This window comes from Vulpes lagopus, chromosome 24 (genome assembly GCF_018345385.1).
Source record: "Vulpes lagopus strain Blue_001 chromosome 24, ASM1834538v1, whole genome shotgun sequence".
Taxonomy (NCBI): domain Eukaryota; kingdom Metazoa; phylum Chordata; class Mammalia; order Carnivora; family Canidae; genus Vulpes; species Vulpes lagopus.
In genome coordinates this window covers 47,910,601-48,054,779 of record NC_054847.1, presented here as the reverse complement: position 1 = coordinate 48,054,779, position 144,179 = coordinate 47,910,601, and the positions used below count along the sequence as shown (strand labels likewise).

At 33.2% G+C, this 144,179-nt stretch overlaps 1 protein-coding gene across 9 annotated transcripts; it reads left to right on the top strand.

Moving 5' to 3' along the window:
* Positions 1-27,252: 27,252 nt before the first annotated feature.
* Positions 27,253-122,251, top strand: CDH19 (cadherin 19). Of its 9 annotated transcripts, none has more exons than XM_041739792.1 (13): positions 27,253-27,403; positions 50,676-50,978; positions 54,252-54,546; positions 68,744-68,863; positions 70,258-70,422; positions 76,778-76,959; positions 77,492-77,745; positions 82,029-82,150; positions 91,412-91,533; positions 113,614-113,731; positions 115,635-115,886; positions 118,563-118,795; positions 121,628-122,251. In XM_041739792.1, exons 2-13 carry the CDS (start codon positions 50,784-50,786, stop codon positions 121,631-121,633), a joined length of 2,064 nt encoding a protein of 687 aa, XP_041595726.1. In that variant the 5' UTR covers positions 27,253-27,403; positions 50,676-50,783; the 3' UTR covers positions 121,634-122,251. The 9 variants fall into 9 exon arrangements, with proteins under 9 accessions (XP_041595726.1, XP_041595724.1, XP_041595721.1 ...); XM_041739788.1 differs by adding an exon at positions 46,054-46,126 and having other exon boundaries at positions 27,264-27,403; positions 118,563-122,251; XM_041739790.1 differs by having other exon boundaries at positions 68,753-68,863; positions 118,563-122,251.
* The last annotated feature ends 21,928 nt before the right edge of the window (positions 122,252-144,179 follow it).

Sequence of the window (144,179 nt, the reverse complement as noted above, 5' to 3'; positions counted from 1 at the left end):
TTTATATAGAACTTTTGGGATGTGCTATCATATTGTACCTTGCTTTTTCAAATTAATATTAAATATCTAAGATTCAGCAATATTATGCCAGTTTAGTTTTCACTAATACAAAAAGTTCAACATGTGGATCAGTGAATATGTTATGAAAAGTTAGTAAGACCGCTTTCATTAAGTTTTCTGGAACTTTTTGTCTGTTTTAGATGGTCCATAAATACCAAACACCTATCAATCAGAAAGCTCCTTTTCAATGCCTTACTAAAATGAAGGAAGCCAGATCTGCCTATGTGAGGGGGGCTGCAATTTTAACTTTCATTCAATGTCAACTTAATTTCAGATTCCTTCCCACACCCAGTTTATGGTTTGTACAAATTACAGCATTGATGTGTTTGCTAGGGTAATGGTGATGATATGTCATTAATTCCCCAGAGCGTATCATATTTTCTGAACACATGGTGTAGGGAAGGTCACATTGAATTCATCCATCTTGCACTACTAAAAATAAGCTATCGCCACTAAGCTGCTATAATAGAGAGAGGGTACAGAGCAAAGCTGTGAGCATACTATCATGAGGATTATATTTATGTCCTTCTATAACTTATCACAATTAGTTTGCACTTAGATGATAACTTCATAAAATAGGGTCGTATTCAATTTTGATAATTTAAAAAAAGTAGGATAAAGAACAAAGAGCATTGACTAATAAAGTTTTCTCACTATATTTTAATATTTCTCTACTTTGGTAGAAAAAGACAGAGTGACTATTTGTCACTTGGGCTTTCAATCCCAACAACAGCAGATCTCCAGCTATGTCCTCAGGACTGCTGAGTTTCTCTCCTGGTCAGAGTCTAAATTGCTTATGCATTTGGCATATATAATATATTGCAATTCAGGAATTTAGGATGTCCTGTTGGCTTGCACATAGATATGATCTAAGTTCAATGAAGAGTGTTTGTAAAAAAAAATAAAAATAAAAATAAAAAAAGAGTGTTTGTAATGTAATGGTGCCCCAAGAACATGAATTACTGCAATTCCCCCCAGGGGTCGTAAATGTGCCCCTGCTTCCCCTAGAGATTAAGTAGTAAAATTCTTGGTCAGATTTTCTTCTTAAGATTGAAGTGTATGACATTGGGATTACACTGTTTCTCACATCAGAAATTTCACCTCCAACTTACTCCTCCCTCACTCAACTTCAGACTTCAAGGATTTTGCAAAACTGACAATTCTATCCCCAGTTTTTTTTTTTTTTTTTTAAGATTTATTGATTTATTCATGAGAGACACAGACTGAGAGAGAGAGACAGAGATACAGGCAGAGGAAGAAGCAGGCTCCTCACAGGGAGCCCAATGCAAGACTCTATCCCGGATCCTGGAATCACAACCTGAGCCAAAGGCAGGCACCCAACCGCTGAGCCACCCAGGCATCCCTCTATCCCCAGTTTTTGAGAAAACTGGAGTTTATTGGATACGAGCAAATGAGGATATACTAGGAGGCTCGTTTTAGGTGTGAATGCTGTAGCTTCAAACTCTACTTGGTGATGACTATAGTGTGATACAGGCGGTGTCAGTGTGGTGGTAGTGGCTCCTAATACTTCTGTGGCCATTGTAGGTCTTTGCTTGTCATTGTTTGTGCTGGTCTTCCTTAATATGAGAAAGCAGATATTTAAACCAACTCCACACTATTCTGCTGTTATCCATGCAGTGTCACCATGGATAGCTATTCTGGGAGATGTAAGGCTTACACTTGTCATGGGTACTGTGAACATAAACAATCTTTGGGCTCCTTTTTTGTGAGTCAAGTTTAGCTTCCTATTTAGGTTGCCCTGTCTCAGCATCCCCATGTCTTATGGTGCTCAACCAGGGAAAGCCTACCATTTGCAGATATGCTTGTGTTGATGGTGTCTCTGTGAGTACCAAGGAGAGCTCAAGTGTGACTCAGAGGTAAGGAAAAGGATCAGTTGAACCACAAAGCCACAGAGAGCAGGTGGAGACAAAGAAATGATTGAAATGGAGCCTGGTGTTTGGAAAATAGAGTGATTCAGGTAGAAATACAGTTTATCTCAGCAGACCCTAGGTGGCAAGGGTATTTATCCTCTCTGGTTCTGCAATACCCTTTTGGGTACTCTACCCACATCCCATGAACTAAAAATTTTCCACCCTGACTGCTGGGGACACAATATCTTCCTGACCTTATGTGAGTCCTGTGCTCCTTGTGGGTTATTGTCTATCTGGCATTAGGACATTTCTGGTCACACATACTCTACAGGTCCTCAGCTAAAGATGCATGAGAACCTCCAGTAATAAAACTGGCACTGTTAGGGCTTACCTCAGTTTTTCCCTTCACTCAGATATCACTGTCCTGTGTTGCCTGATGTCTAACATCTGAAAAGCTTGTTTTATAGAGATTTGTCCTTTACTTTTAGTTGTTTCATGTGTTATAATCAACCCAGCTTCTATTACTTTACTTTGAAAAATGTCCTAGAATAGAGTTTAACATTGCTACTTTGGTTTTAAAACATTCAAACTTTGCATTTTTCCAAAGTTTAATAATCTATGTTATAAATATAAACAAGAACAAGACATATCATGCATGCCTTTGCAAAATAAATGGAACATGCTATCCAAAAAATAATTTATTGGTAAAACCTGCTTTTCAAAATATATTTCCAATTCCTTCATGTTCATTTTAGGTTAATTCATTATCATTTGCTTTCTGAAATATGTAAATACATACATTTAATTTTTGACTTATTTCCTTTTTAGTTTTGCATGCAACATATACATTTAAATTTTCAATATAAATAATTTATGTACCTAAATTAAATTGATCAATAAAGCAATAAGAGGTAGTCCAGAAATGTAATCCTCTCAACTATCTATAACATGGATTATCAATAAATGATTTCAAATATTTTATATGTTATTTTTATGAATCTTAATTCCAGATTAAATATATCTGTATCAATTTGCAAATGAATAAGACACATGTGGGAAACCTATGTCTGTTTCAGTTGCATAAATTTAGAGTTTATTTTTCCGTGTTATTTTTAGTATCCTGAATATTCTTCCTTGATTATATTCCTCTATAGTATTATATCTTTCATTAAACATCTATTGTATCCTTGAAAAAAGTCTATTAAAATATTACACATGCATTTATTTTCAAAGTTCAATCTAAGGACAAAAAAATAATGCTTTAATTGTTCAAATATTTAACCCCCTTAAATATAGAAATTTATATAGTGAAAGAGGAACACCTGGGTTGCACAGTGGTTGGGTGTCTACCTTGGCTCAGAGCATCATACCAGTGTCCTGGGATCGAGCCCCGCATCAGGCTCCCCACAGGGAGCCTGCTTATCTGTCTGCCTATGTCTCTCCCTCTCTCTCTCTCTGTCTCTCATTAATAAATAAATAAATATCATTTTTTAAAAAGGAGACAGAGAGAGAGAGAGAGAGAAAGAAATTTAAGAAATAATGCATAAGCTACACCATGAGGAAGGTATTACTCTAACCTAAGCAGTGGCTCTTACATAAGAGTGATTTTGCTCTGCAGATGACATATGCAACATTTAGGGAATATTTGGTTTTCAGAATTGAGGAAAAGAAAAAGGTGCTACTGGCATTTGGGATAGTGGCCAGTGGTACTTCTAAGCATTTAACAATGCCAGGATAACACCTACAATGGAAAATTATTTAACCCCAAATGCCAGTAATGCAAGGTTGAGAACTCTGGCTTAGAACAAATAAACAGTAGTTTACAATCAGTTATAAATATGATATCAAGTGATTAAGGTTAAGTACTGCTTGCATGGAATTTACAGTTTAAAAATGTATTTAATATCTGTCAATTTATGAATTTATCCTAGCCTTCTGAAGTGAATATTATTTTGGTCATTTACACTGAAGAAATATTATGAGGAACTGCAATCCAAACTTAGTTTGAAAAGGAGCAAATTTTTGATAATAAAACCCACAAAAATCAAGTGAAAGAAAAATGCATAAGTGGAATGGTTCTAGATCTATGAGAGAAATTTAACTTAGTTAAATCACTCCCCAAAATGAAAATTCTATTGACATATAATTTCACAGGCAAATTCTTATAATCACTTATTATAGAAATAAGTTAATCCTACACAATTTTTTTTTCTGAATTCTGACAAGGAGAGAACACTCCTCTGCATTCATTTTATTTGATTGTTATACCATTACTGTAATTCAGTAGCATTATTTTGGACATTTTCTTAACATTTTAAAAAATATCTCTGAGAACTTCTTTTGAAATAGAGAGCATTTGGGGCACCTGGGTGGTTCAGTTGGTTAAGCCTCCAACTCTTGATTTTGATCCTGTGATGGAGCCTTCATAGCGCTCGCTAGGTGCTAGGTGCAGAGTCTGCTTAAAATTCTCTCTCCCTCTCCCACTGCCTCTCACCTTGCTTGCATGCAATTGCACATTCTCTAACTAAATGCATGCATACATACATACATACATAAAATCTTTAAAAAGTAAATGAAGTAGGAGTCTTAAACTTTTAAATAAATTTGTGCTCCTATTTAATCACTGGAAAGCATCTATTTACAAGATTTCAGTGAGTCAAGAATATTAACTGCTGAACTTAAGCTCACGACCTGATTGTACTAACCAAGGAAATTAAACAAGTGATGGAATATAGTTAAGTTAATGTTTCATGTGATCCATATTTTCGCCATGTTTATTCTTAATATGTTTAAGTATATTTTGTCACAGCCCTCAGTATCTGGCTTAATTTACAATTATGTTACGGTTCTGGTGTGAAAACATGGTCAAAATTATCTACTTTTCCAATTTTATTATAATTGGCAGCAGTAATGTTAAAGATAAAATACAGAAACCCAAAACTCTATCCCTGGTTGAAGATCAAATATAAAACTAAATAAAACCTAGCAATGTATTTCCTTATACAAACTCACACAACAGTGATGCGAATATTAATAATAACGCAAGTAAGATCAGCAATTCATTCTTCTTGGTTTGTTAAAATTTACATTTTCTTCACTACATTTGGAAAAAAAAATCTGAGTAATCTTCTAACAATTGTATTGGTTTCTGGTAATAAACATTCAACTCTTTAATTGCCCATTTATATAAAATCATTTGCTACCACCCACTCCAACTGTTTTAATAGACATTCAGTTTTAATTATTCTCTGAAAAAAAATGTTTTCAGAATTCTGCCTACCACATGGACCTGTCATGGTTGGGGTGAGAAAGATAAAATAGAAATACACAGCAAATTTAGGAATTCTATTTAAGAAAGAACTGTGGGTGAACTTACTGGCTTGTGGATCTAAATAGAATCAAAGAGAGCACATGTCAACTTTGGTTTTGAGACAGTTGTAGTGTTATAACATCCACCAGCACCCCTCTCAAGCCAGCATAAACTGTGACTATTTAAGACTTAAAATGTCCCTTTGATCTCCAGGTGACTAGAGGCAACAAATGAGCCAAGAAAGCCGTTCTGTCCCATGCAGGTATATCTTCCAATCTAATTGAAACATGGTCCAGGAGAATGACGGATAAGAAGAGACTGCTAGGGTATGATGCCAACATCTACAGAAAAAAAAATCTGATTGGTGATCTCCTACCTAGGGGACAGAATTAAGATCTAACCCTGAAGCATCTTCCATCTCCAGGTTAGGGCTCTTGTCATGCCCACATGGGAGAGTTCAGCATATCAGTAACTGCTCTGTGCACCTATTATTCTTTCCAAAATCAAGAGTGTACTGCGGGCTCTGTGTCTATCCTATCATTAAATATTGTTTCTTTGAGTTTTGAGGAAACTTGTCTTTCTACTGTGTAGGTCTCTATGCTAAGAGGAGTCCCATTTGAATATGATTAAAAAATTAGATATCACTTAGAGTTCCTAGAATTTGAACTGAAAATACAGTAACTGGATAGAATTTTGCATTGTTTTTTAGACGAATGAGTGAGTGTGTCTGCATGTACTAGGGAGAGGAACCCAACTTTGGAAGCACAGGGAGACAGCCTGTGGTAGTCATTAGGGCTGTCCTTCTGATATTACTGACTCTTCTTCTAGGAATCTAATATGATTTCACTGCCCTCTTCATTGAAGGTCCATAAAGTGTAAGCAGAAGTGACATTTGTCAGGTCCAGGTGGAAATTTAAAGAACCAGTTGGACAACATATCAGTCTTTCTTTACTCAGCCCTGACAACGGTCATCAATTCAATATAGTGTCTTCCTTGATAACTTGAGTTCTGGAGTAAATATACACAAAGCAGAGTCCCAGCTACCCTTTAGAAAATGTGGGTTTCAGAGAAAGAATCATTTGTTTTTAAGCCACTGACATTATACAGGTTGTTTAAAACAAAAACAAAAACAAAAACAGCCTGATTTAATCTATTTCAATAGATACAACCATTTACTGAAAATTACTCACTAAGCCCAGGAAAAGAAAAGAAAAAAGTGGATATCTTTATTCAATGTGCTATTTTCCATGTTAATTAATTCAGGCATTAGTCATAGGCAGGATGACTTTTTTAATCCAGTATATATCTCTTTCATTATCATCACATGCAGAAGAAACTGTTAACATAGGACCCATTATTTTTTGTGGTTTATATTAAATGAAAATACAGTTTTAGTAAAGGGGAAATTTCCCTATGAGAAGAGGCTTAGCATAGTGCACTGTGGGCTCGAGTACAAACAAGTATCCCTGATCTTATGTATACCGGCGCAACTTCGCAAAAATATTGGAGTAATACATTTTGCATATATTTCTCCCAGTGACAATGTTGTTTTAGACACAAACTACATAGATAGCGCATTTCCCATTTAAGTGTGTTTCCCAGTGAGAAGCAATCAGTTGAAGCAATTGTTATCTTGTTGCAAAAATACCTACCAAGAGAGTTCAGAGCAAAAAAATATAGCTTGCATTGTAGCTATCAATTTCATTGGTGAAAAAAAACAACTACTATTCATTGGTTTAGGTTAGAAATGCTTTTGCTACAGATTTTCTTAACATGAAAATGTTCTTGGGATTTTCTAGAAGATGTATTGGAATGGAAAAAAGTAAGCGCTTGGACATAAATCAATCTCTACAAGTTAAGTTGCTTCCTAGGAACTGAATCTATTATTTATAGTATATAGTGGAAGCAAAAATTTAGTAGGACAGATCAAAACGGTTATAAGTAGTGAAGATAATTTACTTTATCAGGAGACTATCAGCTTTTTAATTAAAATAATATGTTTCTCCAATAAAAGCATATACCAAATAATATTTTAATTGACCAGATATATAACATTAAAAAGTCTTCAACTGCCCTTTGATTTAGTATATTACAGTTACATGTGCATGAGGTTACAATTCAGTAGCATTACATAAATTCACTGCCATGAATGTAATTATATCCCAGATTTCATTTTTTCATATGGACTAAACATCAATTTTATCTGAACATGAAAGAGCAATGTGCTAGAGAGTGTGTGTGTGTGTTTCCTCCACAACTTTGAAATAATTTTCTGGAGAATAAATTTTATTTTGATTTTGAGTATTGACATTAGATATAATGTTAATATATGATTACCTAAAAACAAACAGAATGTTAGGAAGCCTCAGAGTGCATTATGTTGGATTACCCTGTGATGTTTCCCTGTATAAATGCTCACATGGTCCACTGCCAATCTTATAAAAAGTAGTGTTATTGCTTGTTACAACAGAACTGCCTTTATCACATATTATAAGCTTTCATATTTTGGGTACTTTATTGAATATAAAATATTCAACTAAGTCAAGTGCCTCTTATTTAGTGTAAAGTTCAAGTAAACATCAACACTAATGAATTAAGACATTCATTCTCATATGCAGAAACTTTGCTTTGTGTATCTTTGTGAAGTGCACTGTAATCATTTTAATATGAAGTGCAAGTTGTTAAAAGTACCATTGACTTTAGAGTGAGTGCTTTTGACAATACTTGCTATCAAACAAAATTACAATAAATATACAATTGCAGTGCAGGCAAAAAGAACTTGAAGATAAAAGCTGGATCAGGGAAGCCCAGGTGGCTCAGTGGTTTAGCCCCACCTTCAGCCCAGGGACTGATCCTGGGGTCCCGGGATCGAGTCCTGTGTTGGGCTCCCTGCATGGAGCCTGCTCCTCCCTTTGCCTCTCTGTCTCTGTCTCTGTCTCTCATGCATGAATAAATAAAATCTTAAAAGAGCTGGATCAGAAGTGGAAGAAGCATAAGATGGCCTGTTTAGAAAAATCTATGTGCTTGTCTTCCTGAGATTCAAAGAAGATTTTTAGATTCGTTAAGTTTATTGTTCCAAAATTCTAATCCCATAGTAAAATTTCTCTTTAGGTAAAGACATTTTCATAGCTTATACATCTTTTATTTTAGTCTTAAAACAGGCTTAACAGGAAACAGCCTTTACTGCCTATCCACCTCATGCTTCAGCAGAAAAAGTGTGTCAACCCTGTTGATCCACTAGAGTTTTGAATTGAACGTGATGATCAGTAGTAGCAGAAAGTAGAGGCAATAAAGGTGGGAAGTCCCACTCTCCTGATGGAATTTTCAGGTGAAGATAATGTGTAAGATAGAGGACTGTGAGAATACATTCTGGTTTCCCTTTTTTAGGACATGTTACTCAAATCGTAAGTCAAATAGTGATCAAGTAAATGACTTGATTTTTTGGATATCTGCCATAAATAATATTTGATATTTAATACTGATATTTAATATTTAATTTGTGAGCTATACATTTTTGATAGGGGGAAATAAAGGGCTTCCTGCAAACTCTAACTGTATTGTGGTGGCTGTGAAAATCCCCCATATGATTTCCTGCTGTGCAGGAACACAGTTGACTGGCAGCCCCCACTAAAACCCTCTGGGCTCTGGATCCACCACCATATTGGTGTCAAGTTCATGATTGTGTGAGGCTGCTCCCAGCCAGTGACTGACCAAGACAAAGCTCCTAGTACAGACCCATTTTTGTAGGGCTCCATTTGCAGGCTGTTCTGAGTCAGAGACCTCTCAGGAGCTCAAGCAAAACTTTGCCAGAATGGTCCTGCAGTCTTCAATTTTTACTATGACAGTAGTTTGCTAAATATTTGTTAAGTGCATTAATAGAACAATTATGACTGTGGGCAGCTGAAAGTAATACAAAGACCCAAACAAAGGGGAAAGCTAAGGAACTTAAGGGCGTGTACTTAATAAAAGGTTGTAGAGGCATTAAAAAAAAATATCACTGAGAAATCTGTGTGGTAGTATGGGGAAATATTTAGGATATATTAGTAGGTTAAAAAATGCTGTGTAAACTTGGATTGCAACTAGGCAAAGATACAATTCATATAGCCAGAAATTAGAAGTAAACAAAGAAATTTAGAAACTTGCTAAGGTAGTAGGGACTGTGGGGATTTTGTTTTTTACTCTTTAGAAAAAAAAAAAAAAGGTAGTTCTCTTTAATTGAGTTTGGAGTGGTTTTTTATGCAGCAAAATAACCTGGAAGAAGACAAGGGAAATATTTCATTTTTCCTGCTGCCTATGTTCAGTGCACCAGAAGAGAAAGAATAGAAGTTAGTAGTTAAAAGAGTTATTTTCTCCTACTATCCCTGGTGGGTGTTGTTTGCAGTGGTAAATAGAAATGGAAAAACAAGACACTTTTGTACTTTGAGAAATTCACAAAACTCTATAAAGCACATTTTGGAAAAGGGAAGGCCCCATCTGGCCAGTGCATGTTATTCTCCATTGCTGCTATTTTGGGCACTGTTAATATAGTCAATGTAGTTAATTCATGCATTGAGTGACAAGACATCATGTCCTGGCTTATTTCATATAAAGTCTGACATTTGAGGCATGGCACACACCAGATACCTAGAAGAGTGTCAGGAATCAGGCAACTGCATGGAAGAATAATTTTTGCTCAAGAACATCATCTTATTCTTCACAGTCCTGAAAATACTGAAGATGAGTAAGATAACTTTCATGTTCATAATGACATAATGAACTTTCAAGAAAAGAAGAGGGTGGGCTTAAGCTGGACACAGGGGGACTGCACACATCATGGCCCTAGTAGGGATCCATTTCACTTTGGTAATGCACTGCATGTTGATAGGGAACTTCCAACCTATGGTTGTATGTGAGGATATAACATAGGAAGTTCATGATTGAGGGTGTGATCTTATTAGAAAGAAAGATCTCAGGGCACCTGGGTGGCTCAGTGGCTGAGTGTCTGCCTTTGGCTAAGGGTGTGATCCCGGGGTCTTGGGATCGAGTTGCGCATTGGTCTCCCTACAGAGAGCCTGCTTGACCCTCTGCTCATGTCTCTGCCTCTCTCTGTCTCTTATGAATAAATAAATAAAAATAAAATAAAAAAAGATCTCAAACTCCAAGGGGCTGGTATCTGCCTACCATTTAGTGATATAACTCAGATCCACTTACATAGTCAGAACTGTTCAATGACCATTGTGAAGAAGATACTGAGCCTTGGTATATGTTTCTCTTCAACTCAGAAGCCACTTTCCTGGATGTAGAGCTTATTTTTTTTAAAGAAGGCCCTGCAATATAGTGGATTCCTTCTTAATCTGTCAGTAAATGGCACTGAGTGATTTAACATATAGTGAATCTCACACATTTCAGTTTTAAGTATATAACTATAAGGAGCCTCACTGTCAGTCTAGTCCATTCTATTCTTTCACTCACATTGGTTGATTGTACCGTCCTTTTGCTTCCCATTTCCTTCAAGCTACCAACCCACTTCTTCACTTTGTAGGCAAAATTCCTCCAAAGATGCACTTGTAAAAAAATAATAATAATTAATTTAAAAAAAGATGCACTTGTATTTACTCTTCTCTTACTCAATTCAATTGGGCTGACAGGCCCACTATACCATGAAACTCTCTTGACACCATCAGGAATTCTTTTTTTTTAAGGTTTTGTTTATTTGAGAGAGAGACAGAGACAGAGCACAAGCAGGGGGAAGGGCAGAGGTAGAGGGAGAAGTAGGCTCTGCTGATCAAAGAGCCTGATGTGGGGCTCCATCCCAGGACCCTGGAATCAGGACCTGAACCAAAACCAAAACAACTGAGCCACCCAAGCACCCCAGGAATCCTTCTGATGTATGTAGTCTATTAATAGCATCTGACACTGTTTTGTAATTCATTTTACACTCAAGACCCTACTCTTTTTAACTTCTAAAAAACTCACTGGACACTTGCCCTCAGTATTCCTTTCTACATCTTCTAACCATCACATTCTATATTGTTGAGAAGCCCCAAATCCTGTGGATCTCTTTTCATCCTACATTAATTTAAAAATGTATTTAAAGCTACAGAAATAGGTCAAGTCAGAATAGGTTGCAAGTGGGGCAGAAGGATCATACCTTGAATCATGGTTTACATAATATTCATAAGTCATGTTCTTTTTCTCTCCCATGTCAGCTGTCTTCCTAGCAGTGTTGTTACGTGAATTGAATTTGAGGACTAAGCAAGGTGACTCAAATGATGGAAGTGCCTGGGACTAACATACACACTCTTTTTATCAGAGAGCTTCAGGAACTTGCAAACCTAGCCTTAATGGAAGGTGCCAATTAGCTTGTACTTTTGTGTGTCTTGAGTAGAAGACAATTCTAGAAAAAAAAAAGTAGATTCTCCTAAAAGATGGCAGATTTCAAACATCAAGCATTTGGAGAGTCTCATATACCTCATATATAATGAGTACATCATAAGTATTGAGGTCTCTGGTGTCTCAGGACACTTAGTATATTATCAATACTAGGTCCTTATTGGTCCTTACATTTCTTATATCTGGGGTCAGCACATATTCATATACTACTTTATCTCACCATCCAGGTCTCAAAAGTTACCATTTTATCATATCTTACATCCTCTTCAAATTATTCCAATAACTCATAAGCAACTTGCTGAATTTGTTTTCATGCCTGTCCTTATTTTCTTGTCTTCTAAAGAAATGAATATTTTCACATAAGGCAGTGATCACATATTAAATCTTTATTACATGGTTTTTCAGATACAAACAAAACATAGCTTCAAAATGATGTTCTCTCTCTCTTTTAAATGCTTTCTTCTATTTATTTTATAAATCTTTCTAAACTGGAAGCAATAAGAGTGAATGTTTCAGGCTATGAGTTTGACTAAGTGAACATAAATGATAAGATTTGCAGGACTCTTCAGGGAAGTTAGCCCTTCAGATTCATTGAATCATCCATTCAACAAATATTGGCTTAAGTCCTACATCCAAAGATGTGGCTGAGATAGTATAAAATGGAAGGAAAGTGAATTGGATATATTCTCTCCTTTGAAGTTTGGCAGAGGTTAATATGCTGTGAATCAACCACATTGTTTCCTTCTCTTAGGAATACGAGGAGGCTATGCTTCCCAACCTCTCCAATTATGCTGGGGCCAAGGGACCAAGTACTTAACAATGAATTGTGAGCGAAAGTGACATGAGCCATGCCAATTCCAGGCTTTGACCCTAAAAAATATTCTGCAAAACCATGTATTTTCTCTTACTCTTCTGCTATATATATATAACTTAAGTTATTTAAACGTTTCCAGAAAGCAGAGATGCAAGATGGAAGCAACTTGGAATCTTGAGTCAGTGTTTGGAGAGAAGCTGCTTAGGAGAGCTTTGTGAGAACACAAAATAAATCCTTCTACATTCAGAAGAGCCTCGTACTAAATACGATTACCAATAGATATGCTAATGCAGTAAGGAAATTGAAGTGCAACAATTCTGTGTAGAAACAATACTGGCGAATTGAGAGCAGGGAGATTGCTCTTCAAGATAGGACTCAGATAAGAATACATGGAGAAGATGTCATTCAGAAGTGTGTTTGACAGATTTGGACAATAGAAATGGGGTAAAAAAGCAATGCAGACAGTTAACAGTATGAAAAAAACCAGTATACTGGAAAACATTGAATGTGTATTGAAGCTTCTGGGAGTCAGGCAATTGCAAGGAGATACGTGTAGAAGTTGCCAGTGTAGTATTGAATCCCAGAGTATGCTTTTACTTTGGATTTTCTAAGCATGATTAGGGTGGTATTGAGAATGTTTGAGTAAGAGAGTGAAGATGTCAGAATTATAGTTGGCAGTAATAATCTCATACTCTTAGGATGAATTATCCTATTTGTGGGACCCAGTGAAAAATTAAAATGCAGATCTTCTGGTTCAAAGATTATTGATAATTTAAAGATGGCTACAGAAGGCCACTGCACTGAGTTTGAGATCTTTCTAAGAAAAGGCCCCATGGGACTGTACAGGTTACATGTGCATGAAACCATGTCTGCACACTTTAATTACTAGCTATGGTGGGAGGGGGAATATGATGTGTGTAGATGGAATTACGCCTAATGCCAATGCATATACGTAGAAACTTTTCACAAGTCTCAGAGAAAGAGCAGTATTTATTAGTAAAAATTATTTGATAAGCCACTGGACATGAAAGATGTGGCAAATAATACGAAAGCCAATGTCTCAATATGAATTTTTACTACCAGTGTAAAAAAAATGTTTCTAATCCATACATATATGTTCTCCCCACAGTGGAAATAAAATCCATGGCTTTAATATGGGGAGAATAAGAACTAACTGCATGCTACAGGTATAAAATAGAACCTCTAGTTTCAGTGTATTTAGATTTTTACTTTGAGTTACTTAGTTGATTAACTGACTACTGAAATCCATTTCATTTCTTTTTTTTTTATTTCATCCCTGTCTCCCATGTTTGTCTCAACTGTGTTCTAGTAAATAGGAAATTCTACAACATTTTTAAGATGGTCAGACTTGGTGAGAGTTGCTTTGATACTATGGGATGTCCTGAAGATAACCCTCCGATGTCTTAAAGGAAAGCTTCTATGATTATCTTTTCCATTATTATCATCCCAGATGAATCTGTGGGGCTAGTCATTCCAAAAGACAAAAATCTAGCTCCACTATGAAAATAAAGTATTGAAAGGAGAACATACATATCCATTAGAGTTTCTTTTGTGCTTTACAAGAGAATATTTAATTTAGGTTTTTGTTGTTATTGTTGATTCTTGATGTATCAGTCTTACAAAATTGTATTTTTGTTTTTTTTTTATTGTTGTTGTTTCTTTCTATATCAGTCTTGCAAAATTGTATTAGGTGTGAATAATGCAAGAACTTAAAAATATAACTTGAGGTAAAATAAACATAATTTCTCCATATGTCCTCAATCCATCATAAAAACAAATATAAGGTTGATCATATAAATTGTTAAATGAACAAATCAATTCAGAGGAAGCATGCTTTGGGCAGAGAAAAACATTATAAATATTAATATTTTCTACTGCCATATTGAAAAGTCTTACGTTAGCATAAGGCCCCTTATTTTTATATTTTAATTCAAAATATACTTAGAATTCTTTTGTTGTTGTTGTCATGACATCTTTCATTTCTGTCTCAATCACTAATACACTATCATTCTTTGATAGTATTATGGCACATAAAAAATACAGAAGCCAAAGGGCTTAATGATTTCCATTTTTTCCCAATGCAAAACTTCATGACATATAAAAATAAAAGTTCCAGAAGCCTTGCATTTCATTAGGATAGATCCAGTAGAGCAATAATAGTGACATTTTTCTTAACATCTAGCAACATTTCTGAATATGACTTGATAAAAATTGCCATAATAGGCAAAACGGTAGCCTTTTTACTCCTTTTATTCCAAAGTACAAGTCATCTTACCTACAAAATTACTTCTGGTGACACATGTTTGTCTACTCTCCAACAGACTCTGACACAGCACATTTATTTCATCAAGATTGGCAGCATAGTATTCTGGTTTGGTCGGTGATATTGAGTATTTGTTTGTTCTCTCTCTGTTTTTTTTTTTTTTTTTTGACACCTTTTTTAGAGAAGTTTTAGTTTCATAGCAAAATTGGGAGAAAGGTACAGAGATTTCCCATATGCCCTGTCATTTTACATGTACAGCATCCTGTGCCATCAGCATCCCCCACCACAGTGGTATGTTTGATACAACAGATGAACCTGCACTGATGCATCATGATTACCTAATAGCCACAGTTTATAGTAGAACTCACTTTTAGTGTTGTATATTCTCTGAGTTTAGACAAATGTGTGATAACATATATCTGTCATTAGAATATCATACAGAGTATTTTTACTGCCCTAAAATTTTGTGTGCTTTCTTAATGTGAACTTATGCTCGCTTCAGTGCACATACATTCTTAATGTGAACTAGAAGAAATTGTGAGGACTATTTCTTCCTTATTTAGGGTTTTACTTCTTTTGTATCTACAAAAATATTGTTTACTTTCAGTGTTAATTATGAAAGAACATTGTTTTCTCTCCCTCTTCCACTCAGTTTTATTTAGTTAAACTTTTAGGACAGTGTTTTTTCATTGTGTTTACCCAATACTTGGCAATTAATCATGGGAGTATGTTATCTTTTGTAATATTCAGAATAACTGAAAATACTTTCTTATGTCAGTGCATCATCTCTACTTCCAGAGCCCTACTTTTGTAGTGCAGTTTAAAAACACAAATGCTCCAACAAAGACTAATACAGAAGTGAATGGGCTTATCCAAAAAAATGTTTTTCAGATGGTGAAGATTATATTAAAATCTAAGGAGATCTCAAAAAGGAAAAAAAAAAAAAAAGAACCAGTGGTATCTGATAATTAGACAAGACCTGGGCCTTATGGCATGCTCATACTCTAATGTCAGGTAGGATAGAACTAGGATTTATATTGTCAAATTGAAAAATAAATCCAGACTTAGATTTAGAGAAGACTTTACTAAGGAGTAGGATTATAGTAGTAAAGAGCATGCTCTGATTTTAGAGATTTGCCAGTGTCTCAAAATCAAAAAGAAAAAGGCCTTTAAAAGAGAAAAAAAAAAAAAAAAGTAAAAAGAGATAAGGAAAGATTAACAGATATTTTTCTGGGAAAGTTTGCTAGCCAAGGGGTAGGACTCTTCATTGACAGCACAGTACCGTACAGAGTCCTCACAGTACACACCCCAAGAGGTATTCAGAGAAATGTTAGTATGAAAGCACCCCCGAAGTATCTATCATACAGTCTGAAAAACCGTATGCAGTAGCTTATCTCTAACCATAGATACATAAGAGAAAGTCTGTGTTTAAAGACACAAAACTAGTTTTAGATATATGTAAATGGTACTTAAAAGGTCTTTATTATCATTGTTAGGATTATTCCATAATTTACATATATTATTAATATCCAAATCCAGATTTGTCTTCTATCCAATAATTTAGTTAAGAGTCATTTGAAAGCAAACCACTTATGTCTGTCCTATTCACTCTTGCCTGCGCATGTGCGTTTTTAACTCCTTAATCACCCTCTACACAATCTCCAAACATTTTGATTACCAGTATCGTGCTTCCTAAGCTTGAATTCTGATTCTGTCATTTATACCCTCTGCAACTTTGAGGATGTGACTTGACCTGTATTCTACTCAACCCTAACATGGGAAAAATGTCTACCTAATAGGGATATTATGATGATTAATTAAAATAATTACATGTAAGGAACACATAAGAGCAATTGAGGTAAAATAAATATTAATTTATATCCTCCCTATCTGTAGGCTCATATCATTTAGCATATAAATGCAGGCAAATTTCAAGTGCCAGGATTCTAGTAATTTAATCCAACATTGAATAGTTGGACAAAGCCTGCAAATAATGACCGTTAACTCTAAAATTAGAATAAATACATAGAAAATCAGACAAGATATTTGAACCCCAAAATAAGTGACTATAGAATATAAAAGTACAATATGGTATTAAATGTTCATATAGAAAAAGAATGAAGGTCTAAAATTAATGGTGTAAGTAACCTATTTAAGAGATCCCTCTAGGGCTGCCTGGGTGGCCCATTTGGTTAAACGTCTGACTCTTAATTTTGGCGCAGCTCATGATCTTGGAGTTGTAGGACTAGGCTCTGCACTGGGCTCCCTGCTGGGCATGAAGGCTGCTTAAGATTCTATTGTCCCCTTGTTGCTTGTCCCCTGCTGCTCACATGCAGTCTCTCTCTCTCAAAATAAATAAATAAAAATTTGTCCCCTTGTCCCCTGCTGCTCACATGCAGTCTCTCTCTCTCAAAATAAATAAATAAAAAATTTAAAAGATAAGAATGATAATCAATAAAATAGAAACAATAAGGGAAATCAATAGAAACAAAAGCTTTTTTATAATATTGGTAATATTGATAAACTTCTATTTATAATGAGAGAAAGAGAGCATAATTTCTATAATTTATATTACATTGGAGAAGAAGAAGATTCATCCTTAGAGTTTCTTTAAATAGTAAATAGATCATGAGCATACCATGTAAAACCGAATGCCAAAAAACTTGGCAACTTAATGAAAAAAATTTGATTCATTCTTCTAAGTACACAGATTAAGATTATTCAACCTGGATTGAAAAGAAATAGAAAATGTTTATAGTCTTATATCTACGCTTAGAATAAAAATTTACCCACAAAAAACTTCACACTTATATAGGCATCAAATGATTGGTGATTTTTATCAAACAATTAGGAATAAAGTGTACCAATTATGGACAAGTTCTCTTTCCTAGAGAAGGAATGATCAATTAGCAGCTCCTTTTTGGAGATCAATTTTACTTTTGACAGGAAAACATGAAAAAAAAAAAAACCACACAAGAAAAAGACATGACATTATCATCGATAAAATCCTTAACAAAATGTTACCAAATCAAATCTCTCAGTATAAAAAAAAATCTTACTCCATAATTAACAAGTAAGATTCATCCTAGGTCTGCAAAGTTTGTTTTACATTGGAAAATCAATAAACGTAGCTCATGATGTTGAAAGAACTAAAGTAGGTTAAACATTTGATCATTTCAATGGGTGCAGAAAAAACATGTGGCAAATTACACCATCCTTTATGGTAAAAACTCTCAAAAAAAAAAAAAACTCTCAGCACATTAGGAATTAAAGGGTAAATCTACAACTTAATTATGAAAAACATAATATTTTCCCCTTAGACTGCAATATGACAAGAATGTCCACTCCCAGAATTTGTATTCTGCAGTATACTGGCTGTCTGACAAGTGCAATAATACATGAAAAGAAATAAAGTACTCAAAGATTTGAAACGAAAAAGTACAAATATATTCACAAATCAATCATTTATGTCGGAAATTCTAAGACATCTACAAAAAAAAAAGCTATGAGATACAATGTCAGAACTATAGAACTAGTATAGACAGATTTAACAAAATATACTCAAGATTGATTAACAAAAATCGCTGAGATAAGTTAAAGAAGTCCAAAGAAATGGGGACTTGTGCTATATGCTCAGGTTGGTAGATCCAGTGGTGTTATATTTTCAGTTATTACCATGTTGATTATAAATTCAGTGACATCCCTTCCCTAGCATGCCATTCCCTTCTCTTCCTGCCTCTTCTATTATATTTTCATCTCTCCCCATACTGAGAATGTAGTACTCCCAACTGCCCTACTTCATTTCAATTATTTTTGTCACTCTTCTCCCAATTGGCCAATCTAGGAACTTGTGGAAAGCCAGTCTACCTCTTCCTCTTACTTACCTACATCAGTAAATCTCCCATTTGTAACTATCTTCCCAAGTTCTTTTCATCTCTTTGACTACTGTCGTCACACAAGTCTTTATGTTTTACCCATTCTGTGTGGGAATTCCTCCATGTTCTTCCTCTGTTTATATTTTCATGCTTAACATTTCTCAACATCTTAATATCTGTGTGCTATTTTTTTAGACATTCTATTAAGATATTATTCTTTGTCATGGTTTTTCACATTAGATTACCTTTCTTGATGTGAGTATGCCTATTTGTTCATCAAGCTTAACAGAAGCACCATCTCTTTTGGAAAGCTTTTCAGACTGTCTCCATACTCCATCTGGAAAAAAAAAGTATTAGTAGATATCTTTATTGTTTTTGTAGTACTCTATGATAACCTATTATTAAATCTATCACAGCACTTAACAGAGCATAAGAAATGCAGGACCCTATAACTAATAGATGCCATGGTTCTTTGTTTTTATTTTCTTAACTTACAGTGCTTTATTAGTTTTAGGCAAGCAACATAGTTATTCAGCCATTCTATACGTCACCTAGTGCTCATCACAAGTGCGCTCCTTAATCCTCATCACCTACTTAATCCATCACCCTAGCCCCTTCCCCTCCAGTAACCATCAGTTTGTTCTCTATAATTTAGAGTGTGTTGTATGGAACTTTTGAATCACTGTATTGTACACCTGAAACTAAATAACACTGTATGTTAACTAATTGGAATTAGAATAAAAAAACTTAAATAAAAAGTGTCTGTTTCTTGATTTGTCATTCTGACTTTTTCCCCTTTTGCTCATCTGTTGGGTTTCTTAAAGTCTACATGTGAGTGAAATCATATGGTATGTGCCTTTCGCTGAATTATTTTGTTTAGCATTATACTTTTTAGTTCCATCCATGCCATTGCAAATAGCAAGATTTTATTCTTTTTATGGCTGAATAATATTCCATCTTTATCCATTCATCCATTGATGGATGTTTGGACTGTTTCCATAATTTGGCTATTATATGTAAAAGGTGCATGCATTCCTTTGAATTAGTGATTTTTGTGTTCTTTAGTTAAATACCCAGTGGTGCAATTGCTAGATCAAAGGACAGCTCTATTTTTAACTTTTTGAGGAACCTCCATACTGTTTACGAAAGTGACTGTACCAGTTTGCATTCCCATCAACAGTGCAAAGTGTTCCCTTTTCTCCACATTCTCACCAACACCTGTTGTTTCTTGTGTTGTTGATTTTAAGCATTCTGACAAGTGTTAGGTGATGTCTCATTTTAGTGTTGATTTATGTTTCCTTGATAATCAGTGATGGTGAGGCTCTTTTCATGTCTGTTGATGAAATGACTCTTGTAGGGAATTGGCCAACAAGAGGATTTTGGTTTGTTTTTATCTACTTACAGCACAGTGCAACATACATAGTAACACTCAATAAACACTCTTTCAATGAATGAATGTTGTCTATTCACTTTCACTCACAAATATGACAGTGTGATAGAGTGGAAACTGTATCATTTCTGGCATCAGACAGACAGAAGTTTGAAATTTGGCTGCAAATCATCTAACTGCATGACATTCTCTGAGTTTTAATTTCCTCATGCCTTTTAAGAGGATAAAGAGAATAGCAGCCAGCATATATCATGACGCCTGACAGTTCCATGTCACCTAAAAGTGTCATAGCATCCTTTAACCTGCTCCTGCTGGAAGGGGATGCTCTGAGAATTACTATTCATTGTGTACAGCACTATGTACTCATTTTACCACAGAAATTCAGACAAGAAGTGTGAGTCCAAAGATAAGTGACTACAGGATCTTTGATGATGTACATAGAATACATAGAAATTTTAGAATTCAAATATTTTTTAAAGATGTTATTTATTCATGAGAGACACACAGAGAGAGGCAGAGACACAAATATTTAAAGTTTTCTTTAGTAAAGGGGGATTATGTTACTGTAAGTACAACATAGACTTTGAGGAAGTCAAAAAATACTCCGACTTTTCAAGACCTGGCTCCGCTGTTTGTCTTGTGCTTTTCTCAAATGTAATGAGGGCCTACAACTACTTGGCCGAAATGTTTTAAGAATTAAGTAAGATTATATATGTATTTCTACCACAGTAAAACTATCGCATATGTACTATAAAATGGAATAACTGGAGCTTCCCATTTCTTTTGCAAAGTGGAACCCTCTGAACCTGATACAACACCCTCTAGTTCATGAGCACATTTTTGCTCTTAACCACACAAAGGGCCAGCCACATTTGTTTTCAAAAAAACTATTTGTGCTATGGTTTCTTATTATTGAAAATATAGATCAACAAAGTATTACAAATGACATATGTCTGAAAGGTACAAGCCATGTTTTTTCTACTAAATCTAAGATAAATTTTGCAGAAATATTTATTAAAATAAGGTGTTAAAATGCAATTAAGGGTATGAATGAACACACTTTAAAATAGATATTTAAAAAATCAATTAAAACCAAATAGGGAAAATTTATGTCCATACAAAAGCCTGTACATATATGTTTATAGCAGCTGTATTCACAATTGCTGAAACTTGGAAACAGCCCAGAGGTTCCTCAGTAGGTGAAAGGATAAATTAGGGTGCATCCAAGACAATAAAATGTTATTCAAGGACAAAACAAAATGAGCTATCAAACCATGAAAAGACATAGAAGAATCTTAAATCCATATTGGTAAGTAAAATAAGCCAATTGAAAAGGCTTCATACTGTATAATTCCGACTATATAACATTCTAGAAAAGGGAAAAATATGGAGACATAAAAAGATCAGTAGTTGCCAGGAGTTAAAAGGGAAGGAAGGATATAAAAGCAGAGCATAGAGGATTTTGGGGACAGTGAAACTACTCGATATGACGCTATAATGGTGGGTACATGTTATTGTATAGTTGTCCAAACTCACAGAATGTACAACTCCAAGGGTGAACCCTAATGTAAAGTATGGGCTTTGGGTAATTGTGATGTGTCCGTGTGGTTTCATTGATTATAACTCCTGTACCATTCTGGAGAGGGATGTTGATAATGGGAAAGACTGTGCATGTGTGGGGAACCAGAGAAATATGGGAACTCTCTGTATGTTCAATTTTGCTTTGAACAGAAAGCAACTCTAAAAAAACAGTCTATTATAAAAAGGATTTTGCACCTCTATGTCTCCACATTTTCTGTAAATTCTCTCTTTGTTCTTAAGATACAAACTGGAAAACAGACACTGATGAATATGCTTTATGGAAAAATATGCAGAGACTCATTCTGAGGGTATTAGTTCCAAGAAAATGCCTTGACATCCTACACTGCAATATTTATATATGTGTATATAATATACACATATATTTTAACTACATAGAATATATTTAAGATATTTTTAAAAACTGTTTTATTCCACCATATTAATTCATTAACTCAGTGACAAAATAAAATTATTGCTACTACATAGAATTTTATATATTTATGTGTATTTATAAATATATTTATTGATCAAGTATACATAATTTAATTTTAAAGTAAACACAGTGTAAACATTTGAAGTCACTGTATCACATGAATATAAAGCAAGAGTTGGTAAACTCTTCCTGTAAATGACTACATAGTAAATATTTTAGGTTTTGTAGGTCAAGAATCTCTGTTGCAAATACTCAACTCTGCTATTGTAGAATGAAAGCAGCCACAGACAATTTGAACAATTTGTAAACAAATGAGAATGGCTCTATTCCAATAAAACTTTTTTTTGTGTTTGTTTGTTTTTAATGAAACCAGAAGGCTGAGCAGATTTAGCACATGGCTCCTTAGTTTATAGATTGTGATGTGAAGAAAGTGTGTTGTTTAATATTAAAATAATATTAATTTCCAATGACTAGTTACATTAATTATTTAAGATTTATTTATTTACTTTATGGAGAGAGAAAGAGAGCACTTGCATTCATGCATGCATAAGCAGGGATAGGGGCAGGAGGGAGAAGGAGAGAGAATCCTCAAGTAGACTCCCCACTGAGTGGTGAGCCCAGTTTAGGCTCAATCCCAGGATCTTGAGGTCATGACCTGAGCCAAAATCAGAGTTGGCCACTTAATCCAACTGAGCCACCCATGTGTGCCTAATTTAAATATATATCATTTAAGCAGGATGTTTCTTTTCATAGATACATGCAAAACCTTTCATAAATTGCTGAAATATCTTAGAGATTCTATTATTTTTCAAGGAACTTTATAGCAATACAAGGATGTCTAGTTGTATAGTAAAACTTAGTCTGCAGGGATCCCTGGGTGGCGCAGCGGTTTAGCGCCTGCCTTTGGCCCAGGGCGCGATCCTGGAGACCTGGGATCGAATCCCACGTCGGGCTCCCGGTGCATGGAGCCTGCTTCTCCCTCTGCCTGTGTCTCTGCCTCTCTCTCTCTCTCTCTCTCTCTGTGTGTGTGTATGACTATCATAAATAAATAAAAATTAAAAAAAAAAACTTAGTCTGCAAACAGGCTGTTATTTTCTAAAATTCTCCATAATCAGCTCTTGACAAAATACCGCATATTTCACATTTCATCACGTTTTCAGTGAAGCTTGATATTCCCTGTTTTCCCATGTGCTTCTATCAGGTTTTCGTTTTGGTTTACTCCTGCCTGATGCGTTAAAAATTATTTGTGCTTTTTTTTTTCAAGAAATGATTTGGTCAGAGTCTTATTTGCCTTTGTGCAACTATAACCTTAACACAATATCTTGCAAAAGTAAAAATAATAGATGATTAACTAATAGAGAGACATAGAGCTAGGAATCAGAGGTGATGATTCTACATTTCTGGGATTATATGTCCATATTTTAGGTTGTTGATGTAGTCCCAACTAAGTATGTTTTTTTATAGAATGGGAACCTTTGTTATTTATGTATTTATTCATTTGCCAATTTTCTCTATGTTTCGATTTATGTTATAGTTTAATCAAACAAAATTACTCCTTGGATGCAGAACTCCAAAGCAATGTCTGCTCACAGAAGAAAACAGTAACAAAACAAAACAGAAAACAAAAGAAAAATAAGAAAATATGGATACATATGAACAGATAAATTTTAATTATATCAAAGTAAGGGCTGCTGCAACTATAATTTAAAGGATAAATCTTCTAAGGCACTACAACATGTTACCACATTAAAAAAAAAAATGTTTCTTTACCAGGAGCCAAGTTTTACTGAGTTTGACAAAAAAAAAAAAATTGTTATTGTTTGAAGTATATGGATTAGCTAGTGTCTTTATGTTGTTTTAATCATTATTTTAGTTTCTCCCATTTATCATTGTGATATATGCCCACTCTTCAAACGAGAAGGGAAGTATAGCAGATTAGACTATTAGTAAAGAATAACATCTATAAATCATACGTAGCAGAAGTTATTGTTTTTATTTTCAACTTTTTACACACAGGTCTATAGTGAATACCATTGGTTGCCAATTACCCCACCCTCATTGGGGGAAATTACCCTGTTTCTCATCCAAGTAGTTCTTACTACCAAGTGTGGGAGTGACTTAATGGTTCTCAGCATTTCTCTTTGGCATAATTTGTTCAGATATGAGGACAAATAATTATTTTAGTCAATAGGACAAAAGCTGAGTGTCTTAGGGACTCTTGGGAAAAGATTACTCTGAAGTGTAAGAAGAGAGCAAACAAACCTGGAAAACTAATAGTGTGAAGTCACCAAGTCAACTAACCCTTAGTCTACTTTATCTTTTCTATGTATGTGTCATATTTCTTTACTATTTAACCCCTTTTGGACATTTTCAAATTTTTTCTATCTTCACGTATCCTGAGTTTTTTTTTTTTTTTCCAAAACCATCATGAATAAAATTTAATTTGAGAAATGGTATGCCCCAAGATGGTGGTGATGGTGATGTAGACTTTAATTGCTACCATCTTGACCACAGCTGATTGGACTAAGCCTACCTATCTAATTGGAGGAACCTGAATAGAGTATGTTGTGAAGTAAATAGATCTGGTTCATCTTCTAGGGGCAGGTCAGAATTTGAATAACGTGATTTTCATCTTCTCTCTAACTGTTAGATCTCAGCTTCATTAGCTGATCTATTCTTTACTTAGTCAATAGATTTACATTACTTAATTATTTGGTTTAGAAAAAGAAATCAGAAAAAAAAAGAGAAAAGTAATCAATAAATCAATGAGTGGCTCTTTAGAACGTTGATGAGTTGAAACATTTTAATTCAGATTTTTATTTAGATTAACTCAATGCAGTCCTGGCTAACAGCATCTGGAACATCACGCGCTGTTTCTCAGCCTGCTGGCAGAAGGCATTTGTAGACTCTACTCAGATTACATGGGAAAGCTGTTAATTTTTTACCAGAAGGTTTCTATAAATTTCTCAGAATGTTTCTCTATATATGAAACAGGATCAATGTCTCAGGCATTATCCACCCCTTCCTCATGCTTATGCTGTGGTGTGGAGAGCTCCAGTAATCCAAGTGTAATGGCTTTGACTCTCATATGGGTAATGATGCACTTAATTCAGAGACTTTCCGTCCTTATACTGTCATGTTCCATTCAGTATTCACAATTTCTTACTCTTTCTACATGTGGGAAAGATTTCATGTACTTTTCTTCCTGATATAAGAAAAATGCACTTCTGGTAATCCCTGAGTTTTTATGGTGACTAGTCCCATCAGTCCAGGCGGTATACATTCTTGGTTGTGGCATAGATATAGAGACTACTCGATTCCAGCTAATCTGATGTTAATCCTTCCTACCCTCCAGGGAGGACAAACATTTCTTAAGTAATTTAAAGAACTTTGTGTCTAATTCTCTCTTTCCTTCTCTTGCTGCCCCTCCCTCCAGTTCCTGTTCTCTCCCTCCTCAAAAAATGAAAAAAACAAAACCAAAAAACTAAAATACTTTGTGTCTATATTAAAACCAAATCTAGTTGGTCACTTTGCGTAAGTGTTTTATGATATATCTTCCACTTAAGAAAATTGCAAATCTATGTCAATGGTATTCCATTTGAAAACATGTAGTTCCAAACCCTACATTCTTCAGAAAATTTAATCCTGTTTCAGTGTAACTTCTGCCATAGTGATTATCCATTTACCGATACAGCAATCAGCATAGCAAATGCTGACTTGCACTTGCACACTTACGCCATATCATAAGCCTTGGATTGTGATGAACATACTACTCTCAGGTTGAAAAAGTATAGTTGCAACCCAAAGCAGAACTTCAAGTGATATCAAGACAGGAAACAATATCCATAAAAGGTTAGATTTGTACATAAACACTAGAACATGGGTGAAACTAGAGGACATTATGCAAATGATAGAAGTCATTCACAGAAGGATAAAAACTGCATGATCCCACTTATATGAAGTTTCTAAAGTTGTCAGACTCATAGAAGCAGAGAGTAGAATAGTGGTTGACAGGGCGTGGGCAGGGAGATATGGGGAGTTGCTCAATGGGTATAAAGTCACTATGTAAAATAAATACATTCTAGAGATTGGCTGCACAACATCTTGTCTATAGTTTAGTATACTGTGTTATGTACTTTAAAATTTAAGAGGGTAGATCTCATGTTAAGTGTTCTTAACACAATTTTTAAAAAATGCTTGAGGTAAAAAGCTTATTTTTGGTTTTGACTCACATTACAGAGGCAGCTAACATTTATTTAACAAATGATAATTAATAAAATTTTATTTTTGTGAACTTAAATATGAGGTAAGCAAAGTAGACATCACATTATCAAATTAATTACCACTGGCATTAGTTATAAACTCTTTCCTCCTATCCTTCCCTTGTTATGATAAAAACAATGAATATGTATACGATCCCAATACTGTAGAATGCAAGTATCCTTCTGGAATCTGTGGTTGTCTCATCACAATAATTGCATATGTAAACCTTAAAAATATTGAGTTTTTGAGACATAATCATGGATGTAGCACTGTTTTATGTTAGGTACCGTTCATGTATCTGAACCTCTCTGATTTGATACAAAAATAATTTTAACTAAAAACAGCTTTGGTAATCAGCAGATAGCTTACTATTATGTATCATTACAAATAACAAAATTATAACATAATTTAATGACAAATTTGATTAAAATTTAATAAATTATATAGTTTAATTTTATAAAAATTTAATAAAATGTGTCTATTTAGATAATAAATAAGCCAAGGAAAAGAAAAGGATTTTCATCTAGACATTGCCCTCTCTTTCTGTATTTTCCTTGATTCCTGAGCAGAAAGACTGAATTAAACAGCAGCCAGAAGGCATAGATGCAGAGTGGAAAAGCTCTTCTCTTTTTAGTAACTTTTGTGTCTGTTTTAAATTGATCATTTGTTTCATCAGCTAATCCCCAAGTAGAGGGCATGTCCTTTTCACTTGTAGGATTCTCTTACAGAAGTTGAATTCCCTCCTTATCACCTCAAGCCAATAAGTACTTTATTTTCCTTTTGCTTGTTGTTAGGGAAAAGGAGAAAAAAAAAAAAAAAAAGCCACTCATCCCACTTGCTGGAGCTCTCTGCATTTTAATCCCAGCCTATGAACGGACATCAGAGTGCCCTTATGATATTTTACACAAAAGGCTCAGTGTTCATGGCTGTACTCAGAGGACCCAAAATAGCATTCTGTAAGCAGTGACATACTGGTGGTCTGGTACTAAAAGTACAAGCCTCTGTAACTCAGAGCAGTGTGACACATGTCAGCTTTGATGAGGAGTCTGTGAGGCAAAATAAGAACCCTCTCTACTACTCTTCCTCATGTGTTTATCATGAATTTTGAATTTCAATTTTTGCAGAACTCCTAGAACTTGAAGATACACAGGTAAGAATGGGATAATTAGGCCTATTTAAATATATAAATTACCTCAATGAATATAGGGCCAAAAAGTACTTGAGAAGCACACAGTTTGTGCGTATAAGGGAAAAAAATTCTAAAAAATTTAAACTCACAATGTGTATATTAAACTATCTCTAAAACAAATATTTGTGAGAAAAACTTGCCATATCTACGATTCAGATGGAAGAAAAGAAAAAGTTTCTCATATCCAGAATATTTAAACACTAAATTTCTTGAGAAGGCTGTATCACTACTGTTTCTTTTTCTTTCTCTAGGATTTTGATTTTTGACTTACTGTGTATTGATCTCTGTACTATCGGCTGCTCTGAACAATAAAGTCACCTTAAAATGTGTGAAAAACATAGAGTAAATATTTTTAATGCCATTAATTATTTACTTCTTGGGAAATAATATTCAATGTGGGGCTTTCTGCATATCTGAAGAAAGCTAAATGTTCTTTGAAGGACAATCGATTCTCAAAGTTGATATAATTATTTTATTTTCTTCCTCTTTGTCAGTTGTTTTGACTATCAAACATTTTATTGAATTTAGAAAAATAGTAAAGCAAAAGAGCTTAAGTAATTAAGAATATAATAATAACAATAATAATAGTAAACCTTTGAGCATTTTATCAATATAGACAAATACATATTAAAACATGTTCACATATTAATTTGCAATAAATTATATCCATCACATGTAATAAAAAAGCTAATTCATCAGACACACAAAATATGAAAGACACAAAAGTGTAAATTAAGGAAATGCAAATTGTGAAAGATATTTAATATTGTTTCAGTTTCAATTTATTACAAGTAAGTTTAATAGGATTACTAATTTTAATAAAATATTCCATGTAAATTTTCCAAAAAGATTTAGTAAATCTGTAACTAGCATATAAAAAAACACATGAAGTTAGCAACAAAAATTTCTAAGTAGAATGGCAAATGTTTTCTTTATATAAATTCATATTTTAGAACTAGGAATTCATTTTTGAACTAATATATCTATAGAGAAGACATTGTTTATGTAAAATATTTACAAATTTAGTAATATATTTATATTTTGGATAAATTTGCAATATCAAGTAATGTGGTAATATACATTCATATAATATCCTTTATTCCAAATTCTAAATACTCTAGATGTTTAAGTATCACACACTATAATTTTTAATTTGAAAGTATTTAAATTTTAATATAATGTGGACATTTCTGTTTACCAATTGTGTAACCAATAAGCATATTCCCAAAAAAGAATAAACATTACAAAATGAAAAATCTAAAATTATTCAATTTTTACAAAATAATCAGTTTATGAGATCTAGAAATCACCTCTAGATGACTTATTCTACTTAAATGTGTTTTCTGCTTTACCCAGGTTTTTTTTTTTTTAAGATTATATTTATTCACGAAAGATGCAAGAGAGAGGCAGAGACATAGGCAGAGGGAGAAGCAGGCTCCCTGTGGGGAGCCTGTGTGGGACTCGATCCCAGAACTCTGGGGTCACATCCTAAGCCGAAAGCAGACGCTCAACCACTGAGCTACCCAGGTACCCCTTTACTGAGGTTTTATAACAATGACTGAAATGTCTTATATTATTATGTAAATTATATCTGTATTTTCAGTTCTCAATTTTAGTAATTCTTTATTTGTGCCCCAATAAAATATTGAAATATTTATACTTATACTTTTATGCTTAAACCCACTTTCTCTCTACCTTTCTTTCTCTCTCTCTCTCTCTCTCTGTTTCTATTTCACACACAAACTGTAGAAGTGTTAAAGGATATGTTATCTATTTATATGTTTTGTTTTGGTTTGTTTTCCCCTTTGGAATCTTTATAATGTGCTTTTCCCTGGGAACTTTTTAAAAAATTAGTTCAATTAAATTATCATAAAGTAAGATGCTTGAGAATGATTTGCACAAATGCTTCCCATTCATACTTAAGAAATCAGACCCATCCTCCAGGAATTTGCCATAATCAAGATATGTATAATTTGATGAATGATAACAGATAAGTAAATATAAATTGATATTGAGGGACACCTGGGTGGCTTAGTGTTTGAGTGTCTGCCTTCGGCTCAGGTCATGATCCCAGGGTCCTGGGTTTGAGTCTTGCATCAGGCTCCCCGCAGGGAGCCTGCATCCCTCTCTGCCTATGTCTCTGCCACTCTCTCTTTGTCTCTCATGAATAAATAAAATCTTTTAAAAAAACTAATATTGAATTTTTTGACACACATGCTCTTAACACGAACCCTTTAAATATTATTATATTCAAAGTGTTACAGAGTGGTATTTAACATGTTATTGAGTAGTAATATAATAGAAATATATGTATCACATGATTTAAAAGTATATATTGGTCTTTTCATATACCTTTCTTTCGATTGGGATTTATTGCTACTGAGAACCATGATAATAAATATGAGAAAATGGAACTTTTATATTTTGTATCATGACAATTCCCTCTAATATTTACGATCTTCCTTTTTTTTTTTTTTTATTTATGATCTTCCAATACCTGTATCTTTGCTTTGGCATAACCGATTGAGGATGAAAAATAAACAAACATGAAACTTAATAACCCCACATGAATCCTTCCTTTCTAGCATTGATTTTGACAGCTCTCGGCTTTGAGAAATGAGTGACTTTTGCTAAAGTCACCAGAAAGATGTTTGACACTTTTTAAAAAAACTTATGCCGTTAGTTTTCAACTCTCATCACCACTCACTAGAAAAAAATCCACCTAAAATGCTCTAAAACTACCTTTTTATAACTTACAACAAATCAGTTTCCTTTTGAAATGATGCATTCTGTCTTGAAAATTCTGATATGATCCAGTAAGAGCATTCATGTCTCACTTTAAAAACCACTTTAGAATTAGTAAAGCAGGAATGTTTTTGTCAGAAATTCATTGCACTAATTACTCAATAAGACATTCAGAATCATCAAAGAATGTTATAAAATTAAAGGAAAGCATATAGTAGTCAGAGATTTTGCTTTGACATACCTAGTCAGGTTTGAAATGTTAGTATTGGACAGTAACGTATCAACATACAGGATCAGCATATCCACGTTTTATTTGTTCATTCTAAGAACTTACATGATAAATGAACTTTGTAAATTTGTAGGGTAGTATATTAAAGTGGGAATGATTTTGGCAATCAATTACTGCTTAAAATAACCTAGGTAATTTTCTCTATGTGCAAAATTTAGAATTGTCATTTCTGTGGAAATGAACAAATTATACATAAATCATAGAAAAGAAAAATGCCACCATTTTTTCTGTCTTTAAATTGTACTATAGCTACATTGTTTCCAAAAGTTCCAAAAGTTTGCCACTTATTTTATTTTTTTCGTCTCAAGCAGAGACTTTTTAAATCTCTAGTGAAGATTCTATGACATTTTTTGATAAACAGAGAATTCTACTAAATGCAGAGAGAAACATAAAATGTAACTAGAACATTAAAAAAGATAAAGAAAGCAGGATATCGATGCATCTTTCTAAAAACTTTTTAATGATATTGCAGTTTGTTATTGAAGTACTTCATGACAATGCTTGAAAGTGCTTTTGAATTGTAAAGCAAAATATAACCTATATTTACCTATGATACTGGTGAAAAATAAAGGCCATAGCATCACTTTTCAGGTGGATATATGTCTCCTTCTAAATAAGGTTGTTGCCTTTGTGTCTATATAAGACATTGGTGTTTCTTTGGTTATTTCCTCTCTTTTATCCAATGTCTATAGAATATACCAATTCTATAGGCCTATCAGGATTTGACTCAAAATGATTGGTTAGTAATAAATGAGCATGTATGACAATACAATATTACTCAGCCATCAAAAAGAATGAAATCTTGCTATTTTCAATGACGTGGGTAGAACTAGAGGGTATGATACTCTGACAAAGTCAGTCAGAGAAAGACAAATACCATATGATTTCACTCACATGTGGAATTTAAGAAACAAAAGATGACTGTAGAGCAAGGTGGGTAGAAAAGAAAAAGAGAGGGGGAGGCAAACCCTAAGAGACTCTCACTAACAGAACAAACCGAGTGGTAAATGGAAAGAGGTGGGTGGAGGATGGACTAGATGGGTGATGGGTATTAAAGAGTGACTTGTTGTGATGAGCTCTGGGTGTTGTATGTAAACGATGAATCACTGAATTCTACTCCTACTCCTTAAAACAAACAAACAAAAAAGTGCCAAATTTTTGACCCAGTAAGCCTCTTTTCTGGAACTTTATCGTATTTAAATAATCTAAAAGTACATAAAGAAGAATATCTGGAACAAAAATAATTATAAATGATTGAATAACATACATGCTCTATATCTTAATAAAATAACATATAGCCATTAAAAATACCTTCATAAAGGCTATTAAAAATGGGTATATGTGTTTGCATGCACACACATATGTGTGTGTCTGTATTTGTTTATGGACAGATTTCAAATATATATATAAATTTTGTTTTTTATTATATAATAATTTTAAGACCACACTAATTATTTGTTAAAACTCCATGCCATTTTATTATTTCTTGCCCCTCATATTCTTATTTTTAATTTTTTAACATTTTTATTTTAATTACATTTAGTTAACATTTAGTGTTATATTAATTTCAGGTATATAATATAATAATTTAACACTTCCATAAATGCTAATCACAAATGCATTCCTTAATCCCCATCACCTATTTAACCCATCTCCACACACACCTCTCCTTTGTAACCATCAATTTATTCTCTGTAGTTAAGAATCTGTTTCTTGGTTTGCCTCTTTCTCTCTCTTTTTCTCTTTGTTTGTTTTCTTTCTTAACAAAACCACATATGAGTGAAATCAAATGTTACTTGTCTTTCTTTGACTTATTTCACTCAGCCTAATATTCTCTAGCTCCATCCACATTGTTGCAAATGGCAAGATTTCATTCTTTTTTTATGGCTCAGTAATATTTGTGTGTGTGTCTGTGTGTGTGTGTGTGTATCACATCCTCTTTATCCATTCATCAGTCAATGGACATGTGGTTTTGTGCATCTTTTGGTTATTGTAAATAATGCTGCTATAAACATTGGGAAGCATACATCCCCTTGAATTAGTATTTTTAATTCTTTGGGTAAATACATACTGGGCAGTTGTTGGATTGTAGGGTAGTTCTATTTTTCATTTTTTGAGGAACCTCCACACTGTTTTCCAGAGTGGCTGTACCAGTTTGTATTCCCACAACAGTGCAAGAGGGTTCCCCTTTCTCCACATCCTCGTCAACACCTGTTGTTTCTTCTGTTGTATGACATTTTATGTAGTGGATGATACATATATAAAGTTACTTATATAGAATTTAAATTTAAACTATTTTAAAGATATGGAGCAATGTTGTCATTGTATGTGTATGTGTATTAAACCAATGTTAAAAACATGCAGCTCTTAAATCATAACTATAATTTCTATGAAATTATGTGACTTTGTATTATCATCGAGCATTTGAATTATAGGGAAATAGAAACAAACAATGCACTTTTAACACTGTATATATGTGAGCTAAGTACCCAAATTTTAGTAAATTATTAATTAGCTGCTTTCTACATATTAAGAAACAAAATGATGTTAGGGTTGCTGGATTAAAAAATATAATGAGGGATTATTTCATGTAAGAACATCATCTCTTCACAGAACATGTTAACTCTTTTTACACATTAAATTGAGTGACTCATAGTCCACATAATATAAGTTTCAGGGAAAAAAGACATCTTGTCAGTCAAAAGTCAATTCATTCATTCATCAGATTGTACTGAATGCTTTTACATTTATCTGAAAGGAAACTTGTCTATCTTCTCTGGCATCAATTACAAAGGAATCAAAAATTTAAAGAATCTATTTCATCACGCTTTTTAAATCCATTCATATCTCAGATTAATTATATTCATGCTGATTTTTCTTCCTGAAATGTATATGTATTTTAAACCCATCCCATCTCTTGGAGATACACTTTTTTTCTAGATTTACATATGTATCTCTTCTAAATTTTCCTATATACATTTTATTTAGAATTAAAGTGATATACCCAATCTCTTATTTTGAGAATTAGGGAGTAGGAGTTTATCAACTCTGTAAGCATGCCATTCATGCTAAAGGGATTTAAAAAAAAATCTCCCTCTTGAGATGTTTTCAATATTATATTTACTAAAGTACATTACTTGGCCATTCTTTTTACACAGCTAATAGCATACAATCATAAAATGATATCCTCAGAATGTAAAATAGTTGATCAAATATTCTACTAAACTAGTCCATCTAGTTTGAAATTTTGTCTTCAAATTGTATTCTCATGACCATAAAGTCTAAATAAACTCAACAAGATTAACTTTAAAAATGTGAACTCGTCAAAAATAATTGTAGTCTACTAAGTTATTTTAACTTACATTCAGAAAGCAAAAACATAAAACAAATGATATAGATTTTTTTAAGATTTATTTATTCATGAAGGACACAGGTAAAGAGGCAGAGACAAAGGCAGAGGGAGAAGCAGGCTCTCCATGGCGGGGTTGATGAGGGACTGGATCCCCAGGATCCTGGGATCATGCCCTGAGCCAAGGGCAGATGCACAACCACTAAACCACCCAGGTATCCCTAGAATTTTTTATTTGTATGTTTTATATAAAAAAACTAAGAAAGCATTGAGTTCTTTTATTATACAATTTGAAATTCAATTCCTTTTTCACAGAGGTGTTTGTGCAAAAATATTTTGCTCCAAAATAATTATATATTTTCATTTATTTTTTAAAACCTGTCCTTTGAAACATACAATCCATATTATGATCCAAAATTTATTATAATTCTACTCCAAACTTTTTGTGGATAACTATTGAAATACTAAATTAAACTCCTTACCAATTCATTTTTTTTCAGTTTTGAAATTGATTTGAGTATCATCCTAACACATGAAACAATCTAAGAGATTAAAAATGTGAAATTTCTTGAATTTATTTTTTTAATTTTCAAGTCATAGTGAAGTGTAAGGAAATGATTATATTATTGCTATTGATTCATCACAATGAACAGAATTTGTATACTTTGGTGCTTGGTCTATTTTCTTCTTTGCAACATCTTTGCTTCTTATTGCTCATTTGATTGTCCAACAGAGTCTCAAAAACTGCATTTCTATCTTAAAACATTTTTCCTTAAATCCAAACTGCCCAGTGAAGAGATCTCTGCTTTTCCTCTGTTGAAATTTACTTTGAATGACTCATCTATTCTTCGAACTCATCAGTTCTAGGCTCTAATCACTCTTCAACCCACTGTCTTCTGCTTCAATCCCTCCTAAAACTTCTCTTTAGCTATTCAGCAAGATGTACTACTTTTTGTTTGTTTTCTTTTTAATTGACAAATAGTATAAAAAAACAAATCTGGGCACTTAGGGCATGTTAGTTTTGCTTATAGGTAAATTACTTAACAATATTGGTATGGCCTTTTTTCAAGACAAGTTAAGAACGATAACTATTTTCATGTTCATTTTTTAACACTGATTTTTTTAAAAATTAGATACACTCATTATGGAACTCTCCTTTCCCGATACCATGAGTGTTGTCAACGACTAAATCTTTCTACTATACAATTCTCATTGTCATAATTCTGTCTAGTCTCTTTAAACATTTGAGTATGTCAAAAATTAAATAGCTTCAACTATTAGTTTATATTTTTATGTGATAAATAATACATTGGTAGACAACATTTTTGCACCAAATTTTCTAAATTCCAATTTATTTCTTTAGTATAAAATTTCAGACATGAATTCAGTAGATAAAATGGTGTGAGATCTTTAATGCTCCTGAAACATATTTTCTAATTCAAAATATCATTCAGTTTATCTTGCTGGTATGGGAAACAATTCATGAGAAGAAGTCATGGATTAAGAACTTGGAGGTTATAGGAAGTGAGTGCATATATTTGTGAGACTAAGAGATAGAATTGACCATAGATAAAGCTTGAATATGTACAGAGGGTAAAATAAAGAGAATGTTGAAAGGGGATTCCTTATTCAAGTGTCAGTTTTTGAGAGGATACTGGTTTCATTCAGTGAGAGAAAAAAACATAATGATGAACAGGAATGAACAATAAAAGATAATGGTTTATTTCTGGGGTATGAACTTTGAAATGCCTTTTGGAAAGTAGGTCTATAATTAAAGAAAGAGATAAATATGAACTGTTGAGACTCTTTTGCGATATTTTAGCATATAGAGATTAATTGTAGACATAAAATCTGCAGATATTATCACACATATAGAATGGGCAAAGTATTCTGAAGAATGGAACTCTAGTATTTAAGGAAGAGAACAATAAGATGAAATAGAGATTCTTGAGGTGAAAGAGGAATTGAAAGTGTGTAGAGCTTTCCAAGCCAAAAAAGAGAGAAGTTTTAAAAAGGGAGTGCAGTTATGATGAAGGTAACAGTGTGCTATGCCACTATAAAGTTGATTTCAAAAAGGAAAGAAAATATTTTATTGAATTTTGTTAAAGAAATAAAGGGGAGCCCTCTTGACCTGGATGGATGGGTTGAATTTTACTATTGGGGGGAAAAGCCAGGTTGCATTTTCCATAAATTGGATGAGAAACTGTGGAGAGAGTGAATGGACGTTTATTCTGTTATAATATTTCCTTTCCATAGCTTTGAGTTTTTTTATGTTGTGCCTTTTGAATTAGTCCTAGTAATCATTTTTATCATATTTTTTCTACCTATGCCTTGTTTCTTCTATTAAAGATTTTTCTTCAAAGTTACCTTTCAAAATTTCCTCATACACACACCTTTAAAAAGTAGCCAGGAATTACAATTCCTGTTCTCTAAATACTCTTTCAAGCTATAATTCTTTCATTGAGGAAGTATCTTTTATTTATCTAAGGAACTTTTGGTTTTCTTTCTTTTTTCCTTTATTTCTTTCTATTTGTTGTTGTTGTTGTTCTCAACCTGGCATTTGTTTCTGCTTATTTTCAGTTATATTTTTATGCTTTGTATTTGACTTGGACCTTTTCTTTCAACTGGAGTATTTCCCCCAAAGGAACCACAATAAGTAACGTAAAAATTGTTGGGAAGTCTTTTTGTATGAGTGGGGAATAGAGACTGAATACTTTCAGACTTCATAGATATTTTTCTGGCAATGACCAAGGTGATTGATTTAAGGATCCTCAAATATCATTACGGTTTTTGTCTTGAGGCTATATATTTCTCTATTTAATGAAGTTGAAAGGTAGACAGGTAAGTAGAGAGAACTTCAAGTTACAAGATGATAGAGATTAACTTTTCTATATTTAGAAGTGACAATGGACTTATAATGGTTTTATCTTTCTGATATCTCTGAAGTGTCTTAGGTCCTGTGACCTATTATGCACATTTCTACTCCTGTCTCCTACCAGATCCTGGCATTTCACATAATAGAAACTGTACACTTTAGCCTTGGGTGTATTAGCCTGAAATCATTTGTAATCGTTAGGAAATGTTTCCCATTCCAAAATGCTTTGAGTCAGAAAGAGCTTTTTCCTGAATAATTTAAGCATAATGCATATTGACAGTTATTCCTTTGATTTTTTATTCTTGTAACAGTGAGGACTTACTAGTGATTGTCTTCTGCACTTTAGGAGGTGATGAATTAGAATTTTCCAAAGAAATTTGAAGTTAGAAATATTTAAATAAATGCCATTTTTATGATATAATAATAACTACCTTTATTGAACATTTAATATGCTCCACATCCAGCTTGTTATTTTTGTGTGATTTATCACAGCATACCTAGAAGTTAGGTATGTTATCCCATTTTGCAGTTGGAGAAATTCAATCTGAGAGTGTTTAAGTACTTTGACTAGTGTCATACCGCTATAATATTATAAAGACACAAATCTTTACATTTTATGCAGATTCTCCTTAATGGTAATTATTAATTTAATATTAAATGAAGATTTAACTAAGTAAAATAATTAAGAAAAAGAACCAGATAAAAATTATACTGTTCATTTGATTTAATTCCTATTCTCAATATGTATTACTTATAAGAACCATCTATTGCAGGTATAATTCAAGAACCAGAATGTTACTACCATAAGATCAGGGCATAAAGTAAAAGTCTGTCCAAGAACCCATGCAAATTGTTCTCTTGAAGAGAGAGTAAAACAGTTAAGGTGGGAGATATGAAATTAAATAATAAAAATGGCTATGTTATGCTCCTGCACCTTGCAAAGAAGTCTCCAGATAGGTGACTCCTTCATATAGTGTCCTATAGGTAACATAGAGTGTGCCCAGGACGATCAACTGAACTGTGGCAAAATATGAAAAATTCTATTTATGTTGATATTTTACCTCATATTCTTGTATTTTGATTTTGAGTATGTTTTTATGAAATATCTTTATGGTGATAAAAGTTGTAGAAGTAAATGATTAACATATAAATACACATTACAACATTGAAGTTCATCCTAAGTATTTTTTCCATATGAGAATAAATATGAACATTTGGAAACCCTGGCCAGCATCTACCTATATATTTCTTTTCCAAAATGGTATCCATATTCTAGAAAATGGTTCCTGCAAAGTTAAGGGTACTAGTTCTGGAGGAAGTAAACTGCTTGGGTTTAACTCCAGCCTGGCAGATTCTTACATGACTAAGCAAATCAAGTTAACTTCTCTTTGCTCATTCTCTGCATTTATCAAAAATAATGGAACAGGGATCCCTGGGTGGCGCAGCGGTTTGGCGCCTGCCTTTGGCCCAGGGCGCGATCCTGGAGACCCGGGATCGAATCCCACATCAGGCTCCTGGTGCATGGAGCCTGCTTCTCCCTCCGCCTGTGTCTCTGCCTCTCTCTCTCTCTCTCTCTGTGACTATCATAAATAAATAAAAAATTTTTTTAAAAAAAATAATGGAACATATACCATAGAAGTATTGTAAGATGAATCAGTTAAAAATGGCATACTCTTTGTATAGTAATAATCAAGAAAAAAGCCCCCAATGCATGTTAGACAAGATGATGATGATGATGATGGCTGGTAGTGGTGTTATCCTTGGATTACTTGCCTGGAATCACTTTGGAGCTCATTATGATCACCTAAATGGTGAATAAGAATTGTGGAGTATGGAATCTACATTTTATTTGGCTTTTCAGTTAATTCTAATGTGAATAAGGTAAGTAAATCATTTCTCAGAAATTGAGGGACTGAATCAACCAAGTTATTATTTACTCTTACTTAAATAGCAAAGGATTCTCCATATGCATAATAAAAATTTTAAGTAGAAAATGTAATCACGTCTAGCACAAAATAATAGTTTTGTCATGTTTGCTCATGTTTTAAAATAATTATTACTATAATGTTTGCATGGTAGCTAAAATGCTTTAATATTTTAATCAGTTCATATGAATCAGGTACTGTGTCATACATTTTTAAATTTTGCATTGATTCCACACACACACACAAAATCGAGTGTATGACTTTAAAATTTTTCCATTCACTAAGATTTAGGTCTTTAAAAAGTCATGTTTATATTATGCGGTTTTCAATACAAAATTATATTTTCCACATCATTTGGCAATGGTGCTTACTAAGTATTGCTTTTGACGGTAGAATACATTTATTGCTATTAGAGTTATAAAGAATATGTACTGAAAACAATTGATAATTGGAGAGAGGAACATTTAGATGACATATTTGACGCAGTATTATGTAGCTACTAATACAACATCAGCAAAAAATGTCAAATACGGTGCAACTGTGTCTTTATTTACTGTAGTAAGCAGTAGCTAAAAAGATTTTTAACAATTGAAAAACAAAATAAGATATGCATAATGGAAATTGAAGACCAAATAAATAATTTTATAATAAATTCTCAGGATGGTAAAATGCATTGTTGCTAAGAAGAAAATATTTTTTTCTTGTTTCTATGGTGATATATAAATTCAATTTGCCAGATACACTTATGTGATGAGAATAATAGGATTTCATGTTTATCCAAACAATGTTTTGGGAGGAAATGCTTCATTTTGCTGTGATTGTGGAAATTTGCATTCTACATACATGGTAACTGGTGATTTTGTCAAACTGCTTTGATTTATTTCTGGATCAAGAAATCTCCAAAAGAGTTGTGTCTGAGTGGCTCAGTCAGCTGAGCATGTGACTCTAGATTTTGGCTCAGCTCATGATCTCAAAATTGTAGGATTGAGCTCTTCATCAGGCTGCTTGAGATTTTCTCTCCCTCTCCATTTGCCACTCCCCCCACTCTCATTCTCTCCGAGATAAATAAATAAACATTTTTAAAAAAAGAAGAAAGAAATTGTGAAAGTGTACCTTATTCATCATTCTTTGAAATTTTTACTTTCCTAATTTTTTTTAGTTAATTTTAGTTTTGAAAGTCATTACTTATTGGTTCTAAACTATCTGAAAGCTGTGACTTCATTAGAATTAAACTGATAATAAAAGAAATGTGATATATATATATTATATTCTAATCGGTCAATCAGTGGTACATCTACATGAATTATAATTTAGTCTTCAACCTGTATAGAAATCACATATACACACATGCACACACCAATGTGCGTAAGTCTTGAAATAAATGGTTTTACTTATTTAGACAAATTTTTCGTTTGTGTAATGCAACTTTGATTACTTCTAGTCATAAAAATTAAAAATGAATCAGATTCAACAATTATAAAGATAAAATCTTTATCTTTAAAGATAAAGATCAAGTTAAAACTAAATCTACTCTCATAAAGCATACTACGGTGACCCAAGTCATGACAATTTCTCAATTCAATTTATGTAGATATAAGATCCTAAGGTCAAAAAAGATGCTGTAGGAAATAAACAGTAGAATAGTTTTGCATATGATATTAGCTGGAAATCATCATATGCTTTATAGTCTATATTATGTAGCTTATAATTTATATTCTATGTAACATATTTATACTATCTACAACATATATTATAGATATTATATAATATATGAATTATACTTCATATATTAAGTTTTTATTATGTATTATATACATACAAAGCAGTGTGTATACACTAGGAATGCAAGAATGTCTCAATATTATTGAATCTATTCACTCTATTCTGTACCTTATCAGACCAAATGAAAAGAAAGACACCACGTGGTAATCTCAATTCATAATCTCAATTTAAAAAAAAACGTAAAACAAAAACTATTTTCTTCATTTTCAAAAATATTTATTTATTTATTTGTAAGAGAGAGAGAGAGAGAGCATGTAAGTGGGAGGAGGGGCCAGAGGGAGAGAGAGAATCCTCGAGCAGACTCCTTTGCTGAGCATGGAGCTTAACATGGGGCTGGATCCGAGGACCCTGAGATCATGACCTGAATTGAAATCAAGAGTGTGACGCTTTAACCAACTGAGCCACCCAGACACCCTAACAAAAACTTATTAAAAACTAGGAATAAAAAATAATTTATTTGGCTTAGTAAAATATATGACAAAGCTCACAATATCCCACTTAATGTGTACTAAAAGTCTTTCCATTTGAAAATTGGGAAAAAAGTGAAATTTTTGAAATTTTTGCATGTATGTATGTATGCATATGATGAACTTTTAAATTATTGATAATTATTTATTACTTGGTGTTGTGAGATTAGAGAGTCCTTGGCTATCTCCCACTGGATCTCTGTGCCTTTGACTTTTTTTTTTTTTAAGATCTTATTTATTTATTCATGAAAGACACAGAGAGAGAGAGAGAGAGAGAGAGAGAGAGAGAGGGAGAGGGAGGGAGAGAAACAGTCAGAGGGAGAAGCAGGCTCCATGCAGGGAGCCTGACGTGGGACCTGATCCTGGATCTCCAGGATCACACCCCAGGCCAAAGACAGGTGCCAAACCACTGAGCCACCCAGGGATCCCCTGCCCTTGACTTTTCAAAGTTTCTTCTGACATACAACTCAAGCATATGCTTATAGGCTCTGAGTTTAAAATTGGAAGTAGAAATCTACAGGACTGAACATACAAGTGTCCACCCATAATAATTCAACTTATCTTTCCTGAATTAAATAAGCTGAATTGAATCTGTCAGTCAGATAATTATCAGGAGATTAGGATTTAACAGTTGGGTTAGTGAGCAGGAGAAGGAAGAAATATAATTACTAGTACTATTGGAGATTTAAGTGTATCTATGCTTTAGTCTTTAGAATATCAACATTAAAATGTAACAAATGGCCAATATTTGAATCACAAGGAAAAAAATTAAACTCAATAATGAAATATTTTAAGTATTTGCTTTAAAACTCTTGAGGAGGGCACCTATGTGGCTCGGTGGGTTGTGTCTAACTCTTGATTTCAGCTCAGGTCATGATCTCTGGATTGTGAGGTCAAACCGAGTTGGACTTTGTGCTCAATAGGGAGTCTGCTTCTCTCTCTTCCTCTCCTTCTCCCTCTACTCCTCCCCTGCTCATGCTTGCACTATCTTTCTCTCTCTAAAATAAATAAATGAAATCTTAAAAAAATATAAATAAATAAAATTAATCAGAAAATGGTTAACTAATTTAGTACCTAAAACTATGGAGCAAATATCCTAAGAAAATCAAGACAGTGTTCAACTAGAGGGAAGAATTATGCAGGCCATGGAGATTTGTACCCTATTTACCCTTAAAATGTTACCTTGGAAATGGCTTAACTTGGGCAGTTGTCTGGAATAATGTTTTTGAAATTAATATGGAAATGTACTTGTCCCTGAGCACATCATATTTCTCCTCAACTCTGACCCTATTCGACTTCTTATATTCTTTCAGGTTAGGTATTTTTGCCTCTTTTATTACTCTGACAAGACTTTATTCCAGCTATTATCTGTAGCTGGCCTTTGTGAGTCCTTTTTTCTCATTAGTTTATATAAGCTCACTTTGATCTTTCTTCTCTTCTTAAATGGAGGCTAATAATTAGTTTCTCACTGAATTACAAAGAAAATCAACAAGAGAAAACATAAAGTACCTATGAGGGCTCCAGGAATATAGTTGGGGGTTATATTAGGGTACTAGACTATGTAGCCAAGTAACTACCCAGTTTTCAGTAACTTCACACCACAAATACTTAATGAGAGTTATGGGGGTACAATATTCAGTTCCACACAATTACCAGTGCCTTAAGCTTGATTGAGTCTCTACTGTCTCATAGCTACAGCATCTGATTGCCAAAAGAAGGTAGGGATAAAGACAAGGCCTTTCACTGCTTCAGTTCTGAAGTGATAGCCATCACTTTTACTTATAAATGGTGAAGAAGCTAATCACATAACCCTGCCAAATTGTGGGAAAGGTTTTGGTAAACAATAGTATGTCTCCTACAGTGTTCAAAAATTGTTACTTCTTTTTATTACTCTCTTATGTCTCCTCCATGCCATTTCAGTTTACTAATCTTCCAGAGAATAGGTATGCATTAAGAAATCCTAAGAATTAAAGGTAAACTTTTCTTAGAGCAACAGGATGTAAGGGAAGATACCATGATAACAATGACAATTCTGAGTATGGAATCACCAAGTGCCCACTTAGAATCTTCACCTATAAGTTTTGCCAGTAGATACCTCAGTATTTCAAAACCTACTTTTGACATTCCCTACACAATGTCTCTCGAATTTCAGCTGGCCATCAAGTTTTGTCAATGTTGTCTCCATGTTATTTATTGATTCTTTTACTTGTGTTATCTCTTTCTGTGGGCCATGATTAGTCCAAGTGCTGGGATACATCAACACCCATAAGTGAGTGATAAACAGCCTGGGCCCAAGGCAGTAGACCCAGGGAAGCAAAATTTCAATGTCTAGAATTGCAAATGTTTTTAAGCACTGATGAGAAGATTAAAAATATTTAATTAAAAGCTAACATAATATTAAATGATTAAAGTAAAAATATATATCTGCATAAAATTAAATATAAAGATAGGCATTAATGTGGGAATTAACATAATAGGCAAGACATATTTCCCAAGATATTTCAACTGAAGCAGTTCAACGACCTATCATTTTCCAGCATTAATATACTTGCTTTTGTTAAGTAGGTAGACAAGGTTTTAAATAGGTTTACACAAATATACAGTACCCTTTTTTTAAATGAATATTGAGGCAGTGTCTATAACATAAAAAAATTAGACTTTGAGGTTAGTCTATAACCTGTCACCAACCCACCCATGCCACTGCTCTAACAGTAATTATAAAGGGACTTATGGGATAAAAGAATACTTTGAAGAGACATTTCAAAACCTCCACTTTTTTTTTCCTTTTAGAAATACATAACTCCTTGAATTAAGAGAGAAAAGAATCCCTAAATACTTCCCCTGTAATAATTTAACCACTCACAGCTCCAAGAGCTGCATTTTACTATTTGTTTCATACTGAAGTTTTATAAAATTTGCTTGCTTCACACATTTGGATCTTGATATCAGAAGTTAGATGTGCTTGTTTGAGTAAAGAACAAACTGAGTATTGCTGGAGGGGAGGTAGGTGGTGCATGGGCTAGATGAGGGATGGGCATTTAGGAGGGCAGTTGTTGGGATGTGCACTATGTGTTGTATGTAAGCGATGAATCACTAAATTTATTTGCTTCAACGTGGATGGAACTGGAGGGTATTATGCTGAGTGAAATAAGTCAATCGGAGAAGGACAAACAGTGTATGTTCTCATTCATTTGGGGAATATGAATAATAGTGAAAGGGAATATAAAGGAAGGGAAAAGAAATGTTGGGAAATATCAGGAAGGGAGACAGAACATAAAGACTCCTAACTCGGGGAAACGAACTAGGGGTGGTGGGAGGGGAGGAGGGCGGGTGTTGGAGGGGAATGGGTGACGGGCACTGAGGTGGACACTTGACGGGATGAGCACTGGGTGTTTTTCTGTATGTTGGTAAATTGAACACCAATAAAAATTAATTAAAAAAAAAAAACTAAAAAATAAATAAATAAATAAATAAATTCTACTCCTGTAATCAATACTACAGTATATGTTAACTAACTGGAATTCTTAAAATACTTAAAAATATAAAAAATATATTGACAAAGATAAATGTTTTACCTTACTTTTAAGTAGCATTTTAGAAACCATAATTTTGAGAGTTTTCCTTTATTCCCCAAGCTTTAGAACTTCCTGACCATTGCAAATTATTAGTCTTTTGATAAATCATTTTGACCAAGCCACTCACAGTTTTCTAAAGATGGAGACGTTATATTAATTGCCATCTGTTTTTCTCTGTGAGAAGCTGGCTTAGTTGAGCTTAGTTTTAGCTTTCCAAAGCCTTCCAGAATATATTATATTTTTATAAGTTTTCACAGATGGAATAATTATCTTTATGTAACCAAGAGGAGGTCATAGAAAAGACAATTCATAATTAGATTCAGTTACAAACTGTATAAGTGCATAGATTATAATATTTTTCATCCCTTAAGTCATAATTAGTCTTCTTTGAAAGCATAATTGTTCTGAGTCACACTGGGATCTTTTTCAGCCTATATATGTCCATGCAATATCACATATTATTTCAAGCATGACAATGTTTATTTGTCATCGTCACATAGTCATGCTGGAAAAAAAATGACATTTAAATCATTTGAAAATACATGTGGAACACATGCATTAGGGGACATGTATCCTACACTATTTGTAGTAGTTATTTATAAAGTCTTTTTTAATATGTGTGTTGTTTGAAGAAATAACAGTAGCTGAATATTTAAAGTTCAGAAATAAATCATTAGATCTCCCCCCTGCACTTATAGGTAGCTATTTTTGCATAGTTAAAAACACTTACTTAACACTTAATGTGTGTCAGACAGTATCTAGGCACATTAACTCATTTAATAAGATAATTCCATGGGATAAGCACCAATGCTAACCTCATTTTTCAAATGAAATGAGTAGGTACCCAGAGGTCAAACCTTTTGTTAGATCATGCAGCTAGTGGGTGGCAGTTCTTCCATGACCCCTCACTCCACCAAGCTGCCTATGGAACATTTCATCTCAACAAATTTGGGAGGGTAACCCCAGAGAGGTAGTTAGTAGTGATCTCTTGATCTTCACTATGGTACTAAATAAACTTTGCTTTCATAAAATAGTTTGATAATTTTTATATAATTATGTGTAGACATGTATTAAATATTAAAACATGTAATTTAGATGAGGAAAATTTTAATTCATTTAGAATTTCTCGATGCAGGTATCTGCATTTGAGGGCATCCTCTTTCAGGCCTTCTCTGCATTTGTCAACTTTTTTTTTCTAAATTAGTAGAATCATTTTCTTTGTATTTATTTCTTTCACCTAACAAAGTGTTACAACCGTATTCCTATATCATTAAGTGCCTTTACAACACCACACTTAATGGCTGAGTAACATTATGTTAATACAAATTTTGAAATTTGTTTTCATTCACTTGTTTCTTTGTTAATTGTAAGACCAGTTTTCTGTGTCTTTCCAAACGAATAGTTTTAAAGTGTTCAGGGAATTCCTGACGTGTTTAAGTTATACAGTGAAACTAAAAGCGTGGATAAATATATCTGGATTTACCTCCTGGAATGATGAAATGATGTTAGAATACTTTAGATATTAGAAATAAATTATTGCTTTCTTTTTCTTTTCTTTTTTATTTTTATTTGCTTTCTTTTTCTATGTTATTTATTTTTCCAAGAACATTAAGAGCAAAAGATTTTGCTAAAGAAAATATTTTACAGGTTTGACTGCAATCACACAGGAAAAATAAGGTAAGAAATAGTGTGTGGACATGCAATGGCCAAATTAAAATCATTACTAAAGTGGCAAAGATATAATTAACTCCTATATAGATTAATTGCATTGGTAACGTATAATGAAGGATACTGTCCAAAAAGCATTTTAGGCAAATCTTCAGTGCAGAAGCAGGTAGTGATTTAGCCTTGAGATAATGAGAAATCGTGTTTTGGTAACTTGTGGAAGGCGGAAAATAGTGGGATACCAAATTTTTTAAAGTGATATTTTGCCAGTGGGTGTTTCATCAACTGGAATCTGTCTCTTCTCATTCGGGAATATTTTCACATTCAGGCTCAATTTTGTCAATGCTTAGCACTGAATACAGTGCTTATTAATCCCCGGTCCTCTCCACCGCTGAGAACAGAGTTCACAGTAGCCAGCTCAGGGATGAAATGGCACTTGTTACTCCACATCTTAGGACCTCTCACAGTGAGTAGGGAAGGCTGTAATGCCAGAGGGGGCTTGAGAGGCTCTTACACAGGGATTCTGACTTTATATTGCTTTAGTGGTAGCACAATGCTATATCATTTGTGCCAGTAAATATGTAAAATATATGTTTAACGAGAGTTTATAAATGGGATAGAGAAAGATTGTTTTGCATTCTACGTCTACAGAGAACGAGTTGGCACATGGTTTATTACAAATTTTAGTCCAGAAATATTGTTTCTTCTCACTTATGTATGCAAGCTATATCCACGCACATTTCTTTCTTTATTTCCTATTAGCGATTCTGAGAAAGCCATTTAAAAGCCTTTATGTATGGTGTCACTCTGTGAGGCTGCCAAGTTTCACTTGATCTTTAAAAAGATCACTTAATCCTTAATAGGATTAAGTTTCTATATTTATCCCATCCATGTTTTCCTAGCTTCAACTTTTATCTTCCTCCATACAGACACCAATCCACCATTCTGACTTTTTCTTCCTTGTATTTGACCTCAAGAATCTTTAGAACAAGGGAGGAAAATGTTCTAAAAGGAGATAATAGAAAACATTTTATTATGTCTACTTTCAAGACTGGTCCAGACGTTAAAATGCAATTTCTATGTATTTAATCCATCTAAATAAGGTGAACTATCAGTGACAGATATCATGCATGTTGTTAGATATCTACATGTTTTCTTTCTTCCGTTCAGTAAAACACAGCATATATTCCATGCCCTTAAGTTTGTATTTCCAGTCTTACTTCTACTGGTAAATATCTATTTGTTACTAGACAGATCACTTAATATGTCTCAATATAAATTTCTTCATATGTGAAGGTAATACATTACAGACAATACATTTTCTAATACTAAAATTATATAATCCTATTTGGATATAATATCTTGATGCATTTTATAATAGTGTTATTCAAATATTATTTTGTAATGTTGTGTTAATAGAAATGTCACCTAATTTTTGTATGTTAAGTATCTTGAAATATATATTTTCAAAATATGCAATTAAATATAGTTCACTCTATATTTTATTTAATATTTTTAAATATGGCTAGTTATTGGCAATGAGGTAAATCTAAACAAATTAACATGAGACACAGTGTTAGTATTTTTTCCATATTGAAATATTTTGCATGCTTATATCCATACATTCATCTAACTGGAAAACATAACCAGGATTGCAGATGCAGGGTGGAAATGCCACTGCTTTTTTTTCTAGGGCCCTTTTTAGACTAATTGATAGCATTTTTCCTTATTAGCTCAGACTCTGCCTGAATATTTCTCAGTCTGGCACTGCTGACAGCTGTCAACACTCTTCAATCAGAAGTGGACCACTATTTGAAACATTTTTTCCCTTCCCCTGAAATGTATGACCATTATAGACAATTTGGCATCTAGAAGAGTATAAACAAAGCCATAATATTTCAGAATTTAGACATACCGACTTCTACCATTTTTGTTTGTGTATTCAAATAAAAGGATACTCCTATCTGCTTTGTAATGATTTAGGATTGTAAAATAATGATAGTTTAACTTTTAATTTTAAATTTAATTGTAAAATATTTCAGTTATATGCTTATTCTGAAAAAAAAATCTAACATATGGTAGAAAAATCACTCGGATTTAATGAGTGTTATTATCTGGCATATTTACTTGAGATTGTTTAGAGGGAGAAAAATGTGACAGATATTTCCAAACTTCAATCTTTAAGCCATTTTCTCTCCCTACTAACATGGTAATTACCATAATAAATTTTGTATATCATTTTTCTTTTCCTAGACTTACTTTACAGAATCTATGTATGACAAAAGTTTTATATGGCATCATCTTATAGTTTTGAGACATTTTATAATTGGTATCCTATAGTACCCTGATTTGAACTTTATTTTTCCATATATAGTTTTCAAATTACTGAATTTATATTTGCCTCACAGTGGAAAAGTTTCACAGTGTGAAACTTTCACAGTGTGAAAGTTTCTCTAGGTATAAAGCAGTAAAAAATTAGCTGTTAGTTTATAGATTCAACTAATTTTTAAATTTAGTAGATTTGGCAAAACTATTCCTCAAAATGTTTGTTCAGATTTTCAATTTCGTCAGCATTGTATAGGAGTTCTGTTTTTTTGTGTGTTCTTATCAATAGTTGATATTAAACTATTTAATTATTTTTGTCCACCATGGTGATTTGAAAAATACAGAATAAATTGTTATTTTTGTTATAATTTATAAATTTTAAATGTATAAATTTTAAACACAGGGGAAGAATAAAATAATAGCTATGCAAGTGCTCACGACCCAATTTCAAAAATTAATTATCAAGCCTTTGCCTCATGGTTCCTACTGTTTCTGAAATGTTTTTAAAAAAATTCTAGATGTCATGTTATTTCCAATACCAACATGCTTCAGTATACATGACCAAAAGTAGGGTATGTAACTTATATAACCACAAAGAAACTTCTGTAACAAAATCCATAATATTTTCTATCATCTCAAGATACTGAATCACCATATTGGAACCTTACAAATTCATAAAAAAATTAAATATAAAAATAAATTTGTACAAATTAAGTTCTAGACAATGTTCTAATTTTACACTTGTTCTTGTATGTTTAAAATATCTTTTAATCTAGAGCAATATCTTCCCTAAAACTCCTCACTTCTTTTTAAATGAATGAAAATATCATAATAGAAAATGACACAAATGCATTACCCAACATTATAATTATACTTTACACTACTGTTAGTGAGAGTTTTACATGTTTTTTTTTTAAGGTTTACATATTTATACAAAATAGCTTTCTCCTTAGAAAACTGAACTTATTTTGAATATTTTCAATATTTACTATCAAAGGTATATTTTAGCAATTTCTAAGCAACAGACATTATTTGCATTTCAAGCTCATAAAGATGAGATTCATCTTCAATTTTCACCTCAGTTGAATTTCCTCATGGTCTTCCTTGAAGGAACTCAGAGATACCACGGAATCCAGATTTATGACAATGTGTTCTTTCTTAATTAGGTATTTTTAATGACTTTCTAACAAGAGTCAAAGACTTAAAATATCTCTTGGAGGTTGTTCAAAAATACGTGGAGAAGATTCAACGTGAGATTTTAGAGAAAACTAACAGTAACAGGGATCTGGCTTTTCTGTCGATTATGTAGTATTAAACTACATCGTAGATCTGACAAAATTATTTTTCTTCATAAGTCCCAAACAAACAAATTTGATTATATGGAAGTGCTAAGTCAGTGTGTTAAATGCAAAGCTATTCAATTTCCTATAAGGGGGAGAATTACCGATCATTTCAAAGAGAGCTGGTATGATCAATATCAGTTAAATGGAACTTTTTACATGTAAAATTCAGTAGTTGAAGTTTCTCTTTTAATATTTCAATAATAGAAGATATCTTTTATCTCCATCTTATATATTATAAATGATCAGCCATTTTTTCCCAGGCACTATATTTTGTATTTATATCCTAAAAATAGTATCATCTCTTTGTTAAGATGAAAAGCATTTCTATTCATATGTTTCATAATATAAAATGGTAAATATCTTACATGGGCTTTCTATTCACAGTGTGTTTTATAACATCAGTATAACTGATTATAAATCCCCCAGGTTTCAAACTGAATTGTCATTTTGTCTATTTAATACTAGATAAAATAATATAAATTGGGAAATTGGATTAGGAAACTTATTGCTATTTAAAAAAGGAGAAAGATCACATTTTTTCCTTTGGATTGACTATTGAGTTTTACAGAGATAGAATGGAAGAAGTAAGCAGGTTAAATTAAAGGAAAAGAAAAATCTATCTCAATGTCAGCTATCAATCAAGGAGATTGCCAGACCAACTTTTCAACCTTCAGGCAGATTTATGGCTACAGCTTAAAATGGACAGGACTTAACCAGAAGTTTCCAATTATACAATTCAAATTATTGCTGAGCTACAAAATACAACTAGCTTAATTGGAGGATAAATGTATATTCCATTTTTATGATTGCAAAAGTTGTACCCCTTCTTTGGCAATTTTGTAAGAAAATGTTATTTTTAAATGTAAAATTTTGTTTTGTTTCCTGTTCTTTAGGACTATGAAAGATACCTAAGATTTAAAAAGATTACAAAGAAACATACAATTTTTGTTTGCAACTACTCTTTCCTCTGAAGAATACCAGTTGGAATAAAAAAAAGCAGAATGAATTATTGCTTCCTGCTACCTTTAATGTTGGGAATTCCTCTCATATGGCCTTGCTTTACAGCCACAGAAAGCTCTAAAACAGAAGAAGTTAAGCGCCAAGTGGGTTCTCATTTAAGAATGAAGCGTGGTTGGATGTGGAACCAGTTTTTTGTACCAGAGGAAATGAATAAGACTGATTATCACATTGGTCAGGTACTGATTTTATGATTTTATGAAGGTGTTACAGGAAATAACATTATATAACTCTAAATGAATGGGTTGAGGAAGTTTTAGGGCATTGGATGAATTCTACATTTTCTCAGTGGAACCCTTAGAAAGCTTCAGACATTGGCTTAATTAATTGTTTCAGATTTTCAAGCATGTAAAATATTTGCAAAATGTGAGGAAGAAGAAAAGCTCTGATTTTCAAATTTCACCTTTGTCTCTCACATGGAAATACAGCCCATATTTATCAGCATCTGGAAATTTGATGGTGTTATTTTTGGTAATGGATCAAAGCAACCACACTGAGAATAATAACATTTACCAACAGTATTTAGCCTGATTTTCTATTATGCTCAGTAGGTGTTGATTTACCCATCATTAATTTTTCATGATGCAGATTAATACCAAATCCTTTACAGCTAAGTAGCTTCAAGAGCCTACACACTTCATTTGATTATGAAGTATAAAGAATAATTATCTTTACTTTCTTGTAAGAATATATATATAGTATATATTTAAATACATATTTTAAATTTCCTTAGTGAGATAGAGAATCTCCTATTTATGTTTTTGGTTTTTATTATTATTCAATTTTCCTTAAACAGAGGTAATTACAATTCCATGTCCTTTTCTGTGAGGATCTTTCTCTAGATGAATGATCTGAAATAAGTTTAACCGCTAATTAACTGGCACTAAAATTTAATTGGGCCCAAAGGGTGAAGCACTCAAAATTCATTAACTCCCATTTCCTAGCCCTTTCAGGAGAGCCACCGTGTTAGTGTGATGTCCACATTCCAAAGGAGTTCATCTATCCCATCCAGCAAATGTACACGTGTATGTTCCACTGAAGGCTTAGATGAGGATCTTAGGCAAACAGATTTCAAACCTTTGTATATGTATGTGTGCCTGCTATGAATCATATTTCTCATCTTTTTATTCTCTAAGATGACTGCAGGTAAATCAGAGGCAGGGTGGCCAAATGAGGTCCATAGTTAAGTGTTTGCTAGTGAACTGAGTCTCTGTAGCCACATTTACCGTGAACTCCACAGAGCACCATCTGCTCTCCCATCAATGAGCGGGGTGACAGACTAACAGAGCCTGGTGGCTTCTAGTGAATAAGGCTCTCCAGGGAAGTGCATCAGTACAATCTGAGCAGACTACCTCCCTGGCTGACTGTCACATTTTCCAGTTTTTGTTTTTGTGCTCCGGGCACATGTCCTGTTTTCTTCCTTTCACAGAGTGATTGGTTTTGCCTATTTCTTTCATTCTGTAAAAATACTTAGGAAAATATCCTAACAGATGGTTTCCCCTGAAACAATGTCATCAGTCTTAAATAACATACAGATAGCTGGTTTAAAAGAGAGTAATAATGAATATTTAGGTGTTGTAATTAAAGAACTGGTTAAAAATAAAAATGTAGCTAATGTGTCCAAGATGACTTTCTTTTTGAACTATATGTTAACAGAGATTAAGTTTGCAAAGCACAGTTAAATAAAAAAAAAAAATAAATAAAGGCATATTGACTTGCCAAATCAATAGTTAATTGCCTAGTTGAAAAAAAATATTTTTGAATAGCAATATAGAAAATATCATTAATACAGAATTTGTGAAATTAAAATGTGTTTAACTTATGTGTTTTGTGACATTAAGTGGCTCGTGTTTAAAAAAGTAAGTTAATGTATATGTATATATATATATGTATATGTATATATATATATTGGCTTAAATCTGAGTCCTAAAAAGATTTAGCTCACTGATCTATGAACATTATACTGTGCATATACTTGGAATACACTTATTCATTACTAAATTTATCATCATTCTAATATTGAATGAAATTTTACACCATAATCGAAATGATATTTGAAAAACATAAGCCATACTTGACTTTCGTTTGATATACTTATTGGAAGGGACATTTGTTTCCCTTAATATCTTATTAGAAATTTGTAGAAATTTCTTTTTTTTATTATGAGTAATGAAGAATTATCAAATTAAAAGAGCTATAGCTCTTTTATTATCTCTATTATTATTCCCAATCTGTTTCTTTCAATGAATAGCAGTTTTATTCAACACATTATTAAAATGAGTTGTTTTAGATATCTTCAAATGTTCTATCCAATCACAGAGAAATGTATTAATTGGTCTGTTGTACCTTGAGCTATCAAAAAAGTTATGAATTTATTTAAGACTGTAGGTCTTTGATTACCTTTGTAAATTTTCCGAGAAGCTCTTACTTTGAAGAAGGGCATATTCATAAATTATGAATCAAGAAAATTGTGGATTCACAAGAATTAGAGGATTATGGCATACTTCTCTTTATGGAAAACCAATTTAGATATGAAAAACCAGCCAACCAATGTTACCTGTATCATAATAACCCTTGTTTTTATATATAATATTCAAAATTCCATTAACACTATGAATGAACAAATTTGCTTTGCTTTTAAAAAATAAAAATAGTAAAAAATAAAAATAGTGAGGGCACAAGAAGAAAAGATATATTTGAGAATTGAATAGAATATGTTGGAAAGAAAGAGATCTAATTTGGCAAAACTCAGAGCAGTAGAGACCCTGGGGTTAGGGCCTCTGTTGTCCAAACCATAAACCTATGCAAATATCATGACTCTGTGAAAGTTTTAAAAAATTTCAGTCTCTCTCTGTATAAATGATTATATCAATAATATATTTCTCATGATGTAATAAGGATTAATTGGAAAATCACATATAAAGCAACTTGTAGATTTTATGGCATCTTATAAATGCTAACATGGATGACTGAGGCTCTTCTTATCTTCTCAACATGCTCCCTATTTTCTTGGTAATATTTTCATGTTTCCTATGTGTTTTTAGCCTAGAGACAGAACATCATTGTTTAAATTTATCCTATCTGTCTCTAGGTCCCAATCTAATACAAATATTTGAGAGTATGGTTTCAGTGACTAAGAATAAACATGAAACAACTTTGTCGTGCATAATTTATGTAAGGTACTTTGTTTTTCAATTATTGTAGTGTCTAATTAGAATAATCTATTTATAGTAATAAATTTGTATAATGATTTACATTGAAATTTCAGACTCATATGCCTGATGATAAAATTTAATCTTAAAATTAATATTTCACCTGATTTAATATTCTGTGGGAATTATATGGAGTTATTAACTTGGGGAAAAATTAAAAGACATGAAAATAAAATCGTTAAAATTGATTTGTCCATTTAACATGTCTGGAAACTATATTATCCCTCTTTGTACTTGCAGCTAAGATCTGATCTAGACAATGGAAACAACTCTTTCCAGTACAAGCTTTTGGGAGCTGGAGCTGGAAGTATTTTTGTCATTGATGAGAGAACAGGTGACATATATGCCATCCAGAAGCTTGATAGAGAGGAACGATCCCTCTACACTCTAAGAGCCCAGGTAATAGACAGCACTACTGGAAGGGCTGTGGAACCTGAGTCTGAGTTTGTCATCAGAGTTTCGGATATCAATGACAATGAACCAAAATTCCTAGATGAACCTTATGAGGCCATTGTACCAGAGATGTCTCCAGAAGGTATTGCATATTAATTTACATCAAAGATATATTAACAATGACAACAGATTTAGAATTTTGAGCTTATGTTTTGGAAGTGAATTATTTAATTATTCACCACTCGTACTTCCTTCTACAAATGTGTTAAGTAAAATAATTTAAAAATCAGACTATCATTTAAATTTTATAAACGATGGTACTATATATTAATACATTATTTGTCTTCTCAAAATACCTGTCTTCAAGGCAATAAAAAAGCATTAAACAGGGCGGCACCGGTGGCACAGCGGTTTAGCGCCGCCTGCAGCCCAGGGTGTGATCCTACAGACCCAGGATTGAGACCCACGTCCGGCTCCCTGCATGGAGCCTGCTCCTCCCTCTGCCTGTGTCTCTGCCTCTCTCTCTGTGTCTCTCCTGAATAAATAAATAAATAATCTTTAAAAAAAAAAAAGCGTTAAACATGTATGTTTTAGTGATTTATAAAATTATTTCACTTAGTCATTTATTAGTTTCTCCATTTCAAAAATTTATTTTCCAAAACAAGATATAATTTTGCATCTTAAAAAAAGGCACATAAGGTCAACCTGAAAAATATGCATGTGCAAGTAGTAGAAGCCAATTTGTAAGACACAAATACTATATGCATCAAAATCATGGAATATAGACTAAAAACAAAGTGGTTGAACACCTCTGTGCAACTGTATTTACTTTCAAAGTTCCTTTCAATTCCAATGTCATTTTTATAGATATTTTAAATATAATGCATATAAAAACAAGTGCTTTCCATGTGACATAAGAACTGAAAGCACTGAAAATAAAAAAAAATGTGTTTCTAATAGACAGAAAATTATGGTGGAGCTATGCAAAATTTGTCCAATCATTGAGCCAGAAAATTTTGATAGTACAATATATAATAAAATTAACTTCATAAAATTACTTAAGTGTGATAAATTCTATTCAGTAATGGTCATTTTTAATTATGCTAGCATGCTTTAAAATTGCTTTACCTAAACATTTGATTTATTAGCCACCAAATCTAAAAATGTATATTCTATTGTATATTTTTCTGTTTCTTATTAACATTTCAAGAAGCAATTTAAAGACATCTTTCTACATGTGTTCAGAATATAGATCTTTGTGGCATAAACAAATTCAGCTGTGAATATATATCAGGACCCATTATCATTAGATGTAAATGACACATTAATATTGTTCTATTAAGTAGCTAGGCAATGAAATATTTCTTATTCCTACTCCATCCCCCTCCTCCTCATTCACTTCCTCATGCTACTCTTCTTCCTCTTAGACAGCATACAACATGGACCTAACATTTACTAGAAAAATTTTTGAATTGTAACTTTGGAAATAATTGCTAGTACGAAACTTATATTTTAGTTAAATCACACAAACAGTAACTATTTTAAATAGGTTGATATTTGATACTATATGTATAAAAGTTAATTATGGGTGAGGTATGATGATGATTAACTGACTGGAGGAAGTGGAGACATTTTAGGAGATGATATTTGAAGTTGATTACAAAGAGTCCAGTCATGGTATGTTCTAGGAAAATATTCCCATACAGTATCAGGAAGATTGCATATATTAATATGGGAGTTATTGTCATATAGCAAACATGTAGGCATAGCAATATATGAGATTCCCATGTAGACATGGCAATGAATGTAAGCAGAAAAAAAGCATGCAGGTTGAGTTAACTGTTAAGCAAAAGGGGATTAACTGGTAAATTAGGATGATTGACCTTGGCCAGTGATGTGGGAAAAAGAAAGACATGAGAAGAAATGTTTCAAAGCAAGACATCCTGCAACCGTATGGAATACTGCTGTGAGGTTAAATAAAATCAAGAAAATGTAGTGGCTTTTGCTTTGTCAAGCTGAAGGCTCCTAGTAATTTTGGTAAGAGTAATTCATTTGAATTTATGCAACTGCAATATTTTGGAGCTCATTCTGTTGCAAGAATGGATGGAAAAGAGGAGGTTACAATGAATTTAGCCAATTTCAAAAGATGTTATACTACAGGGAGAACATAGAGATGTGGGTAGAGAGAGATAAAGAAAGAGGATTTTTTGTTATCATTAATCATTTAAAAATATGAGAAGTTTAAAAGCACAGTTATATACTATAGGGAATGATCCAAAAGAAAACTGTTTTTGAAGCAAAATAAGAGAGCTCTAACTATTCTTGAGAAGGGAAAGACCCATGGAATCTAGAGCAATAGTAGAGAAGACAGATTTGGGTAGGTTAACACTTTGGTTGATAATAAACCAGTTAATAAGTGTTTCTATCCATTAGGTATGAGACAAAGGTAATAATTGAGAGCAAAATGGGTAGATTTTTAGATAGAGAAAAGGGAAAAATAGCCATTTTTTATAGTTGGAGAGTTGAACCACAAAGGAATTGCAGTATGTGCAGTACAGTTTTTGCATCATGGCATTGAGTATAGTCACAGGACTGTGGGTTGATTCAACAAAGATCACAAAACATTGGTTTGTTCTATTTGGTGTTTGGCTAATGCAGATCTCTGCTTTGTAATTCAAGGTTCATGTATGTATTAACCTAGTTAACTTGTGTAATTAAGTACATCCTGTAGGACTGCCCTCCGGCTTTGGGCCATGTATGGAATCATACTAAAATCAACAAGCACTTTTTATTCCTTTCAATGGGCAGAAGTGACCAACAGAAAAATAGTCAGCTGTTATTAGAAATGTTATCTTATATAGAAATAGAGGAATACCCCATTGCTCTGAAAACTGTGGTGTAGATGGTTTCCCTATGAAGCATTCCTGTAATTATAAACTTTGTTTTGAAGAAATCAATATTATATGATTTTTCTGTTTTCCTAAATCTCAATATTTATATAATGAATAATATGAATTGTTTTACCTGAATATATAGTTAATTTTTCATGCTCTTCCCATATCATTGCCATTTTGTAAGGTCTTCAGTGTTGATCTTGCTTCCAAATACCCTACCCACCTATCTTATCCTTTACAAAGCAACAAGTGTGAACATTTTATTCTCTGTTGTCTTAAATATTTTATATTATATTGTACTCAACTACCAATTATTATATTTGAATCTATGCTTTGAATGTAGAATTAGGTGGAGTACTGAAAGGAATCTCCATTTAAGGATGTCATCAGAAGAGAAAACCAAGAAAACCACGAACTACTTGTTGCTTGTTGAATACATATTTATTTACAAGTAACAGTGGGCTTTTACTGAGTATATTTATATTAAAAATGCAATTACTTTCAAAACAAGAACTACCAAATATCCAAATGGATAAAGCATTGTTTTTCCACTTGTTGGTCTGGAATTACAAAATTATCTCTCTTCCTCAAAAAAGTATAAGATCGAATAAGCTAGAAGTTACACAGTGCCTGAAGTTTGTGATGATTGAGTTAAAGAATGAGTACATGAATGGGTAAAAAACTATAGATAAGGATGAGAGATAAACAGAGGATTTTGGTGGATATAAAATCCAGGGAGAGTCTGTGGGTGTGAGTTGAGGCAGAGTAACCTGAAGTGCTGCAGGCAGTCTCTGAATAGTCATTCCTGAATTTTAAAATTTCCCAGTGCAGAACTTCTAGAAAATTTAAATTTCTAGAAACATATAACCTACTGAGACTGAATCATGAAAATCAGAGCAGACAGATTACTAGTAAGATTGAAACAGTAACTAAAAACATCCCAACAAACAAAAGTTCAGGACTAATTGGCTTCATTGGTAGGTTCTACTAAATATTTTAAAGAATTAATATCAATCCTTCTCAAACTCTTCCAAAAATGTGAAGAGGATAAAACTTTCCCTAATCATTTTGTAAGGTGGGCATTGCCCTGATACCAAAACCAGATAAGAACATCACAAAAAAGGACAGGTCAATATCTCTTGTGAACATAAATGCAAAAATGATCAACAAAATTCTAAGAAGCCCAATTCAACAGCACATTAAAAAAGATCACATACCATGATCAAGTGGAATTTAGCTCCAGGATGCAAGGATGGTTCAACAAAAGCAAATCCAACATGATGAAATATTGCCATTGATGACAACATGGGCATACCTTAAAGGCATTAAGCTAAGTGAAATAAGTAAGACAGATAAAGACAAATACTGTAAAATTTTACATATATGTGGACTAAAAAATAGTTAAACTCATAGAAACAGAGTAAAATGGTGGTTTCTTGGGACTGAGAGGTGGGGAAATGAGGAAATGTTGGTCAAAGAGAACAGAATTTTAGTCATAAGATGATGAAGGTCTGGAGGTAAAATATTTGGTATGATTTCCTTAACATTACTGTATTACATATTGGAAAGTCACTAAGACAATAGAACTTAACTTTTCTCACCACAAGAAGGTAAAATTCTAATTATGTGAAATGATGGATGTTAACTAACTTTATTGTGATAATAATTTTTTTTGTGATAATCATTTTTAATATGTTTGTGTGTATTAACCATCATATCATACACCTTAAACTTACACAATGCTATATATCAATGCTATCTCAAAGAGGCTTGAAGAAAAAGAAATTCACTTTGATAGTATTTAGCATCTAAATAACATATCACCCATTATTAAAAAGGGACATTGAATTCAACTTATGAAAAACACAAGCAAATTTAGATGTCACTTTTTGAATACATAAATTATAATAAGCATCAACATGAGCAGATATTTCTCTGAAAAATAAAAATCCTTAAAATACATCAAATTTGAAAATCATATTCGATGAAACTTATTTCTTTGAACCTGCGACTTGAATGTGACTGAAATTGGGATGGATTACTCTTTGTATGCTCTCTGAACATATTGTTTGCTGTTTTAAACACAATCTATTTATTTGACTTAAATTCTCTCACATTATGAAAAGTAGAGGTGTCAAAATGTAACACAAGAATAATAAGAATGACCTAATTTTCAGGAGATGGTAGACAGTAAAAACAAAAAGAATATTTTGCACATTTAAGGTGGCAAGTGGGAAAATATAATATGTTTCTTGAGTTTCACTTGCAAGTTCTAGGTTGTAAAGTAATTGCATCTCAAATATAAACACAAGAGGGGGGCGCCTGGGTAGCTCAGTGGTTGAGCATCTGCCTTTGGCTCAGGTCATGATCCTGGGGTCCTGGGATCGACTTCAATATCAGGCTCAGGCTCCCCACAAGAAGTCTGCTTCCACTGCCTATGCCTCTGCTTGTCTTTAGTTTCTCTCTCTCATATATATATATATATATATATATATATATATATATATATATATATATATGAGGGATGGGCCAATCCATCCCTGTAAATAAATAATAATGATCCTCAAACTGATAAAATAAGTTTCCAGTGTGAAAGAATGAGCAGATACATGCATTAAAACCTTATGTTTATCATGAATTTGATCTCAGAAAATTATAATTTTACTAATTTACCTAATATATTTGTTTTAATGTCAGAAAAAATCATGGACTCAGAGCCTAGGTCAAAATAATATTATTTAATTTGAGCCTCTTTAAACTTGACCATTATACAATTCAACATTCTCTCAATAAAGTTGCTTCAGAGTAACCAAAGTGTACTTGTACTAAAACTGCATGTAAAAATAGCTTTCCTATTACAAATTTATATCTTATTCTAAGAAAGGCCTGTTTAATATTTTTACCACTGAAATTAACACAAAAAAATTGCATACTAAAATAAATGAATCATTTTGAAATCTGCATTTCAGATCTTGGCATTCAAACATATATTAAACTAAGATACGGTGTTTATTTAGTATTCTATAATGAATGGAAACTTTACATATAAAATGTTCTTGTCACAGGTTGCTGACTTCTCTATTGCCTGCACGATATCTAAATTAGTCTGCATATCAAAATTTATCACTCTTTTACATATTTATGGATGCCACCCATAATCACTAGAAAGAAGATAAAGCATTCAGTATGAAATATGAGATATCATTAAATAAAGTTTTGTTACTAATATTAAACCTAACATTTAAGCGAGAATCATTCAGTCCTCTGTATACTTGTGGTTAATATTAAAACCCATATAAATCAATATTGATGGAATTACACTATTCTTACATTAGGTTTTACTCTTGATGGGAGTTTGTGTCTAATATTTGGGAAATCATTATTCATGCTGTCAAAATGCTTTTGATCTTCAAAAATTTTATGTAGTTTTGTAAGTTTTAGCACTTATTAACAATGCCACAGAAAGTAGAATTTATATGTAATTTCTTACATGTAATAAATATTTTATCTTACATTAATATACCATTATCTCACTATAATTTTGTAACTTGTAGTCATAGCAAATGACATATACTGGCAAATTGCAGTTTCCAGTTCCCATAGTTTAGACTACTAATCTATGATTTTCCTCTCAAGAATTTGGTATGTTTATATCTTATGTTACCTACCTAATAATAAGCTTTTGCAATATAATATTACTGACAGAATGGATGAAGTAAAATATTGTCTTAAATGTTTCATAAAGTCCTTTTGCAAAAAATAGCTTTAAAAATTCAGAATCTATATAGAAAAACAAAACTGATTTTAAATTTGCATTATGTGAATCTCTCAGTAATATCGGCAAACAATATCAACCATCAATGTAATAATAGAACCCAGGATTATTATCTTAAATATTACATTTGTATGTTTATTATAGGAACAAGTAAACTGAGATATTTCTCTTATTAACACATGATTCTGAGGGGCTCCTGGCTGCTTCAGTTGGTAGAGCATGCCACTCTTGATCTCTAGGTTGGGAGTTCCACCCCACATTGGGTGTAAACATTATTTAAATATAAAATCTTTAAAAAAAACCATGCATGATTCTGAGAGAATATTTTTTTGTAGTTAACTTTTGTTCATTCACTGGATAGATACAAATTGATTTAAGAGGATCTTTAGACTACAAGAGTCTAATTACATATTCTCTTTTCATTTCCATACAATATAGCTGTCTCTGATCAAACTAATGACTCAACTCAGAGATGCATGCTGACTTTTGGACCTTTCAGTCAACAAAAGACAGTTTAGAAGCTGATGCCCTATTTTGGGTATGCACCCTAGCAACTGACTTTTTAGTAGATTCAGCAGATAAAAAGAGTGGACACTTCAGATAGGATGGCTTATTGCTAAGGATGCTAGATTGCCCTTGAAAGACAGTGACTTGGTCAATACCGTAACAGCATGTCATGTGTGTTCTAAACAATGCCCAAGGCAACTGCCAAAGGAGTCTGTGGCCACGCAATGGAGTTTCCAATTGTTGACAGGTTGGCAAATTGATTATATTGGCCCACAGTGAGAATTTTAAACATGCCCAGTTTTGTGTGGAAACAGCTTCCCCTTGTCACTGTGTGAACCAGGCTGCCACTATTAGGGTCTTCGAGAAACTGAGTACTGTATATGGGTAGATTATGATCAAAGGTCTCATTTCAAAGGTCATGATATGCAAGGCCAGATTAAAGAATTTGATTTTGAATGGAGGTTCCATTGCCTGGGTAATGCGTAAGAAGCAGGATTGGTAAAAAGAAAAAAAAAATGAAATATAAAGCAGCAGATTAAATTACTAACAATTAAAACCACTTTGGCCCAGTGGACTAAAGTACTGTCCCAGGGTTTCATAGATTTGGAAGATCAACCAGTAGAGTCTCTTGCCCCATATGCCAGACTGGCTGCTGGTGAGGCAGCCAGTACCCTAAAGGTATGGATTTTAGGGAAGACATCAACTTCCCCAATTCTGCACCTTGAATTAATGTTCTATGCTTCTGAGAACACCAAGCCCCATCATGCCTGGGAAAAGAGTTATTTACTAGACTTTGCAATGAGATGTCCCACCAGGATGAGTGAGTCACTTCACACCTCTAGGTGAATGGAAACTATTCACTCCTCACTGGAATCCCATTGTGCTGCTGCAACTGAACCTGTTGAAGCAGAATATCCGTGGTATAGAATACATATACAATTACAAGAAAGGAGAAGATTTGAGTCCTGGTCTGGCGTATCCTACCCCTCGTTCTTGGAATGTGGATTTCACTAGTGTTCTTCTCTCCCAGAAGCTGCCACAAGCACCCAGACTTGAGATAGAAATGTGGTGTTGAGACTATTTGGATGGTATTTTATGACTGAAGCTTAATTAAGGTCTCTATAACTTTCAAGGCTTAGTGGACAGATCCTGAAAGTTAGTCATCTTACAGCCACCCAAAACAAGTCTCAAAAATCAGTTCTCTTGCTCAATACAGCTACCACCTACCAATCTAGAGTGAACTGCCTTTTTCTTTGGTTTTCTCCTGTCCTCCTTGTGAGGGGTCAGATCCAGATTATAGCTAGGAAGATATGGAAGATTTTGTGAACTAACAGTGATCAGATCTCCAGTTTTACTCAGGACAGCCCTGCTTAATCCTATTTCTTTTCTGACATTTTGTATGGAAAGCATTTGGCCCTGATTTTTTATTTTTTAAAACATTATTAGGAGGTGCATTATAATAAGCCAGAATAAACTTGGGGGACATCTACTTTGTACTTGTGGCTCTTCCATGGGGTGTGAGAAATAGTGTATGAGACATATGGGCATTGAGTAAAATGTCTCCTTTTAAGGCATGATTAAAATTGAAAGAAGGCTAATGATAAACCAGGGCACTGTTCATAAAATCAGAATTAAACTAAGAAGCTGATTAAATAATGCAAATACATGTGAAAAATATCTATCTGGTGATATATTTAATGTTAAAATAATCTATATGAAGCATTTTTCATTAATGTACATATATATCATTTGTCCTCTAGAAATAACTTTATTAGTAGCATAGTTTAAAGAAACTTTAATTTCTGATCCACTAATATAGTTAAACCAACTTTGTCAGCTTTAGTGAGAGAACAATAAGGTGTTGATGAAACAAATGAAGAGGCTAAACAGGCTGGTTCATATGTGAACCATGTACAATGCTTCATAGGTTGATTGAGGAATGTACCGTGAAAGGTAATGTTCTACTAAATGCCATTTCAGTAGTGTAAGAGCAACCCATCTAGGCTGGGAAAAAGGAACAAATGAGTATGTCTAATAAACAAAAACAGGGATTTGGATATTGAGACAAATATCAGGTTATCCGTCACTCAATCCTGATAAATGTTGGCTTTTTTTTTCTTTTCTCCCTGATGTTATATAAAAAAATTCCAATTTTATGGAATTTTCATCATTCTGTTATATTTTTATTATGTACCTTTCACATTTATATCTACAATTTATTTTCTACCAATTTTTGTGAATGGTGTCAAGTATGTGCCAAATTCTACATCAAAAGAGAAATAACTGGGATCCCTGGGTGGCGCACCGGTTTGGCGCCTGCCTTTGGCCCAGGGCGCGATCCTGGAGACCCGGGATCGAATCCCACATCAGGCTCCCAGTGCGTGGAGCCTGCTTCTCCCTCTGCCTGTGTCTCTGCGCCACTCTCTCTCTCTCTCTCTGTGACTATCATAAATAAATAAAAATTAAAAAAAAAGAGAAATAACTAATAGATGAATATGTAGATGGATGGAGATATCCATTTGACCCTGCAGTGTTTATTGAAACAACTCTCCAATGCCCAACTGTGCCACCAATGTAAGAACGAGATCTCCATATATGTATGATTTTGTTTTTGAATCTCTAGTCAGTTTTATCATCTTTTGTTGTTACAGGAACTAATGCTATATTGTCTTTTTTGCTGTGGTTGTGTCATAAGCTTGCTATCTCCTTAGTGCAAGTCCTTCAGATATTGTTCATCAAAATTATCTTGGCCATACGTGGTCCTTTGCATTTCCATATATATTTCATAATCATATTTTTAATTTATCCAGTAATACAACTTGCTAGGATTTTATTAGGATAGCATTTACATCATGGATCTATTTGTTGATATATGCTGATGTAGTCCTCTAATTCATAAACCCAGTATTTTTATCCATTTTGATCATTAATTTCTATTTGGTTTCTTTGTAGAAGTCTTTAATAATTTTTGTTTAGATATACTTGGGTATTTTTGTTATATATTATGCATTTCATTAAAATACTTTATAAATATATGTTTCTGGTATATACAATGATGGATTTTTGTGTATCTTTTTTATTCTTAGGACCTTGCTAATCTAATTATCCGGTAAAACTTATAGGTATATTCTTCTTGATTTTCTGACAAAAACACTGTTGCCTTTGAATAATTATTGTAATTTTAAAAGTGTTTTCAATATTTATGTACCTACCTACCTACCTACCTACCCATCCATCCATTACATATGTATAATTGCTCTATCATCATCATAATCTTTAATCATTCGTTTTGGCATACATGGCATTGCCTCACTGCATTTTCTAGGAAGTACAATACAATGCTTTAAAAATTAGCAGTGGTAATAAACTTCTTACTTTTTAACTACTTCAGAAGGAAAAGTTCTAACTCTTCACAATTAAATATGATTGCTGTCAAAGTTTAAAAATGCCCTTTATCAGATTTAGAAAGCTGCCTTTTCCCCCCTAATTTTCTGAGTTTTCATTGCAAGTAGAAATGGAATATTTTCAGATGTGTTTTATATATCTAATGACAATTTTTTATTCTTCTTTTTAAGCCATTAATGCTACAAATTATATTTGTTCATTTTCTATGTTTAAAAGATCCTTGAATTTTAGTAATCAAAAATTCAAAATGCTTTCTCCTATGAAAATAAACATTTTAAAATATTTCAATAAGTATGTTTGACCTTAGCCTGTATTAATTATGTTCTTGTGTAGGATAATATTCACTATATTTTAGAATCAGCTTCAATTTATAATGATGGATGGGTGTTGTTAGGGACTGGGACTACCAGGAGACTGGGGCCACAGTTCCCATAAAACTGTTCAGAGTGATTCTTACAGTAAACAAAGATCATGTCATAAAAGCAGTGATTATGTAAGCCTAGAAAGGTGCTTGAAAAGAGCCTCCCTGTGCTATTCATTTTGATTCAAAGATGAGTAATGCAGCTCTGGGATTACTGACAAATGGCGGAAGGGTTACTTATGTTTGAATGACAATGAGTAGAAATCAAACATTAGTTTCTTTCAACCATGAAGTGTCCCTTTACCTACTTAACTGGTAATAGGATAAGGGGGGAAGGGGACTGTGGAACAATTATTTTTTTCATTGAAGGACACATTATTGGTCCTATAGTGATTGTTTCACTTTTGTGTATAATATATAGCCAGTTCCCAACTGCAAGTGAATGTACAGGTGGATTTTTTTTTTTTTTTTTTTTTTTTTTACAAATGACAAGGGAAACATAAATGGAAAACATAAAACAAATCAGATCAAAGGTTTTTGTAATTCTTGACTACTCTGATGTTTATTGTTACAGTTTATGTTACTTGACTGTTTCTTAAAGATTTGTGTAGTATTTAAGTTACTGAAGAGGAAAATATATAGGTTTACTTATGTCTTTTGATTTTTTTTTTAGAAAAGCCTTTAGAAAATATCTAAGACGATTTAAAGTTGCTTAACCTATATTTAATGAATTGTGATGTCAATTAAAAAACATAAGAACAAGCTAAATAAAATAAAAAGAGTCAGATAATTAGAGGGATATAAGAATTGAACATTGCTAAGTTCTGAGTTTTACAACCAATAATTTACAAACCATAAGTAAGAATTAAAAGCAAAACTATACGTAATTTTTTAAAAATTCTGTTGCATATTTTTATCATCTTAATTTATTTTATATTTCTTTCATGGTAACTTTATAATAGGATAGACATGTATAAATGCTCTCTCTTACATACACACACAAATATAAGGAGTAAATAACTAACAGTTAATGAATGTCCATTAACAATTGGCTGCCATTAAAACACTGTAGAATTATCTCAATTCTATAGGTTACTTTCGATTTAAAACAGTCATAAATCTCACAAGAGAAAATAATAAATATTTCCCAGAAATATAACTTAAATTCCCATTAGAAACTTATTGTGAATATTTGTAATATAATATTGTTTTATGCACTTAATTTCTTAAGAGTTTGACTTTTTGGATTTTCCACACACTCAGAGGAATTATTTTATGTGACTCATTAATATATTACATTAGGTTTTCCATTTAGTAGAGAGCAAGGGAGTGACACGTTAGAACATTGAAGAGGTATATTCTGCTTAGAAGTAAATAAAGCATCAATTAAAAATATCTTGAAAAAAACTGGGAAAAAAAAAAAAACCCGACTTTGTAACTTGTTTTTCTATAAATGAAGTACAGGGTGATCTGTGAGTCAGTGTATTTTCATGATCTTCCTGGTACTAATTTGTATAGTACTAGGTAAGGAGGTCTAAAGTCTTAGTACTAAGAATTTCTTTTGATCAACAACTAATCATATAATGATTTTTAGTATTGCTTCTGAAACTAGATACAGGTAGTGTAGTTCTGGAATCTAGAAATGGGACACTTCTATAGAAAGAAGTGAAATGGAGACATAGAGAGGAAATATACAAAAAGTAAATGGATGTGTACAAAGAGAGTAGTTAAAAGAACAATTCTTGCCCAGTAGAAACTGATTGAATTGATGGTCCCTAAGAATCCTTTCCTCAGAATGACTCTACATTTGCTACAGAAATACTATTTATTATTTGTTGATTCTTTATTGATTTATTATTATATTGATTTATATATAAATTAAATATATATAAATTTATATATAAATTAAATATATATAAATATATATAAATTTATATATAAATTAAATATATAAATTTATATGTAAATTATAGATATAATTTACATATAACATCGTGTTATACATTACAATATGTAATTACCACCTTGACATTAGCTAGCATTGTCATCACATCATATATCTTTTGTGGAGGGGGAAGTATTTAAGATCAAATCCCTTAGCAGCTTTGAAATAAGCAATATAATATTGTTGACCATAATTGCCATACTGTACATTAGCTCTCCAGAACTTATTCATTTTCTAATTGCAAGTTTCTAGGCTTTGATCAACATTGACTGAATTCTCTTACCTCCAGCCCCTATTAACCAGCAGTTTACCCTCTGTTTCTAGGGGCTCATCTTTTCTAGATTCCAAATATAAGTGATATCTTTGTCTATCTCTGTTTAGCATAATGCCCTTAGGCTCCATCCATGTTATCACAAATGGAAGGAATGTATGGTAAAACACTTGAAACTAAGGTGAATACATCTTGAGTGGTTATACAGTATACAAGTGTTAAGTAACTAACAAAATACTAAGACAAAAAAACAAATAGAACATACATTTGAGAGCCACAATAAAAGTTAACAATTTTATTATGCAGGAAAAGAAGGGCTTCCTTTTTGAGTGTCTCCGCTTATAAAATTAGATTGTATTGAAAATATTAATGATGCTAGTTGTAAAGAAAATCACATAGGCTACTCGACTCTGATGTTCATGTTGCCATCCTTATTGACACAGAACCATGATGTTTCAATAAATGCGGATTTCCAACAAGATCTATAATGCTACTCCACGTTTACATGAAGATGATTTAAAAGCTAAATGCTTTTAAAGAAATATGATTAAGAATTAAGTTTAAATGTACAAATACCTTATGTTTTATTGATTGTTATTGAGAACACTTTAGGTCATATCTAGTAGATTTTGTTTTGTACTTAAATAAAAAAAGAATTTTTCAAAGTAAATCAGTATTTTATTGAAGGGAATTAAACAGGGAAGATAATTATGCCCATCCTCAACTTGATACTAATTCAAGCACATTTCAATGACCTTTATTAATTTTTTATCAACATTCTGTGACTTTTTTTTAGTTACAGGTCACAATATAATTTTTAAAGTAAACTGCTTCCAATTCTCTTTTGATTCTTTCACTAATGCCAACACCTTTGAAAGACCCTGAATTATACATTATAATGGATCATTTAATAGTTACATTTCATTACAGCATAGATCTACATTTAAAATTCTATATTGCCTATAGGAATTAGGGCTATTTTGCATGAGGCTATATTCTCTTGTTTATATAGGATGATATTAGTTTTATAAATCTGAACAAGGAGGGCTCCTCTTTCATTGCATATCATCCACTTGCTTGCTTAAAAGAGAATGCTATATAGAACTGTGTTGTTCAGTAATACCATGCTGTTCAATAATATCACAGTCTTAATTTCTTGTTACTATTTATATTTTCTTGAGGAACATTAGTCATCCAGGTGACAGCAACTGATGCTGATGATCCCGCCAGTGGTAATAATGCTCGTCTCCTGTACAGTTTACTACAAGGCCAACCATATTTCTCCATTGAACCAACAACAGGTATTTCTGAATGAAAAAAAGTGCCATTCAACAGGATTCTACATAGGCAAATGTCAGAGCAAAAAATAATCTGTATATAAACATGTTGTACAGTACACCTGATGTTTCAAAAAATAAATGGGCTCTACTTTTAAACATTTAAATCTTTTTAGGCTTTTAGCTGATTTTTCTAACTTTCAGAGATTGAATTTTCCAAATCTACGTTACTAGAAAAATCTGTGTATAAGGTATAAAACATATGTAAAGATTATGACAAATCAATTGGAAGAAGAAAAAAAAAACAATTTAAAAACATACTAAAAGACATTGAAAACAATTGGCCAAAATTTTGGTATACAAAAAGCCTACAAGCTTATTAAAAATGATTAACCTCAGGAGTAATCAGGAAAATGCAAACTAAAACCACATGAGATATCCAATTCTCTCTGGAGTCAACACCCAATTCTCTCTGGAGTCAAACATAGGGAGATATTAGCAGTGTCTGTTTAATATATTCACTGTATTCTATAGTGATTCATATAACAGATTATACTTGTAAATCACTTTAGTCCAAAATTAAAATGCCATCACAATATGGCCCAATTTATCCTTTTGTGATTTTACAGATCTCACATTCTTTGTTCTCAATGAACACCTTTCCCCAGACACAGTTGAGGACTGGCCATTCTCTTTCTTTGTGTTAGTGTTCCCAAAATTTTTAGGCCAGCATCCTCTTGTTCTATGCACCACCTTAAATTTCTCCCAGTTTTATTTTTTTCAGTGATAATTAATTAGTTTTTCACTAATTTTGTAGAAAGTTGATATTTATTATGATCCATCTTGAGTTTGAAAATCTGTGTACATATGTATCTCTATTGGTAGATTATGAATAACTGTTGGTCAAAAACAAACCCTTCTTTATATATCATGACTTAAAATAGACTTTAACATCACAGGTGCACAATATTTTTTGCATAAATTTGGTTTTGCAATTTACACATTTGTTTATAATTAACTTTCTTCAAATTTAAGGGAGAAGTTTAAAAAAGGGAGAAGTTAATTGTAGCACACGAATATTATGTTAGGGAAGATAGCAGAAAATAATTTGAGGTAAAAATAAGATATTCTTCTTTTCTACCTGTAGATTATATTAACATAGTTATTTTCTTAAGGGTTTACTAGTGCTTTTAGTATTCTGATGATTACTTTAAACTCTAGACAGAGTTGGTATTTATTATTGTTATTATTATTATTAACTAATATTATTATTATTTTCTCCAAGACAGTGTCTAGCATATTGTAGTGACTTAAAATGTGTCAAAAGAATTATTGTATGATTTAATTCTTAAGAAATTAACTAAGAGAATACATGATTAATGTGAAATAATAAATTATGTTTTATTACATTTTTAAAGGAGTCATAAGAATATCTTCTAAAATGGATAGAGAACTGCAAGATGAATATTGGGTAATTATTCAAGCCAAAGATATGATTGGTCTGCCTGGAGCTCTGTCTGGAACAACAAGTGTATTAATTAAACTTTCTGATGTTAACGACAATAAACCTATATTTAAGGAAAGTAAGTAGAAACATCTTGAATTTTCATTAAAACATAATTATACTTACATTAAATATATGCAGATAGTAGGGTTTGCATCTAAAGCACTACAAAAGCACTAAAATTGTATAAAATAAATTTGTCAATTATTCTATATGTGATTATTTTTATTAGTGTGAAAAGACAAATATAAATGAAAGACTACTGTCGCTTTTTAAATTGCTTCTATAACAATTTCCACAAACTTCATGTCTTAAATTATTATCTTAATGAAACCTGTTGCAGGTGTCACCATATTAAATTCAAGGTGTCTGTAGGGCTGTGTTCCAAGGATCCAGGGGAGAATCCATTTCTTTGGATTTGGTTGATGACAAAATTCAGTTTTTTATGTTTATAGGATTAAGGTCACTGTTTCCTTGATGGCTGTCAGCTGAAGGACACTGTTAGCTCCTTAAGGCATCTTTCTGATTCTTGTATAAACTCATTCACCTCAAACACAGCAAAGGGTGTTAAATCCTACACACACTGTCATCTCTCTGACCTGCACTTTTGCCTCTTCTTCACTTTAAGGATTTATGTGATTAGATCAGGCCCACTTGGATAAACCAAGACAATCTCCATATCTCAAGGTCAGCAAATTAGCAATATGAATTCTACCTGCAACATTAATTACCTTTTTTCACTTTATGTAATATATTCACATGTTCTGAGGTATTAGAACACAGATATTATGGGGGATTTATTTTTTTGTCTACTGTCAGTAATTATCTCAAGTGATACTATTTTATTTTTTAATTTTAATTTTGTTTGATACATTAAAACTAAGAACAAATAAAAACAATTCACCTATTTCTATATTCACCTATGATTTATGCATATGAATATACACACACACACAATCTTTCATATATAAGAGAGATCATATGGTCTTTGTCTTCCTCTGACTTATTTCACTTAGCATAATGTCCTTGAGGTCTATCTATGTTGTTGCAAATGACAAGATATCATTCTTCTTTATGAATAAGTAATATTCCACGTGCATGTGTGTGTATGTGTGTATCATAATTTCTTTATCCATGCATACACTGATGGGTATTTAGTTTGTTTCCGTATTTTTTTTTATTTTTTATTTTTTTATTTATTTATTTTTTTTTATTTTTTTTTTTTATTTTTTGTTTCCGTATTTTGACTATTGTGAATAATAATGCAATGAACATGATAGTGCAGATACCTTTTCTAATTAGTGTTTTCATTTTTTTTTGGATGGATTCCCAGGAATGGAATTGCTAGATCATAAAGTAGTTCTATGTTTAATTTTTCGAAAAACTACCATACTGTTTTCTATGATGGGTACACAAATTTATTCCCACTAACCATGCACGAGGGTTCCCTTTTCTCCACATCCTCACCAACACTTCTTATTTCTGGTCTTTTAAATAATAGCCATTCTAACAGATGTGAGGTAATATTTCATTATGGTATTGATTTGCATTTCCCTGATGATTAATGATATAGAGCATTGTTTCATAGATCTGTTAACCATCTGTATGCCTTCTTTGGAAAAATGTCTGTTCAGGTCTTGTGTCCATTTTTAATATTATTATCATTATCATCATCATTATTATTATTATTATTATTTGATAATGAGTTGTATGAGTTCCTATATATTTTGGATGTTAATATCTTATCAGATATATAATTTACACATATTTCCTCCCATCAGTAAATTCTCTTTTCATCATTTTTTTTTGGATGGTTTCCTTTGCTGTGCAGAAGCTTTTAGTTTGGTATAGTACACTCAATTTTTCTTTTGTTGTTTTTGTTTTTGATATTAGATATAAAAAATCATAACCAAGACCTAGGTCAGGGAGCTTACTGCCTATGTTTTCTTCTAAGAGTTTTATGGTTTCAGGTCTTAGTTCAAGTCTTTAATCCATTTTGAGTTAATTTTTGTGTATGGTGTAAGATAGTGGTCCTGTAACATTCTTTTTCATTTGGTTGTCCAATTTTCCCAATAGCATTTATTAAAGAGACTGACATTACCTATTGCACATTTTTGGCTCCTTTGACATAAATTAACTGACCATATATGTGTAGATATATTTTACTTTTGTTGCATGAATAGGTCCCAATTGCTCTAATAACTAATAAATACAAGTTAAATCACGTGTTGTGTTTCAGAAGGAGTTTTTTGTGAAAGTCTGGGAGAAATTATTTTTTTCTTAAGAGATTCCCCTCCCCCCAGGGGATTCTTTCTTAGCAACAGAAATGCATTTACAAGCAATTCTAGAAATCATGAGCAATTATCATGATAGGTGGAATATATAAGCATGTATCAAAGAGAAAAGTAGATCACACACCGACATACACACACACACACACACACACACACACACATCCCCCTAAGTGATGCAGACTTGATGCAGTTCAGCTAATTTGTGCAAAGCCCAGAGTTATTAGATCTTCTGACTTTTAAAAAAAATATAAATCTGGATGTGGCCATTTTTAAAAATAAAAATCATATAGATTTAAGGTATGCAATATGAGGTATGATGCAACTTTGTATCATTTGAGTCACCGCTCTTGATTTCTTTATAAGTCAATGAAACAGCTCCTCTTTAGATGGAATTTAGTTAATAAGGCAGCAGTTTGTGACCTTCATCTCCATGTTATAAATGCATCGTGTATATGACTATCTCTACAAAGTGTGTGTCCTAAAGACAAGAAGGTGATGTGTAATGTAATCTGAAATACTCAGGACGTTATGAAATGACTGCCATATAATAAATACAGAAAAATATATTGAATAAATCTAGTCTATGTTTTATTCAGATGAAGGTGAAATAATAAGTTGAAGAATCTGGAAGGCAGTATGCCCAAAGAATGTTTGTTGAGACAAAAATGCCCTTGAAGTTTCTGCTGCCATCCTTATTTCTTTTCATTTTTCTTAACTTTAACATCATGAACATTGATAAACATAATATCTATAAGTATAAATAACAATGTATGTATACATTGACATATATCTGAACAAATTAGAATATTTAAAATAGTTTCTAAAATTCTTATAGCTAACCACATCCCTCATGTAAAATGATAGCATTACTATTTTCAAATTTGAGTGTGCTGAACATGATTCTAGTACCATAAAGTTACCTCACTCTTTAAAATAGTTTTCTCTGTTTCCATGCCACACCATAATCATGTGAATAAATGTGTATTGGCAGTTGTTCCAGAACAGAAGCATGCTGACCTCCTTATTCTTTAAACTATTTTCCCTGATTTCAATCCTATTGTCCTCCTCTCATTTTAAATATTTAATACATATCTCCTCTGAAATGTACAACCTCCCCTCACCTCTCAATCAAGGGCATCTACTCTGCCTGTTAATTACTATTAACATTCAAACATGTGGTTGTCATTGTTTTCATCTTAAAGACAAAACAAAATAAATACATTATTGATTCACTTCTGTATCTAGCTAATCATGCTTCATTTTCTTTTCCGTTAGAGAAAAGAATTTTTAAAATGTTGAGGGGTGCTTGGGTGGCTCAGTTGGTTAGGCGTCTGCCTTGGGCTCGGGTCATGATCTTAGGGTACTGGTTTCAAGCCCCGTGCTGGGTTCCCTGTAAGCAGGGAGTCTGCTTCTCCCTCTCCCCTTGTGCGTGCTCTCTCTCTCTTTCTCTCAAGTAAGTAAATAAAATATTTAAAAAATATGAAATGTCAAACTCATTATCTTATTTGCTGTCTTTTAAACTCTCTGGAGACCACTCCAGTAGAGTTTCATCCACACTGCTTGGCCAAACTGATCCAGTCGATTCTATCAATAATCTATGTGCAATCAAATCCAATAAATTCTCAGTCCTAATACAGTCGTTTTTCAGCAAGATTTGATAGGGATTACTCCGTTCTTATGTGCTTTTTCATCCATCTCAGTGGTCACTTTTTAATCATCTTTGCTTCCTCTTTACATTTACATACTGTAAATTTTGTGTATTTCTACTATCAGGCCTTAGAATATCATTTCTCATCCTTTTTCATTCACTCCTTGACATTCTCATCTGGCCACATGACTTTAAATGCTACCTCTATGCTGACTCTCCCAGATACATACCTCCAGTATAAACCAACCCCTGCACTGAACTACACATGTGTATATACAACTGTCTAGTCAGTATCTTCATTTATGTGCTATATATATTTAAACTAGACATATATTTGAGTTTCTGATCATGCCTATCTTCTCCTCTAAACCTCTTCTTTTCATAGCTTTTCTCATTTCAAAGACTATCAAACCCAGCCTTTATATTGCTCAGGGCAAAATCTCACCCATTCAATTCAATTCAGACAACCCAACTTTGATTACACTGAGCCAAATCCACGTCAACTCTAATTTCCAACTCCGACTGAATTGAGGATCAATTTTGCAAAATTCTTGCTAGTCTCTGATTTTCAATGTTCTGTGACTGCATGTGCACATGTGATCTCTCTCTCTCTCTCTCTCTCTCTCTCTCTCTCTCTCTCACACACACACACACACACAAACACACACACACAATCTCTCCTAATAAAAAGCAAAACTTATTTGTTTAAAGATTTTGAAGTCACCTTCCCCTCTATTCTTTCTCTCATATCCAAAATTCAGTCCTCTGCAGATCCTGTGGGCTCTTTTAAAAATACCCCTAATCTGAATATTTCTCAACAATTGTATTTGCAACTGTGGTTCATACTACCCTCTTAATTTGTCTCCATTATTGTCATAGGCTTCCATCTAGTCTCTCTGCTTCCACCTCTATTCTCCTCTGGTCTACTTCCAACACAACTTGAGTGACTTTGCTGAAATGCAGGTCAGATTATATCACTCAAATGTCTTACCATATCACTCACAGAAAAAGTCACAGGCCTTAATATAACCTCCATTGTCCTAAACAATTTGCCCTTATCCAGTCCTGTTCCATTACTTCTGGGAGCTCATGTACTAGCATTCTACCCTTTTTTTCATGGACAAACCAACATCAGGCAATTGACCTACCTAGGTCACTGGAAAACTTTAATCACTGGTTTTGTGGCCTTTTGGCTCTCACTTCCCTCTTCCTGAAATTCTGTTTTCTATAGTATGCATTTTCCCACAATGGAAAATCACACAACCACTTTGCAGCACAGTTAAGCTGTTGCTTTCTGAAGATTTTAAAAATATTAGCAACTTTTAAGTGACATTTCACCCATTTTTTAAAAAGAGAGGATAATCTCACAAGGCAATCTGTGAAGTGACTTGCTATATTCTAAGAAAATCAATCTCTTTAAAGAAAAATTTTATTACATGTTCCTTTTTTAAATTCTACCAAGTTTCATTTCTTTTTTTTTTTATAAAGATGTATTTATTTGAGAGAGAGAGAGAGAGAGAGAGAGACAGACAGAGAAAGAGAGCATAATTGAGGGAAGGGGCAAAGGGAGAGGGAGAAGCAGACTCCTTACTGAGACAGGAGCCTGATGTGGGGCTTGATCCCAGGACCCTGAGAACGGGACCTGAGCGACAGTCAAATGCTTAACCAAAGGAGCAACCCAGGGCCCCCAAGTCTCATTCTTTAGAATAATGACATATATTATTATTCCCCACATTTTAACATAAATCACAAATAATAACTTACAAATGGCTAACTCTTTATCATCTTTATGCAAGTTACTTCTGAAAAATAAAGGAAGCAAAGCTAATTGTTTACATTTATGTATTTCAAATATAAGTGCCATTGTTTTCATGTAACCAAAAGGATGGGGTCATCTGATTTCAGCATGGTTTTCAAACTACTACATCCATTCACTAAGTCTTGTGGATCCCCTTTTTCTTTTTCTTTTCTTTTCTTTTTTTTTTTTTTTCATTTCCACTATGGCCAATGGACTCAGGCTCAGAATCTAAAAATCAGACTATTATACTTACAGCTCACTTATTTATTCTCTCCCATCTCTAATTCACACTTACATTTACTAGTAACTTTAGGTATCAGAGTGAAGTTGAAAACTTAATTGGGATGGTTGAAGGATATAATAAAATAAATCCAAAAATATCAGCAAAGGATCCATATGAATAGAAGTTTGGAAAATATATGTACTGGTGATAGGACTTCCTAGGCTATATTTGAGAGACATTAATAGATGCTCAAGTAGGATATTAGGGAAATACAGAATACAGATTACAGAAAGAAGAGATAGATTAATGGATGGATAGATAGATGTTAGGGAGATAGATATTGATCTAGGAAAAGTTAACTGGTAGAAAGTGAGGGGGTATGGGTTTTCATAGTCCACAAAAAAAGGCACTAAAATTGAGAGTTCCTTATGTTTATTATTTGTGTGAAGTATCTGCATTTTGTTTTTAAAGGGTTATACCGCCTAACTGTTTCTGAATCTGCACCCACTGGGACTTCAATAGGAAGAATCATGGCATATGATAATGACATTGGAGAGAATGCAGAAATGGATTACAGCATTGAAGATGATTCACAGACATTTGACATAATAACTAATAATGAGACACAAGAAGGAATAGTTATATTAAAAAAGGTAGATATATTTATAATATTTACTTCACAGATGATAAAAATAAAATCAGAAATACATATACTTATTTTGTATAACCAGTTAGTTATTGCTTCATTAAGTAATTGAAATGAGAACTGAATTGAAATGTGATTTATGGTTTAGGGAGCAAAGGAACTCAGAGATGAGACAGAGTTATTACAGAGTCTCAAATTATTTGTAGAGTAGTTTTTTTATTATTTTTTTAAAGATTTTTAGAGGACAAGCTTTTTGGAAAGATCTTAAAATTAATACTCAATCCTATAGGATATTTATGCCCAGAAAGTATAATTTTAATCCTAAAATCCAAAACATTTTATAATAGATGTAAATAACAAAACACAGAGATTTGCTATGCAGCTGCTTAATGATAATATCGGAGGGATCTAAGCAAGTACATAAGAAGCAAAACGTAACTAAAAAGCAACTAAGACTTAATAACCCAAACATTTTTTTTAAAATAATGCCTTGGGTTAATGAAGCTGTTTATTCTTCTGCACACTGTATTTCTTTGTAGAAAGTGGATTTTGAGCACCAGAACCACTATCTTATCAGAGCAAATGTTAAAAACCGCCATGTTGCTGAGCACCTTATGGAATACCATGTTGAAGCTTCTACCACCTTCGTAAGGGTCCAGGTAGAGGATGAGGATGAGCCTCCTGTTTTCCTCCTCCCATATTACCTATTTGAAATCTTGGAAGAAAGCCCACATGGATCATTTGTAGGCATGGTCTCTGCCACAGATCCAGATCAGAGGAAATCTCCCATCAGGTATGTGTGCAAAGCAGCTTTGTATTAATAAATGAGTGATTACAAGTTAGCCTGAAAATAAAATGTCATAGAAATGTAACAAAGATAAATCTGTTATTCCTTTATGTGGCACTTATTAAAGGTGCAACAGTTTAAACCAGTTAACTATTGATAAAGTTGTGGTAAAATAAGCAATTATAGCTGTATAGTTGTCAGTCACCAACCAGAATTCAATGAAATCAGCTCTATTGATTGGGGTGAGGGAAAAGAAACCATTGATTATGCTAAGTCAGAAGCAAATCTGACCAAAATATGCTCTATTTAAATACTACTAAATTAATATTTAAAAATTGAGAAAGCTTTCACAGGATACCCTTAAAATAGTAAACATGAAATTAGTCCACTTGGTGAGGAACAAGTTTCTGTGTTGCAGTTAAATAATATTTACCATCTATTAATCTAGTCTGTTATTTTCAGGTGCTATATTTTCATATTTTTTCAGTATTTGACTGTAGACCTGGTCAGACAGGAATATAAAACCTGTTACATGTCTCCTTCCACCACCTTCCCTTATTCCTCTGTTCTCCATGCTTCACAGTTCTGAGGATTTTACAAACTTCCATGTATTTATTAAGATGTGGCTATTGCTTTGTATTTTGTAGGGGCTTTGATTCAAAGAAGCTTCTTTTAAGTTTTTGAAACAGAGAAATGCTCCCACTTTCCCAGTGTAATTCCTAGTCATAAAACACTGCCTTCTGATATTTAGATATAGTTCCCATTGAGTTATAGTACTTTCTGTAATAAACATAAGTATATATGTCATATTTCATGTATATAATTATAACCCAGTAATTAGATTTTTAAAAGTAGTATATATAGTCACCTATGTATTTTGAGAATACTAAAGAATACATAATTCTAAAATAATGCCTTTACGGATTAAGATGTTTATTATACTATCATTTATAATAAACATAGGAAACAATTTAAATATCTAATCATAGTGGTATATAAGTAGGCGATGGATGATAAATGCTTGAAATGATGCTTATAAACATAGCATAATTTTAAAATAATACAAAATTACTAGAGTTGTGTGTTTACTACAAGTAAAAATATTACCTATCTATGAGCCAAATAATTGAGCCACACCCAAATATTAATGTGTTATGTGTTTTTATTTTTATTTTATTTTTTTTTTAATTTTTATTTATTTATGATAGTCACACACACAGAGAGAAGGAGAGAGAGAGGCAGAGACACAGGCAGAGGGAGAAGCAGGCTCCATGCACCGGGAGCCTGACGTGGGATTCGATCCCGGGTCTCCAGGATCACGCCCTGGGCCAAAGGCAGGCGCCAAACTGCTGCGCCACTCAGGGATCCCTGTTATGTGTTTTTAGTATCACTATTGGTGGTTACCTGATTTTCTACCAAGAATATTTTAGCTAATAGTTTTTCCCTTTATACTGAAATTAATCACTGTAAACATTTTTTAGTGCCTATCAAAAGAATGCTTTTAATGTCTTTTATGGACATTGTTTCATTTGGAGATGCCTTTTTTAAAAAGATTTATTTATTTATTTATTTATTTATTTATTTATTTATTTATTCATGAGAGATACACAAGAGAGAGGCAAAGGCACAGACAGAGGCAGAATCAGGCTTCTTGCAAGGAGCCCGATGTGGGACTTGATTCTGGAACCGAGATCATGCCCTGAGCCAAAGGCATACTCTCAACCACTGAGCCACCCCGGTGTCCCTGGAGGTGCCTTTTAAATAAGACTGCTCTTCATATGTTTGTTAGGATGAAAATAGCCATTGAACACATTTCAGTCGGTATCCACCCACTGTTTTTGTTTTTATGGGTTTCTTGGGGAACAAAAGATCAAAAAAATGTTTGAAATCAAATGCTAAATGACTTCAATGTGACTTTTAGTGTGATATATCTTCCTTAATACTCACTACGTAGCAAGACATACAGAAACCAAAGGAAATTAAAGGGCATTCTATTTTGCCCTCAGGGTGTTTCCCATTTTGGGGAAAGAAATTAACATATAGAAAACAAATTGCATTACACCTAATTCAAATAACTCATATTAACTTAGTTTTTCCCTCCATGTAAGAATTACCTGATATTTCTCCGAAGTATGGAGATTCTCAGGCTCAGTTTCAGCAAGTCTTCAGTGAGATTAACTGGTTTAGCAAAGTATTCTCACCATTGTTGTCATTGTTAAGTGCAGAAAAGCTTGAGAAAATATCCCTTGAACATGAATTATAATAATAAGGTTTGTGGTGAATGTCTAAGAAAAATGGGGTGTAGATATTAAGAAAGAATGCAATAATTAGACCTGAAATTGGTCAGTCTTCAGCAAGACAACTGAGGGCAGGGGAAGAATAGAAAAAAATTAACATTATCAGAAAGAACATAACTTTTGATCCCATAAACATTAAACAATATTATAGGGAAAAGCCATGAATGACTCCAAGCCCAAGAATTCAGACCAATTCCTTAGGAAAGTCCAAACATTCACATAAAAAGATAAATAACCTGGGTAGTCATGTATGTGACAAATAGGAAGAGCTTTGTGGGTTTTCGGGAATATAGGAGTCTTCTGTGGAAGAGGTTGTCGTTAAACCTCTTTCATCTGTGTTCTAATGGAAGCACTTAAAAATCCTTGAAACACCTAGTAGATCTGCAGCCTACTTAGAAAAATCCCCATTTGTTTCTGGGGGTGGCTTTTGTGTGTCTCAGTTGCTTTGTCTGTAAAGTGGGAATAGTACTTTTGTAGAGGCATATGAGGATTAAGAACACGAGGCATAGACATCTGGAGAAGCATGCATGGAAGAACCATTTGTTTACCATTCAGGCAAGAGCTGTTGGCAATGGGAGAATGTGGGCACATTGTATTCATTCAGCATTTTTGTAGGAACGAAGAGTTGCATAAAAAAGAAATCCAAAATCAACCAAACATCAAAACTTCACATTTTAAGCTTTTTAGCTCAAGCTCTTTCTAAAAGGTATTGCACACAACTTTCCTTTCTTAAATCGTGCACGTATTGACTATTTTAAAATGTTACTGATGATGCAAGGTCATGATCTTTAAAACTTTTATTTGAAAATTACTTCAAACATTTAATTGGTTTTAACGAATAATTTATTATAGAAACAGGCTATTCTAGATGCTTAATACAAGATATTAACTATTAAACTACTATTGCTCTTTGCCAACAGATCTGCTTTGAGTAGGAAATGTGACCATTTGTGGATATGGCAGTAAATTGCTTATAAAAGTTTAAAATGGGATTGAATTGAAACCAAATTCCCTTAAAGCTGAATTCTCTGTAATTTCTATTTTAATTCCCCCCTGAACACCAGTCTACAAATCAGTGTGATATTTTTAGAGACCTGTCAATTCAAGATTAAAATATTCTCATCTCTTGCCACATAATTATGGCAAACCTCATTGATGTCTCATCAAAGTCTTCAGGAATATATGTGCAATGAGAAGTCATCATTGAACCCAAGTTATTACTCTTCTTTAATTTTTATTATTAATCATTTGCAAGTAGATAACACATACTGAGTACTTCAAAGGCTTCTTTCATTGTGAGTTTGAGATCATTTTCCAGGCTTTTGCATGAGGGAATTTTATCTGGCTTCTTTCCATGCATGCTCTAACAGCATATTCCATCTACTATCTTACTTTTGGAGGATACACACACACACACACACACACACACAAACACATCTCATTTTTATTAAATATTATCAAAGCATTTTTCTTTAGACAAACAAAACCAAACAGTTCTCATATGTCAGCAATCAGGTAATTATAATATCATGCAGATTTAGCAAGCATCTATATGGGTAGGAAAGAAACTCAGCAGTTTAGGGTGAGGATATGCTTTACATTGCTTCAAAGGAGAAAAAAGGGTTAAGAAGCATTAATTTTTACTGCTATTTAATTGTACTTCTCTTAATTTTGCAAATGACATTTTTACCATTTCTTTTTAGCTAAACCCTTCACTTGTTAAAATTTTCTTTTGGGATTGAGAATCAATTACGTGTTTAGATTTAGCATACATCAATTTAAATCTGAGACCATTTTAGTTTAGTTCTTTTCTTTTTAATCCTCACTGAGTGGAATCTTAAATATATGCATGCACCTTTCTAAAATTGTTCAGCATTACATTATCTATATGGAGTACGCATTTAATTTGTCTAATTGCCTCAAAAGGGTTTTATATATCACAGTTATACAGATAAAATAATAAAATTAAAGAATCCTTTTTCTTTGGTGCAGGTATTCTATTAACAGAAGCAAAGTGTTCAGTATTGATGACAATGGTACAATCATCACAACTAACCCTCTTGATCGAGAGATTAGTGCTTGGTACAACCTAAGTATTACAGCCACAGAAAAATGTAAGTACTCATTTAGGACCACACATTGGCTCAGCATATATTTTCAACCATTCAATAATCTCCAAATGCAGGGAAAGAAGCTAGCTTAAAATTTATTGGAACTGGAGTTAAATGATATATATATATATTCATATATGTGTATTTTATTTTGTCATTTTAGATTACCAGTGTCTATTCATTCCTATTATAGCTTATTTATATACTTACTGCTAAATACTTTAAGATTTTTTATTGTGAAAAATTGAATATAAATTTTGCAAGATTTTTAAAACTGGGATATATTTAATATATATTTTCTATAGGTTCTCTTAGAAGTTATGAGTTTAATGAAAAAAGAAAGTCTTATGTACATCCCCTCCTTCAAAAATTCACCCTTAAAAAATACATATATATGGAAAGAAGTTATAATATTCATTTCATAGGAATCTTCCATTAGAGAAAAATTTCAATTTAGAGAAATGTTTAATTGTCTAGTAATATCATACCATTTAACCATAATCAGTTTAGACTGACTGTATGAGTTCATGAGGGCACTATTCTGGAAATAAAATACAGAATGCCTGTGCCTTGTTCTATTTCTGGATCAAAGTGTTAGCTATATACTTGGATATTAGGGATAGGGTAACACTCCAACACAACCTTTTAAAACTTCAGGCATTTACATATCAATGAAATTATGGGAAAAATATGAAGGAGTCAAACAACTAAAATTCATCGGTACATCAAAAACAGTAATCATAGTCAAGACATTTTCAAATTAAGCTTATAGTGGAAGCTGTGCTAACAGTCACATCTTCAATACTCAGTGGGGACCAATTGTTTTTGTTATTTGTTATTTGTCTTTATTTATGTTTTTTAGTTTTGAGGTTTTGCTTCCAGAATTAGGCAGATGATTCCATTTTCAGATTGTAAAAAGTAGATAAAATTGTCCTAATTTACTACTTGTATAGTGTCTTCAAAATTATCAATTAATTTGTTATTAAGTGAAACAAATTATTTAATTCACGCTCAAAGGAATAGATACAATACAATATAAAAGATGATCAAGATCATTCCCTTTATTTAATTGATAGGCTTACTTTATATGGTTCAGTAAATAATTAAATTTTTGAGTGTGAAATATTCTGGAATGCATCCTTTATAATTGATTTTGCATAAATTTTAATTTACTTTTCTGGCTTGTGTGGGGTTTTTTTTAAACCTTTAAACATATATCTTATTTCTTACTTTATTAAGCAGTTGACTGGGGATATGGTGGAGTGGAAAGCATCTCCTGCATATTTTTTTTTTGTCATGCATTGAATAGCTCTATGTATGGAAACACTGCAGGAGGACTGGGTCTGGGTTTTGAATTTTCCATTTAACTTAACAACAAAGAATAAGAAGCAAATGTTAGAAGGAATGAAAGTCTGCTGTAACAGAAGAAATGCCAAGGCTCTTGGTGTCAGAAAACACAAAGATGTGTATTCTAAAAGCAAGAGGTTTATTCATTGGGTTTTTTGAGAACAAATTATTTATTATATCACTATTTACAAAACTATTGAGAAAAAGAATTCAAATCAGTTCAAGGGAAGGATAGACATCTTTGAAAAATGTGTTTCTCTATAAAATGCTATTTTATCTATTACAAGAGGATGTTTTAATAAATGTATATAAGCTGTGAGCTTATTTTATATTCAAAGGAGATTTTTTTGTGAGAATATATCATTTAGTTTGTGTTAAATTAGAGGTACTACAATGTGAGTTATAGAAAGCAGAATCTTTAAGATGTATTATGTGTGTTCTGAGACACAAAGCATTCTAATATTTTAAGAATGAATAGAAAAAAGGATGAATGAGTAATTGGTATGAAAGGTTGCAAAATAAGTCTATTATGCAATTCCCATTAATAACATGATTATATCAAAAAGATGTCTTGAAGATCTCTAGAGAGACACTGAAATATTTTTGCTTGGCCCTCACCCTTTTTTGGAAGACAGTGGAGTTAAATTGTAGTGTTACAAAATAAAATAAAAATAATAACACAAATCTCTGGATTGCAAGATAGCTGCTGTCAAAAAAATATTCATTCAACATGCATATGTATATTTGCATATATACTACAAAGTATATTATCTATTCTATTTAATTATGTCACTACATACTGTGTTCATAGGTGATATCCAAAGACTCAGCGACCCACTCAACAGAAATAATCAGATGAGACTTAAGATCTTACTGACGTATCACTCCTTACCAGTTGATCAACAGGCTTCACTTTAGTAGAAAAAACAATGGTCCCAAATGTTCAATATAATGTACTTACATATGTGGGTGGGTGTGCGAACAGATAATATTCAGGAAATTGAACTGTTTCAACTATTTACAATATTACTTACTACATAGGTTGCACTAAGACCATAAATATTATAATGTGTATATATTGAGGAAAATAAAAAGAGAATAACAATGACATTAAACCCTGGTTACCATTTATGATTCATGGAGAAAAAATCTGCTATGTCATTTCTTACATTTTTAGATATTTGTTTATAAAATACATAGTTTGCAAAGTGGCCGTGAGTATTGGTGAGTTTTCAGGAATTACATTGTATTAAATAGATTAATTTTATTGCACATACTTATGTAAATATATATATGATTATAAAAGTATATATATATATGAATATATTTTTTGTGTGAAATTCTACATTTAGTAGCATTTTTACAGCTCTTAATAAAAATTTGAGGCAAAGATCACTCCTATTTCAGAGAAGATGAATCTGAAACTTAACGCAGTTTATTTGCCCAGCTGCTAACTGATGAAAGTGGGGATGGATTACAATCATACCAGATTCCAAAGCCTATGTCTTAATCCTATGTCACACTATGTCACGTTGTCACTTACTGAGAATGTAAAAAATATTTGCTTTCAATGTTATCGGATTTAAATATATATATGCAATAATCTTAACCAAGTTTCATTTTACATTTTTATTCTTAAAAAATAAAGTTTAATTGCAAAGTTACTGTACTTAGTGACTCCAGTGTAGGATCTAAGTCAATTCATGTTGTCTGACCATGTCAGGGTGCAACAGTTGATAATCTCTGTAAGTATGTTAGCTAAATTCTACTTTGATACTTGTTCTGACTGTGCTCTGAGGTGTGCTCATCTCATTCTCTTGCTGTCACTTTGTCCATGTTCATTTGTTGATGAAAGCATGTGTACTAGTGATGTGATAGTCATTGAAATGGAAATGATTAATATTTTGAATAGATTTTATTTTATTTTATTTTTTAAAGATTTTATTTATTTATTCATGATAGTCACACACACAGAGAGAGAGAGAGGCAGAGACAGGCAGAGGGAGAAGCAGGCTCCATGCACCGGGAGCCCGACGTGGGATTCGATCCCGGGTCTCCAGGATCGCGCCCCGGGCCAAAGGCAGGCGCCAAACCGCTGCGCCACCCAGGGATCCCTTGAATAGATTTTAAAGAACAGTGTCCTCTTGTGCAAAAGTATGTTAAATATATGTTTTTTAGGGGCGCCTGATGGCTTAGTTGGTTAAGCGTCTTACTTTTGATTTTGGCTCAGGTCATGATCTCAATGGTCAGAGGATAGAGCCCGGACCCGGGCTCACACTCAGTGGGGAGTCTGCTTGAAGATTCTCTTCCTCTACCTCTCCCACCTTGAGCATATGTGCATGTGTGTGTATGTGCACATGCATGCTCTCTCTCTAATAAATATCTGTAAAAAAGACATGTTTTTTTAAAATAAATTTTCTCTTGAAACTTTAAAGCCATAACATATCTATATCAAAGCAATTGTTTTACATTTGAAGAGAGCAAAATAAAACATATGTAACATTTAAAAACAATAGATTTGGGGCACCTGGGTGGCTTAGTCAATTGAGTATCCCGCTCTAGGTTTAGGTTCAGGTCATGATCTCAGGCTCGTGGGATGGAGCCCCAGGAGCTCCATGCTAAGCAGTCTGCTTGAGGATCCTCTTCCTCTCCTTCTGCCTTTCCCTCTACTCATGAGCACTCCCTCTCCCTCTCTTTCTAAAATAAATAATATATCTTTTTATAAACATAAAAACAATAAAATAGTGGACTTGACAACATTTTAATTATTTTGAGGAAAAATAATTTAGGTTGCAAGTAAATTCAAGGGAAAATAGAAGAAAACAAGAAGTTTAATAGGTATGTAATTTTAGATACAGAATTTCATAAAATGTGATTGAAGTTGGTCATTTGATGAAAAAAGTATCAATTTATAAATTTTTAAACCTAAAATCTTGTGGATTATAAAGTATTATATTAAAACAAATAATTTATAGGGATGTCTGACTGGCTCAGTGGGTTAAACATCTGATTCTTGATTTTGGCCCAGGTTGTGATCTCAGGGTCCTGGGATCCAGCCCCTTATGAGGTTTCTTGTTCAGTAGGGAATCTGCTGGAGAATCTCTCTCTCTCTCACTCTTTTTTTGTGTCCCTCTGCCCCCTGCCCCACACTCATGTGCACATTCGCCCTCCCTTCCTCTCTCCCTCTCTGCCCCCTGCCTCATGCTCAAGTGAACTCTCTTTCTCAAATAAATAAATAAATATTTAAAATAATAATAATAATTTATGAATAAAAGAAGATTAAAATGCAATCAAGGAAAACAAACTTGTAAATGCCTGTGAAAGGCAAACTGAATATAAACTGAATACATTTATTTTACACAGAATTTAATACTTAGGAGTTAATCACTGTTTCAGAAATAAGTGATTAGAAATGTTACCAGGTACAGGAATTATACAGTTCATGCTGTTCTGCTCCTGGCCTTTTAAATCAGTTTTCTTAGAATAAAAAAATAATACTTTTAGATAAAAGAGATGATATTCCCTCTGTTATTATTTATTATAAAGCTGAGATTTTAGAACATTGGGAATGAAATTCCAAAATAGAATATAATTAGATAAACATTTTCAGAAAGCTGCAAAGTTAATGTATATTTAACTCATCTTTAAAGATTTTTTTAAATTTTTGTTTCATTTTAAAAAATTGTCTAGAAGAAACTTTTGTAACACCAGGTAACCAATTTTTATGTACTTTTTCTCTCTCTGGGATTTGTTTTCTTGTTCATTACATCATTACATCATTAAACTCATTTTAGAACAATTTTGGAGAAAATATTAGCATGTGCCAGTTTCTTATTAATATGGTATCATCAAAAATAATTGTGTGAGGGCACCTGGGTGGCTCATTTGGTTAAGCATCTGACTCTTGGTTTCAACTGAGGTCATGATCTCACGGTGATGAGATTGAGACCATGTTGGGCTCTGCACCCAGTGGTGAGTCTGCTTGAGATTCTCTTCCTCTCCCCCCTCCCCTGGCTCATGCTCTTTCAGTCTTTTTCTTTAAAAGAAATAAATCTTTAAAAAACAATTATTTGACGTATAAGTCTCAATAATATTATGAACAAATAATCTGAATGGTAGAAAACTGGGAATCACATGATTGTTACAAATACTTGCTGCCCAAGGTGAATAAATTGAAACCTACAATGTAACAGGTAGGCTCATTATAGGAAGGATCTTTTCTGTTTTAACATTTGTTTCCCCAGGAAATGAAGTTCATCATGCTTTAGTCTCTTTCCTGGAAACCTTCCCAAGTTAAGCACCAAGCTATTCATCAGCATGTCAGCTAAGTGAATAAAACTACTAACTACTTTTAAATGAAGCTGTGAAAACATATGCATGTTTTGTACAGTCATACCAATTTTAATTTAAATTTAAACAGATTTTCCAGGAAGATAAAAAGATAAAACCTTTAAATGAATTTCCTACTACGTTTAAAAAACATTATTTGTGCCTGAAATACTTTTTCCATTTTGCTTACTTAAGCAAAAATATTGTTCTATGGGTATATATGTTTAAACAATAAAAAATATGAGCCTGAATTTTTGAATAATTCTATCCTGAAATCTTTAGAAATAGCTATATCTTATCTATTTTTATTCTGAGCATGACACAATGGAGAAGAGTCTCAAGATGATAATTCTTTTTTTTTTTAATTTTTTTTTATTTATGATAGTCACACAGAGAGAGAGAGAGAGAGAGAGAGAGAGGCAGAGACACAGGCAGAGGGAGAAGCAGGCTCCATGCACCAGGAGCCCGACGTGGGATTCGATCCCAGGTCTTCAGGATCGCGCCCTGGGCCAAAGGCAGGCGCCAAACCGCTGCGCCACCCAGGGATCCCTCAAGATGATAATTCTTAAGATACATCTTAAGATTATAAATATGAAAGGCTAGATTTCTTGGTATGTGATAAACCTTGCAAATTATAATGTTTAATTAATTGGAAGTTACACTTTCTATCATAATTGCAACTGTTATTTATTGGGAAAATAATGATAAACACAGTCTCATCCTGCCCCAGAAAACAACCCCATCACAGTGAAAAGCCTTAAACTAGAATTTGATGTGCATTACGGGAATCTGCTGAGATTTCCAAGTCAGAAAGAAAATTCACCCTATTATGGAATCAAGCATCATGTTCTCAGGATAAACAAGTACTAGCCTTCAAGTAGGAAGACCTAATACCACGTGTCACACAGAGTTCAGCAGGTCGATGGCATGACCATCTGCTTTTGCTAACTGGCTTTCTCGTAAGGAAAACTAAATTTCTCAGATTTTTATGACAAGAGGTAATAGCTTTGGACTTCGGTCGATGTCCTTGCTGAACTAGATTCCTACTCTCCAACAGAAACTGGGAGTAAGGAGTACTATGTTCCTTGATAATTATTTTTCAGATTTGGCTCCCCGTACTTGATAAAGACAAGCCTGGGTTGTAAAGTTGGCAAGACATTTATTCAATTTTTAAAGGGTTTATATACATTTCAAAAAAAAAAAAAAAAGAAGAAGACAAAGAACTTAAACTATAAGCTTCCTAAAGTACATGTTTTAAGAAGAGGAAAAAGTGAAAGTCTTTTCCCTTATTTTCACGGGGAGAATTAGCTTTTTTTTTTTTTTTTTAATGTACTTGCAACTGCAAATATAATGCTTTTCCAATAACATAAGAACAGGATATTATAAATAAAGACATTAAAACAACAAAGAAACCTTCCTATTCTGACTCTTTAATTGTATATACCTTCCCAGAGTATTTTTTAAATAAAAAAATTAAAAATGTTATGCAAATACACATTATATTATGCTACAACTTGCTCTTTTTTATCACTTTGCAAAATGTCGTGTATAGCATTGCTGGTTAGTAGATGAATAAAGTAGTAATATTTAATATTTATTGCCTTGTATACCCTAAATAATCTTATACATGCTTTATATGTTTTAATTAATTTAATCGTTATAATAGCTCTATTAGGTTAGTTACTAGTGCCTTTTCCATTTTGCAGAGAGGCGACTGAGACAGTAGTTGGGCATTTTTGTCAAATTGAGAATCAAGATTATAATCTATTTTTATTTTTTAATTATTTTATTATTATTATTATTTTAAGATTTCATTTATTTATTCATGAGAGACAGAGATAGACATAATTCCCAAAGGAATTATGGGGCCAAAGATATGTGTAGTTTATTTCTTACCATCTACTTTTACGGGGGCCAAAGATATGTGTAGTTTATTTCTTACCATCTACTTACTGATAGATTAGGTTCCAATCCAGGTTAATGTACCTACTATTTCTCAGTACTCCACCATCACTATCTCTGTTTTTAATATTTAACACAGAACCCACAGACTAAGTCATTATTACCTGCACTTCCGGTAGCCAGAGTGTTTGTGAATATTGTGATGGAGCAGCATGTTTCAAATGTGGGATTTTTTTTTCACTTTCATCATGTCTTTTCTTTTTCTTTCTTTTCTTTCTTTCTTTCTTTCTTTCTTTCTTTCTTTCTTTCTTTCTTTCTTTCTTTCTTTTCTTCCTTCTTTCTTTCTTCCTTTCTTTTTTCTTTCTTTCTTTCTTTTCTTTTTTTTGAGAAAATGAATGGGAAATATTCGAGAATGAGACAAAGCATGAGAGACTCCTAACTCTGGGAAATGAACAAGGGGTAATGGAAGGGGAGGTGGGCAGGGGTATGGGGTCATTGGGTGGTGGGCACTGATGGGGCACTTCATGGGATGAGCACTGGGTGTTATACTATATGTTGGCAAATCAAACTCCAATAAAAAAGTATACAAAAAAATGTGGGCATTTTTGCCTCCTAATCTCTTTGACCATGTCTGAAGCCAATTTTTATGGTCACAGCTAGTGCGGGGGATGCTTTTGGCATTTAGTTATTGGAGGCCAGGGGTGCTGCTAAGCATCCTACAATGCACAGGACGGCCCCCTGAAACAGAATTATCCAGTCCAAAATATCAGTGGTGACGAGGTTGAAAAACTCTGGCATCGATCATTTTTTTTTTTCATCCATGAATTTCTAGTTTGTGGTTATTTCTCCAAATTGTTTTTTTGTATCAACTGTCAAAATTTGAAAATTAGAGCTATTTAAATTTCATCTTATGATACAAACATTTTTTCAGATTACTGGTGTCTTGTTGTGGCTTTTTCTTACTTGTTTTTTAGGGGTTCAGGGAGGGTGGCATTTTAAAAATTCATTTAACCATATCTTCCCATTCCTTCATTGTTTCCGTATTTCTTGGCTCACTTAAGAAAATCCTCCCATCTAAATGTATATATAAAAAATCACCTAGATTTTATTGTATTTATTTTATTTTAAAATGTATTTAGATCCATAATCTCTATTTTTGTTTTTAAAAATCTTACCAAATGATGCCATCATTAGGAGCACTTATTGTCAGATTCTTAAACCGCCCTTTCTATTTCAGCTATAACTTTAGACAAGCCATTTATCTATCATTTGTGGGACTAAGTTTTCAATGCTGTTATCAGTAAAGCTAGGGAGGATAATAATACATAGATTCATCAGAATTAAATGCATTAATATACAGATACTCAATAGTTGCTGGATTTTAGGACGGTGTCCTTAAACCTGACCATCATTTTCATTACTTTTCCTCATCAGCTCTATCTATAGTCTTTGGCAGGTAAAAGGCACTTGATAAGTATTGGCTGAGTTCAATATATTGAGAAAATTTTTCCTAGGCTGTACTGTTGATAAATATATGAATGATATAGAGATCCTGTGCTCAGGTAGCTTTTACTCAAGGAAAATAGAAATATGCCACCCGGTCTCTAATGCAATTTTCATGACCTTGTTTCCCCCTAAAGACAGCGTTAACATTCTTTATTTTCATTCTGTTTATTCAATTTGTAGACAACGTGCAACAAATTTCTGCTGTTCCTGTATATGTGCAAGTTCTTAACATTAATGATCATGCTCCTGAGTTCTCTGAATACTATGACACATATGTTTGTGAAAATGCAGGCTCTGGTCAGGTAAGGACCTGCAATAAATTGCTAATGTCTAAACATTGCCATTTGTTGTATATAATCACGTTTGCTACTATTCCTCCCATTTTGAAATGATAAAAATAAGCTTCTTTTAACCATGCGAATTACTGCTTTTATGTTGTGAGTACTGTATTATTTAAATTTCTTTTTTAAAAAATAAAATGTAAGCTTCAATCATTCCACTTTCAAATTCCTCAAATGTTTGAAAATCTGCTAACACTGGGGATTCATAGTAAATCTTTTATACTTTGTCAATACAATAAAGAAAAGTTCTGGGCACCTGGATGGCTGAGTCGGTTAAGCATATGCCTTCGGCTCAGGTCATAATCTCAGGGTCCTGGGATCAAGCCCGGCATGAGGCTCCTTGCTCATCGGGGAGCCTGCCTCTCCCTCTCCCTCTGCCTGCTGCTCTTCCTGCTTGTGCTCTCTCTTTCTCTCTCTGTCAAATAAAACCTTTTGAAAATAAAGAAAAGTTTTCCTTTTAGTAATTCTATAGAGTAAGTGATCATATTTCAATTAATGTTTAATTTTTCATTCATCATAAAGAAACATGATTTATAAACATAAACATGAAGAGAATGAGCTGGAATTTTTTTCCTGTAGCTTATAGCTACTCTATCAGACATATCAATTAAAAAAAAACCTAATGTCGAATGGATATTAAAGAATTTAAAGATATTAAAGATATTTAAAGAATAGAGAGCACACTTATTTTGAAACACATCACCATTACTTTACAATTTTTCCTTTCCTTCCTTCCCTCCTCTCCTTCTTTCCTCGTCTTTCTTTCTTTCTTTCTTTCTTTCTTTCTTTCTTTCTTAGCTCACTTTTCATCTGTAAAATAGAGAGCTTATAGTAGATCGTTCTTTGTTTTCAGTGAAGTCCACAATAACCTTACATTTTTTTCTTAGGTATCATTTGAAATCATAGCAGCCTATTAAATGTCATAAAACATCTTTAAAAATATATAATCTGGTTTTCAGAATGCTGCATGTGTGTATGTATGTATGTATGTATGTATAATGTATATATAGGAATTTATTTGCATATATATATTTACTATGAAATCAGTTATTCTCAGTAGATTTGAATTTATCAGTGAAGCTAGTTAAAGACGATTTGGATTTCACAAAATGGAAATTCTAATTTTCTACCAATAAATAATAGTAGTCAACATTATGCTTTATTTTCAAATACTTCATATGGTAAGAAATAGGCATATTTTAAGAATGAAGTATATCTGAATCGTTATGGATTATTCAACTGTAACATAATGGGAATCATTTGTAGCTCTTAAAATGTCTTGTTAAATTTATTTGGCCATGTTTATTTTAGAATACGTTGTATTCCAGAAATAATTCTGAAATCTTGTCTATAACATTTCCTAATTTTAAAACAATAGTAAGATTATAATAAATATGCAAATGAATTTAAACTTAAGCTACTTAATTTGAATTGGTTAGGACCCAGGGTTTTTGATAAAATAAAAGGTTAATATAAAACTTTCAGAGACTCTCCACCATGTGGCACTGCCTCCTTGATCCAAAATCCAACTAATTTAGAAACCTATGGACAGACAAGATAGTACAAAGGAATCACAAAAACAGAATGCAAATGACCTCCTACGCACGACTCCTATGGAAACTAACTTTAAATGTTCTTTGAACTTGGAATTATAAATAGAAGATATACTTAGAAATTTAGCATATCTGATGTTCTCAAACTTTTTAGACACATCTGACTACCTGGATACATCAACAAATATAATAAGCTTAAAATTAATTTTGGACATAACTTCTCTAACAATGTTCTAAATCTCTACATATTATATTTACATGCTGAAGATAGCTTGTATTTTGATAATTACTAGAAGAACAATTACATTTTATAGTTATTAGAATTATATGTGTTAAATTTGTATGTTTTATAAGCATTACATAAACATGAATGTATTCAGAGTTGCCCCCCTGATGAGGCGGCCTATTTTCAAACTTAAAAAAATAGGCTTAATTTACTTCATTTCCTATACACTTATTTTTATAAATGTCCTGTGTAGTAGGTCCACTTACCCAATAAAATTGCATGTTCAATGGTCTTATCTGGCTGAGGTGGGCAGAAGATTTGGGAAGCAACACAGTTTAAATAAGAGACCTGACATCAGATATGGTAAACACTACTAAGGATGATGCTACCTAATTCGATTGATCACATTGGAGCTTTCATTTTAACTCCTCAAATTGTTCATAACAACTATAATTAATAATGTTTATAATAACCTGTTTCAACTTTTGCATTTTGTGAAAAGATGGAAATCTACATTCCTAGTAGAAACTAGAACTATACTATTGATTATATTAGAATCCACTCGTATCTTTACTGACTCAGTGGATCATTTATTCTTTTCATGGATTCTGGCTCATAGGCAAGAACTCAGAAGTTGGTACATTTGGAATATTGTGGAATACTTCCTTTTTTGATAATGAGAATTTGTTTTTTCTACTTCCTGCTCACTGACAGTGACCATGGGAGGCTTCAGGCATTAGGCAGAGATAAATTTACAGCAAAGGGCAAAGCAGACTAATTTCCTACAGCACAGTTTTCTGACTTTCATGCCCAAAATCTTCAGTGGATTTTCCAATACCAGCATGGAAAAATACAAAATTCACTAGCCTGGGATTTAGCGATTTCTTTGATTTGGTCACAATTGTATCTATCTTGCTTTAAAAAATATATATCCTATTCACACTTTGAATTGCTTGTCTTTCAAAATGCAAATTATGGTTTCTACTCTAGAGTTTGTTCATATCAACCTTCTTCCTGAAGTGCCCCTGTCAATTCCTATTGGAATTTTAACTATACTGCAAAACTGAACTCAAATGCCACATAATCAAATGATTTTAAACAAATATATATTTACATCTGAGACATGACTCTAGCAACATTATCAACATTAAATCAATTCTCAAAAATGCTCAAAAAAAATTGTGAGGGAACTCTTATCATGTGTCTAATTTTCTGAGTGAAGAAACTGAGGCCGAGGGAGTGCTACTTCCTAAGTAAGGACAGAGAGATATTTTATCCCAAGTGCTGGCATCAGAATCCATGCATGTTACTATTATATTTTGTTGCCTCTTTATCCATAGTTTGAATTGATCTTACATGTTTGTGAAATGAGTCACTTCTAGTTTCATGTGCTTTCTAGATTCCAAGATACTTGTGAACAATGAATGAGTTTATTTTTATATTCTTGACAACATGCATTGCAGTTCCCAATAATAACTAGTTGAATAAATGAACAGAGCATGAAGACAGTAGTTCTTGAAATAAAGAGTATTTTTTCAATAATTCTCTGGAGATATGTTTGAATTTATTAGCCTTGTAGTTGATATTTAAAACTTTGCAATGTGATGAGATTTCTTAGAGAGTAAGGGCAGAGACAAGAATCAATCCATAGATTGAGACCCAGATACTCCAATATTAATGTTTGGGATTTGGGACACACTAAGAAATAAACTTTGCAAGGAGCAAACTAGGAGAGTATGGTGGCATGGAAACTAAAAAAATATATTCCAAGGAGGAAGGGGGTATTACCTGTTTTATTTGCTGCTTTCAGGTCAAGTAAAAGCAGAAAAGAAAAGATCCCATTAAATTTAAAAATAGAGATTTTAGACTTACTGGAATATTTGTAGGTAATATTTGTAGTGTATGTAATGTCACCCAGGAAGAAAATAAAAAGTGTGAATATGAGAGAACATAGGACAGAACCTTTGGGAATAGCAATATTTAAGGAGTCAGTAAAGAAAGAGAAGCTTGCAAAGTAGACTGAGTAGGTGGGACAAGTAATGTAGGAAAGAAACAAGAGTTTTGATGAGAACATGCATGAGTATAACAGTTTTTGAGGAGGAAGTGTCAATAGACTTAATTCCCACTATTCCAGGAAAAAAAATCGTCCTCACAGTTTACCATATGGTCAAATTTACTCTTTAAAAATATGTAATTTTGTAAGTAATTCACAGCTATATAAATAAAATGACAGTGCAAAACAACTTGACTAGAATGTGGCAAAGAGAAATTTCACTGGACATTTGTTAGGAATGGCAGGAAGATGTTTTCCAGATTGTTGAAATAAAAGTCAAGATTACTGCAATAAGGGAGACAAATGAACCCAACTGTTAAAACAAAATTCAGGAGAGTTTTTGAAAGCTGGGCTGAGATAGTGAAAAGGGACTAGAGGACATGTGTGGGGAGGGGGAGGTTGGTCAGTGTGATTAGGCCAGCTGTGTAACTGGCTCATAGAGAAGTTAGGCTCTCACTCTCCCATAGTGACTGAGATATAGGGGTCCTATCTTACTTGATATCTACATTTCAAAGGGATGGTTTTCAGGCTTTTGAGAAAGATCATCATGCATCACAAAATTGGAAGAGTTTGGGAGATCAATCTACATTTGGGCAGAGAAAGAATTTGCAATGAGAAATTGTCTCTTGTAATTGTTCAGAGAAAATGGAGGTAAGAAGCTTCTAGTGAGGAAGAAACCTGTCTAAAATTGAGTCTTGGTCAAATGTTAACAAAATGTGAACATGGCAAATACCTATTTGTCAGTATTTAATACTTCGAGAAGTTTAAAATATTCTTTACAGCTCATATTTTTGTTGAAGGAAGAATGACTATCTTGCTCTATGATTGCAAAGCATTCAATCTTTAAATTTATAAACAGCAAATATAATAATCTAGTTAAAAAGAAAAATCCCATTGCATTCCCTTCCTTCCGGTTACATTTAGATACATTCTGCCTTCAGCAGTTTTCCATTTGCAAGATAAATCAAGTAGATTTTGGTGTACAACATTTATAAAAGAAGAGAAAATACTGACACATTTATTTTTAGCAAAGCAGAACAGCCCAGATTCTTATCGCAAAATATCGTTTGATGAAGTCCTTCCTGTTGAGTGACTAAAAAGATGATGACTATATTTTTCCTTTATCCTTAAAATCATATTGTTCATTTGCTGATTCTTGATTTTGAGAATATTCATCTGTTTCATCTTCATCTGAAGACTCCGTCTCAATCCTTTTTTTTACATGATCAGTTTCACCATCATCTTAAGTCTGTAGTGCTGGTTTCTGCTTTTGGTTTTCATCTTCTATTCACACACTACTGTGAAATTACTTCCTCTGTCAGTTTTTTTTCTTCTGGCATTATGAATGTAAAATGAAAAATCTTGAATTTTCAACTGTTTTTAAAGAAAAAATAAAATCAAACTAAAAAGATAGTGTATCCATTCTTTGATATCTTTTTGAATGATGATGTAATACTTTAGGCAACACATTTAAAAAGAGGAAGAAGACAATGATGCAATGGGAAAGATTTATTTTGCTATTATGTCATCTTTCTAGGCCATTCATCCTACAAGTTGCATATAAGTCTTTTAAAAGCACATTAGGAGAAATTTATGAGTAATAATGAAATGATTTTTAAGATGATGAAATAGCACGATGCTTAAAGCATAAAAAAGATTATATCCCTAGGTTCCCAAAATGTATCCTAGATTTACAGAATGTGCCCATTCAGTAACTGAAAGTAAGATTATTTAATAATAATATTTCCTTACTATCAGGAACACATCCAAGAATTTGAAAAAATGAAATAACAGTGTTTAAAAAATAGGTAGAACTGCTCAAAAAGAAATTCAAATGCTAATTTTTGATGCAATAAGCTTTAAAGGCACATTGAGAGTTGAACTTTGTTGAGGAAGAAAAATATCTATTGCATGCAATGGCATGGAGTTCTTGTGTGACTTGCTCAGAGTTTCGTATGAATCTCTATGGGAAATCTATGACATGCATCATAGTTTTACACGTGTGTGTATTATGCCTCAAAAGGTTTAGGTAACTTTTTCAACATCATATAGCTTAGTGAGTGAGGATTATAATTTGTATCTCCAAGAATGATGCTTATTTTAACTATGCCCTGATAAAGACTAGCCATTCTTAGATTATTTGCACAATACAAAAACAAATAAAAAAGTTTTTTTTTTTAATTTTGTACTGATAATGAATTACACCTACAATTTTAAGGGCAAAATAAAAAATGAAATCAATATGATTGAATCTCACCTCATTTCTGGGATGTGCATAGCTCAAACTCAGAATACATTACACCTGATTAGTGTTGTTTCATAAGGAGCAAGGCCACAAGTCATCAAATAACTCAAGGGACACATAAATGTCACTATCAAATTTAGAAGTTTGTCTAAGGTCTATTAGTATCTGAAAAAAAAAAAAAACCTACACAGTATGGTTACCTATAATGTTCCTCCACTCTGATCCAAGGGCAATCCAAAAATTCCCACTTACATTGCTAAATACACTATGGTTTATGAATTGAAATCAAAACATAGATTATTTGAGTGCTTCCAGTGTATCCAATATTACCATAGACATTTTCTTCTCGACACACAGTGGGTGATGCCTTATTTAATGGGTGGGTATTAGGGCTCTCGTGGCTCCTGGATTGTCATTGGTTTTGTACCATGTTTCCTCAGATGTTACATGTGGAATAAGATTGAGTTAGGCTCAGATTTCTGGTTTGAAATTCACTTGATAGGCTTCCTTCAAGTACGGTTGAAACCAAGAATTTGATATCAATATTTACCTCCCAGAATGACAGTAAAAACTTTCAAAAGTGCTCTTACTCTTTCGCTTGTTCCTAAGACTTAGGTAGTAATGTGTGAACATTGCAACTTAATAATCTGTCAAAAATATTTGCTTTAAGAGATAATAAAGCATATCTTGTATAACTGAAATGGTTTTTATATGGCCAACATAATTATTTTTAATTTAATGATGACTACAAGCAAAATGTTAAGACCATTCTGTGTAGACATTCAGAGGAAATGCATTTTACTCTGTTTAAAAACAAGGAATATATAGTCAGTTAATAAAATAAGAAGGCAACTACACCATCGAAATACAAATTGGGAAATATACATGTCACCTAGTATGAATTATTTTATTTTTTTGAGATTTATTAATTTATTTATTCATAAGCAACACACAGAGGCAGAGACATAGGCAGAGGGAGAAGGAGACTCCATGTGGGGAGCCTGATGTGGGACTCAACCCCAGGATCCCGAGATCATGACCTGAACTGAAGGCAAACCCTCAACCATTGAGCCACCCAGGCACCCCAGTATGAATTCTTGACTAAGCTAAGTATAGATGTAAAAACAGTATCTATTTCTCCAGAGTGCAAACTGCAAATTTGGGTGTGGAAGCAGAGAGGAAAGAATCTCTTCTCTGGACTGAAGAATGAAAAGTGAATGTAATATAAAGAAAAGAGAAAACTTCTATGATGTGCCCCCTGGCCTGAGATACCCCCAAGTAAATTGCTAAAATGAAATTAATTTAGAAAATGTTGGAGTAGGGAGTATAAAACTTCATAATAGCAAAACCTGAGGGAGCCTTTGTGCCAAGGAAGATGGAATTTGGTATGAATGTGTTTATATTAAGCATCGCAAAGTGAAGATCCCTCTTTCTTCTCCTACACTCTCTCTTTCCCCACAACACTCTACAAAAGAGCAGGCATCTCTGATGCCCCAAAATCCCAACACCATATAGTTTAAAGCATGCATACATGTACTTGCCCACACATAATACACATACACAAGAAGAAACAAAGGAAAAAAAAATGTAAGCAATCTACATCACAAAGAGAATTATAAATGGACAAAGATTGGTGAGAAAAATAGATCTCCAGACATTCATATCTGTTTTTGTGTGCTTTAGATGTGACTTACTAGTCTTTGATTGTTTTCATCATTTTTGGTACAGCAATATGTTGTAGGCTTTGCCACTTACTCATTTACTGCTTTCTGGCTTCAGTTCCTCCTTAAAAAGTACCTGTTCCTTGATCCTGTGAGAACCGATTGATCCCGTTAGAGCATTTCTTTTATTGTGAATGAAATGTCAAAGTAGGGCACTGGATGAACAGTGAAGAAGGAAAAGTCTTCTCTTCCTGATTTTGTGTTGAGCATGTTTGTTTTCTCCTTTCTCATTCTGCACAGTTGGCCGGTGTGAAGATACACATGGTGCTTTATCCAGCCACAAGTATAGCCCCAGATGCCCCAGAGGTACATTCCCAAGGCTACCATACGGCTCCATCCCAGGCCTGGGAGGTCTTGCAGCCTTCCCAATGTGAATGCTGTGAGCTCCAGGCCCTGCAACCATAGTAGCCTCCCAACTCCTTCTGCTTTTCTGTCCACCCACATTTTTGCACCCTGGAGGACTGTTCTGCTTGTCTGGAGAATGTGGACTAGCTCCAGCCCAGGCAACCCAGTGAACTCCATTGTCCTGAAAACAAGATGCTGCAACCAAACATTCCCCAAGGAGATCTAAAGCTCATCTTGGGGAGAGGGCTTCCTTTCCACATTTGTCTGTCTCTACTGTAGATAATTTCACTGTACTTCTGAGTACTCTTTGGAGTTCTCATTACATCTTTACAGTTACTCTCCTACTGTAGCTTAATAATTCTTTATATTAATATTCCTCCTTTTAAATTACTGTGTGCTTCCTATCCCTCAATTGGGTCCAGACTGATACATATGCTCATTTTTTAATATTTTCTGTCTCAGATTTGGAAACAGTCATTTTCCTAAGATTTTGTGATATTTTAGCGGGGTACTGCAGAAAACACAGAATGGTCAGTAACAAAATTGGGATACCAATCCAGAAAACCAAGAAAATCCCGCTTTCTCTTTCTCTCTTGCTCTCACTTTATAGCTCTCCTGTTGTCTCTTATTTTTCAATAATGTACAAGAACACTATAAGGGAAACTCCAACACAGTTATTTCTTGTTTATTTTCTTTATTTATAATTAATGTACATTAGAAAAACACAGATATGATAAATTCTCAGGTTTTTTTAATTAGAACTATTATGTGTATCCAGAAGTGAATAATTTCCCCTCAAATTGCAAATGATAATCCACTCATCATTCACTAGTTGGACTACCTCTGTTATATGTATGTGCATGTGTGCATAAATACACATGCATATGTATAAAGCTACGCAAAGTTATTTGTTTTTTTTTTGAAACAAATACTTTAAATTTCCAAAAGAGACATAAATCCTAGGAGTAGTAAAGAACTCTCTAACCTTTAATATGATTGAATTAATATGAACAATATTTAAAAGTAAGAATACCAAAAAGATTAAAAAAAAACTATCTTAAACATGAGACACTATCATAGAAGACAAAGAATGCAAAAGCAAATTATATTAAAAATACAATGCTTGTAAGCAGTGCCAAATTTAATAAATCTTTTCAGTTGCATACAAATCAAAACTGCAATGAGATACCACGTCACCCTTGTCAGAATGGCTAACTTAACAACACAGGAAAGAACAGGTGTTGGTGAGAATGGAAAGAAAGGGGAACCTTCTTACACTGTTGGTGGAAAGGCAAACTGGTGCAGCCACTCTGGAAAACAGTAAGGAGACTCTTCGAAAAAGTTACAAATAGAGCTACCCTACAGCCCAGCAATCACACTACTAGGTATACTAAGATACAAAAATACTGATTCAAAAGGGCACATGCACCCTGATATTTATAGGAGCATTATTAACAATAGACACATTATGGAAAGAGCCCAAATATCCATTGACTGATGAATATATAAAGAAGATGTGGCAGGAGTGCCTGTTTGGCTCAGTCAGTTATGATTCCAACTCTATTTTGGGCTCAGGTCATGATATCAGGGTCATAGGATCCAGTCCTGTATTGGACTCCTCAATGGGCATGGAATATGCTTGAGATTTTCCTCACCTTCTGCCCCTTACACTCTTAAAAAAGAAAGATATATATAAAATGGAATATTACTCAGCCATCCAAAAGAATGAAATCTTTCCATTTGCAGTGATGTGGATGGAGCTAGGATGTATTACACTAAACAAAATAACTCAGAGAAAGACAAGTACCTTATAATTTCACTCATATATGGAATTTAAGAAATAAAGCAGATTAATTAGGGGAAGGGGGGAAAAAGAGAGGGAAGCAAACCATAAGAGTCTCTTAACTATAGAAGACAAACTGAGGGTTGAAGGAGGGAGGTGGGCAGAGGATGAGCTAAATGAGTAATAGGTATTAAGGACAGCACTTGGAATTAGGACTGGGGATTAAAAGTCACGAATCACTAAATTTTACTCCTGAAATCAATATTACACTATATGTTAACTAACTAGAATTTAAATTGAAACTTGAAACAAAAATCTTTCCAATTACAAATAGTTATATTCATATACCCTACACATTTATGGTTTTATCATTAATTTTTAATTAAAAATAAAGACAAAAGATAGATGGGGAAATAACTACCTAAAAAAACTTGAAAAAGTCATTCTGTTATTAACATACAATAGTACTTGCTGTTTGATAAGAAATTGTTTAACAGCTGGTTCCCTGGTATTGATGTAGTATGTGATCTTTCAAAATACTATGAGAGACCTTGTCAATGAAGAAGTATTCATGTGCTTTATAACCATTACAGATGACATCTTAATTATTTCTTAATGTGAATGATTTCTGTATGTTGATCTTATTGAGTTTCCCAAATAATTTTCTATAATAAGCTTTCCTAAAAATTAGCATAATTTTTATTTGTATTAAGAAACCACATTCTATTAGTCTCTTAAAATAGAATATTAACTAATAATATTCTTAAGGAGTATTTTTGATAAATTGCTTTATAAAATATATCTTTAATAAGTTATTTATGGATGTAGAAATCCCAACTACGTATGGCAAAATGAGTATAAAATGTGAGCATGTAGATGACCTTAATTTAGGAATAAAAACCAAAGTAAATGTTGTTTGGAGATGTCGTTTACCTAATAAAGCACCTTAAACCCAATAAAAAGAAAAATAGTCTTTCAAATTTGCTCCTAGATTATTAGAACAACCAGAGTAATGAATCTTGAATCCACACAATTTGAGGCAATTAGATTCTTGAATAATCAATATTATTCTGTAAAAGCAACATTCTCCCTCACTACCTTCATTTTGGCATCAATGTTATCATATTTTTAAAATTTGTATTTGCAAATAATAAGGGCAAGACACCTTGAATTCTGAAACTTGTTTTTTTAAAGCTCATGATATGTGTGTGAGACTGTAAGATTGTCCATGAGCCATGCTCATTCACTTTTTATAATATAAATCCATGAATAATTGGGGAGGCCAAAAGGGTAATGTTTTAAAACAATTTAAAATTTTCAAATTGCATTTCAGAAGACCTGTATGTTTTAAAACAATGTTCTATTATATACAATATTTTTTTATTATTTTAGATAGGATTTTGCTTGTGTCTTCCCAAAATGGTAATATCTTTCCTTTTTTCTTCAAAATGGTAATTTCTTAATGATAAATTTATTTGGGGATATTGGACATTGCTTGAATACATTAGAATATTAGAAAACTAAATAATAAGTCATTTTTCCAGCTAATTATTATTCTTCACCCCAAAGTGACCAGTGTTAAGGAAAAAATCAATATTTATTAACTCAGTCTATTCTCTCTTTTTGAGTGATATTATCTACTAAACTTCTGATTTAGTCTCAAGCAATACAAAGCACACAGCTTTCCAACAATAACTGAATGTATCTGTGTGAAGTGATGAATTTGCCTCTACCATTTGAGAAAAATTGAAAGAATAGGAAAATGATTTTTATTCTCTTTATTATTCTTTATGTCCTTTAAAAAAAACTGATTTGTCCTAATTTTTAGAGAGACGAAGGGTCCTTTAGAGAGGATTGCAGTAAACATTTGTTTCTGGTATTAATTTTGGGGCATTGTATAGGTTAACTGGTATTCTTTATTATTGTGTAAAAATCATGTATGTAGAAAAACATGAGTTTTAATTGAAATATATTTCTTCTCATTTAGGAAAATCATTAGTATACAGCAATAATACAAAGAATGCCTGGTACAATTACAAGAGAATTTTACTATCACCCACACTTCCCAAATTAGATGATGATCCCGCCACACAGAATACCAATCTGCTCATTTGAAAAAGAAAGATATCTTTGCCCTACAATTCCTATCTTATTAGGATTTAGTAAAGATAAAATTCTATTAAGTGAGAAAATGGGTAGAATTGGCCTTTGTTAAAAGCAATTTTGTCACCGTTAAAATGAACAGATAAGAGTAGTCTTACAAGTTCTTAACATGGGGCTCATTCCTTTCTAAAGAGATTCTAAATGAGCTACAAGGTGTGTGTGTGTGTGTGTACACTTGAAACAAAACTATCAATGCAGATAAAGGTAAGAACAGAGTAATATTTTTTAGCCCATGCTTAAAGGAATTCATGACTTATAAAATAACAATCAAAAAATTACAAACTTCAATATAAACATTAATTGAAATTGGTTTTGTTTCCTTACTGGGAGCTTGATTTTGTCAGATTAATGATTTATTTGGATTGGTTTGAAACAGATGAAATTGTTGCTTCTTAAATCTCTGTAGCAATAACTCAATAAACTGCATTTGCCACTTTTTTTCCTGAAGTAATTAAATACTTCTTTCTTTGTTTACCAGATTATTTAATTTCAAAGCTGTTATTTGTAGTACAAGAAAAAAATGATTCCTCTGAATATACAAATCAAAACAAATCTTAGAAATAAGAATTAGAACAATGGGAGTAAAAAAAAAACCCATATTTTATAATAAAATATTTGTGTGTTGTAATAAATTTGAAAATCTGAATGACATGAATACTACTGGAGCAAATGCAAAGATACATATAAATTCTCTAGTCTTTTCAGCAAACTTTGCTGGAACAATTGGATATTCATAGGGAAGAAATCCACCTGAACCTCATACGTCACACAGAAGTTATTTAGAGATGTATCACAGATTTATACCTAAACTTAAAACTGTAAAAACTTTTAGAAGTAAATGCAGAAGAAAAAAACTATTCTTTGTGACTAGATATAGTTTTTAGATACATCACTGAAGGCACAATCTATTTAAAAAAAAGTATTTGACTTTATAAAAATTTAAGAATGTTTAATCCCTATTAAAAGGATTAAAGAAATGACCTATGAATTATGAATTGTTTGAAAACCAATGATGACTTAAAGGATTTGTATCTGGAATATCCAAGGAACTCTTAAAACTCAACAGTAAAAAAAATAATAATCCAATTATAAAATGAACAAAAGACATGACAAATATTTCACTTGAGATGTTATATGGGAAGCAGAAGAGCACATGAAGAGATGTTGAACATCATTAGTTATTTGGACAACGCAGTTTGCAATTACAATGGGCTATTACCACACACACTTTCCATAACAACACCCATGGACATCATCAAATGCTGGGATGAGAGGGGATGGAAATAAAAAATGAATAATAATTTGGCAGTTTATTATAAAACTAAATATATACTTACTGTGCAACCCAATAATCACTCATTTGGTCAGAATGTGGCATCCATGTCAGAGAAAAATTTATGTTTGCATAAAAATATTCATGGCAACTTTATTCATAATAGCCAAAACCAAAATAATCCAGATGTCTATCCCCAGGGGAATGATTAAACAAAGTATGATACGTCCATAAAATGGTATATCACCTGGCCATTAAAGGAAGAAGTTATTAATACATGCATAGCACAATGAATCTCAGAGGCCTTATGTTTCTTGAACAAAAGCAATACCCTAAACCTTACATGCTCTATGTTTCCATTTATGGTACGTCCTCCAAAAGTCAATACTGTAAGAGACAGAAGGAATTAGTGGTTGAAGGATTTAGTGGTTGCCAAGGAACAAGGGTAGGAGTGTGGATTTAAGTGTGACAAGGAAGAGTAGTATGGAAGACTTCACATGTGTGGTGATGAAACTTTTCTGTATTCTGGTAACACTAGTCTTTACATGAGACCAGACTGTCTGAGTTACACTTAAACATGCCAACACACACACACACACACACACACACACACACACACACACACACAGATGTAAGAACCAGTGAAAACTGAATAAATTGCATTATCTATTTAGCAGTATTGTACCCATTTCAGTTTCAGAGAATTGACACTGTACTACAGTTATGTAAGATGTAACCACTGGGTTAGCTGAAAGAAGTATTTAGTACTCTACACAGTTTTGGAAATTTGCTTAGGGGCAGCCTGGGTGGCTCAGTAGTTTAGCACTGCCTTCAACCAAGGGTGTGATCCTGGAGACCCAGGATCGAGTCCCACATCGGGCTCCCTGCATGGAGCTTGCTTCTCCCTCTGCCTGTGTCTCTCCCTCTCTCTCTCTCTCTGTCTGTGTCTCTCATGAATAAATAAATAAAATCTTTAAAAAAATAAATTTGCTTAGAATCTACAGGTATTTCAAAATAAAAGTTAAAGAAATCATTTGCTGGAATAAAAGGTAATAAAACGCAAAAGATAAAATAAGGAAAATAAGAATAGAGATTTAAAGGATAATCATTAATATTATTGAGAATATTTTAGGTCAAGAAATCAAAATTCTTAGTGACAACTCCTCCTCATACTGTATAAACTTCCCCAAAGTATTCAAAACAAGGGAGGAGGGGTGCTCCTCAAATTACTTTATGTAGCTTTACTCATAGTAGAAAGTGACAAAATTAAACACCTGCAAACATAAACATGAAAAGATTATTAAAAATGTCATGTAAGCATTATATGTAAATTATAACTAAAACAATTTATGAAGGTATTAATGGTGATACACAGTACAGAAAGAAATTTTAGAATTAGCAAAACAATATTTTAAAATCTATTAATATTTTCCATTATATCAGTATCTCAAAGGAACAAAAAGATACACATAAACTTTTCATTTGATGATGCTAAGAAGCCCTTTGACAAAATTAAAACTCAAATCCAGGGTAACAAATAAACCAAGACAAAATGCAGCCATAATAAATATAGTAATAATAAAATGAATACTAGCACTCAAATAAGTAGTCAAAATCTCACTTAATACCGAATCTCGTGTGGTAGCATACTTTAAAGCAATGATGAAGAAATTTCTGCTTTCACACTACAACTTCATGGTCTTCTGAAGTTCAGGTCCATAGAATGAAATAAAAAATATCTTATTGAAAAAAGAGCATTTACTTGAAGAAATGAGATCTAGTGCATACTGCCAAATAAATATGATGGGATTTTAAATTTTCTTGAAGTCGCATTTAAAAAATATAAAAATGAAGAGTTGGTGCTCAACAGGTATAAAGTTTCAGTTATATAAGATGAGTGAGTTCTAGCCATCTGCTGCACCACACTGCTTCTAGTTAACAAGGTGGTATCATGCACTTAAAAACGTGTTAAGAGGGTAGATCTCATATTTAATGTTCTTACCAAATTAAAGTTTAAATTTTTAAAAGGAACATAGAATTAATTTAATGTGTATCTACACAATATGTACAAAATACTATCATTTTTACATCTAATAAATTAAAATCAGTAAGGAAATATTTTATATGTTTTCTCATACTGTGAAAACCATTCCTTTTTTTTCAAGATTCATTTATTTGAGAGAGAGAGCGGCCCACATGAGTGGGGGGATGGGCAGAAAAAGAGACTCTTCCAGTAGACCTCCCGCTGAGCTCGGAGCCCAGGGTGGGGCTCCATGCCTGCTCAATCCCATGACCCTGAGATCAGAACCTCAGCCAAAACCAAGAGTCGGGCACTTAACCAGCTGAGCCATCAGGGCATCCTGCAATGAAGATCATTCTTGATCTTATTTCCCACAGGCTTACTTGCTGGGCAAGATGACAAATTAAAAGGTGTCTCTCTGCTTTGGAGAGATAATACATCCATTGTAGAAAATCAAAATGCCAGAAGAGTTGTGTTCCGTTCTGGAGAAAATCAGGCATTTCCTTAATGATCTACATGGGTAAACAGAATTTTTGTTTTTGTTCTTTGCCGGTAAATGCTTAGGGTGGGGAGAGGAGGAGGGAGAAAATACTCAGTGGTTTGCAGAATATGAGTATAATAAATGAGCTGACATTAGGGCAATTTGCCTTTCCTGTTTGGTGGAAATAGTTCTAATTTTTCAAATTAATGATTCCCATTATCTTGACTGATACCAAATATCTTTTCCAGAAGTGAAGTATAATATCAGCGATTTTTAGATTCTTTCATATCAATATTCTAATGTAAAGACATTTACATTATCTCCATGTAAAATTTTCTGTTGCCTAAATTCCATGATCCTGCGTTATAAACTGTTTCTTCTTACAATCCCTTTTCTCTTGTGTCCTGTCCTTTTAGTTTTTTTTTCAAAATCACCTTTCAATCGCTCTTATGTCTTAAAGTCCATATTCAAATGACTTATAGATACTATGCCCATTCTTTCTCCTGTATTTCAAGGTGTATATCCAATTAACTAGAGATATCTAACTATATGTCCTAAGATTACACCAAATTTTCTTCCAAACTTGCTCCAATTTTTTCAATATCTCTTGCAAAATTACCATAACTCACCAACTTGTGTGAGGATGTGTGGACATCATCCTTAATTTATTCCATTCTTCATATCCAATCAGTCATTAATTCTGTTGGTTCCATCCCCTAAATACTCCTGTAGCCTGTCAATTTTATTCTATCCTCACTCTTGCTACCCTACCAGGGACCTAGCACATCTTCTGAAGTGAACCATGAACCTTCTGTTGAAGGACGCTCCTATAAAACCCAACTTCTCATCCATCTCACAGCCCACATGCAGGGACACAAAACAGTTGTTGCTCATTAGTTATCTTTATCAGTCAAGTCTGAAGGCATATAGATAATTTCCATGGAAATCAGTTTCTAGTGGTGGGACAATAGTCAGAAGAATATATTGTGTGCCCTCTTAGAAATGGTGAAATGTTACTTTGACAATATCAAATTTTTGGAGCCTGGGAAACCATATCTTCACCTGAGAGTGTGTTGTTACCATCTTCAGTTATATAAACACTTTAGCAATTTCCATTTAATTTCTCATTAAAAAGAACTCGCATTCTATAACTGGGATTGTGGTTGTCTTTAGAGAACATATCGGTAGGTTTTCAGTATGAACCAGTTGCTCCCCTGGATTATGGCAACAGCTTGTTAACTAGGATCCCTATTTCCAAATTCACACTAAGGATGTCTTCAGAATGAACATTCTAAAATGCAGATTTTCCCCAATCATTTGGATTGTGGGATTCTAAATGAAAAATAAATCATTTTTTTTCTATTTAGAACTTGTAAGTGGACCTCAGAATTAAGTACAAACTCTGTAATATGACCTTCATGATGTCACCACTGCTCCTGTCTGAAGTATAATATAATTTAGGTTAGAGGCCAGGTCCTCTGACCTCCAAATATTTGTTTTAGGTATTATGTACCTTGGGTGTTTTATTCTGCTCTTTTTTTCTTTACTTTAGGTATTATGTCCCTCTACTCCACTAGAATGTGAACAGTGGTGACAGAGACACTTGCTTCTGGCCACTGTTGCACCCCCACCTCCTAAGATCGCTTGGCATGTTCCAAATACCAATGAAATATTTACTAAATGGATACTTTTGGGATATTAGATAGTTTTATAATTTTTGTTTATGATGATTTTATATGACTTTTTAATAAAAGTATACCGTATGGTTTAAAATTAATTTAAATGAAATATATACTGAGATAAAACTTACTAAAGTAAATTTTTTATCTGAATAGAAATAAATATAAGTAAAAGGCAAAACGTTACATGTCTATGATACTCAAATACATTTAATTTTGTAAAAAGTCCTTTTTGGAAACTTAGAGTATCTCTGCTTCTGTCCAGACCATAGTATTAGAATACCATGAGCTTCCCAACATTTTTCTCCTAATAACTTGCTAAACAAAGAATGAAAACAGGCTACAAACTAGATTTTCTTGTTAGCTCTAATTCTATTATTATATTAATTAATACTCTGACCTTTTGAGAAGATATTCTTTTTTTTAAGATTTTATATTTATTCATGAGAGACAGAGAGAGAGAGTGGCAGAGACACAGGCAGAGGGAGAAACAGGCTCTATGCAGGGAGCCTGATGTGGGTCTCAATCCTGGCATGCCAGGATCACACCCTGGGCTGAGGCAGGTGCTAAACAGCTGAGCCACCCAGGGATCCCCTTGAGAAGATATTCAACAGCCTTTTTGAATCCTTTGTCTAAACAAGTCTAATTTTGTATCATTTCCTCGGTGGAGTGGTACAAAAAGTGACAGTCTTCTTCAAATTTGTTGACAATATATCTTGATGATGGGGGTAAGAACTCACTACTGTACCTTGATGCAAGATACAAATACCTAGAATAACTTCATAAGCAAGAAATTTAGTTGAAATTTTAAAAATCCTTCCCTGTATTCATTTATTGCAATCCTCACTTTTTGTTTAACATGTTTCTTTGATAGGTATTGTTTAATAAACACATTCCAAGGAATTGATAACTTGTATCAATACTAAATACTTGTACATTGACTTACAGTTCATATTTCAATTTATAATTTGTAATCTTATTCAAAAATTTAATCATCAACTAATCCTGGAAGTAGATTTCATTTGTATCTGTTGTTCAGGTAAAGAAGCAGACTCAAATGTATTACCGTTTGCTCCAAATCCTTGCCTGGCTATCAAAAAATTGCATGTTCAATAGAGGTCATTCATACCTATATGTTGTGTGAAAATGGATGTTGTACTGATTTTTTAAATCAAAATAATAATAATCTAAGAATGACATTTAGTAAGCTGGCCCACACGTGCCTCCTTTTTCAGAAAAAGAAGTCATAGTTATTGATAGACACAAAATGATTATCTTTTTTCCCATGATTATCTTTAAAGTCAAATACTGTTTGTAGTTCCATAAAATGATTAAGCTGAAACTTATGAAACTGCCAATGTTTAATTATCTTTGCCCTAAAAATGCAAATTTTGTTTATTTCTACCTAACAATATATGATCTCTATATTCATAATTTTCACTGCTATTCTTTTGTCTGAATCACACTTTCCCCATTAATTCATATTTTTTACTCACATATTAGCTCATTTGCTTAATTCTACTTTGGAAAATCATTTCTTAAAATCATGAATACTCAGATTATTACGTCTCCTTTTTTTCCCTACCATTATTTTTGGTCTATATTTAATAGAAATTATATTACTTATTTCTCTGTATGTCTCTATCTTTAATGAGACTTAGTTTTGTTTGCTTCTTGTATGCTACATCCTTTTGGGTATTTTTTTTATGCAAACTTCATGAACAAGAACAAAGTCTAGGACTTGAACAATGTGTCTAGGAGGAATAAAAAGTGGTTGCCAGGGGCTTGAGGGTGAGCGATATAGGGAAAGGTTGGTAAAAGAGTATAAACTTTCAATTATAAGATGAATAAAGTGTAAGGACCTAATGTATAGCATGATGACTATAGCTGATAAAACTCTTTGCATAAATTTGCTTAGACAGTAAAACTTTAAAAAATGGTAAATATGTAAGGTGTTGGATATGGTGATTAATTGCATGGAAATAATCTTTTCACATTGTATGTGTATATCAAGTCATCATGATTTATATTTTAAACATTTTTCAATTTTATTTTTCTCAATAAATCTGAAGAAAATGTGTTCTGGGGGCCACCTGCACTACTCATTTTACCCTGTGGTAGCCTCAGCTTGCATTTAAATTCTGACCCAGCCATTTTACTTACCTAAGATACTTAGGTGACTTGAGGCTTAATATAAGTAAATATAAAATAGGGACAATTTATGATAATATATAGAACAATCCCAGACCCTTAGGTGAGTTCCCATTGAGAAATGGTTACTCTTAGATTTTCTAGACTGTCACAATGTATTTCCATTATACATTTTAAAGTTTAATAAATGGAAAGTCACATGTAGTGGTTCAGAAAAAAACTAGATAAAACTTTACCCAGGACGAGGAACTTAGAAATCTGAGCTCTCGTAATGTGTCATAACATGGTCATTCTTTTTCTACTTCTCACTTTTTGATTTGTCTTTTGCTCCTCTCCTCAATGTATACAACAGTGATAGGCCCCTAGTAAGTAGACGTAAGAAAATAGTTTAGAAATCTATTCAATGCAACAAGATTTTTTCTTAGAATTTTATTTGAAAATTAAAACAAAAATCTTTCCATTTTCCAATGAAAAGGAAAAATGTACATTCCTAGTCAAGACTTTTGTGTTCTTTAATGTTGGTTCTTTTTTAGAAATTTGTGTTCTCAGGAGTAGTGTACATGTTCAGGGTTACTTCAAAAGAATTAGTGAGACCTCCTCTGTGACTGATTCTATTTTGTCAGTGGCTTCCTATTTTTGTAAAAAACAGGGTTTTGTAAAAAAAAACCCATAACGCATATGTAAATTCAATTTATAAAGCAAATGTAAATGGCTTGTGTACATTAAAAGGGAGCCAGGATATTGAAACTTATGCATATTCACTTTACCTATATATATGTAGAGAGTAATTTAATTAAAATTATTTAAAATGTATATACAAAGCCACAATCTTAGCAGTGTTCTTAAGCTTCCATAGGCAAAAGGAAAACATTTATAACATTTAGTCTGATGCATGTATTTCATACAGAAAGTCAGGTAGTGAGATAAATTATGCTTTGTCTAAAAATCAAGACTGCATGTGTCAATAAGGTAAACACAGATTTTTACAATTTGCTATCAATCTTAATTACACAATTATACATATAATGAAATTACATACAGTATTCAAGATACCATCTTATTTATGCAGATCCCAACAAGACTATACTTTTACGAAGAAAACATCTTAAGACATGTACTAACTGTATCACAAGCAGTTTGATGAGCTATGGCATGGCATACAAATCTAAAAATCATTCCTAAAAGTTAAGTATTAGTATCTCCAATTGTTTAAGAATAAAAAACTGGTAAGTGGCAAAGCTAGAATTCAAAATATCAGAGTTTCAAGTCTCCCATCCTTCACCCTGGCTATTATGAAAATCCAAAATAAAAGCATTACCTGAATACAGTGCACGCTTATTATTGTAGGAATGGATTGAATGAAAATATGTCTTATTAGATTATTTAATTAACACTCTATGAATGTAATTCAATTAGGAGTGTGTTATAAGGAAAAAGAAATCAATTTAGAAAAATAATGTATAAACTACATCAGTTGTACAAGACTATGCATATAGAGAGATACCTCTTCTTTGAAAGTATAACCTTATAAATTTGGGGTCTGTCATCTTGCAGACACATTGTTAAAAGCACTTTAATTCTAGAAAATTCAAAACAATAACTTCTATAATCAATTTAATTTCCAGAATTAATCACAATCTCACTATGCGATCTTGACAGCATATCTCTTTTTTGACAAAAATGAACTACTTGACTGACACATTCATGTCTTGAAAGAAAAGAATTAGTTGTGAACTGATGTGTTCATAACTGTATTACTTCACTTTTTTATGCTCTGAAATAGGAATTTATTGGATATGAAACACTTTTGCTATAATCTTTACAGAAAAGGAAATCATATACACTGCCCCTAAGCTCTAAATGCATTATTTCCTCAAATCAATTAAAAAATTAATTAGTTTAGCTAATACTTTAGTAAGACAATAAGTTTACCCCAGTTATGCTCTCAAGTGAGCAGGGAATATATAACTTCAACAAATAATAAGGACTGCTATTCAGATAGGGAAGAGAGAGGAAAAAAGGAAGAAGGAGCAATCAAGCCCAGAGGATGGGAGGAAATCTTGATTTGTCGCAGCAGTATTTTGAGAACTTTTAACAAACTTCCATCCACCAACAAAATTTTATTACATAATATCAAAACACTCTTTTGAAAGGGGCAAGTAAACTTACTTTTCACCTGAGACAATATTTTAACATTCTCCCCAAATTTAAGTTATCCTCTGCACTATACATAAAAATTTTGGTAAAGCAATTTTGATAAAAACTAATACTAATAATGATAATAATCTTTATAACAATAATTATATTCCTGAATCAAAAACCAAGCAACCTACTTCTATTTTTCCTAGGTAATTCAGACCATCAGTGCAGTGGATAGAGACGAATCTGTAGAAGATCATCATTTTTACTTTAATTTATCTGTGGAAGACACAAAGAACTCAAGTTTCATAATTATAGATAATGAAGGTAATGCCATTCACTCATAATGACTTTTGATCCTTTCTTTGAGAAATGTGCCTGATTTCAAAGGAAATTTTATAATGTTGCTTTTTATATGGTTCTTGTAATATGATAATGTTGAGAAATAGAGCAATAGTGGCAATGAAAATGGTAAACAAAACCCAAAGTCAAGTTCTGAAAATACTAACCCCATTTCTCACTGGATTTCTCTAAATTAGAAACACTTTTTCAAGTCATCAGTGGCTATAAGACCTTGCAAAAACTAAATGACCCTGCAAATACAATGGCAGTACTGACACAGTGGTTCCTTTCATGTCCTTGTAAAACTCAAACTTCAATCTATGTCTGGGGAAGAAAATGATATATACTTATAGTCATGTTAGCTTGATTGATTCACAGATATTTGGAGTCATTAATTAGAAGCTATAAATATATAAAATTGGTTTAAGATTATTCTCTTTCCTTCAAAATGAAATGATTATATCAATCCAAGGACACAGTGTTCCAAAGGATTCTGTGTGGAGAGACAGCATATCTTACCCTTCTCTACAGAAGTGGATTGATTTTGCATAAAGCCACTCTGTTCTTTTTCCTTTCACTTCAGTAGAAGATTTTCTTGTCATCATATGGATGTTTTAATTTTACTTTGTATCTTAAAGATAAGAAACACTATAAGATTTATTACTCAAGCATCCATAGCCAAATACCTGGTTCGATCTAGGGGAGATCTTTTGTGGGAGAATAAATGCAGACATATTCTCTCCTTTTTCTCCTTGTCAAATTTCTCAGTGAAAAAACCTCAAACTTAGGATTAAAAAATGCAAATATCAATATAAGAAATAAATTGTAGCTTAGGTTTGTTTATGTTAATATAAGTTACTGGGACAAATTAAATTTATTAAAACAAAAATAATTTAGTTTAATGTTTGCAATTAAAAGTAATCTGACAAAATATGTATGGAAAAATGTAAACTCTCTTATCTTTTTTTTTAAAACTCTCTTATCCTTTCAATCTGTCTAGTAAATATAATCACAAGTTTTATAGGTTCCAAAGCATAATGGAGTATTTGTTTTAAAAAGATGATTTAGGAAAAGTGGTTAACAGGCACGCATTTTGAAAATTCATTTATTTGTGTTTTACTCTTTCTGTCTTCTAAGCTTTGATTGCTACAGAAAATTGGGAGGCTATAACAATACAAAAAAAATATATGGAAATAAGGACTCCAGCACAAGAAATTGCACTAAAAAGTTACTTAGAATATTTTGGGATTCAGGGGAAAACAACTTCAAATGTGTCATATATTGTTCATCTTTGTTGATTTTTTAAATGTTCTATTTATATGAGTGAGTGGTACTAAGGTTTAGCTGTTACCTGAATTTTAAATAGAAAATGGGTTAATAATGTCAAAGTAAAATGAAACATCCCAATAGAATTTTTCCTACCAAGTAAAACTCATTAGTAAATACATGATTTGAGATCACTTGCTGTGATATTGGTGGATGACAGAAAGTCTTGTGTATTTATGGTATTTGTGAAAAGAATGAGATCTATTAGAAAAAGCATGTGTCATCGGTAAATAATCCAAATGAAATTCATACTGTCATCATAAATTTAATATCAGTAGCCTCTATAAAATATTGAGATCTGATTACAAAGCTGTTTTCTATGCTCTACTTTGTTTTTTACCTTTATCAAAGGTGTTTTGGAACGGACTCACGTATTCATCTAATTTTGTAATTAGGGTTAGGGCAATGCCAAACCAATAGAGTTTTTGAGTAGATCTTTTATCTTTTTATCAGAAATGTCTTTATTATTTAACCTTACTGGATATATTTATACTATTGCCTCTTGTACATATGAGTTTCATTTATAATATTGAAAAATTATACACATGGATTTTTGTTTTAGATAACACAGCTGTAATTTTGACTAATAGAACTGGTTTTAGCCTTCAAGAAGAGCCTGTCTTCTACATATCTGTCCTAATTGCGGACAATGGAATCCCATCACTTACAAGCACAAACACCCTTACCGTACACATTTGTGACTGTGATGACTATGGCAGTACACAGACCTGCAGGGACAAGGACCTTTTGCTTTCCATGGGATTCAGAACAGAAGTCATACTTGCAATTTTGATAAGCATTATGATAATATTTGGTAAGTAGTACCGAACTGAACATAGCTACATTTACTGTAAATAATGTGATAAATATAAAAAATGTCAATTCCATTATCACAGCATGGAATGAGTTTTGCATGTATGTGTGTTTAATTGCTCTTCTGAATGTGTTGCAATTCTTGAACCAGTGGAGTGAATGAAAAGTAGAGTGATCATGCATTTCAAGATGAAAATCAATGATCCTTGAATTCTGAATGTGTCAGCATGTGTGTGTATATTTGTTTAGAGATGTTTTTGACACTCTGCATTGCAGCATATGCAGTTATATAACAACTAGTAATTAATAATAATAATAATAATAATAATGGCCTTCTGTGGAGTGCTTATGACACTCCAGGATACTGTCTTGAGTGTTTACATGCAATATGCGATTTGATCCTCACAATAATCTTATGGAGTGGTAACTACTATCGCCTGCATTGTATGAATGAAGAAAGTGAAACTCAAATAATTAAGTGCTCTACATAGGGTCATGCAGCTGGTGCATGATGTATTAAATTTCCGTAACTGTACAACAGTCTATTCAACCCTATGCTGCAACTCACTAGAGCCCTAGGACCACTACGGAAGTTAACAGTCTGGAGGAATGCAAATGGAGAGTTTTTACTTGATCAAAGTGCTAACCACAAGGGAAATTTAAGTAAAATTGCTGTTTTTAAAAAGGATTTTACTTATTCATATATTTATTTATTTTAGAGAGAGGGAGTGCAAGAGAGGGGCCAGGGGCAGAGGGAGAGGGAGAAAACCTCAACCAGGCTCAGCACTGAGCACCTTTGGAGAAGGGCTGGATTTCACAGCTCTGAGATCATGACCTGAGCCAAATCAAGAGTTGACTGCTTAACCCATGGAGCCACCAAGGAGCCCCAGGCTTCGTTTTTGCTTATTTGTTGTTGTTTTCACAGGCAGATGTTATACTCATTTTATGGATGAGGCCAATGAACCCCAAAATGTTTTAGTCAGGCTTCCAAGACTACAAATAATTCATTTAGCATAACCTTTACTCTTTATTTAACATACTAGTGTATACAATCCCATCACTTACAAGCCCCCTTACCTTCCCTTATAAGGGAACCCTATCTTGCTTCCCTTATAACTTCATGTCAAAAGTCAACACAACTTTATTGAGTTTTCTCAGCCACTGTTTCTATAATCCCAAACTCATGCTCAAAATGGCATACATTTTTCAAGGATTGCTTTGCCTTCACTCTCATCTTTCTCAAAGCTTCAAAAGTCATGCATTCCTCTTTACTATCCGAATTACCATTCTTTCCTACCCAGCCTCAGTTTTTAAGATGATTTTTTCATGGCTTTTGATCATAAAAGAGAATATAGAGCTACATAGCTGGGTATCAGAATCAAGTGCAGTAAAAGCAGTGTAGTGTTTGGAGGATGACAAGTACTGATTTACTAATAAGTACAGACCTAAACCAAGTCCAAAAACCCTATGAGTAAACCAAGGACAGCTTCACAGTCAAGGGCAGGAATAAGATTTAGAGGGTGGAAAGTGTGGCTCAGCCGATAGTTTTCTTTGAAAGTGTCATGAATACTCTCTCCAATTCATAGATTGAAAAAATTATTTATTAGCTCCCTTTCTATATCAACCATATATCTGAGCTGAGTTTCACAGTACCTGGATTCAAACACAATGACCTTATTTCAAGAACACCAGTTCAATTTTTTAAAGGTAAGATTTATATAAAACATTGCCTAATGCATTTCTCTATATGATAATATTAATAACATAACTTCATGTCTCAGTTTCAGTTCCTATAGATTAAATTCGTTCCAAGACTATGAAAGGGCTGGCTGTTCTTGAACAGACAGACAGACACACACACACACACACACACACACACACACACATATACACAATTTTCTCTAAAAATGGGGGGGTGCTTTGAAATCATTCTATTTCTATGTGGTATTAAAATTATCTTATGTAATGAATATTGTTTGTGGGCATACCAGTGTTATGATTTAAAAAAATGATGGTTTGGGCTTTCTGAAATTAATGTGGTATCACTGTGCACAGGTTCTAAACCAACTTTCCGGTGGCATATACTTGGTAGTCAATAAATATTAACTTAGAAAATAATTTGCCTCAGTGGGGAATTTCAAACTGCTCTGTTGTGCTTAACTTCTCTTAACAGGGATTACTGGTTATTAACATTGAAAAATTCATATGGATTGGAAAATTCTCCCTTATGCTCCTTTTCTTTTTGTTTTCAATATGTAAAAAATAAAATTTTAAATTATCACAAAACAGTTCACTCTATTTTTATGATGTTTGTCTACTCTAAATCATCAGGCAGAAAGATTGCTATACTGCCTTGTCATTCTGCATGACCCTTTTGTAAATTTTCAACAGCCAATATTGTAATTAAGTTTTGGGGAGTTAAAAGTTATACAGGGATATTCCACTGTGCCGAGGATGATGCCCCCAAGCCCTGCATTGTTTAAGGGTGGACAGTATGTTTTCTTTTTTCTTAAAATCATAAAATCTAAGCTCATGTCTTGAGCTTTTAACAAAAGCAAGGATTGTAAGGTTTGTTATAAGTAATATACAATATCTATAAATATAAACTTATATTAATATATTATGCTGTATTTATTATATTATGTTAATTCATACTCTCATATGCTTTCTTTGTCAGGGTTTATTTTTTTGATCCTGGGTCTGAAACAGCGAAGGAAGCCAACTCTATTTCCTGAGAAAGGTGAAGATTTCCGAGAGAATATATTCAGATACGATGATGAAGGGGGAGGAGAAGAAGATACAGAGGCCTTTGATATTGTCCAGCTGAGGAGTAGCACCATCATGCGGGAACGCAAGACACGGAAAACTGCTGCAGCAGAGATCAGGAGCCTGTACAGGCAATCTTTGCAGGTTGGCCCAGACAGTGCCATCTTCCGGAAATTCATTCTAGAGAAGCTGGAAGAAGCTAATACTGATCCTTGTGCCCCTCCTTTTGACTCCCTCCAAACCTACGCTTTTGAGGGAACAGGGTCATTAGCTGGATCCCTGAGCTCCTTAGGATCCACAGTCTCTGATCAGGATGAAAATTATGATTACCTTAATGAATTGGGACCTCGCTTCAAAAGATTAGCATGCATGTTCGGTTCTGCTCTGCAGTCAAATAATTAGGGCTTTTTTATTAGTAAAAATTTAAAAAATGCTAATATGTTTGGGCAAACTGGTAGTCTCTTGGTAAAGAGTTGTGTACTCCAGTTCTTGGGGTGGGGGGGAGGTGGATTATAGCATCTTCTGATTTCCTTGAAGTAAATGCCCCTTGTTTATTGCAAGCTACCCACATGTTGTCCCTGAGCGCAGGCTTAGATGGTTGCTAACAACCAGCTCTCCTGTGCCAGTGCAGGCCAACTCTGACATGTAGCAAATAGTCCTCTAGCAATTTTTTCGCTACCATCTAATACAAATTCTCCAAATTTTTAAATTTTTCATGTGAGAAAGGCCCTGAACTAGATCAACTTAATATTATTTCATTTAGCCATTTTTTAAAAAATCTTACAAAGTGAGAGGAAAGTGTTTATGTGTTTTAAGTTCCTGATACTATATGGAGATACACATCTAGGAAAATCTGGGTGATTCTATAAAACTTTTAAAAGCTGTTTTTTTTTTTATGAATAAGCAAGTTTCTGATTCAGATTCTATGATTCATAGTCTTTTGATATTTTAAAATCATTGTCAAGACCATACTTGAAAACTGATTTCAAATTTAGATAGATACTTGGTATGTGTTAATTAATCAAAGATACAGTGTAGATTTGTATTGTCTTTGATATTACATATTTGTATAAAAAAGGAGTATGAAAATATGTCTGGGAGTGTTTTATGTTATTTTTTTATGTAACCAGAGTATATCTTCATCATTACAATGCAATAGCGAAATACGTGTCAAGGTTTACTCACCATTAAATTGAAACTTTATGATAATCATGGAAAGCATGAAAAATTTTAAGTAAATTTTTATTGCCACTAAAAATGATAGCAATAAATGAAAGAAGTATTTGATTCAAATTTGAATTAATATTCATCCAAAATATTATGATCAACCATACTGATTCTTACCACACATAGAATAAAACATAAAATTCTCAGCTTTTGTATTTTATTAAGAGCTTAGACTATAACTGATTCTTCACTGTCATTTTTTTTATTATGGGTTATAAAATTAGGTGCAATAGTTCCTTTTATTGTAGCATTATGAAGGAGGTATGCTAAGCTCCTGGACATGGTAAAATCCATGATAACATCCACATAACAAGCTTTATGATAACATCAGATAATAAGATAATAAAACACTTTAATTTTAATCAACATCTTAAGAATGATCTTTATTATTCTATCCAAATCAAAAAGGAATTCAAAATTCATAGGCTGAATGGAAAGAAAATGGCAAATACAATGTTCTCAGAATTGTTTTATATGTTCATTTCTTATTAGCAGCATGTGAAAATGAGCTGAACCAAATTGATCGTATAGACTTAGATAAAATATTTTTAATAATTTGTATTTGAATAACACAGTATTTTTCCCCCTATGTACTTTGAAACATAAATACCACATGTAATAGAAGAGAGGCTTTCCATCAATATCAATCCAGGTACCATTTTGTTGGCAACATAGGTATCATCACTTCACAACAGCCCAAGACTAGAAATACAACGATTTAGGAGGCTATTAAAAGTTGATGAGAAGTCATAAGCTGTAGAAAATCCTTATGCATTCATACCATTATTTACTTAGGGAAGAGTAAGAATACTAAACCAAACAAATTGTTAAAAGAGAAACACTTGACAATAAAATAAAAATGTATGAATTGAGAGAATATCTATCACATTGACATAAAATTGAGAGTATAATTAGCTATATTTTCAGGAATTATTCCATAAAGGATTATTCCCTGTATTTAAAAGATAGTGCTGTGTAATCTTGGTTGAAGAATAGGAAAGTATGATAAACAACAGATAAATCAATCCATGGAAAATAAATGAGAAAAACAGAAATAGGGTTTTCTGGGGACCTAGTAGGTTCTGTCATGAGTGAAAGCCTATGAACAACTTATCGATTTGGATAGACACTTTAAAAAATGCACATTTGCATCAGTGGGGTTTCAGGTTGGAGTCCAGTGACACTAAGCACATGTGTTAAATTCTGACGGGATTGTTAATCACAGGTACATAGGAAAAGAACATAGTGGTTGCATATCTATTTGCTAGTTTAAAAAGTGTCCTTTTAAACTATATAAAAAATAGTATCTGAGTTTTGTATAGAAGATGCAATTTCATAAAAATCATACTTGGTTATATTTCAATAACATTTGACCTTTTTGTAGTCACTTGGGTGTTGCAAGAATGCAGCTATATCCTAAGCTAAAGGCATGACATTAAGATCTCATTTTTGTCAATTTTAATAAAGGCTAAATCAATGCAGATATTTATGAAAATAGCACAGCTTCATATTAACACCTGCAGTGCTTAAACATTACCCTTAGTTAATTCGCAGGTTTGTGTGTAAGTCTTGGATTACTAATGGTTGAAATAAGAAAATACTTCAAGTCCTTTAGAGGGATCAGAAACTGTTAGTGATAATAGGTGTTCATCAAGCACCTGTGCTTGAGCCTACCAGCCCTGAGTGTGAATTAGTGCACTGTTGTTCGAGTGCCTGTGTGAACTCTGTCAAACTGTCTACTCTTTGCAGATCTGAGTTTCTAATCTGTAAGACAAGGTCCAGGGTACCTAATTCACATGGTTGCAGTGATGAATTAGTCAAACAAGAAGCACAAGCAGTGCCTGATTCAATAAAGAACTACATCATGACGATGGCTGATGTTATTCCGCTGGAACATGGAGACTCCTTTTCCTTCTAGTCCCGAGTGATCCCCAGGGCTTCACAGCATGTTTGTCATGCAAATCAACTTTCTGACCTGACATAGAAGGCCATGTAGTAATCTGTCCTTGCTCATTTCTGCATTCTTAACTCTTCCAGCCTCATGCTCCAGGCCGGAAACAATCTGCCCCTGAACATTTCTCTTTTTCATTCCCTCACTTCATTCATGTCTGCGATCAACTGTGATTTCCTCAAGAAGGCCTATTTAATCACTGTCTTACACTGTGGCCCTAGCTCTGCCCGGCTTGTATTCAAATCCCTTAGCCAGCTGGCATTACAACGTATATGTGCTTATTATTTTTTTACTTGTTGCATATTTATCACTTATTAGAATGTAAACCCCAGTGGGCAAGGAATCATCTCTCTTGTTCATTTGTTCTTGTCTACGATTGTTTGTACCACATTAAGTGGACCAATAAATATTCCTTAATGTAACAATGAATCCCAATCTATTTTACCTGGTCGTGTATAGAAGCCATATTGAGTTTGGTTAAATAATCATATGGAATTAATATATTTTTCAAAATAGGTCATTGCTGGGTAGTTCTTGGGTACAATAAGATTTTCAAAATATATCTAGTAATTATAGAGTTTGGTATTCTTACTAATTATAGAGTTTGGACATACTGGTATTATCCCCAGGGGTGAAAAAAGGTAATGACTTTAAACTGTTCCATCAAAACAGGTCCTATGGTAGATACTGTAGAAATTCACATGTGAAAAAGTTCCCAGGAAGTGTGATGAGTATGAAAACACGTGCAATGCATGAGAATTCCACTTCCTGTTTATAACACAAAACTTGGTAACAAATGCATTGTTAGATTTACAAGGCTACGCGAAACCTACAAACCACACTTATACAGGTAAATTCATGTTCTTTTTTAATGACGGAAGAGGACATTAGATAGCAAATACACTAATAGCTGGGAGACAAATTAGAGAATTAAATGGAGGAAAGGAATATGTGTTTTTTTATATATATTTCTGATTATGTCTGCCTATCTATCTATCATCTATGTGTCTATTGGGATAAATTGTGATTTCTTGGAGGAAGGGAGACTAGCACCTCAATCGCACAGCAGATCCTTAGGACCTGTTAAAATGTGTTGCTACCTTCTTTCTTCTTTTCCTAGAGAACTCTGATGATGGGAAGCTGAAGAACTGGTCTGAAATGGTGGACAGACAGAGAGGGCAGGAGCTGGACCAAATGCAGCTCGTAGCTGTTGACAAGGCAAAGCTGCCTGAGTTTCCCATAGATTAAGGAGGTTGCTGCTATAGAAATTTTGCACAGAGGGAAAAAACTGAAAGGGAGCTTAAACTAGTCATCCAAAGAATATGTCACAGAGGCTAAGGAAAAATAGAGACCTCAAGTCCTTAAAATGTCTCCAGATACCCTCTCCATTACCCACAATAGAGTGCCAGCAGTCAGATGCCTGACATCTCAGAGGACTCTAGCTGTGGGATTATGGAAGCGTTTATTGTGCCCCTTACCTCTGTCTTCAGACACTAGAGGTCCAGAAACAGCAGAATAAGTGGGAAAGAGTGAGAGAAAGAGCCTTACATTGGATGTAAGGAAAAAGGATTTTAAAAAGTGTTTTTGACACTGACCAGAAGCTGTGCAAACTGTCTGGGACTTGGCCAAGGTGTGCATCAGAAAGATCAATGCAAATGTGTATAAAAACTGAATACTATAAAACATTTTCATGATATTTCTTTCAAGTTCAAATGAGTCAATAACCTGGATGCATTAATATGTCAATTCAATTTGGAATTCCATATATTTTAAATGATTCAAAAATCAATTCTCGTCTAAAACCAGAAGCAAAATACAAAAAAAGTAAATGTAATTGATCATGTTCTTAAAACACTTGTGAGCACATGAAAACAGTTTACACAGTTTTATTTCACGTCATTCTTTTGTGCTTATTCATGTTCATATTTAAAATGTGATATGTTCTATTGAGTTCTGCAGTGCTAAGTGATTTATCTCAGCTACGCATAAGGCTGAACATTGAAAATACCTCATATTCATGCTTACATAGAGGTACGAATCTAGAATGTTTTGTCTAGAAAAGGAAGCTGATATATGTATTTACATGTTTCCATAATATTATCACCTCACTTACATGCTAGTGAGAATAAGTGGCCTATGAAGTACATTTTTAATTGTTTTCCAGTTGCTAACATTTCTTTGTTGTGTAAACTTTGGTGAATAATTTAAAATGTTCTTTTTCAGTACTTTAATTTGTACAATGGGGTATTAAAAATAATCAGACTCTCATAGGAAAGTTAACTAAAATAATATATATGAAGAATTAATTATTCTCTAACATACAAAATGCATGACATTTTATCTGTTATTGTTAACAAAACATTTATTGTGATATTAAGTTTATCTTTAGAAATGCTCATAGACCAAGCTCATTACTCTACAATTAACATGGACAAGAAGAAAATGAATTAATGCAGGACAATAATTAGCTGGCTGTTACTTACCATCTCCCCGCCTTGACCCTTCCAGGGTAATGTTCCATTATTACCAAAGGAAAAAATTAATTGCTCAAGTAATGCATTATGTATGAGATGTTCTGATTGAAAGTCATCTCCCTATGACATTTATTTGGGGGGAAACTCTGTTAAGTAATAACCACAGATCAGGGCAATTTTTTCTAGGTATGGATATCTTAGGGGAAAAAAAAACTATCAAAAAAGAAAAGGGTTTGTTCACTTGGTCACTAATACACAAATTAATTTATTTCTCTATTAGATTTACACGGAAGAAATAAAAGAAATATGCTAACAGCTCCAAAAGAAAGCTTTCAAACCTGTGGTTAATAACGTCTAAAGTTATTAATTTTATATTATAAAGTTCTAATTTTATATTAGGAGTTTAAAATTAAATTACAAAGCAGATTGTTCTCATCACCTCTGACAATACAAAATGAAACTCTGCACTCTTGGCTTTTACCTACGTTGGCCCATCCTCCTCTTTTTAAAAAACAAAAATTAAGAACCCATTACCATATGTTCTCTGCTGAGTAAATTTTTATAATCTTTCCCTTTCTTTTATCCAATCATAGGGCTCGGGCAAGTTCTAGGCAGTTGTCCAGCTCATACTGACACCTCAATTTCCAGACACTTCTTAGACACTTCTTTCTTACTCCAGATGACCTCTACATCATTCTGGAAGCTTCCTCTGCAGTACTAATTATCTAATTTTAACTTTCATTAAAATTTAACACATACCTGAACTTGACATATTCAATTCACATAGAATTTCACCTGATTTTTAAAAAACAGTTTAAGTTTTACTAAATGTATGAATTAAGTCAGAAGTGAATAAATCAGACAGTATATTCATCCATAGCAACTTATTATCACACATTGATTAATAATAACACGGTTTTTAAGAACAAAATGTCTTCTTTATAAACTATTCTCTACAATCATGATACTTTATTTTTATACAAATACCTGAAAATGAAATCTATACTAAGACACAGGCTAAGAAAAGTTGTGAACTGTGAAAATTCTAAATATTTCTCCCATTAAGGTCACTCATTCTCAATAAGTAAATGAACAAATATTGAAGGTAATAATCCAATAATAAGAAGATAATAAACCACTAATCCATGTTTCCACTTCACTGAGGTTAAAAGCAAAGCAAAGGTTCCCTTTGGTTCCCAGAAATTCATGGTATAAAATGAACATATTGGCAACCACAGTAATCACCCAGTCATTTACACATCTGAATTGTGGCTTATTTCTTTTTGAACTTCCTACCAAAATATTCAAAGGTGGTATTGATTTTTAAGGTGGTGGACATAGAATAACAAAAGTCAATTTAGTAATATGCATTTTTAACTTGAAATTCCTTATTTAAAAATGTCTTCTGGTCAAACTAGGGTCAAATCACACAAATCTTTAACATAATAAACCCAGCGAGGATGAAGAAAGAAAGAGGAAATAAATCAGGAGCCAGGGATCTGGATCCATTTTAAAAGGGCAATTGTGCTTAACTGACTGCTTTCCATGCTCTCTTTCTACTTTTCTTGTTGAAAACTAGTAAATTGAAATCCCTTTTCTATAGTATTTTAGAGAAAAACATTAAAACCTAGAGTCATAAATGTATTCCTTCTTAGGCAATTAAAATGCATTGTTCCTACTGCTAAACTGAGGTTTGACTCTTGGCAAAGGCAAGATTGACAAGTCATAGGCCACCATACTCCCACACAAGACACTGGACCAAATGTGCCACACTCTTTCCTCCACCCTAGTGCCTCTGGCTCTGTCCCTAAGGGCTGGTTTCCAAAGTTCCTGCCATTGCCCAAGGAGGGAAAGTTCTGAGCAATAAAATTTCTTAAATAAATTGAAAAAAAAAAAAGAGCCCCACATCAGGTTCCCTGCATGGAGTCTGATTCTCTCTCTGCCTATGTCTATACCTCTCTCTCCCTCTCTCTCTGTGTGTGTCTCTCATGAATAAACAAATAAAATCTTAAAAAAAGAAAAAACCCGACCTGCTTCCACTGCCAGCTCACTTTACTATGGAAAGACCAAGGAGACGTGGAGGGGACATTAAAAACAAAAAATAAACAAAACAAAACAAAACAAAACAAAACCCTCCAGCAAGAGGTGCATTCTACCCATTTTTACTTAGATGGAAGACTGCCCTTCTGTATTTTGTGCCATGGCAGATATTACCATTATCAGCTCCAAGTGAGGAATATAATGGAAAATGTATAAGAGAGTAGCATCAACTGACACAGAAGTGCATATTACATTAAAATCCTAAATTTCTTATGGTTTCTAAGTTTGTTTTCTTTTTTTTAAGATTTTATTTATTTATTTATGAGAGACACAGAGAGAGAGAGAGAGACAGAGAGAGACAGAGAGAGAGAGAGAGAGGCAGAGACACAGGCAGAGGGAGAAGAAGGCTCCAAGCAGGGAGCCCAACATGGGACTCTATCCTGGGTCTCCAGGATCAGGCCCTGGGCTGAAGGTGGCGCTAAACCGCTGAGCCACCTTGGCTGCCCTAAGTTTGTTTTCTTATTGGTTTGCAACATTAATAAAAATTGATAGATTTAGTGAAATAGAGATAACTTGAACTGAAAAGCGTAGCTTAGACTTTTATGAGTGAATCATCCTAGAGTATTTAACATTCCAGATTGCAGAAGAGTTTCTGCCCTTGTAAATCATTTGCTACTTTACAACGTGTTCTCTTTTCTAATTAAATTGATTGCACAACACTGGTGGAACCTTGGGATTTGAACTCAAAGAGCATTATGGAGGCAGAGCTATTCATTTCCAAGCTGGTTCTTGCTTTGTCACATGCCAAACTATTCTAAAAGCCAAGTGCTACTTTCTATGGCATGTCTGCTACTCCCTACGGCAGATTTCAGCCCCAAATTTTCCCTTCCCTAATCACTTCCATTTATTTTTATACTGTATATAACATTAAGTAAATCAGAGTATTCCATTATGACCTCTAATTGCTTTTTTGAAAGGTAGGCTTCTTAAATGTATTAAATATGTTAAACATGGCAACAATCCCGCTGAGAGACATAGGGATCTCAACAACATCATCACCTTTATAAAGCAATTGAAGATGCTTCTCTTTTTCCAGGCAGTTCTTTAATTCAAGTAGAAATGATCTGAGATGTGGCTTTTATAATTAGCCTTTGCCTTAAGACATTGCCCCAGAAGAGAAAAGATCAGAATAATAATGAATTTTTAAATAACATACCTACACTGCTTTGCATTAATAATAGAAGAGTCAACGGATATTGGTTTGAAATACTCAAGTATTTAGTAGAAACCCTTTGGGGAAATAAAGTATATGGTTAGCACTGTTAATCTTTTCAAAAGTTAAATCTCACACAGTTAAACCACTGTTAAACTGCATGTAAGTCAATATATCCCTAAAGTGACCCTCAACTAAAAATAACAAGAGGTGAAAATGCAAATTTTAGAAGATGCTTTACTACCTAAGCAATTACTTTTATCAAAAGATCCACTTGAAGAATATCATTAAATATCTTTAAAATATGGTATCTATATGATTCCTGTATCATTTCATGTTTAGGATAAATTGGTTCTAGTATACTAAGTGACATATATGTACACACACACACACACACACACACAAATACTACACTGAGCTGTGCAATATAAAACACTGTTATATACATATAGTAAAGTGCAGAAGTCACACCATAAGTTAGTGAGAATCTACTCTGCTGTATTCTCATTCTAGTTTCTTTCTAACGACACAAAGCCATCCCACCTATTCAACTTCCATTTTTAATCTCAAATAGCAAATATTTGAGTGTCCATTACACAGCAAGCATTTTAGCAAATGCTGAGAAAATCAAGGAGAGGTTTGCCTGGGTGGCTCAGTCAGTTAAGCATCTGCCTTCAGCTCAGGTCATGATCTCAGAAACCTGGGATAGAGACCCACACTGGGCTCCCTGCTCAGTTGAGAGCCTGCTTTTCCCTCTCCTTTCCCCTCACTCGTTGTCTCTGTCATAAATAAATAAAATCTTAATTAAAAAAAATAAAATCAAGGAGAATAACACAAGGTCTTTTAACACTAAAAACATATTCTAAAAAGAGACACATGCACAGCAGTACATTTATCACAATCCAGAAACTATTGGAAGTAAATATAAAGTGGGTTGGGAACATGGTGGAGGTGATATTTGAGCCTCAATTTGAAAAAGATTGATGAGGATATCGACATTGTTTTGTTTTGTTTTGTTTTTTTTTTGGATATCGACATTCACACAATCTTTGCAGACACTGTACCATAGCTCTTACACATGTATCTCCCATGCAGTGGAATTTTTTTGGATGTTAGAACTTTCTTGGGACACCCTGCTCCGTTTGTCAGTACATAGGAGTTACCTCAAAGCTAGGCTTGCACCAAAGACACAGTAGTGAATAGCAGTCATGTTGCAAAGGCAGACACTAGGTAGGGAGCTTAATCCTGCTGTAGAAAGAGAGCACTGTATTGCACAACTCAAGGGCTGCCATTCATTTTTCAGTCGGTATTGGATAGTGTTTGTTTTATGAGGCAACTCTGGCCACAAATGTCATCCTCTCAAAAAATGTTTGAATATTTTTAAAAAATAATTTTAGATTTACTGAAAAGTTGTGATGACAGTATAGTCTTCCCATAAAACACATGTCCAGGTCCCCCAAGTATTAACATTTTACATGAGGGCAGCACATTTATTATATTTATATATTATATTTATATATATAAAATAATATTATATATAATATGTATATAATATTTATTATAATTAATGAACAAATAATGATACATCATTACTAAAACTCAAAATTTGTTTTGAATTTCCTTAAATTTTACCTGATGTCTCTTTTGTTCCTATCCAGGGTACTCAGCACATTATTTTGTTTTCACACACCTTAGGCTCCTCTTAGCTGCTGTCTCAAGGCTTTCATTGTTTTTAATGACCTTGACTGTTTTGAGTGGCTCTAGTTGTGTATTTTGTTAGAATATCCCTCTATTGGATTTTGACTAGTGCTTTCCTAGTGGTCAGACAGGGGTTATGGGCTTTGAGGAGGAATACCACTGAGGTAAATTGCTATTTTCATGATATGGTAAATCAAGGGTACCTACTGTCAGCATGGCTTATTGCTGCTAACATCCACCTGGATTATCTGGTTGGGTATTTGTCAGTTTTTTTCCACTCTAAAGTTACTCTTTTTTCTCCCTTTCCATACTATGCTTTTTGGAAGGAAGTACCTACGTGTAGCCCACACCTAGGACATGGAAAATTATGTACCCCCTCACCCCTCACTGAGGACAGAGAAAGTGTGTAATTTTCAGGATGTTTTTAATGAAATATGTGTCTATTCTCCCAATGAATTTACTTATTTGTTCATTTATATATATCAGTGTGTACTTACGGATATTTTTGTTCTATTTGGGGTTATATTACAATATTACTTTATTTTGTTGCTCAAATTGTTTCAACTTTGGTCATTGGGAATTCTTATGTTTGGCTTTTGTGTCTTTATTACACATCCCTCTGTATGTGTGTGTGTGTGTGTGTGTATGTGTGTAGCACTCCCTCACTTTCTAGCGCTACAATATGCTCTGGTCCTGTCTTGTATATTCTTTGCTCCACTCCCAGAAGCAGCCATTTCTCCAAATATCCATGGTGAATTTTATTGGAGAATGATGTTGGAAACCAAGATTTGGGAAATGGGTGTTGTTATTGCTGCTGAGATGCTATCTCTTTCCTAATAGGCCTTTTCGGGTGACAGAACAAGGAAATATATTTGTGTTTCTACTGTTACTTGCATATACATATATCTTGATCATATCATAAATATTTGCATACATTACTATCTGCATCTGCATCAATCAAAATACGAGTTTACACTCATGTTTCAAACACTGATCCTCTAGCTTATGGATTATTCTAGCCTTCTACACTTTATTATTGTATCTAAACTATGCTCCAGCAATAAGAAGACTAGCTTCTCAAACCTATTTATATAGTTAATTATTCAATTCTATATACATTTACAGCAGTGTCAAGATTGTGAGCCAGTTTCCCCTTTGAGGCAAAACTTTATACCCTAGATTAAAGGGCTTATGTACACTTTCTTTTACCTTAAGTTTTACAGACTCTGGTTGTTTCCAAAGTTACTTAGATCAGCTCCTTCCCCCCACCATCTTTCAGTGAGGTTGTTTCATGGATTTATATAGCTATTTATATAGTACAGTTATATTGTTTTGTTACCTTCTGCATTCCATTCTGGGATTCCCTCAACCTCCTAAATATTTTTATTTGCACATATTAAAGTTCATTCTATGCTGTCAGTTCAATGGGTTTGAAAAAGTGTAGTGTTATATAACCTCAATCACTTATCATACAGAATAGTTTCTTTGTTCTAATAATGTTCTAATAATGTCCCTGTGTTTTTCCTATTGAATTCTTTTTCCCTTCCCCCACCTCCCAAATCTGGTAGCTATTGGTCATTTAATTTCTGTATAGTTTTGCCTTCTCTAGAATATTTTATAATTTGAGTCATATAACTGGTAGCCCTTTAGACTGGCTCCTCTCAAACAGTAATGTGTTTGGAAGGCACCCTCAGTCTTGTCGTGGTTTGATAGCTCATTTATTTTATTGCTGGGTAGTATTGCATTATAAAGATGTACACACCTGGTTTATCCATTCACCTATAACAGAACATCTCAGTTGCCTTTTTTGGCAATCATGAGAAAAGCCCATGTAAACACTCCTCTACTGTTTTTTGTTCAAATCAGTTGTGTAAAAACCTAGGAGCATGATTGCTTGATCATATGGTAAGACTATGTTTAGCTTACTGAAAAGACACCAAACTGTGCTCCCAAATGTCTGTACCATTTGAGTACCCATCAACAGCGAATGAAAGTCCCTGTTGCCACACCTTCATGAGCATTTGGTATCAGGAACTTTTTGGATTTTAGCCATTCAAATAAATCTGCAGTTGTATTTCATTTTAATTTGCATTTTCCTAATTATAAATTATGATGAGCATCTTTTCATATTCTTTTTTTTTTCTTTTCATATTCTTATTTGCCAACTGTATATCTCCTTTGGTGAGGTGACTGCTCAGATCATTTGCCCATATTTTAGTTGAGTTGTTCATTTTGTTGAGTTTTAAGAGTTATTTCTTCTATATTTTGGATAAAATATAGGAAAAAAGAAAACTCTTTCTGTATTTTGGATAAAATATAGTTTCCAGATATGTTTTTCAAACTTTTTATCTCAGTCTTTGGTTTGTCTTTTTATTTTCTTGACAGTGTCTTTTGTAGAGTAGGAGATTTTGTTTTAATAAAGTGTACTTTATCAATTTTTTTCATGGACCATGCTTTTGATGTTGCTTCAAAAACTAATTAAGCAATCCAAGGTCATGTAGATTTTCTGCAAAGTTCTCCTCTAAGATTTTTATAGTTTTGTGTTCCCTATCTATGTCTATGTTCCATTTTGGAGTGAATTTTGGAAAAGTCATGATGTCTTTGTCTAGGTTTATTTTTTCACATGTGTACATCCAGTTGTTCCAAAACCACATGCTGAGCAGACTATTCTTTTTGCATTAAATTCCCTTTACTCCTTTTTCAAACATCAGTTGAGTATATGTGTATTTCTTTCCCCTGGGCTCTCTATTCTGTTCCATTGATCTATGATAATACCATGCTGTCTTAATTACCATAGCTTCAGAGCAAGCCTTGAAATTGGTAGCGTGAATTCTCCAACTTAGTTATTTTTCTTCAGTATGTATTGATTGTTCTAGATCTTTTTCTTTTCATGTAAAGCTTAGAATCAGTTTGTTTACATCTACAAAATAGCTTGCTTCGGTTTGTACTGGGATGGCACTGAATTTATAAATCAAGTTGGGAAGAATTGCCTTTTTTTTTTTTTTTTTTTTTTTTTTTTTATGATAGTCACACACAGAGAGAGAGAGAGAGGCAGAGACACAGGCAGAGGGAGAAGCAGGCTCCATGCACCGGGAGCCCGACGTGGGATTCGATCCCGGGTCTCCAGGATCGCGCCCTGGGCCAAAGGCAGGCGCTAAACCGCTGCGCCACCCAGGGATCCCCAAGAATTGCCTTTTTAACAATATTGTACCCTCTATTCCATGAACAAGGAATACCTATTTATTTAGATCTTTGATTTCTTTCATCAGAATTTTGTAGATTTCCACATAAGGAATTTTTCATGCTAATATAAACGGTAATGCATTTTGGTTTCAAATTCCAGTTGTTCAGTATAGGTGTATAGGAAAGAAATTGACTTCTGTCTTTTTAAATTTTGTTGTTGTTGTTAACCATGTATCCTGCAACTTTGCTATGCTCATGCACTAGTTCCAGATTTGTTTGTTTATTTTTTAATTGCTTGGGATTTTCTACATAGGCAATCTTGTCATCATCAAGTAAACATGTTTTTATTTCTTCCTTTCCAAACTGTTTACTTTTGGTTTTCTTCTTTGTTTCTTTCTACTTTCTTTTGTCCAATTGCAGTAGATAGGAATTTCAAGATGATGTGGAAGAGAAGCAGTGAGGGGGAATATCCTTCTCTTTCCCCAATTTAGGTAAAAAAAAGCCTAGTTTTTCACACTACAAATGATGTTAGCTGTAGGTTTTTTGTAGATGTAATGAATTGCTGCTCTCTTCTTTGCTGACTTTTTTTCTTAATTATGAATAGATGTTGGATTTTTATATTTTTAAGCAATAATTTCTATGATCATTTGATTTTTCTTCTTTAACTTTGTTGATATTGTAGGTTGCATTTATTGATTTTCAAGTATCAAGTCAGGTTTGCATTTAAACATTGAATAAACCCTACATGGTCGTGGTGTATGATTCTTTTTTACACACTGCTTTTACTAATGTTTGTTTTTACACATTGGTTTGCTGATATAATGTTTAAGAAATTTCGTATTCATGTTCATGAGACATACTAGTTGGTGGCTTTACTTTCTTGCAATGTTTTGATTTGGTTTTGGTATTAGGGAAATATTGGCCTCAGAGAATGAGCATAGAATGACTGAAGAAGAGTTGTGGTTTGAGCCCACATTGGATGTAGAGATTACCTAAAAAAAAAAAAAAAAAAAAAAGAAAGAAAGAAAGAAAGAAAAAAAGACTTCTTTTGCTACTACCTTTTTTTTTTTTTAGAAGAGAAAATAGAGAATTGATATCATTTCTTTTTTGAATATTTGATACAAAACACAAATGAGATAATCTAGACTTGGTGTCATCCTTTTTGTAAGATTATTAATTACTAATTCAATCTCTATAATATATAGAGGCCTACAGATTATTTTTTCTTGTGTGAATTTGGTAGTTTGTGTCACAATGCATTGGTCTGTTTGATCTAATTTGTTAGATTTCTGATCAGAGTTGTTCCATGTTCACTCATCATCCTTTTAGTATTCATGAATTAATACTGATAACTCCCCTTTTACTTCTAATATTTATAATTTCTGTTTCCACTGTTTTTCTCTGCTTGGTTGTCTGTATAGATTGTATTAAGTCGATCATCCTTTTAAGAAATCATCTTTTGATCTTCCTGATTTTGTCAATTGCCTTTATATATATTTTTCAATTCTATTGATCTTTTTTACTTGATTTTATGATTTGTTCTCCTTTGCTTGCTTTTGTCTTAAATTGTTTTCTCCAATTTTCTAAGATGAAAACTTAGATTATTGATTTTGAATCATTTTTATAATACTTTAAACTTAATTAAAACTGTGATTTTATTTCACTTGTTTTAATTTTTTGAGATTTAGCCTTTGTCCCATATTTAATTAATTAATTAATTGATTGATTAATTAAGATTTTATTTATTTATTCATGAAAGACACAGAGAGAGAGGCAAAGAACAGGGAAGGGGAGAAGCGGGGGGAGTGGAACTCAATCTTAGGACCCTGGGACCATGACCTGAGCCAAAGGCAGAAACTCAACCACTGATCCACCCAGGTGAGCCCCATATATTATTTAAAGTGTGTTCTATGGTTTCCAAATATTTGGGGATTTTCCAGGTATCTTTCATATAAACTTCTCTTTTAATTCCCTTTTGGTAAGAAAATATGCTTTGTAGATTTCTTTTCCTTAAAACTTGTCAAGTCGTTTTGATCACCAGGCTTGTTGTCTATCTTAATGAGCTTTCCATGGGGGTTTGAGTAGAATATGTATTCTGCAGTTGTTGGGTGGAATACTCTGTAAATGTCAATTTGACTGAATGCTAGTGCTGGTCAGGCCAACTGTATAATTTCTGATTTACTGCCTGCTTGAATTGTCAATTGCTGAAAGAAGGTGTTGAAGCCTCAAACTAAATAATGGATTTGTCTATTTATTCTTTAAATTTTTTCCCATCATATATTTGTGCTTTTTGTTAGATGCACACACATTAAAAATTATGCATATAGACATATCTATCTGTATCTCCCTCTTTACACCTCAAACCTTTCCCTGTTCTAAAATCCACTTCTTCTGAAATTTATATACTGATTAAAGAGTTTATTATTATTATTAACATGATACATCTTTCCCATGCCTTTCCTTTTTTTTCATGCCTTTCCTTTTAACTTGAGTCTTTGCATTTAAACATATAGTGAATTATTTTTATATCCACTCTTACAATATGTTTTAATGATCATATTTATACCATTCACATTAAAGTGATTACTGATGTATATTACTATCATGCTAATAGTCGTTTTCTATTTATTACTTCAAATTCTTCTGTCCTTTTTGTCTCCATACATAGAACCCATGCTTTGTGATTATTTTATCTATAATCCACTTTCTTTTACTGGAGCTGTGATGACGATGTGGTGATAAAGCGTGAAGGAGGGGAAGCAGTCTATAATGTTATAATTAAACTTATTTAAACTAATTAAACTTATTAAACTAATTAAACTAATTAAACTTAGGGTATTATTCGGTGGCTTAGTGGTTTAGCACCTGCCTTAGGCCCAGGGTGTGATCCTGGAGTTGCAGAATCGAGTCCCACATCAGGCTCCCTACATGGAGTCGGCTTCTCTCTCTGCCTATGTCTCTGCATCTCTCTCTCTGTGTCTCTCATGAATAAATAAAATCTTTAAAAAAATAAAATAAATTTAAGGTATGACTAATATTTTTTTCATGACCCTGTGTCCCTGTGCTGTGACCTTCACAAGTATTTCTTAGCTCCTCTCTCCTCTCAGGTGAGAGAGAAATCTGGTGGGAGCTAGAGTGACATAGCCTTTGTCTCCAGGTGAGTATGTTTCAGGTAAGATCTTCTTCACTGGAGAGTAGACATAGAGCTAGACTGTTCTATGTGCTCATGGAGAATATTCTGGGTATATGTTCACATTTCCCACTGCCAGAAGTACAGGAAACCTTTCTTTCTTTCCTTCTATTCTTCCTTTGTTCCGCTTTTCCTTTCCTCGTCTGCTGCTTTGGTTCTTTACCATGAGAACCTGCTAGAATTCCAGAGAGGAAATCCACAAAAAAATGCAGCTCCCAGGATTTTTTTATTCTTCAGCAATTCTTCCCCTTACCTGCTAAATCCTCAAGGCAAGCAGATGAAGCTGTGACTGACTGAATTCACCTGTCTATGGATTTCAGCATGGCAGCCTGTTCTGCAATGTTTCCTGCTAGGTTATCAGTTCTCTGTATTTAAAGGAAGTCAAAGGTTTTTAGTTTGTTCCATTTTTGTTGTTACTATTGTAAGAATGAGGATGACATCTTCCAAACTCTTTACACCTTGTTGTTTATGCCAGATTTCCGCCCCCCCCCCCCAAACTTTTAGCAAGGCAGAGGAGGAGCATAAAGTTGGCACCAGCTGGAAAGAAGAAAATGGTGGTGCCCACCAACCTCCCTCTCTGGAGCATATCCACAGGCCCTGATCCTCAAGCCAAGACTTGAAGGTTAGCAAATGAGTTTCTTTCGCATAAATTCTGGGTGCTTTTCAAATGGCTGTTTTGGGCTGGGCACTGGGGCCTTTGGGCCCTTTAGGAGAGATTTTTAGTTCACTGTTATCTCGTGGGTCTTGTGGTGGTTTTTAAAGCTAGATATCGTGGGGGCTCATTGCTCAGGTTCAGTTCTTAAACATTGGGGTGTCAATGTGGGGTTTAAGTCATTCACTCTTCAGGGACAAGCTCTGGGTTTTGAGTTCCTTCCTTATTACGAGTTTCTGCTTTTTACTGCTGTTGTGTTGTAATTTGGGCTCTTGTGGATCCCAGGCACCGGTCAGCAAATCTTTCTTTAAAGTACCAGATAGTAATTGTAATGGGCTTGCTGTGGATATGGTCTGTATTGCTGCTTTTCAGCATTTGCTTTTGTAGCGTAAAACAGCCCTAGACAATATGTAAATCAGTAAGTGTTGCTATGTTCTAAGAAAACATTAGTTGTAAAATCAAGCAGGCCATAGTTTTCCAACCTGTGTTCCCGGATAGTCTTTGGAATTGCAACAGGTTTACAGCTATATATCAATACCTTAGTACTTTATATAGAGATTTCTTTTCAATATCCTAGGAGTTAAACAATATGTGGAATTTGTCTCATTATGATTGGAGAACAGGTTCTGGTATGGGTTCTATCGGTATGACCAGGTAATTTAAATTCTCTTCTTCAGTTTATTCACATGCAAAATCAAAGATAGTCATATCTGAAAGGGGAGAACTGAAAGGAGGAAAACAAATTAGATTGTCATAACTCTTCTGTGCCTATTTACAGTTCTTTGTTGGGATTCATTGAACACATCTGCTTTACATACTTGCTTATTTTGAGATCAAATAAGAAAATGTATCTGAAAATATACTGTAAATGCTAAGATACTAGATACTTGAGATTTATTATAATTACAACTAGCGAACATATTCTGTCCTTTACATGCAGGTAAATATTATCTAAGCTTGTAATTGGACATATTCAAGAGGATTAATGCACTATTCGATCCATTTATCGATCGGCAGTTACTTTTTTATTGTTGGTTCTCTAGTGTTTCCATCCCTTAATGGAGATGCTTCTGAAGTACTGGCTTCTCTGGTCAGCTTTGCTTTTAACTTGACTTGGTTCAAAGAAGATTGTATGACTTTGAAGTAACCTACATTTCCACATATAACTCCACATTTCATTGATAATTTCTCCCAATACAGCCATTCCTTTGAATGGACACTTTTGGTAGAGTGATTATCATATACAGTACTTCCCATAAGAAAGTGATCTTCTTTAAGTAGTGGCCATCCCTGTCATTTCTTTAGAGCAAAAGCCTGTAGATCATTTTGTTCTTTTATAATTTAACAGTGAAGTGAGTTTAATGCTTTACTAAAGAATTATGGAAACTTTTCTAAAACATGAATTTGTCAGGATAGAACTACAGTATATTTATGGGCAATTTTATTTTGAAACATAGTCCAGTGTGAATCAGCCTTCTTGATTTCAGAATTAACACCAGTGGAGCATATTCCGAAATGGTTTTAAAGCACTGTTTCTATCCATATTCACTTTTTGAGAAACTTGTAAATGCATAGAGAGTACATTTAGAAAAGGGATTAAATGCAAGTCACTTCATTTGCAAAGTCCCATAGCGACACTTCACAGGACATAGGAAGATATAGTGGTTACTTATCTTTTTATTTCTAGTTCACTTAGGTTATTTTATTCATATCTGTTACTCCTTTCTGAATTGATCCTAATTTATCACACCAAAAAGTTATCTCTTTAATAATCACAGGGCAGAGTACAGAGCTGAGTGCTTAATAGGTCATCAATGAAATCATAAATTAGGCTCTTAGGATAGGTATAAATTATCCTTACAAAATTCACTTATTCAAAAAGAAGAATGGTTAAAGCTGAGCTGAGAGAGATGATTGCTCTTTTTTGGGTCATAGATGCCTCCTATTTCAAGTTAATAAGAATTAAATGAACTGCTGCAGCCCGAATGCTCTCATGCATTTATATTACATGAATTTACACCAATATTATTTTTATATAGTCTTATGTCAAACATAGGAAAAAGTGCCAAGCAGGTGAATGATCTCCTGTGACTTCTTATAAATTAAAGTTTTGGATTTGACAAGTGTCAAAATAAACATAAGTAGTAAACTGACTAAAATCACAAAGCAAAGAGAATTTTTAACAGTGTACAATTTATTCTTTCGAGCTCTCAGCTTTATGGCATCTAATGATATGAAAAAATATATCTTCTACTCTTTAATCAAGGTCCTGCACAAACATTTGAAAGTTAAGTTCAATGGTAATCTTCTATGAGAAATCATTAATATCACACCTTAAGATCTCAACTGGTGAACTCCGGTTAGATACTCTCCTTAACAGGGAAATATCTTCTAAAACCAAAAGCGCAGAGCCCGTATCATTCAGAGGGATCCATAAGAATATCATAAGAAACACTGTCAAGTTTGGGATTTTTTTTTTCATTTTACTTTCTTTATTGGAGTTCAATTTGCCAACATATAGCATAACACCCAGGGCTCATCCCGCCAAGTGCTCCCCTCAGTGCCCGTCACCCAGTCACCCCAACCCCCCCCACCCTGCCCACCTCTCTTTCCACTACCCCTTCTTTGTTTAAGTTTGGGATTTTTGTTGTTAATACCCATACGATTATTTTCTGACTCTATATTCTAATCTTGTCATTGTTAAATATAATATAAAGGACTAGGTGATGAGTCTGTGGAGGTTTGACTTGTGTCACTTTAGGTAAGATAAAGAGAGGAAATGTAATCGAATGAATTAAATGGATGATAACCACTGGAAGATTCGATTTACAAATGTCTAGGAGAACCTAACCTAGATAACTTTCTTTTGGTTTTCAGGGAATCAAAAAGTTATCAAACTAGGAAAATGCTAATAATCTTAGATGCCTACAGCATCGGACAGGAAATTTGTAGGTTAAAAAAAATAATAAAAGGCTAGAGGAGCTGCAGATTACTTTCTCAGAAGCTCATGAATCTGCCCACCTCTACTGGGATAATTGCCTTTGTTTTCTCTTTTCATTTCCACCTTCTCACAGGACTACTTTGTATCAGTAGAGTAGAAAAAGAAATAATGCAGACTGGGAGAAGTTTACCCAATTTTTGATTGCAACACGATTTAGCCAGAGAGAGAAAGAGAAAGAAAGAACAGAAAGAAAGAAGAAAGAAAGGGAAGGAAGGAGGGAGGGAAGGGGAAGGGGAAAGGAAAAGGAAAAAGAAAAGAAGAAGCCAACCACTCTTTTCTGCAGACGAGTGTTTAATACAGGGCATGTCATTCTTAAAATTCCTTTAGAGGCTGGAGTGGTCAAGGCCTGGAAAAGCCTTCCTGACTCTCAGTTTCAGTCTTAGTTTTTAGAAATATCAGTAACTTGCAGAAATGCAAGGAAACTTGTGACAATAATAGCAATTGCCTACAGCAGCATGCAGGGAGATTTTTAAGAGAACACCAGAAGAGCTTAGCAAATTATGCCTGCCAAAGCCCGGGTTTATGCCTGAGACCACTAGGGGAGAAATATGGATTTTAATTCTCTTTACCTTCCAAGTTGGCTTTGCTTTTCTGCCTTTCAAAGTTTCTCATTGGCAAAACCTCAAGCCAGAATTGTGCTGTCAGTGATTTCTGCCCTTATTTGAGGAGCGCCAGATGATGAGCGTGATTGTTAGTTGCGATATATCATTGATATATGAAATGATATATCATTTCTTACCCATACATGATCCATCATCAAGTTCTGTTGATTCTACTTCTTAAATAGATCTCAAATGTGTGCACTTATCTCCACATTTATCATTATCATCCTGTTACCAGCCATTGTTCTTACCTGGACTGTTATAATGATTCTTAACTAGTCTCTAAATATTTCTAATATAGAATTTGTCTTCTTCAAATTTGTTCAGCTGACAGTCATTTTTCTCAAGTGCTTATTGCATTATGTCCCACCACTACTTAAACTATTTTGTCTGCCTTTGCATGTCAAATATAAAATCAAAATCATTGAAATAGTGCTAGAAATAACGTTTGTTAAATATTTATTTGCAATATTTATTTGTATGATACATGTTTTTATAATCATATTTAACTTTTAGAACTATCATTTCAGCTGTAGTATGTGCTGCATTTTTGTAGGGGATAGACCTAGAGAGGAATTAGTTCAAAAATCTCTTAGGGACTAGCTACAGAATTCATTACAGGGAAGCTTTATGGCGATGTTTAGAAAATGAAATATCTAAATTTTCTTTTTCTGGATGGGAAACAATTATTTATTACAACAGGCTTCAGGGTATGATCCTGAGAGTGGGTGGGTAAAGTGGAGAGGCTGAATCATCAGTATTAAGATTTTAGACATCTAAAAGGAAGGCAAGATTTGGGTAGAAAGAGAGATGAATGAAAACTAGGGGGGAACTGACCATAAAATTGGTAAAAAGAGGTGCAAGAGGTAAATAAGTCAAATTTCCTCCACAAATGAACCTGGTATAAGGACAGAGTGAGGAGGCCCGGGAAGGTGGGAAAGGTGGGATAAGTGGTAACATTGCCGGACAATGTAGGGGAGGGGCTTCCACAGAAGCACTTTCCTTAGGCAGAAGTCAGATCTCCATGGTATTCAGGAACAGAAAGGGAAATAATGCTGAGCAGCTTGATAACAGAATTGATTTTTCCATGAAAAAGAGATTAAAAGGAGACTCTAGATGATTTAAATATGCCACATATGGTCCATCATCATGGATAACGTGATGTGAGCTTTAAAGTAGGTGGATAAATGAGTAAATCAATAGTATGGCAGCAAGGCCATCCCCTTTGATCTAATAACTTATTTATTAGATTTATTTATTCCTTTTACTCTCAAAATCGTATGAAGCTATCTCCCTGATATTTGAGCATTCTCTTTCTATTTTATTAAGTGTTATTATTGCACACATGACTGAAAGCATTTGAAAGTGGCCTGACTTTGGAAACCTTCTAAAAGTAGTACCTGGTTTGGACAGTAGCAATGTTGACTATTCATATTTAAATTGGGATTTCGATCTGAAGTTTGAAGTTTGTTAAAAGCATGATAAGAGAATAAATGAAAATTTTGTGACTTATTTAACAGGATGAGAGCATTCCTCATACCATAATATGTTATGGATACTGAAATGATTTACATTAGTGAATAGTTGCTCATATTTGTGGTGAAATGGAAAAACAGTTCAGCTGAAATTTCTCACATTCAAAAGTTTCATGCACATGAATTGCTATTTTAATTGGATAAAATGTATTGCATAAAATGCAAAGTCAACAAACATTTCTTATTTCAACAAGAGGCATTCAACAAGATGTAAATTGAAAATAATTTCATGGGCACCTGTGAAATCTCAAAGCCTGAGTGTGAACCCAGCTCAGCAATTTCTGGCTTAAGAAAGTCTGAGCCTCTCTGTGTCTCTGTTTTCTCATAGGTCGGAGGGAGCTAATAATAAATATACAATCATTTAGCGCATTAATGTGTGTAAAACAAACAGTTCCTGGGGAAAAAGTAGTATTGTATGAACCTTGGTTATTTGATGTAGTCTTAAAAAATGAGTTATGTTTAAATTCACCAATATCATGATTTTATTTGTGTATATTGTTTGATCATTGTACACAAGGGACTATACTCCCAAATTAATTTAGCATTGGAGCATATTTCATAAACATGATTGGACTAAGTCGATTTAACCTAAATATTTATGGAGGCTAACAGCTTGAAAGAACATTCAGTTTTAATAATCTGTAAAACATACCAAAATATGGAAGCCCACATGAAAATTAATCAGAATCACTTTTTTAGTGAAAATATTATTAAAACTGAGATGTGCACATAAATAAAGAGGAACTAGAAAAAACATGGGGATGGATTCAGAGCATTTTTTTTAGATCTTACAGCTATATCTTACCTGGAATATTTAATATAAAACTTTCTTAACTTAGGTTTGTAGAAAAAATTATAATAAAGACAACAAACAATAACTCTTAAAAGTTGCATTATTTATCTCGTATAAAAATTTAATTGCGTTCCACTCTGAAGATACTGTCTAAATAAGCACACATTCACTTCCTCTGAATGTGATAAATTTTGGTAGTGTTATTTAAGTATTTCTAATAAAAACTAGTAAATAATTTATGGTATAAACACTGCCAACTAGCAGTAATTGTCCTTTATCTCGAATTTTTTGCCAAGATGCTGGAAAGTTTGAAAAATTCTAACTCTGCCAAATATAAATTCAAGAAACAACAATATTAATGATTATTTTTCTTCTAATTGTGAAGAAGAGAGCCAAAACATTGTCACCAGTACCAACACGTGCAGTTTGAATCTACTTTTTAGTAGCAAGGCAGTAATAGGACAAATGTCATCATGTTAAACTTTGAAGGCCGAGTGAGTTAATAAAACCACTTGATTTGCTTAAAGGAACATTAAGTCAGGTAGGTGGGATGGCCCTTCAGATATGTAGATGCCACTGTCAGCTATCACTTGCAATTTTCTCTTCAGATCAAGTGTTCTCTGCAAATTCAGTGGGTCTATTTCTCCAATCATTTCTCACATACGTGTGTTTGGTATCACTCTGACTCTCTGTAAACAAACTATGATCCTCTTTATTTATAGTGGATTGTAAAAAATGAAATATATAAAACAGATATGATCTCATGTGTGGAAGGAATAATGACAGTAGCTTCATTCTAATACAAAGATGAATGCAGGCAAAAATCATTTTTGTGTTTTTGAGTCAGAACTTATTGTCAATTATTTTGTTGAGCATTACCTCAAGTAAAAGCACTATCTGTTATTCCTGCTAGCCCACCTAAAACGTGTCACATTTAGTTGTAGGGCAGTAATTGGAGGGAGTTAGAGCCATTTCTATTAATATTCTTAATATCCTCAAACATAATCCCATTTTTTTTATCATTTTACTCAATATACTTTTTGGATCTCTCCAGACACCTTGTCATCTGGAAATTTTCAGTTTCTTCTTTTTGAGTAGACTATACACTAAAATTAACATGGGGCAGTCATTGTAAAACTCTATTTTCAAATGGTATGATATTTTAGGTGGAAAAATCCTATGAAATCTACAAAAAGCTACTGAAACTAATACATTTGGTAAAGCTATAGAATACAAGAGTAATACACACAATCAGCTATATTCTATATATTGCCCTGAAGAAACAGAAACTGTTACTAAAACAAAATAATTTACAATATTGTCAAAAATCAAATAGGAAAAATTCTGATGAGAGTGAACATTTGTATATAGAAAACTACAAATGGTACTGAGAAATACTTAAGATTATATAATTTAAGGAGATACCCTGTTAAAGGATCAAAAGATCAGTACTATTAAGATGTCAAATATATTAACACTTAAAATGGGATATATGTTGGTATCTTTGTTCAGGCTGCTATCACAAAATATCATAAATGACATGATTTCCACATGACAATAACTTCATTCTTTCAGCTCTAGAGGTTTGAGAAGTCCAAAATCAAGGTCCCAGCAGATTCAATGTCTTGTCAGTGCCTCCTTCATAGGCAGCTATCTTATTACAATCTCACGTGGCACAAGGGGCAAGCTAGTTTTCAGGGGTCTCTTTTATAAGGGCCCTACTTCCAATCATGAGGGTTCCACTAATAATCTAATCACCTCCCAAAGGCTCCACTTCTTCATGCCATCACCTTGGGGATTTGGATTTCAACATAGGGATTTTTGAGGAGGCCAACTTTCAGTCCTTGCCAGATGGCAATATAGGTCATATTTTTTCAGTCCTGTATTTGGGGATCAAATTGCCTTGCCATTATTTATCATTAAAATAATTTTTAATTTTGATAAGATTAGAGATGAAAAAATATATGTC

Coding starts and splice junctions, on each gene's coding strand:
- CDH19 (XM_041739787.1), top strand. CDS start 50,784: ATGAATTATTGCTTCCTGCTACCTTTAATGTTGGGAATTCCTCTCATA. Junction 68,864..70,257: donor CTCCATTGAACCAACAACAG/GTATTTCTGAAT, acceptor ACATTTTTAAAG/GAGTCATAAGAATATCTTCT. Junction 77,746..82,028: donor CAGAGGAAATCTCCCATCAG/GTATGTGTGCAA, acceptor TCTTTGGTGCAG/GTATTCTATTAACAGAAGCA.